The sequence below is a fragment of the Oncorhynchus mykiss genome, chromosome 5, assembly GCF_013265735.2.
Source record: "Oncorhynchus mykiss isolate Arlee chromosome 5, USDA_OmykA_1.1, whole genome shotgun sequence".
Taxonomy (NCBI): domain Eukaryota; kingdom Metazoa; phylum Chordata; class Actinopteri; order Salmoniformes; family Salmonidae; genus Oncorhynchus; species Oncorhynchus mykiss.
This window is the reverse complement of record NC_048569.1, coordinates 36380727-36513969: the sequence shown is the minus strand read 5'-3', so window position 1 is coordinate 36513969 and position 133243 is coordinate 36380727. Positions and strand designations below refer to the sequence as shown.

The window sequence follows — 133243 nt, the reverse complement described above, 5'->3', positions numbered from 1 at the left end:
GTGAAAATTGCAGGCAGTGTGCGTTTTTGCGCAATGCAAAGAGATCTATAGATGCCTGTCCTTAATTGTCCCATATTTGGGCCAGTATCTGGTGATGGAGTGCCCACTCCCCATATAGGGTATTCCCCCTGGACAACAAGTCCGCCCCTGTTTTCATTACGCCTGGGACATTAGTCGTGTGTAATGATAAGAGATGTGCTCTGTTCCACAACGGGAGTTTGTGGGCTAGTTTGTGCAGGCGCAGAAATCGGGCACCACCCTGGCGGTTGATGTATGCCATTGTAATGTATTGTATTGTCTGTTCTGGTCAGGATATTACAATTCCAGAGAAAAGGCAGAAATTGCTTTAGGGCTTAAAGCACTGTAAGCAATTAGAGGTAGTTTTTGTGACTGAGGTGGAGTTGTGTGGGCCATAGTCTGTTCATATCTCTGCCTTGGTAAACTGCATCTGTCCTCAGTCATCACCTTCCTCACAGCTACTAGCCCTAGGATAGAGACTTTGGCCTTTGGCGAAGTTGGAACAGGGTGAGGCACTGGCGGAATGATATGACTCGCGCTTCTGATATGAAGTATTATTTAAGAAGGAAATATTATTTATTTATTCCCCCCCCCCCACCACAACCCTTTTGGGAATCAGGAAGTAAGGAGAGTAGAAGCCCTTTTGCTCAACAGAAAGGAGTTCTCCTCCTCTAGTATTCGAGCTAAATCGCCATTCGCCACTGAAACCACCACTCCATTGAATGAGGGGAATTTTCTGGCGAACTGAAGCCTGTAGCCTCTCGTAACCGTAGTCAGGACCCAGGACCCATGGACTGCCTGTGTGGCGAGGTGGCCACTGTTCATTTGACTCATATATTCATATCGTTGGGGTGGCTGTGGTGTAGGACTGTCTGCCCCAGTTTCTGTTTTGAGCGCCTACTTGTGGATTAGCAGTATGCTGGGCCGCTGGTACTGACCTCTTCCTGCCGAGTTGGCACACTGGCTCGTGTAATGGGGAATTTTGTATTGTATGTGTCCATATAACTGAGTATGTGACTAACCTTGTAAAACTATCATGTTATAATCTCCTGTTCTTGGGAGTATCATCCTGTGTTGCAAACCAGCTTGCTCCTGTGTCCTTGTATGGATAAAAGGAGAACTGAAAGTCCCGCCCAAGAACAGGAAACTATAAAGATATGTGCTTATCACCCAATGCTTTGGAATTCAGTGTCTACACTGCACTGTGTAACTCTGTTATTCTCTCTGAGCTCAGAAAATAAAGAATCTTAGTTTGACTTGGACTCTTGGATTGTGGAAGTTGGATTTGGATTGTGGAAGTTGTGTTGGGACAGGATCCGGGTCGAAAGCCTCTCCTTTTGCTCTGTGCAGTTCCACACTCTGCCGCATAGTAGCGACAGTGGGGCCAAACAGTTCCTTTGGCTCGATGGGAGCATCTAGGAAGTCTGCCTTCTCCTTCTCTGTGAGGCTGGACAGGTTCAGCCACAGAGCTCTCTCACCCAAACGTGACGCACCCACAGCCTTGGTTAGCTCCCCTGGAGGCGCAGAGGTTGAGGTTTGAGACTACACAGATCTCTTCGAAGAGTAGTGAGTTTGGCTGGCTCTTGTCAAGGAGGTTGCCCATCTCTTCCAGTAGCTCGCTCTGATATGTCACCTCGTGGTGGATGGAGGCAGAAAAACGTTCCAACTTCCCAGGGAAAGTCAGGACAGAGAGCAGAGGCACGGCGTTCTGGGATGAGGTGGCTGTCCAGAGAGCATTCTACGACTGGAGGAACTCCATATTGTGCAATACCATGGCAGTGGTGTCCCTGGCTAGGGCTTTGCCAGATATGGGCTTGTCCCAGTTGTATTTGGCCTACAACAAGCAGGTTGGTATGGCTGGGATACGTTGCTTTCCCGAGGTGGTACGGGACAGAAGCCTTTTTCCCTCGAACCTGTCCCTCTCAGCATTCTGTCCTCCCAACCTCCTCCACCTCCTCTTCTCTATGGAAGAGACACAGTATATCGTCTTCATTCTCGTCCATGATCAAGTCATCTTCCCCTAATGCTAGGCTGTCAAACCGCATATACGGGGGGAGAATGTCCATAACCTCAGCCCAGTTGTGCTCAGTATGGGCAAGTATGGGTTGTTCAGTTGTCTGTTCACCCGAAAGCTGGGAGGACGATGAGCGTGGAGCGGTAGCCTATCGTACCCGACGTTTGAGGCTAGAATTTGCCATAGCTCGAGCATTGACACTTTTCGACACTGTAACCGTGTAGCTAGTAGACTGTTGTTAGCCAGCTAGTGTTCACTTTGGTAGCCTAGCTATAGCAAACATGTTGTTAGCTAGCTAGTGTTCACTTTGGTAGCCTAGCTATAGCAAGCATGTTGTTAGTGGAAGAGAATGTGTGTTCTTCATAGCTGTCAAAAATGTTATTTTTCCACCTAGGTGGGAATAAGTGCCACAAAGTAGGTAGCTAAGTGGGCAAGAGCTAGCCATGAACTACAGACTGAAACGTTTTCTTCATTGTGAGCTCAATGAGAAGTTGCTTTCTTATGTTCGGTGGGGTCCTTGACGGTCCACATGTGAACAGTTTAGCAGGAAAGCAGATGTCCAAGTTGATCAAATCCGTAAGAGAGATAAAAGAAGCAAAGATAGGAGTGAACTATGGGCCCATGTAGGAAGTGGAGTGGTCCACTATTGTCCGTTGCTCCTGTCTCTCTACAACAGACGTTTTGTGATAGGAACCTTCCTTTACTCTGCCCATAAAAGGAGACACTACCCATAAGTGAGAGACCTAACAAGTAATTGAAATATAACAGGATTTTGCAACCCTCTTAGATGTCCACTGGTAGACAGTAAAAGTAAAAGTTGTCAAAAATATATATAGTAAAGTACAGATATCCCAAAAAACGACTTAAGTAATACTTAAACGTTTTTTAAAAACTTAATTAAGTACTTTACACCACTGCTGGTATCTATACTGTACAGTCACATCTGCTAACTACTTTGTTACGTGTTGATTTCAAGTCTCTTGGGACTTTCCTTATAACTCTCCTTGTAGATGATCATACATACAGTAGCTTACACTCCATTTACATGTTTCTAGACAGATCTGGAAGTGTCTAATTCACTTGTTATTGTGTCATTATTCAGGATAATGAATAGGCAACAGTCTTATAGTGGTGGGGAAAATAGATTAGGCTATTTCAAGGAACTATAGTCTGATCATCAAATTTAATTTAAGTTGTTCTGTAGGCTTACTATAAATCCAAATGGAAAGCATGAATTTACATAAATATAATTTTTCCATCCTGTAGTATAGGCTGCATTTATTGGTTGCACTATCATGTGGTACAGTAGCCTAATCATTGTAAAGTATGAGGGATGCTGATGCGGGTCTAGAGACAGACTAGAGTCATTACGAGGCACAGTAGAGCGTACCTGCTGCACAGACAAGACCGGACAAAATAACTATTGTGGAGCTCTTCCAAAGGTAAGTGCCTCTCTGACAATAGTCATCCTGCAGATTTCTATGAAATGGGAACTTTGGTCTTCTCAGTCATATGAATTTCACTCACCATTCTCGCTGAGCTTATACAGTAAAGCAATTGTTTCAGTAAGAACATAAGTGCCATTTGATAAGTTATAGTAAAATATAATAACAACAAATCATGATGGAGGGGATTTGTCCAAATGTCAACCTTTCATGAATGAGTATGGTTATGATGATTTTTTTTTTGAGGGAATTTTGTTGTGTATGGCTTTATCATTTTCGAACTGTGTTCAAATACATCTGTATTTGATTATTTGTTAGGATTTTGAGGATTTTCAAATAATTTCCTATAAATAGCCAACTACCAAATACTTATTTCAAATACTATTTTCAAATACCTGGGTGGGATGGGAGTGCATGGGAGTGAATGCATGGGAGTGTATTTGAGTCAGTGTATTTGAGTATTTCTAAATACATTCCGATATTCAACTATTTGTCTTTACAAATAAAAAATATCTAAATACTTACTCCCAAATGTCTTTCCAATACCTTCAATAGTATTTGAACACCGATCTGATCGTTTTCCTTTTCCATTCTTTCCTTTTCTTAAAACAAATCTGTCTGTATCTGCAAAGTTTTAATGGCAAAATGTACACTATACCTAATTTTTCTAATGTGATTCCACTTGGAAGGGGACTTGTGAATATGGAGATTGCGTCACTGAATGAAACTGCTGTGAACAGCAACATGCACGGCGTCGCTATGGACAGCGCCAACCGCACCTATATGCCTTATTACCTGCATTCCACCGGCATGGCCATCAGCTACATCCTATGCTATGTGGTGGTTCTCCTGCTCTGTGTCGGGGGGAACGTGCTAGTCTCCCTGGTGGTCCTCCGGAACCGCAACATGCGCTCTGTCACTAACCTCTTCATCCTCAACTTGGCCATCAGTGACCTGCTCATTGGAGTGTTCTGTGTTCCAACGACTTTGATTGACAGCCTGATATCAGGTGGGGAGTTTTGCTTGTTATAGCCTGGACTCATTATTGGGACGCTTGTCGTGACAAATTATAGTTACTACTGGTGCATACATTTGTTGCTTTGGGAATGAGTGATCAGAACTGTTCTGCAGTCCTTTTGTCTGCATCATTAAATCCAGACATCTAAATTCCCAGTCTGCTTTGATTTAACATTTTCTTAACCTCTTGGGAATTTAGCATAATATTGGAATAGTGCTTGTATTTTGATTCAAATGGGACTTTCTTTGTATTTATCAAAGGTTTCCCTGTGGAGTGGAGTGAAAACGCTGAATTTCAATCAACTTGGTGTTGATATGATTTAAAAAGTGAATATCTATTACATGTATGCGTTTTCCCACCTTTTCACCCCTTTGCTCCCTTCACATATATTTACACTGAGTATACAAAACATTAAGAAAACCTAAAAATACACAGTGAAACAACAAGTCAATAGTGTCCTTCTTAATCCCTGCCAGCTATGTATATGTAGCCTGGTCCCAGATCTGCTCATGCTGACTCCATTGCTGTCTTAAGCCAAACATGTTTGGCATGACAATTCTTTAATGAGTCGGCGAGGGAGAGCAGAAACAGACTGGCAACCAGGCTACTGCTTGTGTAATGAAGTTTGTATTTTCAGGATGGCCATTTGGCCAGATTACATGCACCATGAGTAACCTGGTCCAGGGGATGTCAGTGTCAGCATCCGTCTTCACTCTGGTGGCCATAGCTGTTGACAGGTAATACCCCAGTGGGCTAGTCTGATAGACCACCACACTAGCCCTGTCCCTCATCTGGTTGTGCTCTTGTGAATTTCATTGCTTTAAGTGTCAAGCCACACATTTGTAAAGGGTCCTCTTTCATCATATTCAGCGTTTTGTTATTGGGTAGCCTTAATGATGGTAAAGAATGGATGACCAAAATAATGGTCTATTACCATCTCAATGATGGTAAAGGACTGGAAAAGAAGAGGGAATCTAGTAATGGCTGACAGAGAAATGTTTAATTGCTTTACTAATGCAGGGACTATATTGCATTTTGTGATAATAATTTAGCACAAATAATCAGTGAGTAATATTCACAATGCCACTGGTGCCATCTGAAGGGTGATGTCTCTCTTTCTTTCTCTACCTCTCCCTCCTTTCTCAGGTTCACAGGTATTGTGTACCCCTTTAGACATCGGATAAGGCCTGTGACTGCTCTCCTCACCATCCTCTTCATCTGGGTGCTGGCGTTTGCTGTCATCTGCCCCTCGGCCGCCAACCTGACTGTCATCCAGCTGGAGGACACCTACATGCTCCAGGACAACCAGACCTACCCTGTCTTTGTCTGCTTCGAGAACTGGCCCCGACCCGAGATGCGTCGGGTCTACACCATGGTCATCTTTGTGCACGTGTACCTGGCCCCCCTGGGCATCATCAGCATAATGTATGGCTGCATCGCTGCCAAGCTCTCTATCAACCTGAGGCAGGTGAGGCTGGCAAAAGTGCGAAGGGCCCGCTCCCAACGCCGTGTTAAAGTGATCAAGATGCTGACCATGGTGGCTGTGCTCTTCATGGTGTCATGGCTACCTCTGTGGACGTTAATGCTGCTGACTGACTATAGGGATCTGGACACGCAGCAGATTGACTTCCTCAGCAGCTACCTATTCCCTGTGGCCCACTGGCTGGCCTTCTTTAACAGTGGGATTAACCCCATCATCTATGGCTTCTTCAATGAGAACTTCCGCAGGGGGTTCCAGGCTGCAGTGGCCTGCAGGCCCTGTTCACAAACAATAACAACAGTTGTGGTTAATACACGCTTCAACTTCCCGCCTCCTAACAGAGTATTCAATGATAACCCTGAGTCATCTGGTGGGAAGAAAGGCCACTGCTCCAAGGCCACTCCCAAGATTATCCCACATGTAACCCATGGAATCGTCCTGGATGACAGGAATGTTGCACCCAACAGGGTGATTGGTGCCTGGGTGGAGTGACTGTAATTAGGGCTATGACGATTATGGAATTTTGGGCAACGATTGTCATGCAAATTGTCATGTTTTTTTTGTCATAACAGTTACAGGCGGGGTTCTACTAAGCTAACGCATATAATTGTTTTAAGATGTCATACCGTAGATCATTTAGCTATTTGATTTTGAATTGCAGGACCCCTGTATGTATAAAAAATATATGACATTTTTTTAAATAAAACATTGAATCTAATAGCCTATAGAAACACATTGAATACCACATTCATACATGGCAAAACATGTTCCAAAAATAATTCAAAAGGAAGTATGATTTGATGTGTCTGAAACAAAAAGCATCAGGAACAAAAATAATTATAAAATCTCTTGACATGCACCATTCTGCTTGTAAAATGATTACCAACGTTACCCACTTAATGTTAAAAAAAAATGCTATTGGGTAAACTGTTGGTTACACAATTAAATGATCATTGTCCCAGCCCCAAATCTAATACAACACTTTTGGGATGTATTTATCACAACATCTTTACCATAACCTTAACCTCACCCCTAACATAAGCCGAACGCTAACCCTCATTCAAGACCAAATAGTTAATTCCTTATTCATAAGACTGTGCAGCATGGCCATCTAGTGAAAATATGGGAAAGGGGGAAGTTTTCATTTTAAAGTGTACAAAAAATGGCTGCTAGAGGGCGCCAAATCTATTAGTTTTGCCCTGGTTACACAGAGGAATTGGTATGCTGATGAGATGTCCATGCTGGATATCATATTCATTCCCAGCATGTCCTGATTACCCTGGAGATGCACCATGGACAAGTGCACACCATCAGATTCCATCACACTCAGTTTGCATTTATATCAGGGTTAGGCTTAGGGTTAGGGTTAGGGGCTAGAGGTTTCCCTTTTGGAGTAACACCTGTTGATTGACTTTAGGACGATAAGATACAATCGAAACCTTATACCATCAATATCAATAGGATCACACAAACACATGCACGCATGCAGACACTCATTCTCACATGCACACGCACACGCACACACACACACACACACACACACACACACACACACACACACACACACACACACACACACACACACACACAGGTGTGGATATACACACATCAAACAGCCCCCAAAGCCATTATATGTAAATGTGGTTGTGTGAGTTGGTCCTCTGGGCCAGTGAAATGACATTACAACAGATGAGAGTATTTCTGGTTACACATGATGAGACGTCAGTCATTGAATGGTTCCCATTTGGGTACAGTTAGTGCTTTATCTGAGTTGATAACCCCTTTTCTGTCCTCATAGACAGTTTGGGGAATCTTGACTGGCTATCCCCAGACTTTGATCAATTAAAGAGCATCTGTATTGATTTTAACTCAGGAGTGGCTGTGGACCCAACATTTCTGAACCCTTCTTCCCAACAGCTAAAGGTCAGAATGTGCAGAACTCTCTACTTTACGGACAGTCTCTGCTCTACTCATTCGGCTGCCCAGACAACAGGCTACTCTGGCGAATGGTACTCATTTAATAAAGTTAAATCAAAGCTGAATTTAACTCAAGACAGATTCCGAACCTAGTCGTCTTAATGTGAAAACTCTGACAAAATCTTCTCTAATTTGTAATTCAAACAAAGAACCAACATAAAAACATGTCTAGTGGAGTCTTTACCTATGATCTTAACGATCATCTCTCCATAGTGTGTATTAGAGATACTCAACTACAAAAACCTTATCCTCGTCTGATATTTTAAAATGTTGTTTATTTATCCAGTGTTTCCTGTACGCCTGACCCTGAGTTAGCTCTGGAACATTTCTTATTTATTTATTTAAAAAAAATATTTTGTCATTTATTTTATCTGGCAGATAAACATACTTTTTAAAGGATTCATAGTCAAGATAAAATCCTTGATACACACCAAAGCAATCTGGATTTTTTCAGCTTAGAAATCAGGCCTGGTCCAAAGCAAGGCAAACCAAACAAGGTGATTGGCAATATTTTAGGCAACTGTCCTGTAATTGACTAAAAAAGCTAAATCAAACCTCCTTTTAATAGGGCTGTTTCGACATTGTGTCCATTAAGCCCCTTTTTCTACTTACCCAGAGCCAGATGAACTAATGGATACCATTTTGATGTCTCTCCTTGCAGTTTTAAAGACATTTAAGGCAGTTCCTGGAGACATTGCCAACTTGCGCAATGACTTGAAGTCTAACTCTGAGTAAGTTGAAAAAAGGCGTAGTTGCCAAAATTTCACACTATCCATTAACCCCCTTGAGTTGATGTCCCCGCACTCGCAGAAATCAAATTAGCGGAAATATTATTACCATAATAAAAACAATCCCCATCAAAATCCATCTGTTTAAGGTAGAGATATATTTATTTATATTCAATCCAATGGAAGGTGGCCAAGCTACAGTGATGTTTGTCAGACCATGAGTCTGAACAGTTTGGGCTACACACTAACATGACCCGTCTTTAGAATGGGGAGACTCTCACGGGCACGTACATGTATCTCACGAACACATACAGTTGAAGTCGGACGTTTACATACACCTTAACCAAATACAGCTAAACTCAGTTTTTCACAATTCCTGACATTTAATCCTAGGAAAAATTCCTTGTCAGTTAAGATCACTGCTTTATTTTAAGAATGTGAAATGTCAGAATAATAGTAGAGAGAATTATTTATTTCATCACATTCCCAGTGGGTCAGAAGTTTTCATACACTCAATTAGTATTTGGTAGCATTGCCTTTAAATTGTTTAACTTGGGTCAAACATTTCGGGTAGCCTTCCACAAGCATCCCACAATAAGTTGGGTGAATTTTGACCCATTCCTCCTGACAGAGCTGGTGTAACTGAGTCAGGCTTTTAGTCCTCCTTGCTCACACACGCTTTTTCAGTTCTGCCCACAAATGTTCCATAGGATTGAGTTCAGGGCTTTGTGATGGCCACTCCAATACCTTGACTTTGTTGTCCATAAGCCATTTTGCTGCAACTTCATTCTCCATTTGGAAGACCCATTTGCAACCAAGCTATAACTTCCTTACGGATGTCTTGAGATGTTGCTTCAATATATCCACATAATTGTCCTTCCTCATGATGCCATCCCTCCTGCAGCAAAGCACCCCCACAACATGATGCTGCCACCCCCGTGCTTCACATTTGGGATGGTGTTCTTCAGCTTGCAAGACCCCCCCCCCCTTATTCCTCCAAACATAACGATGGTCAATACGGCCAAACAGTTCTATTTTTGTTTCATCAGACGAGAGGATATTTCTCCAAAAAGTACGATCTTTGTCCCCATGTGCAGTTGCAAACCGTAGTCTGGCTTTTTTATGGCGGTTTTTGAGCAGTGGCTTCTTCCTTGCTGGGCGACCTTTCAGGTTATGTTGATATAGGACTCTCTTTACTGTGGATATAGATACTTTTGTACCTGTTTCCTCAAGCATCTTCACAAGATCCTTTGCTGTTGTTCTGGGATTGATTTGAACTTTTCGCACCAAAGTACGTTCATCTCAAGTAGACAGAATGTGTCTCCTTCCTGAGCAGTATGACGGCTGCGTAGTCCCATGGTGTTTATACTTGCGTACTATTGTTTGTACAGATGAACGTGGTACCTCAATGTGTTTGGAAATTGCTCCCAAGGATGAACCAAACTTGTGGAGGTCTACCATTTTTTTCTGCGGTCTTGGCTGTTTTCTTTTGATTTTCCCATGATGTCAAGCAAAGAGGCACTGAGTTTGAAGGTAGGCCTTGAAATACATCCACAGGTATACCTCCAATTGACTCAAATGATGTCAATTAGCCTATCAGAAGCTTCTAAAGCCATGACATCATTTTCTGGAATTTTCCAAGCTGTTTAAAGGCACAGTCAACTTAGTGTATGTGCACTTCTGACCCACTGGAATTGTGATACAGTGAGTTATAAGTGAAATAATCTGTCTGTAATCAATTTTTTGAAAAATTACTTGTGTCATACACGAAGTAGATGTCCTAACCGACTTGCCAAAACTATAGTTTGTTAACAAAACATTTGTGGAGTGGTTGAAAAACGAGTTTTAACGACTCCAACCTAAGTGTATGTAAACCTCTGACTTCAACTGTACATATTCTACTCTAGGACGCCCAACAGTCTCACAAGACTTGTCTGAAGGTAGCCCGGTAACAGTAAAACAAATTCATGGAAGTATATATGGAAATAGTTTAGTGCCAACAAAAGGGGTTAAATATGGGGGGAAAAATATATACAGTATAATAATTTCCTGATATTTTTTCCATCTCTCAGATATAGGATAGACACTTTAAAACAAACATTTTTTGACTATGTTTTTCCATGTATGAATGCTGTTAAATCTGAATTTGTTCTTAATTATTTAAAAAAATAATTGTGTTTGGCCCTAGAAATATGCTTGCTGGTGACCCGCAATTAAACTTGTCAATAGATGGGGTGACACATTGGAAGCATTGCTATCCTGGTCTGATCATATTGACCACATTGTTATTAAGATGGGAAAATGTATAGGTGTGAACCCCCGAGAAATATACTAATATCTAACATTTGTAAGGTGATTAAATCTTTGGTCCTGTCACACCTAGACTACTGTCCATTCATATGATCACCTGCAGCAACACAGAATCTTACAAAAACTCAAGCTAGCTCAAAACAGAGCTGTCAGACTAACTACTCATTGCCTTGGCCATGGCTTTGTGTTAAAAGTAAATGACTCTCCGGTCTTTAGAATTTTCTCAGAAATGTAATCCAGTTCAAGAAACCCCATAATTTCTCAGTCCAATTAGTGTATACCAGTAGTAGATATAATCACCAAACCTTAGCAATGACAAATCTCCTCAAGTCATCACTGAATGGAACTCCTTACCAACTCACATTTCCCAAGCAAAAAGTAAATTCACATTCAAGAAAAAATGTGATCGACCATATCACTTGACAGATACCGATCCCTGAACACGCTAATTGAATGTTAAAGTTACCTTTCAGGTATTTTAACTGTCTGTAATGTCTCCTTGTTCATTGTTTTTAATTGTAAATATAAATTGTAAATTGTTTTTGTTTGTAATGTATTGTTCATTATGTGTCAGCCCCAAGGAAGATTAGCTGTCATCATGGCATCATGGCTAATGGGGATCGTAATAAAATTAAAACAAATGAAACAATCTTTTCATGCAGGGCTCCCTTGAAAAAGAGACCTGTCTCAGTTGAATATCCAGTGCAGTCAAAATCCATGTCTATCTAGAATAGCATAAGATCCTGCAATTAAACCTAAAAGCATGTTCATCAATGAATGTGTTCTCTGAATGATATACTCCAATCAATTTGCCGGAACAGGTGTCTAGAGATGGTGTATGCCAATAGAGATAGATAGAATAATCTAGATGGATACAACCTGTGTTAGCAGGCATGGACATTGACATTGAGGGCTTCCAACATTTTCAATGAATCAACTGGGTGGATTCCTAAGGGTTGGGATCGATCAGAGCATTGTCTTCTTCTTCATATTGGGTTGCCAAAGGTTCATTAATGTCATTAAGCTATATCACTGCTATCTAATGGCCACAATAAATGAATGACAAAAGATTTGGTCCAGGACTCAAGCACATCAGGGGGCAGTAAATCAGCAATATTAGCTTGACACTAATAAAACACAAAATAAGAAGAAAATGTACTTCTTTCAGGTGGAGATAGCCTCAATGGCACTTCCCATGTTGTCACAGATGCTATAATGAAACTAATATAAATATTAGTCCTCCATTTAACTCCACGTATATGCCTTAAAACTGAGAACCAAACTAGTTTTTCCTCATGGTTAGAAATATGGAAAGTAGATTTTTGTATTAGCATTTACTTACTTTTACAGAGTATAAATATGGAATCGAATTCAACACTATCTAACTGAATAGCTGCTAAAATACCCAAATCAATGCTTAATCTTATATGGTTCTAAAATAAAAAACATTCTAGTCTCAAATCATTTCCTATAGGACAAAGCTAGTCTATTTTCATTTTTTTTGCATGAATCTACAGTGCATTCGGATAGTTTTCAGACCTCTTTTTCCACATTTTGTACGTTACAGCCCTCAAATCTTCTTGCGTGGCACACATGTATTTGGGTTGTTTCTCCCATTCTTCTCTGCAGATCATCTCAAGCTCCGTCAGGTTGGAGGGGGAACGTCGCTGCATAGTTATTTTCAGGTGAACCTTCGCCCCAGTCCGAGGTCCTGAGTGCTCTGGAGCAGGTTTTCATCAGGGATCTTTCTGTACTTTGACCCGTTCGTCTGTAAATTGCATGATATTATTCAACAGGATTTGATATCATTTTCGCCCCCAAAAATGTATTTTTCTGTGGCAGTAAATGTTTATGAATGACTCCTAAGTGTGTAATTACAATGTCAATTGATTCCCTGAGGGACAGTTGAAGATTACTTGCACTTTGGCTAATATATACAGTACCAGTCAAAAGTTTGGACACGCCTTCTCACGCAAGGGTTTTTCTTTATTTTTACTATTTTCTACATTGTGGAATAATAGTGAAAACATCAAAACTATGAAATAACACATATGGAATGACGTGGTAACCAAAAAGTGTTAAACATGTCAAAATAGATTTTAGATTCTTACTGTACTCTAATCTAGTATGCTCTGTTGTACTGTACTGAGCTCTACTGTACTATACTGTGCTGTCCAATCTTGTGAAACATAGACGTCTCTGATTGGTTCAGATGTGTGCTCGATTTTACACACCTGTCACCAACGGGTGTGGCTGAAATAGCCAAATCCACTAATTTGAAGGGGTTTTGTATATATCGTGTATTTACACATTAAATATCACACTTCTGTCTACTTCAAGTGTACAGTGTCTACTGTCTACTTCAACGTGTTCCTATATAACTACTGTAAAAATGATAAATATATAACTATTGCAAAAATAAATGGCATTGTTGATGGTAGGTATGCAGGTATACAAGCACAGCCGGCACAGGCCCATAGTACCAAATCTTATAGACATATAAATCAAATCATCCAAAAGTCCATTTTTTTTTGTAATTTAGTTTTTAACAAAAATGTAATGTTTCATGATGTGATGGTAATGTTTTCTGGAAAACTGAGTAAAATCCATGTATTGTCGAATAAAATGGTCACAATCAATACCAGTTTATGGTTCCTGACAAAATGAGATAAGTATTTGTATTGATAAAAGTTTTTTTTCAAGAAACTACATAAAAAAAGAAAGAAATGCCAAATGTGCCCGTAGCTGCAAAATCCCCCAGATCTGCAGGAAAGTAAATCCAACGTAATCCCTAATTAAGATGTTATTTTAAGGCCTCAAAATGTGAAGACTGTGCAGGGGGTGTACAGACCTTCACTAGGCACTGTAAAACACAAATGGAGCAAACACTCACAGACACCGGCCCCTGTAGACTGGAGATTGTACCACTGCTTTCTGTATTCTGTTCTGCAACCCTGTTCTCTCAGTTCTATATTGCCTGGCAATCTCACCATATATTGTACTCCCACACCAAGAGACCATTTACAAAAGGCTCATTAAATATTGAATGTTTCAAACAATCCCACTAGCCTCATTCCCTATGGACAGGTGTCAGCATATTTCCCATATTTCCCAGAAGGCAACTTTACCATATTGCTTTGACTATATTTTAATGAATTTTGAGTATCACATCTGATATTTGCCAGTCTATATGACACTGTTGCTACTAAAGCTCAGCGTGACATGGCAGGTTGGATTTAACCTGTTACCGGAGCAATTTCTCCTAACCCACTGTACTAATTAACCCTTCTGATTGTTATGCTTTTGACAAGTGATGCTAACTGACAAGTAGCAGCCAGTGGATATTAAAGAGTATGCCTTCAGCTCAACTCTACATCTGCTGAACACTATCATGCCCATTTATGTTGTAGTGTGGGTATTGGAACATGGCCGTAGAGTTTGTGTGGGGTCGGTTGTATACATGATTCTCCTTCATTTGGAAGCACACAAAAATAATGTATAACTTTATTTGGGGTAAAAGTATTGATATGATTATTTCATCAGGGAAAATGAGCCAAGAATAGAAAGCACATCTATTTCAACCATTTTATGTAATTGGGTTGGATTGGAGACCTCATATATATACAGCGGGGAGAACAAGTATTTGATACTTTTAAAAAAAATATCCGGTATTTTACCAGGTAAATTGACTGAGAACTTGTTCTCATTTGCAGCAACAACCTGGGGAATAGTTAAGCCAGGACACCAGGCTTAACACCCCTACTCTTACGATAAGTGCCATGGGATCTTTAATGACCTCAGAGAGTCAGGACACCCATTTAACATCCCATCCGAAAGATGGCACCCTACACAGGGCAGTGTCAAACACTGGCATTGGGATATTTACTTTTTTAGACCAGAGGAAAGAGTGCATCCTACTGGCCCTCCAACACCACTTCCAGCAGCATCTGGTCTCCCATCCAGGGACTGACCAGGACCAACCCTGCTTAGCATCAGAAGCAAACCAGCAGTGGTATGCAGGGTGGTATACACTGCTGATTTTGCAGGTATTCCTACTTACAAAGCACGTCTGTAATTTTTATCATAGGTACACTTCAACTGTGAGAGATGGAATCTAAAACAAAAATCCAGAAGATCACATTGTATGATTTTTAAGTAATTAATTTGCATTTTATTGCATGACATAAGTATTTGATACATCAGAAAAGCAGAACTTAATATTTGGTACAGAAACCTTTGTTTGCAATTGCAGAGATCATACGTTTCCTGTAGTTCTTGACCAGGTTTGCACACACTGCAGCAGGGATTTTGGCCCACTCCTCCATACAGACCTTCTCCAGATCCTTCAGGTTTCTGGGCTGTCGCTGGGCAATACGGACTTTCAGCTCCCTCCAAAGATTTTCTATTGGGTTCAGATCTGGAGACTGGCTAGGCCACTCCAGGACCTAGAGATGCTTCTTACGGAGCCACTCCTTAGTTGCCCTGGCTGTGTGTTTTGGATCATTGTCATGCTGGTAGGTTTTTACTCAAAATCTCACGATACATGGCCCCATTCATTCTTCCTTTACACGGATCAGTCATGCTGGTCCCTTTGCAGAAATGCTTCACAGTAGGTATGGTGTTCTTTGGATGCAACTCAGTAATCTTTGTCCTCCGAACACGACGAGTTGAGTTTTTACCAAAATGTTCTATTTTGGTTTCATCTGATCATATGACATTCTCCCAATATTCTTCTGGATCATCCAAATGCTCTCTAGCAAACTTCAGACAGGCCTGGACATGTACTGGCTTAAGCAGGGGGACACGTCTAGCACTACAGGATTTGAGTCCCTGGCGGCGTAGTGTGTTACTGATGGTAGGCTTTGTTACTTTGGTCCCAGCTCTCTGCAGGTCATTCACTAGGTCCCCCCGTGTGGTTCTGGGATTTTTGCTCACCGTTCTTGTGATCATTTTGACCCCACGGGGTGAGATCTTGCGTGGAGCACCAGATCGAGGGAGATTATCAGTGGTCTTGTATGTCTTCCATTTCCTAATAATTGCTCCCACAGTTGATTTCTTCAAACCAAGCTGCTTACCTATTGCAGATTCAGTCTTCCTAGCCTGGTGCAGGTCTACAATTCTGTTTCTGGTGTCCTTTGACAGCTCTTTGGTCCTGGCCATAGTGGAGTTTGGAGTGTGACTTTTTGAGGTTCTGCCGAAGTCGTTGCCTCTCCTTGTTTGGGCGGTGCTCGGCGTTCGACGTCACCGGTCTTCTAGCCATCATTGATCTATTTTTCTTTTTCCATTGGTTTTGTCTTGTCTTCCCACACACCTGTTTTCAATCCCATTCTTTAACTGTTGTGTATTTAACCCTCTGTTTCCCCTCATGTCTTTGTCAGAGATTGTTTTATTGTCAGTGTTGTTTATTTGTTGTATTGGTGCGCGATGGGTCCTCGTACCCATGTTTTTTCATGTCTATACTATTTAGTTTTATAGAGCATGTTCTGTGGACAGTTATTAAAAGACTCCATTTACACTCTATTTCGACTCTCCTGCGCCTGACTTCCTTGCCACCTATACACACGGCGCTGACAACAGGTCTGCGAGAGACAGAAATCTTGCTTGTTTATAGGTGAACAAATACTTATTTTCCACCATAATTTGCAAATAAATTCATTAAAAATCCTACAATGTGATTTTCTGGATTTTCTTTTCTAATTTTGTCTGTCATAGTTGACGTGTACCTATGATGAAATTACAGGCCTCTCTCATCCTTTTAAGTGGGAGAACTTGCACAATTGGTGGCTGACTAAATACTTTTTTTGCCCCACTGTACATGTATTTATTCCTCTGTTCCCCATCATGTCTTTGTGTGAGATTGTTTGTGTTACGTGTGTATTGTTGACACGCCAGACTGGCTTGTTTTTTCCGTGTTATTTTTCACGAAGATGTTTATTGTTAAACATAATCCTTGTGACTGTTTTGCACTTTTGCCTAAATAAAGTGTGCGCCTGTTCACAAATCTCTGCTCTCCTCTGCACCTGACTTCGCTAACAGTACGCACACATTCTGACATATTTATCTTACATTCTGTGCACAAATGTGTGCATTTCTCCTTTGCCAAGATAATCCATTGACCTGACAGGTGTGGCATATCAAGAAGCTGATTAAACAGCATGATCATTACACAGGTGCACCTTGTGCTGTGGACAATAAAAGGCACTCTAAAATGTGCAGTTTTGTCACACAACACAATGCCACAGATGTCTCAAGTTTTGAAGGAGTGTGCAATTGGCATGAGACTTGAATGTTCATTGCTCTACCATAAGCTGCCTCCAAAGTCATTTTAGAGGATTTGTAAGTACATCCAACCAGCCTCACAACTGCAGACCACGTGTAACCACGCCACCCCAGGACCTCCACATCTGGCTTCTTCACCTACGGGATTGTCAGAGACCAGCCACCTGGACAGCTGATAAAACTGATTAGCATTTCTGTCTGTAATAAAGCCCTTTTGTGGGAAAAAACTCAAGTCTGATTGGCTGGGCCTGGCTCCCTAGTAGGTGGGTGTCACATCCGTTGTAAGGAGGAGACCAAGGTGCAGCGTGGTATTCGTACATTCTTCTTTTAATAAAGAAAGAACACTGAACAAACTAACAAAACAACAAAACGAACCGTGAAGCTAATATGGATAGTGCAAACAGGCAACTAAACATAGATCAAGAACCCACAAATACCCAAGGGAAAATGGCTACCTAAATATGGTCCCCAATCAGAGACAACGATAAACAGCTGCCTCTGATTGGGAACCATATCAGGCCACCATAGACATACTGTACATATACCTAGACCTACAAAAAACCTGAGATATACAAAAACCCTAGACAAGACAAAAACTAGCATACCCACCCTAGTCACACCCTGACCTAACCAAAATAATAAAGAAAACATAGATAACTAAGGTCAGGGCGTGACAGTGGGCCTGGCTTCCAAGTGTGTGCCCTCCCAGGCCACCCATGGCTGCCTGCACCCCTGCCCTGTAATGTGAAATCCATAGATTATGGCCTATTAAATTTATTTCAATGGACTGATATCCTTATATGAACTGTAACTCGGTAAAATCGTTGAAATTGTTGCATGTTGAGCTTATATTGTTATTCCTTGTACATTTGATTTAGTCTAACCTTCAGTTGAGTATTATACACTCAAGTACTTTGTTTTTCACCTGACATGTTCTAGTCAGGTTGCTTGTGCATGAAAGCATTAAATCTTCTAATTAGTATACATATTATAATAACAATGTCATTGTCAGGAACTGGTTATCTTCCTTCAAAACAAACACTTTGCACCTAGATCTGACTTCAAAGAACCCTGGGATGCCATGGGGATTGGGTCCTGATTGTGATTAGAATGATTTCACAGAAGACTGATACCTTTTCATTTCTGTCTCGTGCATGTTGTTACCCTGTTTGTGTAAAGATTTTTTACCTCCACCAACACTTTGCAGGCCAAGGTCATGGTGTCAGGCAAGGGTAAATATAGGGCTGTCAGTTGGGTCTTTGTTTGGGACAATCTAGGCTTTCAGTGCTGGGCTCCACTGAGCCCGTTGGCACAGCATAATGCCCTCGTTCAGACTGCTCCATTTTCACATACCTGCCATTCAAGGGTGCATTACCATGGGAACTGGGTGACAACTGGCTGCTGGGGGGACAGAAAGGGAGGTCGATAAAGTAGAAAAGTGTCAAACCGGAATGTCTTATTTTCCAGTATTGGAACTGTTGTTAATGATGGTGATGTCTAGGATGAATGGTTATTTTTCAGTATTGGAACTGTTGTTAATGATGGTGATGTCTAGGATGAATGGTTATTTTCCAGTGCTGGAACTGTTGTTAATGATCTAGGATGAATGGTTATTTTCCAGTATTGGAACTGTTGTTAATGATGGTGATGTCTAGGATGAATGGTTATTTTCCAGTATTGGAACTGTTGTTAATGATGGTGATGTCTAGGATGAATGGTTATTTTCCAGTGCTGGAACTGTTGTTAATGATGGTGATATCTAGGATGAATGGTTATTTTCTAGTGATGGAACTGTTGTTAATGATCTAGGATGGATGGTTATTTTCCAGTGCTGGAACTGTTGTTAATGATGGTGTTATCTAGGATGAATGGTTATTTTCTAGTGATGGAACTGTTGTTAATGATCTAGGATGAATGGTTATTTTCTAGTGACGGAACGGTTGTTAATGATGGTGTTATCTAGGATGAATGGTTATTTTCTAGTGATGGAACTGTTGTTAATGATGGTGATGTCTAGGATGAATGGTTATTTTCTAGTGACGGAACGGTTGTTAATGATGGTGATGTCTAGGATGAATGGTTGAGTTTTGACAGTACAAAAAAGGCTTAAATATCAGCTGAATACAAATTAAACATTTTGTTTTGCAAAGAGAGAATAGGGAGAGGTCTCTCTTAAAGCTGGATCCGTAATGGTGAAACTACCACATCCATTTGCGATATTACAACAACAAAGAAGTTACTTCAAACAACATACACTTTTTTTCCCCTCATTTTTGCACGTGATAGAACAGCGGAGTACTCTATTTTGCTTTTTTTTACCACGATGCTGGATGCTCCTCTACCTTTCATCAAAAAAACAAAAACCAGAACAAATGCACTGGGGCGACGAGTGGCGCTGTTTTCCTTTATACGGATTTCAACTTCAGAGGCATCTTCTTAGACACCATTCTGCCTGTTATGATGTCAATGGAGTCAGGCCACCCATTGGGCAGAGGACAAGGCTGAGCAAAGGGGACATCGCACAAGCTCGCAAACTCTACAAGTGTACAAGACATATCCAACTTCACAGACCCCCTGACTCATGTAGGCTTTTCACCCCAAGATCTGACTACTACCCATTCAAAGGAGACGGATTGATTCTTTAGTTTCCAAAAATTGGAATTCAGTTTATTGTTGTAATCTGGAGAAATCAAGCCCCAGGAACGGGCCACAGTTGTTACAATTCAACAACCAATCAATCAGCAACCATCAAGTGCTTGGTATTATGCCTCCTTTTTAAGGCTAAGGGAAATCTTAGTTGAGACAGCTGAAACGAAAGCTTGTCTTTTGTATCCCAGCAAAGTTTCTCTATTGTAGCTTACTGTATCCATTTCTGTGGTGTGTTTAGAGTGAGTTTTTTTTTTACTGTGTGCTGTGTTGTGTTTCGTGGGCAGGGTGTGGGGACCGCCTACAGGACAGTAGTGGAAACTTCTCCTCTCTTGGTTATCCCAATGGATATGCAGCCTACGTCCACTGTATCTGGAGGATCTCTGTCACACCTGAAGAGAAAGTAGGTTGAAAACAGCCACAGGCTAGCCGTCAAACTCAGTTCATATCTGTGCAGTGAGTTTCTCAGTGAGTTCTGTCAGTTCACTTGACAACAAACAAATCGTATCCTACAACCAAAGGAAATTATAGTTATGTTTGAATTTTATTGAAGTGCATTGGTTTCAGTCTTCCCTATTTAGAATTGTTCAGAAATAGCCTCTTAATAGCCTCAGAAGTCTGTGGCTCTGGAGTTGAATCCATGCCTTGCAGCCAATGGGTTGTAGGTTTAAATCACATTTTTTTTGTGGATTTCTTGAGAGCAGCAGGTTTCCTAGCGGTTAAAACCTCTTAGGGCTGAGATCCCGTTAACGGGATCGATATGACAACAGCCAGTGAAAGTGCAAGGCGCCAAATTCAAAACAACAGAAATCTCACAATTAAAATTCCTCAAGCATACAAGTATATTATACCATTTTAAAGGTAATCTTGTTGTTAATCCCATCACAGTGTCCGATTTCAAATAGGCTTTACAGCGAAAGCACTACAAACGATTATGTTAGGTCAGAGCCAAGCCACAGAAAACACAGCCATTTTTCCAGCCAAAGAGAGGAGTCACAAAAAGCACAAATAGAGATAAAATTCATCACTAACCTTTGATGATCTTCATCAGATGACACTCATAGGACTTCATGTTACACAATACATGTATGTTTTGTTCGGTAAAGTTAATATTTATATAAAAGTATCTCAGTATACATTATGTTATGTTATGTTCAGTAGTTCCAAAAACATCCAGTGATTTTGCAGAGAGCCACATCAATTTACAGAAATACTTATCATAAATGTTGATGAAAATACAAGTGTTATACATGGAATTAAAGATATACTTCTCCTTAACTTCTTGCGTCGAGCAATCCCGTATCCGGGAGCGTAATCATAGCCTCAAGCTCATTACCATAACGCAACGTTAACTATTCATGAAAATCGAAAAAATGAAATGAAAGAAATATATTCACTCACAAGCTTAGCCTTTCGTTAACAACACTGTCATCTCAGATTTTCAAAATATGCTTTTCAACCATAGCTACACAAGCATTTGTGCAAGAGTATTGATAGCTAGCATAGCATTAAGCCTAGCATTCAGCAGGCAACATTTTCACAAAAACAAGAAAAGCATTCAAATAAAATAATTTACCTTTGAAGAACTTTGGATGTTTTCAATGAGGAGACTCTCAGTTAGATAGCAAATGTTAATTTTTTCCAAAAATATTATTTGTGTAGGAGAAATTGCTCCGTTTTGTTCATCACGTTTGGCTAAGAAAAAAAACAGAAAATTCAGTCAGTACAACTCTGAATTTTTTTCCAAATTAACTCCATAATATCGACAGAAACATGGCAAACGTTGTTTAGAATCAATCCTCAAGGTGATTTTCACATATCTATTCGATGATAAATCATTCGTGGCAGTTGGGTTTCTCCTCAGTAGCAAACGGAAAAGTACTGCAGCTGGAGATTACGCAATAATTGCGACGGAGGACACCAAGCGACATCCTGGTAAATGTAGTGTCTTATGGTCAATCTTCCAATGATATGCCTACAAATACGTCACAATGCTGCAGACACCTTGGGGAAACGACAGAAAGTGTAAGCTCATTCGTGGCCCATTCACAGCCATATAAGGAGTCATTGGAACACAGCGCCTTCAAAATCTGGGGGACTTCCTGTTTGAAATGTCATCTTGGTTTCGCCTGCAGCATCAGTTCTGTGGCACTCACAGACAATATCTTTGCAGTTTTGGAAACGTCAGAGTGTTTTCTTTCCAAAGCTGTCAATTATATGCATAGTCGAGCATCTTTTCGTGACAAAATAAAAAGACAAAATGTCAAAAAGTTCCATTACAGAACGTAGAAACTTGTCAAACATTGGTTGGAATCAATCTTTAGGATGTTTTTAACATAAATCTTTGATAATATTCCAACCGGAGAATTCCTTTATCTTCAGAAAAGCAAAGGAACAGGAGATACCCTCTGAAATGCGCGTGACCATGCTGTGACTGCTGCCAGACCTCTGACTCATTCCACTCTCATTCGGCCCCACTTCACAGTAGAAGCCTCAAACAAGTTTCTAAAGACGGTTGACATCTAGTGGAAGCCTTAGGAAGTGCAAGATGACCAATATCCCACTGTAACTTCAACAGGGGCTGAGTTGAAAATCAACCAACCTCAGATTTCCCACTTCCTGGTTTGATTTTCTCTCGGGTTTTTGCCTGCCATATGAGTTATGTAATACTCACAGACATCATTCAAACAGTTTTAGAAACTTCAGAGTGTTTTCTATCAAAATATACTAATAATATGCATATATTAGCAACTGGGACTGCGGAGCAGGCAGTTTACTCTGGGCACGTCTGGGCACCTTATTCATCCAAGCTACTCAATACTGCCCCAAAGGCCATAAGACATTTTAAGAGCATTGAGCCAGTAACCGAAAGGTCGCTTGTTTGATTCCCGACTAGCCGAATTGGTGAGAAATCTGTCATTGTGCCCTTCAGCAAGGCTGTCTGTCTGTCTGTCTGTCTGTCTGTGTGCCTGTCTGCCTGTCGGCCTGTCTGTCTGTGTGCCTGTCGACCTGTCTATCTGTCTGTCTGTCTGTCTGTCTGTCTGTCTGTCTGTCTGTCTGTCACAGATCATTTTGAACCTTACCTCCATGGACCTACAGGACTCACTTGTATTGATATGACCATGTGGAGGACGGAAATGAGTTCTGGAGAAAAAACCCTCTGGAAGGTCTTTACATGGACGAAGATTTAGAGTGGAACCCATCCACAGGGAACTCTTCAGAGAGGCCTGTTGTCTACATCTGCCAATACAGTTTTTCTCAGTCGCTTTGGTGCATTTTTCACATCATCCCTAACATGTGCAAAATAATTAGTCATTTCTCAGAACAATTTGTACAAACTGCAATATACAATAGATATATTTCTAAAGCTAGTCAGTCACTAAAAATCATTAGTACATCTCTCAAAAGTAAATATTAATGCCAATGATCATGTCAGTGTCATCAGAATGATGTCATTGAGTCATTGTTCACAAACAAGGTCGTCAAAATGTTTAGGCATGTTGTCAATGTAACTGTGCACTTTGACAGTATTACCTGATGTAAACTTAGGCTACAGTTTGGATGACAGTTACTGTATTGAAAATGCACAAGGCTGCACTTCTATGGCATATATCAATTTCAACAGTACTATTTACATATTACTGTATGTGGGTTATTGATTGAAAGAGACTGGACAACCCAAGGGGCACAAAGGAAGAAAAACTAAATTAGAAAGAAACACAGGAAACCACCCCTAAGGCACAACTTTGCCCGCAGCACTGTTGTGCTGTCTCTACACATCCAGACGTTCCTGTCTGTCGGCCCACATATTCTCATCCACATCACACCGGATATTTTCCCTTCCAATGTAACGTGGAAAGAATCTTTTGGAATGCCTTATCCATCCTCTGCAGGCGTCTACTGTGATGTCCTCACACGCTGCATCCATTGCAGCCAACAGGGTCATCTGTGTGTGTGGCTGACGATCGTACACCTCCCACCTCCATGCTGAAAATAACTCCTCAATTGGGTTAAGGAATGGTGAATAAGGTGGGAGGAATTCTATGAGCATCCTCGGGTGGGTCACAAACCATTGCCTTATGATGTTTGATCGTTGGAAACTCACATTATCACAAATGACCACATACTTTGGCAAATCCTCTCTAAACAGACCCCTCTCATCACCATGAATGAGAGCCCTGTAGAGAGTCTCTGAAAAGTTGAGTAGATGCTGGGTGTTGTATGGCCCTATAAGGGGGATATGGGTTAGGACACCATGCTCCGAAATAGCAGCACACATGGTGATGTTTCCTCCCCATTGGCCTGGCAAATCCACAGTAGCTCTGTGACCGATGATATTCCGACCCCACCTTCTGCATTTGGTCAGGTTGAAGCCAGCCTCATCCACGTATACAAAGTTGTGAGAGGGTTCACTTGATTCCAACTCCATTATACTCTACATCCCAGAACACACAGTTGAATTTGTTTTGGTAAGGAAGAGTGACATAAAATGTACATATATTGCATGTTCCTTCCACAGCAATGGAAATGTGTGCAGTTTATGCTTACTGTACTATGTATCACTATACAATGTTGCTGTGAAGTACAGTGCCTTGCGAAAGTATTCGGCCCCCTTGAACTTTGCGACCTTTTGCCACATTTCAGGCTTCAAACATAAAGATATAAAACTGTATTTTTTTGTGAAGAATCAACAACAAGTGGGACACAATCATGAAGTGGAACGACATTTATTGGATATTTCAAACTTTTTTAACAAATCAAAAACTGAAAAATTGGGCGTGCAAAATTATTCAACCCCCTTAAGTTAATACTTTGTAGCGCCACCTTTTGCTGCGATTACAGCTGTAAGTCGCTTGGGGTATGTCTCTATCAGTTTTGCACATCGAGAGACTGACATTTTTTCCCATTCCTCCTTGCAAAACAGCTCGAGCTCAGTGAGGTTGGATGGAGAGCATTTGTGAACAGCAGTTTTCAGTTCTTTCCACAGATTCTCGATTGGATTCAGGACTGGACTTTGACTTGGCCATTCTAACACCTGGATATGTTTATTTTTGAACCATTCCATTGTAGATTTTGCTTTATGTTTTGGATCATTGTCTTGTTGGAAGACAAATCTCTGTCCCAGTCTCAGGTCTTTTGCAGACTCCATCAGGTTTTCTTCCAGAATGGTCCTGTATTTGGCTCCATCCATCTTCCCATCAATTTTAACCATCTTCCCTGTCCCTGCTGAAGAAAAGCAGGCCCAAACCATGATGCTGCCACCACCATGTTTGACAGTGGGGATGGTGTGTTCAGGGTGATGAGCTGTGTTGCTTTTACGCCAAACATAACGTTTTGCATTGTTGCCAAAAAAGTTCAATTTTGGTTTCATCTGACCAGAGCACCTTCTTCCACATGTTTGTTGTGTCTCCCAGGTGGCTTGTGGCAAACTTTAAACAACACTTTTTATGGATATCTTTAAGAAATGGCTTTCTTCTTGCCACTCTTCCATAAAGGCCAGATTTGTGCAATATACGACTGATTGTTGTCCTATGGACAGAGTCTCCCACCTCAGCTGTAGATCTCTGCAGTTCATCCAGAGTGATCATGGGCCTCTTGGCTGCATCTCTGATCAGTCTTCTCCTTGTATGAGCTGAAAGTTTAGAGGGACGGCCAGGTCTTGGTAGATTTGCAGTGGTCTGATACTCCTTCCATTTCAATATTATCGCTTGCACAGTGCTCCTTGGGATGTTTAAAGCTTGGGAAATCTTTTTGTATCCAAATCCGGCTTTAAACTTCTTCACAACAGTATCTCGGACCTGCCTGGTGTGTTCCTTGTTCTTCATGATGCTCTCTGCGCTTTTAACGGACCTCTGAGACTATCACAGTGCAGGTGCATTTATACGGAGACTTGATTACACACAGGTGGATTGTATTTATCATCATTAGTCATTTAGGTCAACATTGGATCATTCAGAGATCCTCACTGAACTTCTGGAGAGAGTTTGCTGCATTGAAAGTATAGGGGCTGAATAATTTTGCACGCCCAATTTTTCAGTTTTTGATTTGTTAAAAAAGTTTGAAATATCCAATAAATGTCGTTCCACTTCATGATTGTGTCCCACTTGTTGTTGATTCTTCACAAAAAAATACAGTTTTATATCTTTATGTTTGAAGCCTGAAATGTGGCAAAAGGTCGCAAAGTTCAAGGGGGCCGAATACTTTCGCAAGGCACTGTATGCTTGCCAATTGATTCTTCATGAGATGCACCTTTGAGCAATTTAGACAACTGGTTGATTGTTGGTTGAACTAACACTTCACATTCCTTCATGAGTGAGGGTCAATTTCACCTGCACGATTCATCAATTCACGTTTTTGTACAAAATGTCTAATAGAAATGTGTAAAACTATGCTTGACAGTTTATGACAAATAGTTCAACAATTTTGCATGTAATGACTTATGCAAGGAACTAATGCCTAGATGTTTTGAGGGGTAAGACTATTCAACAGAGAACCATCTACTATATTTTGATCAACATGACATGAGCAATTGCTAATGTGGAAAAAAGCTGACACTTGTACATTATCAATTGCAATTTGTTCAAAGGAGTAAGAAATTGCTTTAATGATGTGCACAAGTGACTAGATGATTTGGAATTTGTACAAGTAGTATCAAGAATTGCACTTTTGATCTAAGAAATGCACCAAAGCGACTGAGAAAAACTGTAAGTAATTTAGAAAACATCTGTGCCTAATCTAATGTTCACCTGAGATTTGGAATTCCTAGAGCAGAACAGTTTATGAAAATGTAGAGAATTTCAATAGAATGTACAATATGTTCAGAATAATACACTGATGCATAAAGATCAGACTTCACCAGCTGCCTGTGTAACTGAGATTAACTAAGAGCTGCCCGCCTCAGTGTTGTTATTAGTCATTACCCTGGAGTTGTTGTTGTTGTGTTTTTATTTGTTTATCTTTCATATCAGGACATTACTATGGGGACAGTCTACCTGGCCTCATTGTTTCCACGGACTGTCGGCTATGGATAGATTCCAGGAGCAGCAGCAACTGGGTGGGCAAGGGTTTCTCAGCCATGTATGTATCAGCCATTTCACCATTGACCATATTGTCTATATATTGTCTAAATGTCCTTCTTTTAGTGTCTGAAAAGCCTTAGTTTTCTGCAATATTCAAATTACGTAAGCGCTATAAACACTAACACAAAACTCATGTTTTGCCACTATATTCCCTTGATTTAAAAAAAGAGGGAAGTTGATATTGTTGTTAGAAGAATTCATGGAAGGTGTACCGCCCCTTCCTCTCTCACCAGCCATCTGTGGGGGAGAGGTGAACAGGAACAATGGCCAGATCCAGTCACCTAACTACCCGGATGACTACCGGCCCAGCAAGGAGTGTGTGTGGAAGATCACAGTAGCACAGGATTTCCATGTGGGCCTCTCCTTCCAGTCATTTGAGGTAAAGATTATGAAGCAGAAAGGGAAGTGGAATGTCATTTTCACTCAATCATGTACTTGTATGCAGTGCTTGACTTGGACTGAAATAGATGCCGGAAATTATTTTGGGTGACTGTACTGTTTATATTTAGGTGCCGGTTTATATTTAGGTACTTTTGAGCTAATATTTTAAACTCAGCAAAATAATAAATGTTCTCTCACTGTCAACTGCGTTTATTTTCAGCAAACTTAACATGTGTTAATATTTGTATAAACATAACAAGATTCAACAACTGAGACATAAACTGAACAAGTTCCACAGACATGTGACTAACAGAAATGCAATAATGTGTCCCTGAACGTTCCTCTGCACAGCCACGCACAACCTTTTCTCAGCTGGCACAATTTGATTGGCTGCTGTCCGATTCAAACTGTAATCCGTTAAATGAAGAGTTGATGCGCTGCACACTTTTTTTTAATGGCATCATTTTTAATATTTGGGCTTGGGGAAGGTATCAAGTCATAAGTCATAAGGCTAAAGGTCAAGTCAAGTCACGAGTCATTGTTGTTAAAGTCAAAGTCGAGTTGCAAGTCATCATATTTGTGACTCGAGTCTGACTCGAGTTCAAGTCATGTGACTCGAGTCCACACCTCTGCCAGGACGTATACTTGAAGCATACGCGGACCAACTGGCAAGTGTCTTCACTGACATTTTTAATCTCCCCTCACCTTACCTACATGTTTCAAACAGACCACCATAGTCCCTGTGCCCAAGAAAGCGAAGGTAACCTGCCTGAATGATTACCGGGCCCCTAACATAAAAATCAGAATGATTCAGATTAAAATAATGTACTGAACAATATGTGTTATCAATGTACTAACTATAAGCTTCTGCTGCTCTATACTACAATTGTGCAGATTCTAGTTTCCACCTTCATCCTTTGCCTATATTAATATTACTGCAAACAATTTTGGTTCCGAAAGTTAGCAAAAGTTGTCTGTGTCATGAGATTTTTATGATGCTTTACTATAAATAACTACACAATTGGTGACTTGTTTTTTAATACACTGCTCAAAAAAATAAAGGGAACACTTAAACAACACAATGTAACTCCAAGTCAATCACACTTCTGTGAAATCAAACTGTCCACTTAGGAAGCAACACTGATTGATAATAAATTTCACATGCTGTTGTGCAAATGGAATAGACAACAGGTGGAAATTATATGCAATTAGCAAGATACCCTCAATAAAGGAGTGGTTCTGCAGGTGGTGACCACAGACCCCTTCTCAGTTCCTATGCTTCCTGGCTGATGTTTTGGTCACTTTTGAATGCTGGCTGTGCTTTCACTCTAGTGGTAGCATGAGACGGAGTCTACAACCCACACAAGTGGCTCAGGTAGTGCAGCTCATCCAGGATGGCGCATCAATGTGAGCTGTGGAAAGAAGGTTTGCTGTGTCTGTCAGCGTAGTGTCCAGAGCATGGAGGCGCTACCAGGAGACAGGCCAGTACATCAGGAGATGTGGAGGAGGCCGTAGGAGGGCAACAACCCAGCAGCAGGACTGCTACCTCCGCCTTTGTGCACGGAGGAGCAGGAGGAGCACTGCCAGAGCCCTGCAAAATGACCTACAGCAGGCCACAAATGTGCATGTGTCTGCTCAAACGGTCAGAAACAGACTCCATGAGGGTGGTATGAGGGCCCGACGTCCACAGGTGGGGGTTGTGCTTACAGCCCAACACCGTGCAGGACGTTTGGCATTTGCCAGAGAACACCAAGATTGGCAAATTCGCCACTGGCGCCCTGTGCTCTTCACAGATGAAAGCAGGTTCACACATGTGACAGACGTGACAGAGTCTGGAGACGCCGTGGAGAACATTCGGCTGCCTGCAACATCCTCCAGCATGACCGGTTTGGCGGTGGGTCAGTCATGGTGTGGGGTGGCATTTCTTTGGGGGGCCGCACAGCCCTCCATGTGCTCGCCAGAGGTAGCCTGACTGCCATTAGGTACCGAGATGAGATCCTCAGACCCCTTGTGAGACCATATGCTGGTGCGGTTGGCCCTGGGTTCCTCCTAATGCAAGACAATGCTAGACCTCATGTGGCTGGAGTGTGTCAGCAGTTCCTGCAAGAGGAAGGCATTGATGCTATGGACTGGCCCGCCCATTCCCCTGACCTGAATCCAATTGAGCACATCTGGGACATCATGTCTCGCTCCATCCACCAACGCCACGTTGCACCACAGACTGTCCAGGGGTTGGCGGATGCTTTAGTCCAGGTCTGGGAGGAGATCCCTCAGGAGACCATCCGCCACCTCATCAGGAGCATGCCCAGGCGTTGTAGGGAGGTCATACAGGCACGTGGAGGCCACACACACTACTGAGCCTCATTTTGATTTGTTTTAAGGACATTACATCAACGTTGGATCAGCCTGTAGTGTGGTTTTCCACTTTAATTTTGAGTGTGACTCCAAATCCAGACCTCCATGGGTTGATACATTTGATTTCCATTGATCATTTTTGTGTGATTTTGTTGTCAGCACATTAAACTATGTAAAGAAAAAAGTATTTAATAAGAATATTTCATTCATTCAGATCTAGGATGTGTCATTTTAGTGTTCCCTTTATTTTTTTGAGCAGTGTATATGGTATGTGTATATGTATATGGTATTGGATTAAATCATTAATATATGTTTCAGATTAAATCATTTATTGCCAATTCTTATTGCCAATTCTTCTGCCCTATGCATAATTCCTAAATATGTGACTAAATAACGTACCCAAAATGTTTTTAAAAATCCTGAACTATATGGACTGCGGCCTCAATGTGGTACCGACAGAGAACAAGCATGTGTGAAACTGCAACTGTAGTGTCAAGACATTATGTGGGCATTCCTGAGTAAGTTCAACAGGAGATAAACCATGGCAGAAAATACTCTGAAACAGTATTTTGCCCATCCCCGGGCAGGCTTGGGTAGAACAGGTTAAGGCAGTTGTCCTTGTGTTTGTTCCCTGTAAACAAAACTCATATTACACTGCCCCAAGAGCCCAGTGTCGAGCCTTCTTGTAAGCAAACCCATTTATAATGTCTTTCAAGTTTAATTTTCTAGCTAACTGGTTTTCAATTGAAGGATGGCAGGCTGTTCAACCTGTCTTGGCACATTGTAGATCTCCGATAGTTCTTTATAAGTTTCAGTTCACCTCCAGCAACTGTTCCAGGCATTGTACAGAAGATTTACAGTGCAATGCACACCTCTCCAAAAATGCTCTGCAGCTGCATCTTGTGGATGTCCTTTAGGAGTTCTACAGGAGAAAGACCATCTGAAAAAGTGGCACCATATATCGTCTTTAGATGTCACACTTCCTTTTCAAATCCATCTGTGAGATCTTTGGAGTACTTGTTTCTCAATTTGTGGCAAGATACACACATTTTGTTTTCAGTCATTTTCCTAAATGTAAGTGTTGGTGAAAACTCCTCGCATATAGTTGCAATCGTGTGGAACCGCATGTCCAAATGATTGTTCATACTATCCAGAGCCACATAAAACAGTGTGTTGAGAAATCCAGTGTCTGACTTCTGTTCATCTGCTATGTCATCTTCAGTCTCATCAGGGAAACGTTTTCTTTTTTTCTGGCGGCTCCTCTGTTCACTGTGAATCTGAGTAGTTCCACCCATTTCATTTGCCACCATGGAGGCTTCTGCCAGAAGAGCGTCCCATTGATTACACAGAGCCTGTATTTCTTCCTGTAGTGCCTTAATGTGAGCTGCTTCAGTGTGCAGAGAAATATTTCCTGACGGAAGAATTAGGCTTAATTCTCAATGCACTGCAAAACCTTTACCCAGAAAGTGAGCGAGAAGATTGCCTTGAAAGACATGAAGCAGCTTTTCAGACCTTTTGCCTCAGATTTGGCTTTGTTTGTCAGGCTGCAGGTAGCAAGAGGCATGTCTAGGGCCTTGATGATAGACGGTAAATTAGTTACCACTGGTTGGACCACAGCAGTATGCTCACTCCATCGTGTGTCTGAAAGGCGTTTAAAGACAGGAGCCAGTCCTTTCCTTGAGAATGGCCCATCGTTCTGGGCTAGCACTTGTAAAGATGATTCACACAGCCAAAAAAGTCTGATACTTCCGGGTACGACTGAGCTGCATGTAATCCCGCAAGATTAAGAGTTGAGAGAGTGGGAGGCACAAGGTGAGTATGTGGCCAGTGGATTATTTTGCAGTATGTTTGCTTGAATTCCCTTCACTTTCCCTGACATATTTGCACCATTATCATAGCCTTTACCACAGCAATCTGCTATGTCAATACCATGCCCTTCCAATATTTCACTGCCTGTCTTTCTAGCAAAATCTTTAAATTCAAGACAACGTTCAATTATTTCCCAGTCACCTGTTCCCTGAACTTTATCTTTCTGTACATATCTCACCAATAATACATTTTGCTCAGTACGAGAAATGTCTGGAGTTGCATCACATATAACTGAGTAATAGATTACATCTTCTCTTTCATAAAGTACTGCTTTCAAAACCCTTTGACCACATATTCCTGAGAACTCGTTTTAGCTCTCAGGGCTGAGGTAATGAGTCAGCCGTGCTCCTTTCTTTTTGTCCCTGACTTTCTGTAAGTGCTCACGTAATAGCAGGTCATAATTTGACAACAGTTCAAGTAAGCCTAGGCAATGTCCATTACGCACATCAAGATGGAGTGATTTCCCCTGGAATGGCAGATTCCTAGATGCTAAGTACAGTGTCACATCCACAATCCTTTCTAGAAGTGCTCAGTTTTTTTCTGACTGGATTTGTTTCTGCCGCTGACTGTCTATACCTGTAGCTGTTGTTACGGTATGCGGCAGATCTTTCCATTTCCAGTAACAGCTCTTGTGAAACACACCCTCCTCATTCTCTGGTAGTTTGTCATACATGCCTCCGCCATTACACTGATGATATCTTATAGTCATCTTTACTATTCAGAACTGGGTGATGGTTTACTTTGCTCATGAGAAAAAAGAAAACACGAATGCAACATAATGCCTTTACACTCTTACTATAAATAAGACAGTCTCTCTGCACCTTTTCTCTTCTGTTTGCTGACTTACTGTACTGTTAGTAGTTAGGGAATGGCTTGCCTTCTGAGTCTGGGGGCATGATTTTATACAGTTTTGTCTCCTCACCACACCTGTTGGCTAGTCTGCGAACACTTGCTTCTCTTTCATGGTCTTGTACTTTCTCTGGCCACAGTGCTGGATCATCTAAAACCTCATCTTCCTCACTTCGAATCTGTCCATACTCTTCCTTTCCGTTATTACTTGCTTGTTCAATCTCTTCTGTCACTCCTTCACTGGCACTGCTGCTACGCCTATGTAGATATTCCATAAAAAAGCAGCCGTTTCCAGCTACAATAGTCATTTACAACATTAACAATGTCTACACTGCATTTCTGGTCAATTTGATGTTATTTTAATGGACAAAATGTTTTGCTTTTCTTTCAAAAACAAGGACATTTCTTGGTGACCTCAAACTTTTGAATGGTAGTGTATTTACTAGGCCAGGACTGTGCAAATGCTGGCCCGGGGGGCCGTATGCGGCCCGCGACCTGATTCAATATGGCCCGCGGAATCATGCTCAGATCACGTAAAGATTTTGTGATAGTAAAGTTTTGAAAAACATATTTGTTATTCAAATTAAAAGCCCGATGAATACTCGCCTATGTGTAATGATTTAACTCCTCCCGCTTGTGGGACATTTATTTTCAAGGCACGTATAAATAACTGCATGAGGACAGGCAGTGACTGGCAGGTTGATATACATGTCACAGTTACAAATAGTAGCTGGCTAGAAATTGTGCCAAAATGAGTTTTTCAAAGATTTCAAAGAAAAGGAAAGTAGACAATGAATGTAGGGTGTTCCAGCAAGACTGGACATTTAAATATTTCTTTATTGAGGTATCAGGGAAAGCTGTGTGCTTAGTGTGCAAAGAGAGCATCGCTGTCTTGAAAGACTACAACTTGTCCCGACACTTCCAGGCGAAGCATGCAGAGAACTATAGAAATATGTCTTCTGAGCAGAGTGCAAGTACATCGAAATAGTTGCTTTCTCCGTTGAAAAAGCAGCAATGACTTTTCACAATACAATAACGACAAAATTGTGAGAGCTAGCTATGTACTGCCCCACAAAATTGCTAAACATAGCAAGCCTGAGGGCGAATTCATTAAAGAATGTTTAATTGACACTGCAGCAATGCTTTGCACCAACAAGAAAGAGCTGTTTGAAAATGTTTCCATGTCAAGACAAACAGTGACATGGTGTGTTGAGTACATTGCAGAGAATATAGAACAACAGTTGAAAGACAAGGTAAAAGATTTCACCTATTTCTCCTTGGCCCTGGATGAGAGCAATGACGCACATGACACGGTGCAGTTGTTGATATTCTTACGAGGCATAACCCCAGACTTTGAACTTACAAGAGGAGTTTGCTTCAGTGCAGTCAATGAAGAGTGCCCAAACTTGACAGGAAAAACCGTTGGCCTCTTGAAAAGGATACAAGATCAAGTAGCTGAACTGAATCCAGATCAGAATTGTTTTTTTTCCTGCATTACATTATTCATCAGGAGGTGCTCTGTAAATGTGTTCTGAAAATGAGTCATGTTGTGGATACAGTCACAAAAGTGGTAAACTTCATAAGAACAAAATCTTTAAACCTCAGGCAGTTAAACCACAGGTCATGCAGATCTCCCCTACCACACAAACGTGAGATGGCTGAGTTTGGGGAAGGTGCTTAAAAGGGTGTGGGACCTGAAGTCAGAGATTGCTGAGATTTTGCAAATGAAAGGAAAATATGTGGATTTCCCTCAACTGCAAGGCAAAGAATGGTTGGCTGACTTTGCCTTCACCATGTACATCATGGCCTCATGAATGAACTGAATTCCAAACTACAAGGGAAGGGCCTTTTTGCACATCAGATGTACAGCCTTGTCAAAGCTTTCAAGGGTAAATTACTCCTCCTGACCCGTCAAGTAGAAGCCAACAAATATCACCCACCTTCCCATACTAGTCTGTTCACTATCAGATGACCAGCGGGAGAAGTATACATCGCTGCTGTGTGCTTTGAACGGTGAGTTTTCTCGTCGTTTTGAGGATTTCAAAGTGTTGGAAAATGACATGCTGTTGGTTTCCTCTCCTTTCCTCTTCAATGTGGATATCGCTCCCACTGACCTGCAACTTGTGCATATTGATGTACAGTCTGATGCAGTGATTGGAGAACTATTCAAAACAATGTCACTGATGAGGTTCTATGCATCTCTCGATTAACAACATTTCCAAAGATTAGGAGTCATGCTCAAAAGATGTTTGTACATTTTTGGGTCAACCAATGTATGTGAACAGACATTTTCAGTGATGAAATATAACAAGTCAAGGCACAGATCATCTCTTTCTGACTCTCACCTCTCAGCAATCCGACGCATAGCGACGTCAGAAACTATACCTGACTTCGCTGCTCTAGTCAATGCCCATCAGAGACTTCACTCCTCACACTGATTGAATAGTTTAAATGTAATGTTGAGCTCTCTCTCTTTCTTGTGTTTTTGTGCATACCCGTTAACAAGAGTTCTGTCCGTGGTGCTGAATGCGCAGTGTACTTTTCCCTGCTGCTGCTCACTGCTACTCACTGTTTATTATCTATGCATATTAACTTTACAAATTACGTCGACTAAACTGTACCCACGCACATTGACTCCGCATTGTACCGGTACCCCCTGTATATAGTCTCGTTATTATGTCATTTTCTTGTGTTGCTTTTTTATTATTATAATTTTTGAGTTTTGTTTACTTTAGTTTATATTAGTAAATATTTTCTTAACTCTATTTATTGAACTGCATTGTTGGTTAAGGGCTTTTAAGTAAGCATTTCGCAATAATGTGTACACATGGTGTATTCGACGCATGTGACAAATACAATTTGATTTGAAATAATCATATTTATAACCGACATAGCAGAGTAGATGTGAATTTGTAGGACAGTTGAGCATCCTGTGTCAACATTCTCCAATGTGCCTTGCCTGTCTCTACCACAGATTGAGAGGCATGACCGCTGTGCCTATGACTACCTGGAGGTGAGAAACGAGAAGTCAGAGAGCATTCCACTGCTGGGCTGCTTCTGTGACTAAGACAAACCAGATGACATCAAGACCAGCTCCAACCAGCTCTGGATGAAGTTTGTGTCTGATGGGTCAGTGAACAAGGCTGGATTTGCTGCAAACTACTTCAAAGATCGGAGATCAAGAATAGTGTCCATCTGTGACTAGTGTTAGTGATGATGATGAGATGCCACAGGATTGGGTGATTTTGCACCAAAATCCTTTACAACATTTACTACCGGTGAAGGATTTGTCATAATATATTAGTTCACATGAACATCTGTGGAACCATCTTCTAACATGGCTGTCTTATGGAATACAAGAGTTACATTACGTCTTCCTCCGCATATCAGTTCATTTGATATACTTAGTATTTGTGGGCTTTAGATGGAAGGCAGGATGTCCACCTGTGTGTACACAATAAAAGTTTCAATCATTTTACTTTGGCCATTTGCATTATGATGTTGTGGTTAGTGTACGCTGCTTCAATGGGAGGGAAGTCTGAGGGTTTCTTAGAAATGTTAACTCCATTTTCTCTTTTTCCTTCATGGGATTTCACAACGGCCTTTCTGGATGAAAGAGATGGAGTATATTATGAACTCTTTATTTCTGTTGACTGGAAATACTATGTGAAGGAAGTGAAAGTATTAATACAATGTGCAGCAGAAGTGACGGCTTCCTCTGGTTCCTTTCTTCTTAATGGTATATCCTGACAGCTTCTGTGGGTGGTAGAGGGCTCTGTGAGCAGCGTTGTGTGAATACCCTGGGCAGCTACCGATGCGCCTCTGGCCATGGCTTTGAGCTCACCTCAGACAGGCACAGCTGTGAGGGTGAGTGCAAGGGGTGCTTACTTATCCATCTCCTAAAAACACCACCAACGTAGTATGAATCACACAACTTCACCATCACTGGACAGTCTCAAGGTGTTAAACAACTCAAGCCACAGTCGAACATCACCAAATAACCATCTGAGCAATTGTCCTAATGAAATAATGAGCTTCTCAGGAGATAAATATCCCAATTGTGACATCATTGTAGTTAAAAAACACTAATCAGTCCCTGTCTTCTAACTAAATGTTGATATTCTTTATCACTTGGACATCAATTAGACACAAACTTATTCATGAACTCAGTGTCTGCCACCTCAACAATCCTCCTTTATCCGAGGAAACAGTGTGTTTTTAGAACAGTCATAGCACTTCATCACAGTTGTATTATCAACGATGCACTAAATGGATTTTGAAAAAGCTAGGATACATGCAAAGAGCCTTTTCACATATTCCAGAGCAACAAGACCTGATTCAAAGTCAATTATGAAAATTATTCCATCAAGCTTTGATTGGCATCTGAGGATACATTCGTTTTTATTTTTTTAAACTTTATTTTGCATCAAGAGGACATGATTGCACTTTGCGTAGTATACAGTTTCCATTGCTAGCGCTAAAGTTATTTTTCTTTCCTAATGCCACTCGAAATATGGTATTCAAAATTACTCTACCTAACGATAATGGATGCTTATTTCATTTTGTAGAGCTGTAGTCTACACCCTAGTGCATATTGAATAACTGAACAACATACAGTTCCAGTCAAAACTTTTAGAACACCTACTCATTCAAGAGTTGTTCTTTATTGTTGCTATTTTCTACATTGTAGAATAATAGTGAAGACATCAAAACTATGAAATAACACATTTGTAATCAAGTAACCAAAAAAGTGTTAAGCAAATCAAAATACATTTTATATTTGAGATTCTTCAAAGTAGCTACCCTTTGCCTTGATGACAGCTTTGCACACTCTTGGCATTCTCTCAACCGGCTTCATGATGTAGTCACCTGGAATGCATTTCCATTAACAGGTGTGCCTTGTTATAAGTTAATTTGTGGAATTTCTTTCCTTCTTAAATGTGTTTGAGCCAATCAGTTGTGTTGTGTCAAGGTAGAGGTGGTATACAGAAGATAGCCCTATTTGGTAAAAGACCAAGTCCATATTATGGCAAGAACAGCTCAAATAAGTAAAGAGAAATGACAGTCCATCATTACTTTTAAGACATGAAGGTCAGTCACTACTAAAGGACACCAATAATAAGAAGACTTGCCTGGGCCAAGAAACACGAGCAATGGACATTAGACCGGTGGAAATTTGTCCTTTGGTTTGACGTGTCCAAATTTGAGATTTTTGGTTCCAACCACCTTGTCTTTGTGAGACGCAGAGTAGGTGAACGGATGATCTCCACATGTCTGGTTCCCACCATGAAGTATGGAGGAAGAGGAGGAGGTGTGATGGTGTGGGTGTGCTTTGCTGGTGACACTGTCTGTCTAACCAGAATGGCTACCACAGCATTCTTCAGAGATACGCCATCCTATCTGGTTTGCGCTTAGTGGGACTATCATTTGTTTTTCAACGGGACAATGAGCCAACACACCTCTCGGTTGTGTAAGGGCTATTTTACCAACAAGGAGTGTGATGGAGTGCTGCATCAGATGACCTGGCATCCACAATCACCCGGCCTCAACCCAATTGAGATGGTTTGGGATGAGTTGGACCGCAGAGTGAAGGAAAAGCAGCCAACAAGTGCTCAGCATATGTGAGAACTCCTTCAAGACTGTTGGAAAAGCATTCCAGGTGAAGCTGGTTGAGAGAATGTCTAGAGCGTGCAAAGTTGTTATCAAGGCAAAGGGTGGCTACTTTGAAGAATCAAAAAAAAAAAAAAAATTGTTTAACACTATTTTGCTTACTACCTGATTCCATGTATTATTTCATAGTTTTGATGTCTTCACTATGTATTCACTATTATTCTACAACGTAGAAGAAAAAAAAACAAGAAAAAAAATAATGAACTTGAATTAATAAGTACCACTTTTGACTGGTACTGTAGGTGGGACCTGACGTTCTCATTAACTTCACTTACTGTAGCAGTTTGCAACCTAGTGAGCTCTCTCAGAGTAGTAAAGAATATCAACATTTAGTTAGAAGACAATGATTGATGACAGCTTTTTAAATACAATGGTCTCAATATTGGGATACTTATTTCCTGAGAAGCTCATTATTCAATTAAAAACCTTGAGACTGTCCTGTGAGTGGGATGGTGAAGTTGTGATTCATACTACATTGATGGTGTTTTAGGAGAACTAGGGTCAGAGACACATTGGTAGCTGTCCAGCGCTGCTCACAACGCCCAATATCAGGCTTGATATTGAAAGGCCGTATCACCCAGAAAGGCCGTATCCATCCATCCAGGAATTACATAAAGCCCTTGACATCCTACTTTACATGGCTCATGAAATCAAAGAGCTGGGGATATAATCTGTCCTCTTGGATTACTGAGCTGTTCGGCGATGTTTCTTTTCCAGCCGGCTGTGATCATGTGGTAAGCAGTGTGTCAGGCCTCTCCGCCAGCCCCAACTGGCCTGAAAAGTACCCCAGCAAGAAGGCCTGTACCTGGGCCCTCTCTACCACCCCAGGCCAAATCATCAAACTTCTATGTTTACTGCTAGTATCATGACAAGATTGGCATTGTTTTAATAGCACCTGTTATGTCATGCTTGTCATTTACATTGTAACAGTACATAGACATGATCAGAATAAGGTTCATGTAGATTCTTACCACCTACCTCGCTGAATCTTCATACAATTTTCAGGTTTTCAAAGAGATCGACATGGAGGCTCATTCGGAGTGTGCCTACAACCACCTGGCGATCTACAATGGGCGTGACGGTTGGGCCCCCAGTCTAGGATGCTTCTGTGGCACCAAGAAACCCTCGCCAGTCATCTCCAACGGCAACAAGATGTTCCTGAGCTTCTTCTCTGAGAACTTAGTCCAGAAGAGAGATTCTTTGAGACAGTGCAGGTGGGTGACACGTACACTGGCATTTGGATTTTGTGACACCAGAAAGGAAAGGACTGAAATGGATCCTTCTTACTTGTGCACAGGGAGATGTGCGAACTTCTATCATGTTTTTTTTTTATTTCAGAGAAATTTGAATAATCAACTAATATTGATTGTATAATCAATTATTAAACTTTTTCATTTAGGTCTGGTCAATCCACTGCCATAGCCTATTTAAAATATTGATAATAATAATAAATAATCCATTAATCTCAGCCGACCAGTTAAGAGGTATTCATTGATCTTTGATCCAGGTGGGCTCATTTTGTCTCTCAAATCAATCAAAAAGGCGTTATCCCAAAGACAACTCCAATTACAGGTGGTTGTAAAGGATGGGCCACAAGGATTTGTTCCTGGGACCATTGTTAACCTCCTTCATCATTAATGATCGGCTTTGTGTCCACTGATGCAAATTTCTTCTTGTATGCTGATGGCAATATTTCTGTTTTTTGTTTTGTTTGTATTATATTATCACTAAGGTACAGTACATTATGTTAGTAATGCATGAACAACATATGTGGTTTTGTCAGGACCCCTGAATAATGAGAGGATTCATCTCAAGGAATTAATCCTGCATAAATTGAGGGTTACAATGGCCATGTTGCCATCTGGTTCTGTGATTAGTGGTCTCTTTCAACTCACGCGTATAAAGTTACACAATACCACAGGGAATGCAGTGGAATTTTTTTTGGGAAAATAACTGTCTCTCAGAGAATTATGTGTTGCTAAATTGCACATTCCATATCTGAATGAGTTCCTTCTCTAAGCCTCGGTCTCTCATTTTGTGGCTGTGCGTTCTCAGAGTGTGGAGGAAGCATTAAAGCTGAGGTCAAGACCAAAGATCTTTACTCCCACGCCCAGTTTGGGGATAACAACTACCCAAGGGTGTCTGACTGCCAATGGGTGGTCTCTGCTGAGAAGGGCTACAGAGTAGAGCTCATATTCCAAACCTTTGAGATTGAGGAAAAGGCAGACTGCGGCTACGACTACGTGGAGCTATTTGACGGTGCTGATATCAAGGCCCCAAGGCTTGGCTGTTACTGTGGATCTGGGGTAAGGACGAACAAAGGTTTCAGTACACCTACTAGACTGTAACAGCTACTGTACATATGTTTACTGTATGTAGCGTTTCACAAAATGCCAGGGGTGTTTGATACTTTTAAAATGTAGAAGTGTAAGATTATTTCTCTCTCTCCTCTCTCACTCGGACTCTCTCTCCTCTCTCTCTCTGACTCTCTCTCTCTCCTCTCTCTCTCTGACTCTCCCCGACTCTCTCTGACTCTCTTTCTCCTCTCTCTCTCTCCCCTCTCTCTCCCTGACTCTCTTTCTCCTCTCTCTCTGGCTCTCTTTCTTCTCTCTCTCTCTGACTCTCTCTCCTCTCTCTCTCTCTCTGACTCTCTCTTTCTCGCTCACTTTCTTTCATCCCCCTGAGGAGATCCTACTCTGTTGGGGATGCCATCGTTATATAGTTCTGATGTCACCAGCAATAAGAAGGGATTCCAGGTACGGTACACCAGTGCAAGGTTCAAAGACTCTTTGCACATGAACCCCTCTTCCCCAGACTTAAGAGGAGAATGTGCACCCCGATGCTTTGATACTCCCAGTTCCCTACGAGCAGAAGGGGCTTGGATAGCTGTCCCCCCACACTCCACCCGCCACCCACCGCCCAAAGCCTTTACCCTCCAATCACAACTGTAAGGAGGGAAGCCATGCAGCAATAGACAGTGTTTTCAAGTTTGTATCATTTAGATTAGGGAGGGTGGATGACAGGGTGGATATGTGGGGGAGACTTTAATTTAATTCCCCCCAAAGATTTTCATTTTCTCAACTAACAAGATCCCACAGGCCTGTAAGGAACAGTGGGGTGGTGGTATTACTGTACAGGATACACAATGGTCAGGGTACATATCTGACTCAGTTGGTAGAGCATGGCAATGTTAAACACCAGGATTGTGGGTTCGACTCCCACAGGGGACCAGTATCGGTAAAAAAAAAATGGATCCGCTCAATACTGTAAGTCTCTCTGGATAAGAGTGTCTGCTGAATGACTAAAATGTAACATGTTATAGGGACTAATCCCCAGTTCCCCAGCCACCTCCTAACTTGAAGCTCAGCTGAGCGTGATCTTCTTGGGAAGCTAACCTTGCCTTGGTGTGGCTTTGATAAAAGGTTGATTCCTAAATATGACAATTGACTCTTGACTTAAATTCTTGGCACTGAAACTACTGTAAATAATTTTGGGTGCACGTGAATGATAAGGAAAGACAGAGAGAACCAGCGAAATGTGTTTTGAGCACACATTTGTAATTTGTATGGTCCTCCACTGCAGAACAGGGATGATTCCCCCCCCCCTAGTGTTAGCCCGACAAGAAAAACAAACATTTGTTGTTATTTTCAAGGGCTAAGTTAATAAACATAGTGTAAGATGGTGGTCTGTTCTTTTCCATTTGTTTCGATGATTTGGCCCAAATATATACAGTGCCTTGCGAAAGTATTCGGCCCCCTTGAACTTTGCAACTTTTTGCCACATTTCAGGCTTCAAACATAAAGATATAAAACTGTATTTTTTGTGAAGAATCAACAACAAGTGGGACACAATCATGAAGTGGAACGACATTTATTGGATATTTCAAACTTTTTTAACAAATCAAAAACTGAAAAATTGGGCGTGCAAAATTATTCAGCCCCCTTAAGTTAATACTTTGTAGCGCCACCTTTTGCTGCAATTACAGCTGTAAGTCGCTTGGGGTATGTCTCTATCAGTTTTGCACATCGAGAGACTGACATTTTTTCCCATTCCTCCTTGCAAAACAGCTCGAGCTCAGTGAGGTTGGATGGAGAGCATTTGTGAACAGCAGTTTTCAGTTCTTTCCACAGATTCTCGATTGGATTCAGGTCTGGACTTGGCCATTCTAACACCTGGATATGTTTATTTTTGAACCATTCCATTGTAGATTTTGCTTTATGTTTTGGATCATTGTCTTGTTGGAAGACAAATCTCCGTCCCAGTCTCAGGTCTTTTGCAGACTCCATCAGGTTTTCTTCCAGAATGGTCCTGTATTTGGCTCCATCCATCTTCCCATCAATTTTAACCATCTTCCCTGTCCCTGCTGAAGAAAAGCAGGCCCAAACCATGATGCTGCCACCACCATGTTTGACAGTGGGGATGGTGTGTTCAGCTGTGTTGCTTTTATGCCAAACATAACGTTTTGCATTGTTGCCAAAAAGTTCAATTTTGGTTTCATCTGACCAGAGCACCTTCTTCCACGTTTGGTGTGTCTTCCAGGGTCCTTGTGGCAAACTTTAAACAACACTTTTTATGGATATCTTTAAGAAATGGCTTTCTTCTTGCCACTCTTCCATAAAGGCCAGATTTGTGCAATATACGACTGATTGTTGTCCTATGGACAGAGTCTCCCACCTCAGCTGTAGATCTCTGCAGTTCATCCAGAGTGATCATGGGCCTCTTGGCTGCATCTCTGATCAGTCTTCTCCTTGTATGAGCTGAAAGTTTAGAGGGACGGCCAGGTCTTGGTAGATTTGCAGTGGTCTGATACTCCTTTTATTTCAATGTTTTCGCTTGCACAGTGCTCCTTGGGAAGTTTAAAGCTTGGGAAATCTTTTTGTATCCAAATCCGGCTTTAAACTTCTTCACAACAGTATCTCGGACCTGCCTGGTGTGTTCCTTGTTCTTCATGATGCTCTCTGCGCTTTTAACGGACCTCTGAGACTATCACAGTGCAGGTGCATTTATACGGAGACTTGATTACACACAGGTGGATTGTATTTATCATCATTAGTCATTTAGGTCAACATTGGATCATTCAGAGATCCTCACTGAACTTCTGGAGAGAGTTTGCTGCACTGAAAGTAAAGGGGCTGAATAATTTTGCACGCCCAATTTTTCAGTTTTTGATTTGTTAAAAAGGTTTGAAATATCCAATAAATGTCGTTCCACTTCATGATTGTGTCCCACTTGTTGTTGATTCTTCACAAAAAAATACAGTTTTATATCTTTATGTTTGAAGTCTGAAATGTGGCAAAAGGTCGCAAAGTTCAAGGGGGCCGAATACTTTCTTAAGGCACTGTACTTCACAGAAGGACCAACATATTCATAAGTCCCATTCTGCCCCATAACTGTTCCTAATGTTTGTTTCACTGTTCAGTTTTTAACCCAGTGTTCTTCTCTTTCTCTCTCTCTCTCTCTCTCCCACGCTCTATCTTTATTAATCCATTAAATCCATGAAACAATTACTGATTTATGTTTTTGTGTCAGTCTGCATGTTGGAATGACAATACTTTCCTTAAAGTGCTACTGATGGTATACAACATTTCCATGTGCTTGTTTGAACTGCTCTCTCTCTCTCTCTCTCTCTCTCTCTCGCTCCACTGATAATAGCTTAGGCCTATGCCATTACGTTGAGTGCAGTTACCTTCCGAAAATAACTTTTGAATAATACTGGGTTTTTTTATTAGGTAAAGGCAAAGGGAAAGGGAGGGAAGAAAAAGCGTATGAAATGTACTCTTGTGGAGATTGTACAGAGGATCTCAAAGGATCTTAAATTTTACTCCAATAACTTTGACCATTACTCAGCTCAGTAAGAAAAGGACACAATCACACAGAAAACTATTCAAATGACATCTTAATGAGTTTTCTTTCCTGTGCTCTGATATTCACAAACAGAAGTGTGTTCATGCTTGTTGCTGTTTTTTGCTAAGACTGTTCATATCAAAAAATGGTTATATTTTAACACTGAGACACAAAACAAGTTAGTGTTTATTTTGAACAATATCTTGCAGTGTACTGACGATATCCAACATTTACATGAAAAGTATAATCATGCATTGAAAATTACTTATCCAAATAATTGGCGCACCTTTGTCTCAAAATACTGAACTGCCGTACATTGTAAACAATAAGGCAATTTTGTATTCATCATTCAGTTAACACCAGGCCCGTACAAATTAACGCTGTAATATTACAAAAGGTTATTGTGGATTAATAATAATGATGACAAAAACATTAAACAAACCTTGATGCTGAAGTTCACTGACCCCCATCAAGATGACTTCAGTAAGATATTGAGACATTTCTGAAGTTGAACAGTTGGCCTACTTACGCGTTAACATCTCAAAACAATATGGTAGTATTTTGTGTCCGTTTTTTTATGTTGCATATTATCTGACGGTTATACTCTGAGGGAGGTTTAGCACCAGTATAAGGCTCGCCTCAGGCTTTGCGATGTGTAGATGCGGCTGTCAGATTTTGGGAAGGAAAACTTTGAGGGGCTCGTTCTCATGCACTTTATCCAGGAATCCCAGATTGAAGTAGGGGTACAACGTCTCTGTGAAGGTTTCACGGAAGGTATAGAGATGAGTCATGCTCTCTGCATTGTAGAAAGACACCAGACCCCTCTTATAATCCAGATACACCCCTATCCTAGCCAGAGGCTCCTCAAGTGACAGGACAGTAGGGGGTGATGTACAGGCCATGTACTGTATTCCATAGGATAAGGACAGGGTCCAGAAGCCATTGGCTGGCAGGGCTTTGATGACCCCCTTCCTGGATACAGACTCTCTGGCTACCCCCACGGTCCACACAGTGCTGCTGTAGACCTCTATCTCCCAGTAGTGGCGGCCATGGGTGAAGCCCTGACTGCCCAGTAGAGACAGGGCAGCGTTGAAGCGGTGAGGGTTGTCCTGGACAGAGTGGTTGAAGGTCTGGTAGCGGACACAGGTGAGGGATGAGGTCAGGCTGAGCCACGGGTTGGCCGTGCTTGAGTTTAAGGTGATGGCAGCTGGAACTGAGAGCAAGGAAACCAAGTTTAACATTCCATAATACAGATAAAAGTGGTACAGCAGTGTCATTCTCAATGAAACAGTTTAACCTTCTGTCTGAAATAAGTAAACAACAATTAAATGGTAAATTCTGTGTAGTAAAGTAGTGAATTCTGTGAAAATCACCAGTGTTGTGTTGGAGACCAGCTAAAGCGAGACCGATTCAAGCACAAGATCGGAGCAAAGCGAGTCCGAGTCAAGACCAAGACCAGAGGGGGGAGGGTGAGACCGAATCAAGACCGAGACCGGGAGGGGGAGAAGGGGTCTGAGACGGAGTCAAGACCGAGACTAGCAAAATGCGAGTCCAATTAAAGACCATGATTGTAATTTTGTCATATCACCACAACAATAAGAGTTGAAAATGTCCAGTATTTCTGTGTTCATATTATAGGACAACATATGGATTCTTTAGATATTCAGAATAGTAAATAATGCATGCTGAGGGAAAATAGAGCCACTCCACCAATGATTACTAACCCAAACACAGTGGGGAACAATTGGCCTTCTACGCCTTCAGAGAAGGTTTAAGGATTCATAAAATAATTATTATAATAATAATAATAATAATGATATTATTATTTTCAAAGACAGTTCTGATTTAATCTCTTCAGTTTTTGTAAAGGAAAGAGTTAACACTGAAGAGACTTCTAGATGTTTTTGCTCGTCTCTGGGGAGATACATCTAGATAGCTAAGTCAGCCGTTGGCTAGGACATCAGAAGCTAGATAAAGGCATCTGCCATTTAACTGTATTAGGGCAACATTTTGGAGTGACAGTGGAATAAACCAATCACATTTTTTTTTTTTGAATTTTTACCCCTTTTTCTCCCCAATTTCGTGGTATCCAATTGTTGTAGTAGCTACTATCTTGTCTCATCGCTACAACTCCCGTACGGGCTCGGGAGAGACGAAGGTTGAAAGTCATGCGTCCTCCAATACACAACCCAACCAGCCGCACTGCTTCTTAACACAGCGCGCATCCAACATGGAAGCCAGCCGCACCAATGTGTCGGCAACCTTGGTTAGCGCGCACTGCGCCCGGCCCGCCACAGGAGTCATTAAAGTCCAACAGGTCACTGCGCAACAGCGAGCAGTGGTTTCCCCACAGTCTAGCTGACTAGGTTTTGCTGTCGGCTAGTTTGCAGCGGTTGCAGCAGGTGTTATCAAAGAGGATGTTGTTGATCATTCGTTAGCTCCTCCCTTTTCAAAAATAACTTTTAACAAGAAGTTAAGTTTTAAATGACCATCATCTTGTGAGTGGAACTGTTGTTAGCCACCACTTTGAAAATAATTTATGTGTGTGAAACATTGTTGTACTTAAAGTGGAACAGACAGCATTTTAGAAACATGAAATCTTATTAAAATCTGTTCATATACACCCCCAGGAAGAATTAAAAATAAACATTCTGACAAGCGACCACTTAGATATGTTCATGTTTTCATCAATTCTTAGAATGCTTGGGAAAATATAGGGTAATTTGGGTTCCCGAGTGGCGCAGTGGTCTAAGACAATCCAGGCTGCATCACATCTGGCTGTGATTGGGAGTCCCATAGGGACGGCACACAATTGGCCCAGCGTCGTCCGGGTTTGGCTGGGGTAGGTCGCCATTGCAAATAAGAATTTCTTCTTAACTGGCTTGCCAAGTTAAATGAAGGTACTAACATTTTAAAAAAGCATAGACACTGCAGTATATAAAACATCTGTTTTGTCCATACAGAGTCTACACAGACCGGTGCGACATAGCCGATCAGAGCTAAGGTTGACCTTTATACAAACAAGCCAGTTGCCACACCGGCCGCCATCATTCACGTTGAACTGGACTGTGCGTTTACAGGCAGTTGCAACAGCCCGACTTTAGATCGTTAGAACGCATTCGCCAAAAGCCACAAAATACACCCGAATGGGTTTCTGGATTTGGGAACTGTTGATCAAACAACCATGAAAATGTAGTCTCTCTCTCCCTCAGTTATGTGCATGAACAACAACAACAACAAGATCAACAACTATTGCTAGCCAGAGCAAAATTAGCTAAAATGTAAGGAAGGTACACTAGATACTGTAAACCCTCTCATACTTTTTCAGCAAGTTGGCTGTCAAAATTGCACTCATAAACAATGGGGAATTTCTAGCCTCCTCGTCCTTCTGCAGCATGCCTGCCAATTCATTCTTGTTGGCTAGCTTCCTAGCTAACTACTTCCAGACATAAATGTATCTCACTCTGACCATTTTACTCACCGTAGCAGAGCTGGTTAGGCTGTTTACATGTTATCTAGAGCATTCTTCACTTAATATTACTTGTTTTGCCTATTCAGTAGGTGTTGCGCGTTTGTAAATTCATCAGTTGTTTTGCACTCTGGCACACAGACGAGAGTGCTTTGGAATCAGAATAGATAGTCAGAATGAATTTGTGAACGCAAGGGATATGTTCATTTTATAACAGTCGCTCAAGTTCTTGCTAGCTAACAAAATGACACCTGCATCTCTAGCTGTGTACGGTGCATACGGAAAGTATTCAGACCCCTTGACTTTTTCCACATTTTGTTATGTTACAGCCTTATTCTAAAATGGATTAAATATATTTTTTCCTTCATCAATCTACACACAAAACAGGTTTCAGGCATGTTTGCAAATGTATAAAAAAAAATGAAATATCAATATGGTTTACTCCAGACGTGACTCTTGGCCTTCAGGACAAAGAGTTCAATCTTGGTTTCATCAGACCAGAGAATCTTGTTTCTAATGGTCTGAGAGTCTTTAGGTGCCTTTTGACAAACTCCAAGCGGGCTGTCATGTGCCTTTTACTGAGGAGTGGCTTCTGTCTGGCCACTCTACCATAAAGGCCTGATTGGTGGAGTGCTGCAGAGATGGTTCTCCCATCTCTACAGAGGAACTCTGGAGCTCTGTTAGAGTGACCATCGGATTCTTGCTCACCTCCCTGACCAAAGCCCTTCTCCCCCAATTGCTCAATTTGGCTGGGCGGCCAGCTCTAGAAAGAGTCTTGGTGGTTGCAAACTTCTTCCATTTTAGAATGATGGAGGCCACTGTGCTCTTGGGGACCTTCAACACTGCAGAAACATCTCAAGGATGATCAATGGAAACAGGATGCACCTGAGCTCATTTTAGAGTCTCATAGCAAAGGGTCTGAATACTTATGTGAATAAGATATTTCTCTTTTTATTTTTAATAAATTAGCAAAAATGTCAACAACAAAAAATGTGCTTTGTCATTATGGCGTGTTGTGTGTAGATTGACGTTTTTATTTAATCAATTTTAGAATAACGCTGTAACATAACAAATGTGGGAAAAGTCAAGGAGCCTGAATCCTTTCTGAATGCACTGTATAGCCCATGAAAAACGATATGAGGGGAAAAAGTCAGTCACTCACCCACTTATGACTGACGTGTGATCATTGCCCTTGCTAGTTTGATTGTATTGACATTCCCAGCCTTAGTTACATTTGTCAGTTTTTGTCCAGAATATTGAGTAATCGAAACTGAAACAGTGCATCCAGAATGGAGCAAACAATGTACCAGGCCAGCTGTGATTTACAACCTGATAGTAATATTTTTTGGACTATCAAGAAATGTATTGGTGTTATATTAATCATTGTTTTAACTGCATCCGTCTATTCTGCCAACAATGCCTTAATGTACATCATGGAATGTTGAGTCAAATATAACCTATTTTTTATATATATATTTTTTGACAGATATTATGATTGTCATATGATTGTTATGATCAAATATAACCCATTTTTTTATATATATATTTTTGACAGATATTATGATTGATTTCATATCTCCAAAGTAGTTAAAACACTCAGTTCCAATTTAAACTTGAAGTCACCGGTTACTTGGTGTGTTAAAAAGGCGATGGAAGTAATAGTTGTACATTTCGATTGGGAAATGCTTAATGGTTGTGTTTTTGTATTTTTATGATTGGGACCTACTGGCTTACTGTGTCCTAGTTTATGGATGGCTTATCCTTTAATATCATTCTGTGTGTGACTGCTGTCTTTCCATCGGCCCTGTGCAGTGGTGTAGTTGTGCCTTGAGAAGTGGGTATACTCTAATTTTGCCAAAAAGTTCCTAAATTGCCCGCCCAGAGAAGGAAAGGCACCCTGTTTGAAAAATCCTGTTTTCCTTTGTTTTTTTATGAGTTTTCAAATAGATTTGTCTGATTTTTACACTCAAAATCACAGAAAAATTTGAGAAATGACAAAAGTCCACAGAAATGAAACTACATCCAGAGCTGGTCCTGACCTCCCTGGGGCCCTAAGCAACATTCTGCCAAGGGGCCCTGCTACCTGACCCACGACCCATGTAAACCATTTGCCATTGCCACAGTCACACCTAACACGCCAGTGTTCCCACTACAATCCTCCCTCCTTTAAAAATGTTTGCTCCATCAGTCAGCCTAAGAATAAGTAGACTTATACAGAACAGGATGAGGTATAAACAAACAATGTTTATTGAATATAATATTTTCTATAGAATCTTAAGATAAGTGAATATTAACATTAACATAAATAAGAAATTATAGAAAATATAAAATGTAAAAAATAATCAAATTTAACATTGAGCTTTGGCTCTGCTGCCTGGTAATGAGTCCAGTCCTCACAATATTATACAATTAGCTTTGTCTATACAATGTAAACATAAGCCTATAGGCTATGGCTGCAGCTATATGTATCAAAATAGTCAAATAAAACCTATACAGCTGTGTGATTAGCTTTGGTTCCCTCTACAGCCTGGGCATTTTCAGCATCAGCATGGACACCAGTCTATCTGGGCACCAGTCTGTCTGAGCACCAGTCTATCTGGGCACCAGTCTGTCTGGGCACCAGTCTGTCTGGGCACCAGTCTGTCTGGGCACCAGTCTATCTGGGCACCAGTCTATCTGGACTGTCTGGAAGAAATTGAGAAAGCATGTCACATAGTTAAGCAGTCATTTACACAAATGCACTTCTGCCATACAATCTTAAATGTTACTAAGTGTGTAAACATTTCAATGTTTGAATTAAAATCTTACCATCAAAATATTCCTCTTCTGCCTTTTCTTGAGGCAAAATCAGCAATGATGTCATCATAGGACATGTGTTTCCCCACATCATGATTCATGCTCATGATGGCCAGACCACTCAAACGTTCCTGTGACATGGAAGACCTCAGGTAGCTTTTGATGAGCTTTCATTTTGAAAAGCTCCTCTCTGCCGATGTTACTGGTAAGATTACTGTAATTCTTAGGGCTGTCCAAAGGTTAGGATAGAATTCCTTCAGGTTTTTCTCGCAGAGAAATGAAAGCAGCTCAAAGGCAGTCATTTTATCTGTTGGCAGATCAGGTCAATTCTAAATCTCGTGTGCCAGATCCATTCCACTGATGTCACAGTCATTTCTGAAGGTTAGTGTTTTCAACTTCCATGCAGTGAGCCTTTAAAGATTCACTGGACATCTGAGGCAGTGCTGAAGTTCAGCAGCACTCCATATTTGGTTTTCACCTGGATGAGTGTTTCAAATCTTTCATCCATGGATGTCACAGCAGAGTCGACCACAATGTTGAAGCAGTTGACTTCAAGGTTTTTCATTGCATCAGTCACTGGTTCATCACGAGCCTCATAGCTGAAATGCCTTTTGCTGTTTCTCAGTCTCTTCTCTTTCAGAACAGCCTCCACATTCATTTCTTCACAAATGCTTTTGGATGTTTTCTGGGCCTCAGAGAATCCAGTTTCCCGGTATGTAGTGAGGGAGGCCTTTGCATTTGAGATTAAATTCCCTGCGATATCCAACTGCATTGAGGCAGATTGGAGGAGCTTGTTCACCTTGTTTGCCAATGTATCTGATGCTGGCTGTACACCTCTGGTTGTACTAGTACTGGCTGAGGCTGCCTATCCTTCACCTGGGTCTGTGTTAGTACTTGTTGAAGCCAGCTGTATTGGGTCTGTGTTAGTACTTGCTGAAGATGCCAGTCCTGGGGTCTGTGTTAGTTATCTTTTCTGAGCTGCAGTTTATAAACACCGTTTGCTTTTATCAAACGTAATAAATTGTTTTATTTCAGTCACACTTTTGTCAGGCACAAAGTCACAGAACACAGCCCTGGAAGTGGCTGGCAAGCAAGCAAGACACAAACAGACCAAGAAATGCACTGCCCAGCTAGGTTAGCAAGACAGACAGACTAGAGAGAGATGCACTGCCCAGCTAGGTTAGCAAGACAGACAGACTAGAGAGGGATGCACTGCACAGCTAGGTTAGCAAGACAGACAGACTAGAGAGAGATACACTGCGAGCTAGCACATCAACTTAACGTTACTGTTATTTGCTGGCATCAAACTTGGAGAGGAGAGAACACAAGTTTACCTGATTTCGTGACCAGAAGAATAGTTCCGCTTCATCCTCTCATACAAGTTGTAAACATTGACACCTGCTTAGACACGAGGGGGAGGCGGGGCCCTTGCGTAATTTGCAGGGCCCTACGCAACTTGCGTTGTGAGCCTATAGGGCCACCCGGCTCTGACCACATCAATCTGTCAGGGTCAGCCTCACCAGTGGGTGGCCTCTGTCCACCCAGGCTTAGCCATGTCTACACCCCTGATGCAAATAGTGCAATTGCGCATCACAAATAGCCTACTAACCAACACTTCGGACTAAACATTTTCAATACCTGATTTGCATACCCATTGATACTTTAGTTAAGCATTTACTGGTAGATATCATGAGTTGAAATGTCTCTCCTACCCTACAGGGTACCGATGTCATTCTTCTGTGAGCTGCTCCATTCCAAAACCAGATGAAAGCTGCGACACTCTTGCTGCCTGCAGATGATATTCCTCTGAAACTGGGCTGTGTGTGCTGCAAGCATGTGAATATATTTAATGTGCCTTGCGATTGTGTAGGCTACTTTGTGCATGATTTCTCTATTATACTACATAATTGATAAGTCGTATACCTCCACTACACTACTTTGATATGCATCAGTAGGGTTTAAAAAGTGAGTATAAGCAATGCCAAGTGAAAAAAAAAATGGCACATATTCTCCACTACACCACTGGCCCTTTGTGTTTAACCAAAAGTGTTCTCTCCTACATGAGTGCGCTGGTATTATGGTTGCTGTCCTTTCAGAATCATGAACCTGTCACACACTGAAGGCCTATAGGTTCGCCACTGCGCAAACATGTCTATAATAGATATAAGGGCTGTTAAGATATTGTTTCAAAAAAAGGACTGTATATATTTGGTATGGAAAAACGGTTTTATGCGCTGACTGAATGGAAGCGGATAATTTAGATTTTTTTACTCCACTGGTCTCAAGAAGAAATTGTGAGTCCTCGCTGTCCGAGACCGAGTCAAGACCTAGTACAAATGTATCTGACACAGAGACAAGACCAAGACCACGTCTGGAGACCGTACTACAACACTGCAAATCACCTACATTGCAGAGCAAGAATAGTAGGTGAAAGCTCCTGAATTGCAACTCCTGCGTGCTGTAATTGACATTCATTCTATTCAAGATGAGTTATTTAAATTACAGTACCTGGGTAGATGCTTCCTTTCAGTGATTTCCACACTCGGTACTGCAGGGGCCCTGCGAACCGCCCCTCACACAGACTGGGAGCCGTGAGGGTAGGCTTCTCAAACTTTGGAGAAGGCCTGCCAAAGACAACACAAGCTTTAGACGATACATATCAGAAACAGGAAAACCCCATTATGGAATAACATGGTGAAAGCTAAAACGGCCCACGTCACGCCATGCTCTCACCTCTGGAGCAGGGTCTTGATATTCTGGGACGAGACAGGAAAAACAGAGGGGAGAGAGTGATAATCAGCTTTGGCAGTGGTTAACAAGTGGAAAAGCAGTGTTCCATATGACATCAGAGTCTGAGCTAATGCTGTCCCACCCTCTGGGATCTCCCGTAGTTGGGGGAAAGTCCCTGGGTCTGAGCCTGTCCCTATAATCTCCTTATCCTCACCATCGACCAGGAGTGAGGTCATGGGCCCACATTCTGCCTGTGTTCCACCCTAAAGTGTTCCTCCCTCACTCTGGGGTCCTTCTGTAGAATGTCTAGAATAGATACTTACTACATTATTATAGCAGATATAAATGTCTAGAAGTGTGCAAGCTTGTCCTCACATTTGTCCTCACATCCATATTTTTGTTCAAACAGCACATGAAAATAATCAAAATCTAACCTAAACATTGTTCAGTGTAGTCGTTCAAGAATAACTCCAGTAGGTAAACAGTAGCCCTATCCTGTCTCACCCGCAGCAGTGTAAAGGGGTCCTGCACCCTCAGATTGTCCTCGATCTCGTTCAGGGCCCTCTGCAGACGGCAGACCTCCACACAGAGCAAGGCCTTATGTTCGTCCAGTCTGATCAGCTCCATGCGCTCCACTGTCTTCAGCTTCACCTGCAGCAGCTTCTCTTCCTGGTAAAGGAACTGGTGCAGGTCGCTGAACTGGGCCTCGATACGCTGCTTCAGGTCCGCCGTGTGCTCCTAGTTTGAGAAGATCAAGGTTTAAGCGCAATATATAGATTGTTATCAGGTGTAGGTATGAGATACTATAGTTCTTACCTTGAGCTTCTTGACCTCCTCCTCAGTCTCTCTCTCACACTGCAGGGCCATGTTCAGTTCCCCTTTCAGAGAGTCCATGGAGCTGTTGAGAGAAGCCTGCATAGCCAGAACAAAGCAGCAGCATTACTGTAAGTAGTCATCAGCCTTGTGTTCTCTACAGTTCACCAGAGCTCATCCACGGTAAATACAGTAATCTGCCCTGGGAGTGAGGCTGGCACAAACAATGTTATGGGAAAAGAGCCGGATGCAACTTGAAAACAGACGAACAGCGGAGGATAATGAGCGGTTTACAAAAATAAAGGGGCACCTGAAGTGGTATGACAAATCATTGACATTTTAGTTGTTGATGCCAAGTCACTTCAAGTTTTTCTATGCTATATTTGATCCCAAAAAAGGTTTTGCTTAAATTCCTCCCATGCATTATACTGCTACTATATCCATGGCCCAAAAATGGATTTTTCCTGTCCTCAATTTCCCCTGCATCTGTGACCCTTTGGCTTATTGTACATATTTTGCCCTGTACTAAGCCTTTTACAAGCATTCTTTGTGAAATTTAGCAGTGTAAAAAGGCAACAGAAATCAATTTGAATTTGGATTTACCCTGTATCTCTGCTGTGCCTCCTGGACACACACCATGGTGTGGTTCCTGTGCTCCTGAGAGAGTCCACACACCAGACACACCAGCTCCTGGTCCTCCTCACAGTAGAGCTTCAGCTCCTCTCGGTGCCGGCCACAGCGTGGGGCAGGAGCAGGGCCAGAGCTCCTCTCTGGTACCCCCATGTCCCCCGGCAGCCCCCCGCTCTCCTCCAGGCCCTGGCAGTAGCTCTCCACTATGTTGGCCACGATGCGGTTGGGCCGGTAGCTCTGGCCAGGGAATACCTTCCTGCACTGTGGACAGGATCCAGACCCCCCCTGGACCTGGCCTCTGGGGCCCCCCCAGTAGCCAGCGATGCATGCCTGGCAGAAGGTATGATCGCAGGGCAGAAAGACAGGCTGCTTGAAGAGGTCCAGGCAGATAGAACAGGTCAGGTCTCGGCTGAGTCGCTGTGCTGAGCTCTTGGATACTTGCCCAGCCATAGTAGACTGCCTAGGCTTTTCCTTTGTTGTTTGCTTTGAAAGCTCCCCCTCTCTATATTTAAAACTTTTCTTAGCGGATTTCTCCACCTCAACGGTGTATTGAGACGTTAACTGGAGTTTCTCCACCTCTCTGTGATTCTTACTCCTTATGTTCATTCCTTTTGTCAGACTTCTCTTTTGTTTATGCTGGATTTGCAGCTATTTAGACATCCTCCTTCTCCTGAGTGTTTGGCTCCTCTCTCTGGTCTCCGGTCTGACTTGGCTCAGTCTTCCTGTTTACTGTGGGAAAGGAAGGGGCTGGTGAGGAGGCGGCCTCTGTCTCTTGTTCCATCCCAAAAAGGCAGGGGTGATTTTTGTGCCCCCTTCTAAACTCCCCCTCTGACGTCAGAAGTTAGGGTGGTGTGGGTGTGTGTCTGGAGTTGTGTGTGTGTTTAGGCCTACATTGTGCAAATTGTGAGTCAAAACAGATGTGCCCTATTTTCTCTTTAGCTGGCTGGAAAAACAAAATGGTTGAAAAAGAAACTATCAATACACCAATTACTGCAAATGGTTATTGACAGGGCTCGGACAATGGCAAGATAACAGGGCTGGGTAACTTCCTGGAGAATGCAGCTACAGCCAACTCCTGCACAATGAGATTGTAGAGAAAACAGCCATCACTGTTCCAGGAGAAATATTAAGAAGTTTTAAGTCTGGATTGCCCTCTAGCAAACAGGTTTCCGTAATGTACGTTTCCAATAGAAGTGTATGACATTATTAGTCTAGTTCAAGCAATTATGTTCATTTATAGTACCAGTACAGTTTCAGCCTGCGCCAGCTACTTTCTATTAAAGGCCCAATGCAGCCGTTTATACTGTAAGTAACTTATTTCTCAAGCGAGAATTTAGCTAGGACTGTTTGTTGGGAGTGGTCTGGGTGGGGAGGGGAAACAGAAAACTAGCTGTTATAGACAGAGATCTGAAACTCTTAATCAATTTACATTTGGACATTTGGTGATGTCACGATGGAAAGCCGGAAACTCCTGCCCTTGCAAACCTGCAGATTAGAAGGTCCTGTGTAGATAGTTGTTTGTTGAAAATACAATCAGGAATAACACTGATAAAAAAAAATCACAAATTTTCAGTGTTAGTTTCATCAGCTGTTGTACAATATGATATAAAACACAGGAAAAACATACTTTTGACTGGAATGGGCCTTTACGTTCACTCCACTGTAGACAAACACCTTGTCAAACACTATGGGTTGATTTCATACTTTGAGCATACACTCTTTTTTATTTCTACTACCTTAAACACAGCATGCATGAGTCATGCTTCCAAAATTGTTCATGGCTCTAATACATTCTGTTCTGAAGGTGTATCTACCTTAGACTCAGGTTATGAACACAACATGCAACCATTTCTCTAAGACACTTGACAGGGTACATATTTACTCTGCTATTGGTGTTCCAAACATCAATAATAATTAGCCTACTACTTGTTAATTAGGCATCAAACCCTTTTTTCAATTTTCGTCTAAAATGACGCCCAACTCTAACTGCCTGTGGCTCAGGACCTGAAGCAAAGATATGCATATTGTTGACACCACTTGAAAGGAAACACTTTGAAGTTTGTGGAAATGTGAAATTAATATAGGGGAATATAACACATTAGATCTGGTAAAAGATAATACAAAGAACAAAACACAAGTTTTTTGTAATTTTTTCATCTTTAAAATGCAAGAAAAAGGCCAATACATGACTTAGGAATCTAGGTGCAATTTAGACTTTGGCCAGCAGTGTATGTGCAAAGTTTTAGACTGATCCAATGAGCCATTGTATATCTGTTTAAAATGTATCAAGACTGCCCAAATGTGCCTACATGTTTTATTAATTCATTTTCAAGTTCATAACGGTGCACTCTTCTCAAACAATAGCATGGCATTATTTCACTGTAAAAGCAACTGTAAATTAGACAGTGCAGTTAGATTAACAAGAATGTAAGCTTTCTGCCCATATCAGATCTGTTTATGTCTGGGAAATGCTCTTGTTACTTACAACCTCATGCTAATCACATTAGCCTATGACAACTGGGGGGGACGTCCCGCGGGGGGGACACTCTACATCCTGTAGAGGTTAAACTGAGTGTCTGACTCTTAACCCTTAAACTGTCAGTTAGTGTTACATTGCGTGTTTATACTGGTCTCTCTGTGGCTGACATAATAACGTAATAACAATGCGGGACCTGACCATACAGACTACTGTGTACTTACATACTAGGTCACTCACTGCATACTAGTTCACTCTCTGTGGCTGACGTGATGAAAATGATAGACTATAGTGTGTACTGGTCTTGCATACCAGGTCACTGCAGTTAAAGAAGAACATATATGTTAGTAACCTTAGGAGACAGTGTAAACAGTTTTGGACAGTTTCAACTCAGTTTTACTCTGTTATAGATCCTTTACTGTCGATGACACTGGAGAAACGCAAGAGTTCAGGTAAGCAGTGCATTCATGCAAGTTATTGTCCTACATTGCAGAGGCATGCAGCCATCTGATAGGCTTTATGGTTGAGGACTCCACTGCTGATGCCTCTGTTGCCGAGGAGAACCAGAAGGAGATAGTGTGTCCGGCACACGGCCACACCCGGCTGGGCCTCTGTTTGGTGCGTAGCTCCATGGACCTCTCCCCTGGGGTGACCATGTTGTCCCTCACCAGAGCACAGCGCAGCCCCCCAGGCTTACCCCCAGGGTCTGGATGGCCTCTCTATCTCCCTGGCCAGCAGCCTCCTAATCTCACACTGGGTCAGATGTTCCAGTGATCCCCTGTGGTGGCCGCCATCACCTTGCGGGTACAGACGTTCATCAACCCATAGTTTGCACACTGGCCCTCAAACATCACTCTGTCCACATAGTGCTGCAAGCGCAGCAATGCCATTCTGGAGAGGGGGTTGTGGGATGTGTCCTTGAAAATAAATTGTTATTTTAGCCTGAGATGAAAGTAGGGACTGCAGAATGGTGATAAAGTATGGAGATAATTGATTATCTACCAATTATGGGTTCATATTGGGAAAGTGCTATACAGGAACCCAGCCAAAAAAAAACAAACAGCAAGCAATACAGATGTAGAAGCACGGTGGCTAGGAAAAACTCCCTAGAAAGGCAGGAACCTAAGAAGAAACCTAGAGAGGAACCAGGCTCGGAAGGGTGGCCAGTCCTCTTCTGGCTATGCCTGTGGAGATTTTTAAGCGTACATGGACATTTAAGGTCAGATTGTTCTTCAAGATATTCAAATGTTCATAGATGACCAGCAGAGAGAGAGAAAATTAGAGGGAGCATACTTAAATTCACACAAGACATCAGATAAGACAGGAGACCTACACCAGATAAAACAGACTGACCCTAGCCCCCCGGCACATAGACTATTGCAGCGTAGATACTGCGTCAACTGAAGTGTGCCAGCCTTGTCTCAGCCTTGTCACAAAGGATAACTTAGGGTGCGTTCGTAAATTCCCTTTGGCTATCTACTCCGATTTCAGAGCACTCGTCTGTGTGCCAGAGTGCAGAATAACTGATGAATTTACGAACACGCAACACCCGTTGAGTATAACCAGTGTCAGTAAACTTCGCCAATTTAGAAAATAAATGAAATTTTTGCCAGCAGCACAGTTAGTCAAGAACACTCGAGATACTATGAAAACAGCCTAATCAGCTCTGCTAGGGCGAGTAAAATGGTCAGAGTGAGGTGTTCTCTTATTTGTGTCTGAATGTAGCTAGCAAGCTAGCCAACTTTAGCCAGTTAGCTTGGGTGCTTGACTGACGTTGTGAGGTCCGAAGGCTCGGATCAACCCTACTCCTTGGCCAGAACATCCAGTTTGCGCTCTGAACGCTCCGAGAGCGAAACTCTCTGAATTTAGGAACAGACTCTGACTTTATTAACACCCAGAGTGCACTCTGAGCACACTCTGGCTTTCCAGAGTGAATTTACAACACACCCTCCATCCCTTTTGTTCCGCGTAGCCTACCACTGAATCAGAAGCAGAATACCGACATCTAGTGGTCAAAGGGCCTGTTATCTTGTAGTGCACACACAGGACCCAGGAATGGAAGGAGATGGACATTTACTACACATGGAAATACTGAACTGGGGTGGAGAGAATAAGAAAATAAATACATCCAGAATTAATTTAAATCCAGAACTTGTTTATGTTTGATTCAATTCATAATTTCAGGAACAACCCGTCAAACAAAATGTTAGTTTTAAACAAAATACCTGATTTATTGCTGAAAACAAAATGATCCAGTACCATACAAGTATGAATTGTAATCAACACAAGACCTCTCACACATCACTGTACCTTCTATCAGTTGGCAGGATGGCCATCCTTAACTGCAAGTCCACAGACTCGCTGGTACATGGTTGTCTATAAAGCCATCTAATGGCAGCTGCCAATAAATTGAAGCACTTTGCTCACCCTACAGAGTAATTGACATTACCATCTAAGATCACAGAACTGTATTTTATATCATGTTCCCAACACAAGACCTTAGTCTGGTAAAAGCCTTTAGCTTTGATGCCCCATCATCTTGGAACACTTCGCAAAAGGACATTAAACTAGATCATTTTATTCTGCTTGATGATTTGAAATCCCAGATTGGATGTCTGTTGACCACAGATTGCATATGTTTTTAAACCTTTTAAATGATATTATGCACTGTTTTAACTTGCATTCATTGTTATGTTTTATGTTGTGTTGTCTCACGTGTAACTTAATGTATGCTGCTTTCTTGGCTAGGGCTCACTTGAAAAATATATTTAAATCTCATTGTGACTTCTATGATTAAATAAAGGATAAATAAATACAATTAAAAACAATTCTTACACCAAGTACCTCACATCATGGCAGAATATTCGTGTGGTTTTACTTGTGCAACACGACTGCTTTGTAGACGGTCTGGAACGCGGCCTACATTTAATTGTGGGAATAACATTAGGAGGGCTCCTTACGCATATTTCGACCTGTAGCAGCAGCTACCATCAGCTGATCCTAAATACTGCTTTCCAAATCAGCAAAGAAAACACAAACAAAAGCTAAATGTTTGAGGCACGATTGACCCCAGCTTTAATACTAAAGAAAGTTTTGAACGCTCTGAAAGACCTTATCACTGAAGCTTGCTGGGATGTGAGCTCCTCGGTTATCTCCCTCCAGAGTATGGACACATCACATGTTTCCCTCGTGCACCTCAACTTGCGAAGCAATGGATTCGACTGGTATCGCTGTGATCGCACACTCGCTATGGGAGTCAACCTAACCAGGTGCGTGAACAAAGTGTGCATTCATTTTCATGAGTTGGTATTCATTGACAACTCTGTTGAGTTTACCTAAAATGTACACTTGCTGGCTTACTGGCAGCATGTCCAAGATTTTGAGGTGTGCAGGGAATGATGACATCATCACCCTACGTGCAAATGACACTGCAGAGACTCTTCTGATGTTTGAGACTGAAAGTAAGTAGGCCAGTAAGTAGGTCTCAGAGCATTTCATATTATTCTGTATGTAAATCCAAGACACTCCATTTACACTGGACAAAAAAATATATACAGTGCCTTGCGAAAGTATTCGGCCCCCTTGAACTTTGCGACCTTTTGCCACATTTCAGGCTTCAAACATAAAGATATAAAACTGTCTTTTTTTGTGAAGAATCAACAACAAGTGGGACACAATCATGAAGTGGAACGACATTTATTGGATATTTCAAACTTTTTTAACAAATCAAAAACTGAAAAATTGGGCGTGCAAAATTATTCAGCCCCCTTAAGTTAATACTTTGTAGCGCCACCTTTTGCTGCGATTACAGCTGTAAGTCGCTTGGGGTATGTCTCTATCAGTTTTGCACATCGAGAGACTGACATTTTTTCCTCCTTGCAAAACAGCTCGAGCTCAGTGAGGTTGGATGGAGAGCATTTATGAACAGCAGTTTTCAGTTCTTTCCACAGATTCTCGATTGGATTCAGGTCTGGACTTTGACTTGGCCATTCTAACACCTGGATATGTTTATTTTTGAACCATTCCATTGTAGATTTTGCTTTATGTTTTGGATCATTGTCTTGTTGGAAGACAAATCTCCGTCCCAGTCTCAGGTCTTTTGCAGACTCCATCAGGTTTTCTTCCAGAATGGTCCTGTATTTGGCTCCATCCATCTTCCCATCAATTTTAACCATCTTCCCTGTCCCTGCTGAAGAAAAGCAGGCCCAAACCATGATGCTGCCACCACCATGTTTGACAGTGGGGATGGTGTGTTCAGCTGTGTTGCTTTTACGCCAAACATAACGTTTTGCATTGTTGCCAAAAAGTTCAATTTTGGTTTCATCTGACCAGAGCACCTTCTTCCACATGTTTGGTGTGTCTCCCAGGTGGCTTGTGGCAAACTTTAAACGACACTTTTTATGGATATCTTTAAGAAATGGCTTTCTTCTTGCCACTCTTCCATAAAGGCCAGATTTGTGCAATATACGATTGTAATATAGGATTGTTGTCCTATGGACAGAGTCTCCCACCTCAGCTGTAGATCTCTGCAGTTCATCCAGAGTGATCATGGGCCTCTTGGCTGCATCTCTGATCAGTCTTCTCCTTGTATGAGCTGAAAGTTTAGAGGGACGGCCAGGTCTTGGTAGATTTGCAGTGGTCTGATACTCCTTCCATTTCAATATTATCGCTTGCACAGTGCTCCTTGGGATGTTTAAAGCTTGGGAAATCTTTTTGTATCCAAATCCGGCTTTAAACTTCTTCACAACAGTATCTCGGACCTGCCTGGTGTGTTCCTTGTTCTTCATGATGCTCTCTGCGCTTTTAACGGACCTCTGAGACTATCACAGTGCAGGTGCATTTATACGGAGACTTGATTACACACAGGTGGATTGTATTTATCATCATTAGTCATTTAGGTCAACATTGGATCATTCAGAGATCCTCACTGAACTTCTGGAAAGAGTTTGCTGCACTGAAAGTAAAGGGGCTGAATAATTTTGCACGCCCAATTTTTCAGTTTTTGATTTGTTAAAAAAGTTTGAAATATCCAATAAATGTCGTTCCACTTCATGATTGTGTCCCACTTGTTGTTGATTCTTCACAAAAAAATACAGTTTTATATCTTTATGTTTGAAGCCTGAAATGTGGCAAAAGGTCGCAAAGTTCAAGGGGGCCGAATACTTTCGCAAGGCACTGTAAATGGGTCAAGCTGAAGAAAGCGAGAGCCATAATTCCAAAGTGACCCATTTTTGATTCTGTCTCCTACAGGTGAACATTTAGATCAAATAACCAGTACGGCTGATCTTTACCCTCAACTACCTGAACTTCTTCTCCAGAGCTACTCCTCTCTCTCCAACACGGTCACCCTCTGCATGTCAGCTGGCGTCCCTCTAGGTACACTACATGCCCAGAGACTACAGAGGGAAGACTTCACAGAGAGTCACACCACTTACTTATTCATTTTTAATTGCAACTCTCAAAGCCAACCAAGGCCGTCCTTTACTCACGCTGCCTATTAGCAAGTAGCGGTACAGAACGGATTGAATTGGTAATAGTATGGTAACAAGTTAGCTGTTCATAACTTCCATGATCACTGTTGGCCCTGAAAACTCAGGTCTGTGGAGTTTCTGTTCAAGGGTAACGTGTGTAAGACCATCTCAACCTGTTTGCTTTTTCCCTCCAGTGATGGAGTACAGGATTGCAGACATCGGCCACATCAAGTACTACCTGGCACCTAAAAATTTACGAGGATGCATCCTAATCATCAACCTGACCTAACGCACGTTTGACAACACCTGGACTGAACCCTTTTAAGAAGACTGTCTGGTGCTAGTGGAAGGTTACCTTTAAAGACGTTTGGCGGTTCTGCACTTCCCAATATGTATCATATCATGGTTAATGACAATATAACTAGAGCGAGGTTTTATGTTTTACTTAAGAGACATTGAAGTTGTCTGGTGGATACAGTATGTTTGCCACGGATTGTTTATCCTCATCATACTGCTCCTCTCAATAATGTACTCTAGGCTAACTGTTTATTCCTATTTTACCCACATACTTTGTAAATATGCTGTTTTGTTACACACAAATAAAATTCTATAGAAGCTTAATTCATTATGGAACAGTGTTATATCCCTCATGTTGTTCATCAGAGTATTTAACTAGAGACACTGTGCTATTGCCACGTATGGCCACTTGATGGCAGTCAAGACCAAGCAAAAATTGTCTAATACATGTAAAATTGACTCCAGTCCAACTTTTCACTGCTTTCTATCCTCTGGGGTTATCTGGTAAATTGAAGTGAGTACAGTCACACTCTTGGTATTAAGAGTAATTAAGCTGTAAGCTTCGTTAATGTCTGATTTAAAAACCACAACATAGCCTGCTGCTTAACTGCTCAGTGCTCAGCCCTCAAGTATTTAACAGCTTAGGATGGAGTTCATTAAAGAGTGAAATGGCTTTTCAGTATTACTCTGTCTACTCTATGGGTCAAGTGTTTTAAAGAGGAACTCTAGCACAATTTATTCCTACCTGGTCCTTTACTTTCTGATGAAAACCTGAAATCAGTTGCTCAATATTAGTTGCTCATTTTTGTCTGTATAAATCTTGTAAGTACATACAAATAGGCTATATTATTTTGACATACTCATACAATGCCTTCAGAAAGTATTCACACAGCTTAACGTTTTCAACATTTTGTTGTGTTATCAAATTGGGATTCAAATGGATTTAACTGTCATGTGTTTGTCAATGATCTACACAAAATGCTCTGTAATGTAAAAGTGGAAGAAAAAAATATATATCTTGATTACATAAGTATTCAACCCCCTGAGTCAATACATGTCAGAATCTCCTTAGGCATTGATTACAGCTGTGAGTCTTTCTGGCCAGGTCCAAGAGCTTTGCACACCTAGATTGTACAGTATTTGCACATTATTATTTTTTTTTTATTTCTTTAAGCTTTGTCAAGTTGGTAGCTGATCATTGCTAGACAGCCATTTTCAAGTCTTGTCATAGATATTCAAACCGTAAGTCAAAACTGTAACTAGGCCACTCACAAACATTCAGTGTTGTCTTGGTAAGCAAAAGCAACTCCGGTGTATATTTGGCCTTGTGTTTTAGGTTATTGTCCTGATGAAAGGTGAATTTGTCTCCTGGTGTCTGTTTTAAAACGGACTGAACCTGCTTTTCCTGTAAGGGGTTCGTACTGGCGGCAGAGAAGTCAGACGCAGGAGAGAAAAAACGGTGTTTCTGTGCCATCTCGGCCCAGGGCACGAATGCCGCCCACTCCCGCGGCTGGTCCTGGCAATAGGACCGCAGAAAGCTGCCCACATCCTGGTTTACTCACTCCACCTGCCCATTACTCTCGGGGTGAAACCCTGAAGTAAGGCTGATCAAGACACCCAGACGTTCCATGAACGCCTTCCAGACCCTAGACCTGAATTGGTGACCTCGATCAGACACTATATCCTCAGGCACCCCATAGTGCCGGAAGACGTGAGTAAACAGGGCCTCCACAGTCTGTAGGGCCGTAGGGAGACCAGGCAGAGGGAGGAGATGACAGGACTTCGAGAACCAATCCACAACGGCCAGGATCGCGGTGTTACCCTATGAGGGGGAGATCGGTTAGAAAATCCACCGACAGGTGCGACCAAGGCCGTTGTGAAACGGGTAAGGGGTGTAGCTTCCCTCTGGGCAGGTGCCTAGGAGCCTTACACTGGGCGCACACCAAGAAGGAGGAAACACAATCCCTCATGTCCTTTGCCAAGTTAGGCCACCAGTTCCTCCCGCTCAAACAGCGCACTGTCCGACCGATCCCAGGATGACCAGAGGAGGGTGACGTGTGGAACCAATAGATTAACCGGTCACGAACAGCAGATGGGATGTACAGACGCCCAGCGGGACACTGGACGGGAGCGCACTCTGTACGTAACGCCTGCTCAATGTCCGCTCCCACTCAACCGGCACCACCAGGCAGGAGGCGGGGAGTATGGGAGTGGGATCCATGGGCCGCTCCTCTGTGTCATACAGCCAGGACAATGCATCTGCCTTAACATTCTGGGAGCCTGGTCGGTAGGAAAGGGTAAACACAAAACGTGTGAAAAACATGGCCCACCTTGCTTGGCGAGGGTTCAATCTCTTCGCTGCCCGGATGTACTCCAGATTGCAGTGGTCAATCCAGATGAGGAAAGGGTGTTTGGCTTGACAGGACTAATGTCTCCACACCTTCAGAGCCTTGACGACAGCCAACAGCTCTCGGTCCCCCACATCATAGTTTCGCTCCGCCGGGCTGAGCTTCTTTGAGAAGAAGGCACAGGGGCGGAGCTTCGGTGGTGTACCGAGCGCTGAGAGAGCACAGCTCCTATCCCAGCCTCGGACGCGTCCACCTCCGCTATGAACGCCAAAGAGGGATCCAGATGGGCCAGCACGGGAGCCGAGGTAAACAGAACCCTCAGGTGACCAAAAGCCCTGTCCGCCTCAGCCGACCACTGCAAACGCACTGGGCCCCCCTTCAGCAGTGAGGTAATGGGAGCCGCTACCTGACCAAAACCCCGGCTGCACCTCCTTTACCATGGTGGGAGTCGGCCAATTACGCGGCTGAAATGCGGTCACTCTCCATCTCCACCCCTGAGGTGGGAATGCGGTACCCTAGGAAGGAGATGGACTGCTGGAAGAACAGGCACTTCTCAGCCTTGACATACAGGTCATGCTCCAACAGGCGACCAAGCACCCTGCACACCAGGGACACATGCTCGGCGCGTGCAGTGGAGTATATCAGAATGTTATCAATATACACCACTACACCCTGCCTGTGCAGGTCCCTGAAAATCTCATCTACAAAGGCCTGTAAGACTGATGGCACATTCATCAACCCGTACGGCATGACAAGGTTCTCATAGTGCCCTGAGGTGGTACTGAAAGCCGTCTTCCACTCGTCTTCCTCCCGGATACGCACCAGGTTGTAAGCGCTCCTGAGATCTAGTTTGGTGAAGAAGCGCGTTATCGCGCAATCGCCTCGTCGATGGGGTGGTAATTGAGTCGCCTTCTTTTTGGAGAAGGCGAGAGCCAAATCGGCATATTCAGGGGGAATGCGCACGGTGGAAACCTGGCCTGGACTCTCCACCGTAGTAGTCGCACCAACGGAAACCCCTAAACACCTCTCAGAGCACTCTCGCGACCACCCTGTGAGAGCCCTCTGTGGCCAAGAAACATTGGGGTCATGACAAACTAACCAGGGTAGGCCTAGCACCACAGGAAACGCAGGAGAGTCAATAAGGAAGAGACTAATTCTCTCCTTGTGACCCCCCTGCGTCACCATGATCAGGAGCGGTGGCCTCCCTGATCAACCCTGACCCTAATGGTCGACTATCTAAGGCGTGAACGGGGAAAGGCACAGCCACAGGAACAATGGGGTGCCCTAAACTATGGGCAAACTAATTATCTATAAAATTCCCAGCCACGCCTGAATCGACGAGCGCCTTATGCTGGGAATGTGGGGAAAACTCAGAAAAAGTGACATACACAAACATATGTGCGACAGAGGGCTCTGGGTGAGATTGGTGCCGGCTCACCTGGGGTGACGCCAGAGCGCCCTGCCTGCTGCCTCGATACCCAGAGGAACCAACCCGGCACCGACCGGCAATGTCACTTCTGCGGCCACAGATGGTGCACGAGCTGGAACCCCCTCCGGTCTCCCTGTGCACCGCCCCTCCCAGCTGTATGGGTATCGGAGAGGGGGTGCGGGGGGATGGAACCAACAGACCCCGATCTGAACGTCCGCGGGCAGCCAGCAGGTTATCCAGCCGGATGGACAGGTCCACCAGCTGGTCGAATGTGAGGGTGGTGTCTCTGCAGGCCAACTCCCGACGGACGTCCTCGCACAGACTGCAGCGATAATGGTTGATCAGGGCCCTGTCGTTCCATCCCGCACCGGCAGCCAGGGTCCGAAACTCCAGGGCGAACTCCTGGACGCTCCTCGTCCCCTGCCTCAGATGGAATAGGCGTTCGACCGCCACTCTACCTCCGGGCGGGTGGTCGAAGACTGCTCGGAAGCGGCGGGTGAATTCCTCAAACTGGTCCAACGCCGCATCTCCCTCTCTCCACACGGTGTTGGCCCACTCCAGGGTTGTCGTGGTGAGGCACGAGACGACGGCGGATACCCTCTCATGGCCCGAAGGAGCCAGGTGGACAGTTGCCAGGTACAAGTCCAGCTACAAGAGGAACCCCTGGCAGTTCGCAGCCGTCCCATTGTATTCCTGGGGAAGGGAGAGACGAATCCCACTGGGGCCAGGAAAAGGAGGGGCGCGTAGTGGAGGCCCCGGCTGTGCTGGTGGAGGCGCTGGGAGAACTCCCTGTCTCTCCCAGCGGTCTGTTGTCTGGACAATGCGGTACATGGTGGTGCCAACATCAAATCAAATCAAATCAAATTTTATTTGTCACATACACATGGTTAGCAGATGTTAATGCGAGTGTAGCGAAATGCTTGTGCTTCTAGTTCCGACAATGCAGTAATAACAAGTAATCTAACTAACAATTCCAAAACTACTGTCTTGTACACAGTGTAAGGGGATAAAGAATATGTACATAAGGATATATGAATGAGTGATGGTACAGAGCAGCATAGGCAAGATACAGTAGATGGTATCGAGTACAGTATGTACAAATGAGATGAGTATGTAAACAAAGTGGCATAGTTTAAAGTGGCTAGTGATACATGTATTACATAAGGATACAGTCGATGATATAGAGTACAGTATATACGTATGCATATGAGATGAATAATGTAGGGTAAGTAAAATTATATAAGGTAGCATTGTTTAAAGTGGCTAGTGATATATTTACATCATTTCCCATCAATGCCCATTATTAAAGTGGCTGGAGTTGAGTCAGTGTCAGTGTGTTGGCAGCAGCCACTCAGTGTTAGTGGTGGCTGTTTAACAGTCTGATGGCCTTGAGATAGAAGCTGTTTTTCAGTCTCTCGGTCCCAGCTTTGATGCACCTGTACTGACCTCGCCTTCTGGATGATAGCGGGGTGAACAGGCAGTGGCTCGGGTGGTTGATGTCCTTGATGATCTTTATGGCCTTCCTGTGACATCGGGTGGTGTAGGTGTCCTGGAGGGCAGGTAGTTTGCCCCCGGTGATGCGTTGTGCAGACCTCACTACCCTCTGGAGAGCCTTACGGTTGAGGGCGGTGCAGTTGCCATACCAGGCGGTGATACAGCCCGCCAGGATGCTCTCGATTGTGCATCTGTAGAAGTTTGTGAGTGCTTTTGGTGACAAGCCGAATTTCTTCAGCCTCCTGAGGTTGAAGAGGCGCTGCTGCGCCTTCTTCACGATGCTGTCTGTGTGAGTGGACCAATTCAGTTTGTCTGTGATGTGTATGCCGAGGAACTTAAAACTTGCTACCCTCTCCACTACTGTTCCATCGATGTGGATAGGGGGGTGTTCCCTCTGCTGTTTCCTGAAGTTCACAATCATCTCCTTAGTTTTGTTGACGTTGAGTGTGAGGTTATTTTCCTGACACCACACATCGAGGGCCCTCACCTCCTCCCTGTAGGCCGTCTCGTCGTTGTTGGTAATCAAGCCTACCACTGTTGTGTCGTCCGCAAACTTGATGATTGAGTTGGAGGCATGCGTGGCCACGCAGTCGTGGGTGAACAGGGAGTACAGGAGAGGGCTCAGAACGCACCCTTGTAGGGCCCCAGTGTTGAGGATCAGCGGGAGGAGATGTTGTTGCCTACCCTCACCACCTGGGGGCGGCCCGTCAGGAAGTCCAGTACCCAGTTGCACAGGGCGGGGTCGAGACCCAGGGTCTCGAGCTTGATGACGAGCTTGGAGGGTACTATGGTGTTGAATGCCGAGCTGTAGTCGATGAACAGCATTCTCACATAGGTATTCCTCTTGTCCAGATGGGTTAGGGCAGTGTGCAGTGTGGTTGAGATTGCGTCGTCTGTGGACCTATTTGGGCGGTAAGCAAATTGGAGTGGGTCTAGGGTGTCAGGTAGGGTGGAGGTGATATGGTCCTTGACTAGTCTCTCAAAGCACTTCATGATGACGGATGTGAGTGCTACGGGGCGGTAGTCGTTTAGCTCAGTTACCTTAGCTTTCTTGGGAACAGGAACAATGGTGGCCCTCTTGAAGCATGTGGGAACAGCAGACTGGTATAGGGATTGATTGAATATGTCCGTAAACACACCGGCCAGCTGGTCTGCGCATGCTCTGAGGGCGCGGCTGGGGATGCCGTCTGGGCCTGCAGCCTTGCGAGGGTTAACACGTTTAAATGTCTTACTCACCTCGGCTGCAGTGAAGGAGAGACAGCATGTTTTCGTTGCAGGCCGTGTCAGTGGCACTGTATTGTCCTCAAAGTGGGCAAAAAAGTTATTTAGTCTGCCTGGGAGCAAGACATCCTGGTCCGTGACTGGGCTGGATTTCTTCCTGTAGTCCGTGATTGACTGTAGACCCTGCCACATGCCTCTTGTGTCTGAGCCGTTGAATTGAGATTCTACTTTGTCTCTGTACTGGCGCTTAGCTAGTTTGATAGCCTTGCGGAGGGAATGGCTGCACTGTTTGTATTCGGTCATGTTACCAGACACCTTGCCCTGATTAAAAGCAGTGGTTCGCGCTTTCAGTTTCACACGAATGCTGCCATCAATCCACGGTTTCTGGTTAGGGAATGTTTTAATCGTTGCTATGGGAACGACATCTTCAACGCACGTTCTAATGAACTCGCACACCGAATCAGCGTATTCGTCAATGTTGTTATCTGACGCAATACGAAACATCTCCCAGTCCACGTGATGGAAGCAGTCTTGGAGTGTGGAGTCAGCTTGGTCGGACCAGCGTTGGACAGACCTCAGCGTGGGAGCCTCTTGTTTTAGTTTCTGTCTGTAGGCAGGGATCAACAAAATGGAGTCGTATTCAGCTTTTCCGAAAGGGGGGCGGGGCAGGGCCTTATATACGTTGCGGAAGTTAGAGTAACAATGATCCAAGGTCTTTCCACCCCTGGTTGCGCAATCGATATGCTGATAAAATTTAGGGAGTCTTGTTTTCAGATTAGCCTTGTTAAAATCCCCAGCTACAATGAATGCAGCCTCCGGATAAATCGTTTCCAGTTTGCAGAGAGTTAAATAAAGTTTGTTCAGAGCCATCGATGTGTCTGCTTGGGGGGGGATATGATTATAATCTGTGATTATAATCGAAGAGAATTCTCTTGGTAGATAATGCGGTCTACATTTGATTGTGAGGAATTCTAAATCAGGTGAACAGAAGGATTTGAGTTCCTGTATGTTTCTTTCATCACACCATGTCACGTTGGCCATGAGGCATACGCCCCCGCCCCTCTTCTTACCAGAAAGATGTTTGTTTCTGTCAGCGCGATGCGTGGAGAAACCCGTTGGCTGCACCGCTTCGGATAGAGTCTCTCCAGTGAGCCATGTTTCAGTGAAGCAAAGGACGTTACAGTCTCTGATGTCCCTCTGGAATGCTACCCTTGCTCGGATTTCATCAACCTTGTTGTCAAGAGACTGGACATTGGCAAGAAGAATGCTAGGGAGTGGTGCACGGTGTGCCCGTCTCCGGAGTCTGACCAGAAGACCGCCTCGTTTCCCTCTCTTTCGGAGTCGTTTTTTTGGGTCGCTGCATAGGATCCACTCCGTTGTCCTGTTTGTAAGGCAGAACACAGGATCCTTGTCGCGAAAAACATATTCTTGGTCGTACTGATGGTGAGTTGACGCTGATCTTATATTCAGTAGTTCTTCTCGACTGTATGTAATGAAACCTAAGATGACCTGGGGTACTAATGTAAGAAATAACACGTAAAAAAACAAAAAACTGCATAGTTTCCTAGGAACGCGAAGCGAGGCGGCCATCTCTGTCGGCGCCGGAAGTCAACATGGTGGAGCATTGCTGCGTGCTCCCAGACGCTGGTCCGGTATTCTGTAAGGGGTGCGTACTGGCGGCAGAGATCTCAGACGCAGGAGAGTTTAATAATAAAAACCCACCGGAAAACAGAACAATCAATAAATGGGTACACAACCCGACGCACACCAGACATAATGTGCACAAGCAATTACAATAAACAATACCAGACAAGGACATGGGGGGAACAGAGGGTTAAATGCACAACATGTAATTGATGGAATTGAAACCAGGTTTGTGGGAAGACAAGACAAAACAAATGGAAAATGAAAAGTGGATTGGCGTTGGCTAGAAGACCGGTGACGTCGCCCGCCGAACGTCGCCCGAACAAGGAGAGGGACCGACTTCGAAGGAAGTCGTGACATTTCCTCTAGGATTTTGCCTGTTTTATCCCCCCCCCCCCCAAAATCCCTAGTCCTTGCCGATGACAAGCATACCCATAACATGATGCAGCCACCACCATGCTTGAAAATATGTGTTATTCAGGGATGTGTTGGATTTGCCCCAAACATAGTGTTTTGTATTAACATAACGTTCATTTCTTTGCCACATTTTTTTTGCAGTTTTACTTTACTGCCTTTGGAATATTTATAGACTTATAGACTGTGCAGACTTCCTTCTTTTCACTGTCATTTCTGCCAAATCTACACTGGAGTTGCTTATCAAGAAGACAGTGAATGTTCCTGAGTGGTCAAGGTACAGTTTTGATTTAAATCTACTTGAAAACCTATGGCAAGACCTGAAAATGGCTGTCTAGCAATGATCAATAACCAATTTGACAGAGTTTGAAGAATTTTCAAAAGAATAATTGACAAATGTTGCACAATCCAGGTGTAGAAAGCTCTTAGAGACATTCCAAGAAATACTCACAGCTGTAATCGTTGCCAAAGTTGCTTCTACAAAGTATTGGCTCATTGGTGTGAATACTTATGTAAATGAGATATTTCTGTATTTAATTTTTAATAACATACTTTCACTTTGTTATTATGGGATATTGTGTGTAGATGGGTTAGAAAAATCTATATGTTTAATTTTGAATTCAGGCTGTACCACAACAAAATGTGTAATTAGTCAAAGGTTATGAATACTTTCTGAAGGCACACTAACTACAATGTTGTTGATCCATCATCAGTTTTCTATCACAGCCATTCAACTCTGTAACTGTTTTAAAGTCAACCTTGGCCTCATGGGGAAATCCCTGAGCAGTTTCCTTCCTTTCCGGCAATTGAGTTAGGAAGGACGTCTGTATTTTTGTAGTGACTGAGTGTATTGATACACCATCCAAAGTGTAATTTATAACTTCACCATGCTCATAGGGATATTCAATGTCTGCTTTAAAATAAAATAAAAATATCCGTCAACCAATAGGTGCCCTTCTTGGTGGACATGGAAACCTCCCTGATCTTTGTGGCTATAAATTCACTGCTCGACTGAGGGAACTGAGAGGTATAGACATGAGGTAGTCATTAAAAAAATCATGTTAAACACTATTATTGCTCAAAGAGTGAGTCCATGCAACTTATTATGTGACTTGTTATGCAATTGTTTACTCCTGAACGTATTTAGACTTGCCATAACAAAGGGGTTGAATACTTATTGACTCAAGACATTTCAGCTTTTTGTGTGTTCACTTGAGATTGTCAGATCCTTTTTTTTTGTCTAACATAGTATGTCCCAAATAATGCATGATGTGAACTTCTGACATGATTTGTACATGGGTACACAACATGTGTCTCTGTTACGTACCTACTGTATATGGTACCTATATGGTGACGTTGACTTGTTTTCCCATTCGTCTCCCTTTTCCCAAGCACTCTGAATCCTAGCATTGGGAGTTTCAATACTGTATCACCCTAAATTAGTGAGGTATACATTTTCATTTTCTCAAAATCTCCAATACTTATATTTTGACGTCTGCTATTATACTTCATGCATATTATCAATGCATAATAGATTTTTGGAATCTGCTTAACATCACATGATAGTCAGTATAAAAGCAAAAAAAAGGCGATACTGGATTGAATCTGCAGGCTGGCAGGAAGGGGGGGGGACTGGTACAGATGGGATGACAGAGAGGAGGTGTGTGGCAAGTAAAGCAAGCAGAGAAAAGATGACAGAGAGTAGGAGTGAGATTGCAGAGAGGGAAAAAGAGAGATGACAGAGAAGGAGTGCAAGAAACAGGCTGAGGGATGAAAGTATAGAGAGAGGAGAAAGGGATGGATAGAGGAGATGAATTAACGTGGCAAAGACCGAGGGGTTATTGTGTGTGTGAGTGCATGCACGTTTGCATGGTCCAACAGCATCCATTGTTGGAGAAGATATGATGAAAAAGTAAACACACACACTCGCATTCTCAATTAGACTCACCATTGGTGTGTAATCACCAGGGACACCAAGCGCTAGCTGGAGCGTACTAGTCACTAGGCTAAAAATAGCCATCGTGTCTGCAGGAATGAGATCGACCTGTAGGGAGATAAAGCACCCAGAGGCACACAGGGACAGACTCATGGAAATATGGAATCTTTTTTAGCTTGGTCCCTGTAACAGAAATTACAGTTGAATTTAATACATGTAGTGTAACGAAATACCAAAGAAATGAATCACATTAAAGAGTATAAGCCTTACTTGGTAGATCGCTGTGTGACACTAATTGATTGGCTCTTAAAACATAATTACTTATTACTCTATTATTATTTAATGAATTAAAGAGACATCCGCACCTGCCTATACCTTCCCTTTCTCTCAGAGAAGATGCGTTTTTGGATAGCTGAGATGGCTGAGAGAACATGTTTGCATTGGTCATTTTAATTTCTACCTACAGTATGTCGATTTCAATCCTTGGGATCATTGAGTTCGAGTCTTCCCTTTATGCTGCTATCTGCTTGCTCTCTACTTCTTTTTCTTCATTCAAAATGTTCTTCTCATCACTTTGTCCACCTCCCCCTTATGTCTGTTTAACTTTATTCTCTCATTATGTTCTAAGCCTCCTAAACACTGCTTAGCAACAGTTCCCACAGCAACAAACTGAAAAACTTCACTGTCTGTCTGTCTGTCTGTCTGTCTGTCTGTCTGTCTGTCTGTCTGTCTGTCTGTCTGTCTGTCTGTCTGTCTCTCTCTCTCTATATATATATATCTTTCTATCTATCTTCTTTCCCTGGCCTTTACCTTGCTCATTATAAAGTCACACAGTTCCACAGAAGTATAACAAGTTGACAGTTCTCGACAATAATAGCATCCCCAGGTGAAGAGAAGAAGGGGGGGGGGGGGGGCAGGGAAACCGGCTGTTCCTGCTAGAGTCTATTGATCTGACTGTAATTTGAAAGTGATTTAATGGATTGATATATGATAGCACATACAGTAGACAGCGTTTTTACAAAGTAACAAGAACTGCTTCTTATAAAATTGCAAGTGACACCATTGGTTTGCGGTGATAAGATAATCAAAGCAGTGAATGGAATGACATTCAGATATTTTTCAAGCAATGTGATCAAATGGCTTTGCTTTCCAGTTCACATTCTGAATGAAACCCTATTTTCTGTAGGAAAGGAGCAGGAGAGGCTTTGAACACCTCATTAAGTCTGCCTATGCAGCAGGGAGATCAGTGCAGATAAAAATGCTCTGTCATTAATCGAATGATTTCGGAAGGTAACTAGAAACAAGCTCTTTGGGTGGAAATCTTAAGCACTCTTCAGGAGAGACCTCTGTGATTAGCATTGTGTGTTCTGTTATCTTGATTGAGTTCAATAGGAAATTAACCTCCTAATTGACTGTTGGGAGAAACGACATGAGAGGTCAAAGAGGACCAATCTCTAGTCAATCATCTGTCTATAGAAAAGAAAAGAGAAAGGACTCAGATCACTGTTTAAATAGGGAAAATACAACAGTGCAGGCTAATTTTAGAGGCAGGACTGTGTAAACATTAGTGACATGGCAATTCCCATAAAATATCTGGCAATACCATCAGCTTTGTATTAATTTCAAATGGGTACTTTATATGCTTTAATAACATCTATTAATGTCCAGTATAATACACAATCACAGGTTCCTAAGGGATATTTGTACCTTGACCTTGCCACACATTCATCCTGTGTTCACTCTATCGTATCTGATAGAAAAACATCTTGAACTGCTAATAGCTAGCCTGAGTAGCCTCTGAATACAAGCCAAAACAGTGAGAAGCCATTCATCTCCTCATCCTCTCTTCTTCTGCTTGACTTGTGCAATACTTCCAAGCCAAGCCACTCTTTTCAGTGCAGCACTGCTGTCTTTAAAACTGCTGGTTTTCTTTGGATATATTTTTATATATATTTCAACACTATGAGTTTGGAATAATACTGTGAAATTGTGAAAATTATTATAATTCCCTTTTCATGTAAGAGCTGTTTGAAAAGGCTGCCTGAAATTGCAGCCTGTTTTGGTGGGATGGTGTTTTGGTCTGCCTGGTGACAGCAGGAAATTGGTTAATAGACCAATAAGAAAGAGAGTTCCAAACCTCTCTGCCAATAACAGCTAGTTTCCCCGTTTTCCCCTCCCACTCCCAGACAGTCCTAGCAGAACTCTTGCTTGAGAAATTGCTCTTTGCTAAGAAGCTATTTTTGTTTCTTTTTGACCATTTTAATTGTAAACAATCACAGTAAGTTACTTAATTGTTACCCAGAAATGACTTGATATTGATATAAAATGGCTGCATTGGACATTTAAATCCTGGTGATGTGTAGTAAACTGAACATGTGCCCAATTGCACATAGTTTAACTCATCCACAGATTTAGGGATCTCAAGCTAAAATGTATCTTGTTCAAATAAATAATTGTTTAATCTGCTACAGGCTCTGTATTCCGTTGTTTAGCCATAACAGTCTACAATTTACATGTAACTGTCCTACTTGCTTATCACAATGACCAGCAAAATGCGCAAAAGTCTACAGAAAGAACATCAAAGTAAGATATCCCCAATGGGCTCAATACAAATGTAGCTCCCTGTGGGATCAGTTTAATTGGGGATCCGATAGTTGGCCAGGTTCATGACTGTCTTGTGCTAGATTGGGAAAGACATTCTGCCAGCGGTCAGAATACCGACCAGGAAAACACCACAGCATGTTCAGAACCACGGACAGCACGTGGAAGAAGGCATACTGGTGGTGCTCTCCCTGTCTCTCTCTCTCTCTCGTGCGGTGCTTTGAAATGAGCGAGTTTATGCCTCACAGGTTACGGTTTACATCAGGATTCTCAGAACAGAAAGTGCGCGCGACTAGACGAACGCCTCAGAGCGGTTTACTGCAAAAAGCAAGAAATCAACATAACATCAACATCATGCAGGTAAATAAAAAAAATATTACATGTATATTTTGATGTGTTGTTTTAATTGTTGGAATAACCTAAACAAACTGCTCAGGCACATTCACTCTCATGCACATTCACTCTCAAGTTTGAGTTCAGTACGAGGCATATCAGCCAAATCCATGCGCACGTCATTCGTGCAATAAGTTACCTCAGAAAGAAAATCATAATTGATATATTGCATGTCTCATAAAGTGGAAGCACGTGAGTGTTGTTGAATCAATCAAATGCAACAGTAACCAAACTGCTTGTTGACGCCATGGAAAAGTTGTCATGTAAGCTGCTTGGTGTATGAAAATGTATGCACTCTGGATAAGAACGTCCGCTAAATTACCCAAATATAAATGTCAAATGTGTCACTGATATTGTACCTGCTCTGATAATGACTTTATTCTATGCCATGTTGTGAAAATGGCTAGGGTCAACTTAATTATATTGATTCTTACCAACTGTAGTATTGTGTGTCAGTAGCTTAATTGTGTTGTAACCATGTACTACTCAATTAATTATGAGTATCAAATTCAAGCAGGCGATTACCATTTCATTAATCAAGTTAAGACATTGTCCAAAGGCATTCAGATATCACTTAATGTATTTAATCAACTAATGGTGTGCATATTGACATATAAAGTGACTGACTGTTGTTCAAACCATTGTAGCAATTGTGCTAGACAGAAGTCTAGTAGCTGCAAAAAGCTATTTAATAATACAATAGTTGAGCTTGTTGCTGAAGTTGTAAGGTATATGGGGGATTATTTCTCTCTTGAAGGTGCTCAGCATTCGGTCAGCTACAGTATGTAGACATCACTCATTGCAGCTGCAGCTGGAGTTTGATTCTGTTTTCAGCAGTTGCCTTGCTGTTTGGAGCCATATGTTGAGATTTGACATGAAAACTATTTTGGTTATGACAACTCCCTGTAGAAGCTCAATGTGTTTACTTGTTAATGTGCTAAAGGCTAATTGGGAAAACAAACTGAAAAATATGGAGCTGAAATGTCATCTTGCTTTGAGGGAAAAACAGGTCAAGAAGTAGTTGCAAGTGCCCTCCAGTTAATACAGTGTAAATAATTTATAATACACAACCCCCCTGCATTATACAATACACACACACACACACACACACACACACACACACACACACACACACACACACACACACACACACACACACACACTGGGATGTTTAACTGTGATTTTTGATAATTTAACACATTTTGGTTGTTGTCTTCAAAGCAAATGCACACATTTTAATTTAGACAAGATTCCGTAAGTCAGACATGCATCTTTCAGATGTGTGAGGGGACAGACATGCATAGCGTTACACACAAGAACAGTGTGATGTTGAACCACAACTAAAGGCATTATCCCCTTGGCTTATGTAACAGTGACCTCATGTGATGTCCTTTTCCATCACTCATCTGTCAGCAGCTGTCCTATGCGGTGTGTCTACTAATGCATTACTGCACTTACTGAACAATATCACTTCCTCTCTTGGACAAAATGTTGACTGTGTTACAAATCAGCCATTCTTTAGGGAGTGAAAAGGACAGAAAGCTCCACAGAAAGTGGTTGTTGAATAAGACCTTAAGAATCCACTCAACAAGTTTGACTGGCAGTTTCATTAACTCCCAAATTGTAATTAAACTGTGTTCCTTGCTAGATTCACATTGGGAAACAGAGAGGAGCCCTTGATCTTTGTGACCGGAGTGGAGGTAACAACAGAGAAAAAATTGATGAAGGGGAAACAAGGAGGGAGGACATTATCATCAGCCCAGGGATTAGGAGCACTGTGTTCTTTTTTGTTTCCTCTCTGTCTCTCTCTTTCTCTCACTCTCTCAGGTTGTTTGTTTCCACTGTCACTTTGTGGCACTTTAAATAGAGCCTATGGTGAGAGGCGTCTACTTTTGTACAGAGCTTGTGGAACTAGCTCTGCGATGGATTCAGGGTCCATTAGTCCGTTTGAATTTGGTTGATGGTCAGGAAAGTATCCAATGCTCAAGTTAATAATAGCGTATTTGTGAGGGGGAGGGTTCACACACCTAAATGTGAGCTGAAGAAAAGTAGTTGCATAATGAACATAAAGACACACTCCATTGCTCTAAGCAATGTCTTCTGCACAATGACGTATAGAACTGCAATGCAAGCCTCTGTACAGCCTCCCTTTTGTATGTACAGCATGCCTTCAAGACTTGCAGTCCACCCCAAAAAAATGTCATACACTTTTACACTGCCTTCAGACAGTATTCACACCCCTTGACTTTTTCCATATTTTGTTGTGTTACAAAGAGAGATTAAAATGGAATGAATTTTCTTACTTTTTTTGGTCAACAATATACACAAAATACTCTAATGTCAAAGTGGAAGAACAATTCTAACATTTGTAATAAAAAAAATATTAAAAAAAATATATATATATATAGATCTTGATTAAATAAGTATTCAATCCCCTGAGTCGATATATGTTAGAATCCCCTTTGGCAGCGATTACAGCTGTGAGTCTTTCTGGGTAAGTCTCTAAAATATTTCCCCACCTGAATTGTGCAACATTTGCCTGTTATTCTTTTCAAAATTCTTCAAGCTCTATCATTGGTTGTTGACCATTGCTAGACAACTAATTTCATGTATTGCCGTAAGTTTTCAAGCAGATTCATGTCAAAACTTTAACATGGCCACTCAGGAACTGTCTTCTTGGAAAGCAACTCCAGTGTAGATTTGGCCTTGTGTTTTAGGTTAATGTTCTGCTAAAAGGTGAATTCATCTCCCAGTGTCTGGTGGAAAGACTGAACCTGGTTTTCCTCTAGGATTTTGCCTGTGCTTAGCTCCATTCCAATTATTTTTTATCCTGAAAAACTCCCCTGTCCTTAACGATTACAAGCATACCCATAACATGATGCAGCCACCACTATCCTTGAAAATATGGAGAGTGGTACTCAGTAATGTGTTCCATTGGATGTGCCCCAGGCATAACACTTTGTATTCAGGACAAAAAGTAAATTGCTGTGCCACATGTTTTGCCGTATTACTTTAGTGTTTGGTTGCAAACAGGATGCTGTTTTTATTTTTATATTTGTATTCTGGACAGGCTTTATTCTTTTCACTTTGTCAATTAGGTTAGTATTGTGGTGTAACTACAATGTTGTTGATTCTTCCTACATTTTTTCATATCACAGCCATTAAACTATGTAACTGTTTTAAAGTCACCATTGGCCTCGTGGTGAAATCCCTGAGTGGTTTCCTTCCTCTCCGGCAACTGAGTTAGGAAGGAGGCCTGTATCTTTGTAGTGACTGGGCGAATTGATACACCATCCAAAGTGAAATGAATAACTTCACCATGCTCAAAGGGATATTCAATGTCCTTTTTTAACCCATCTACCAATAGGTGCCCTTCTTTATGAGGCGTTGGAAAACCTCCCTGGTCTACAGTATGTGGTTGAATCTGTGTTTGAAAATCACTGCTTGTCTGAGGGACATTGCAGATAATTGTAAGTGTGGGGTACAGAGATGAGGTAGTTAAGGGGTGTGAACACTTTTTGAAGGCACTATCTTGGGACCGTATCTTGGGACCGTATCTTGGGACCGTATCTTGGGACCGTCCACAAGAGCAACGAGGGAGCGTTATGTAAATTATATAACCATTTCCACTGTAGTTGTCCCACTCTGTACTGTATTTTGACTGTGTGACTCTCTCACAGTCAAAATACAGTACACAGTGCACAGAGATGATATTAAATACAACATTATAACAGTGTTCTGAGTTACAGTGCATCCCTCTGTGACAATAATCAGCTGATCCCAGCTGTTCCATGCAGCCAGGCATTATGAGTACAACGGAAGCCTAGAGCAGATGTTCTCACCATAGGAGGCACAGCGCGCCAAGGTCTTGTGTTTGATTTGATTTTTTTATTTGTACTTTTTCCGTTCGCGATTGTTTAGACCGATCTAAAACAACACATGAGTTCATGATACTTTAGGCCAGAACCAAGTGGTAAAATGCCAGAGGAAAATGCTACTCTGATGCACATGGGAACATCAGAGGGGTTTGTCTCTATGACAGAAGCTGAGCTTCTATCATCTACAGTCGAGGAGTCAAATAAATTGGACTTTGCTAGGAAGTGATCTTATGTGGGACTCATTTGATCTGTTCACTTTCTGTAAAAGAAAATATGTAGAATAAAAAGGAGGGTTCATATTAATTATCATAATAAAAACATATGTAGTAGCGGAATAACATTTGGGGAAATCGGGTCCAGACAGTTTCCTTATCCATTATCATTATTATTATGATTAAATATACTATCTAAAATATGTCAGGAGTCTTTTTAAACTAAGTAGAATTGTAGGAAATGAGCTTAAAAACCCTCAAATTAAACAACATCAAGCTGGTGGTGTATTTAATATAGGCTATCTCAATAGACAATAATAATACAAAAGGGGTGGGGCTTTGGCGTGTGAAAATGTGAAAATGTGAAAATGCGAAAATGTGAAAATGTGAAAATGTGAAAATGTGAAAAAAATGTTCTGCAACGCCCTGCTCTAAAGGGTCAGCGATTTACCAGCCAGTAGCACTGTACCCTGAAGCTTCTCAACTACTGGCCCCTTTCTAACCAAACTATACAAAACTGGAATAAATAGTTACAATTGCTTAGGAAATATGTAAAAATGAGCTCTTTCCCAAAAGGTCACAGTAGTTGAGGAACCCCTCAGGCCTGTAGATCTAAACATAAATAATTTCATGCATTGCGATTTCAGACTCAGTGGTCAAAAGTAACCACACTGTTGCTTCTATTGGATTGTTCATTGAACAATTCATACAGGCAAATCAAATATATTTGTCGCAAAATCTGCTTTAGCTCGCCAATAGGAGAAAGGAAGCAGGATTGATTGAGAGAGGAAGAGACATCTTGGAGGAGTGTATGGGGACTATGGAGACTATTTGAAGTATTTCTGTAAAAAAGCGAAAATGTATTTGCTTGTCCAAGTATGTATTATGTAGTATATAAACATTTCTCTTTGGAATATTTCTCCCACAAGAAAATGTCCCTTGTGCATTGTCTTTAGCTAAAGGCCAAAAAGTTACCTTAAACTGTACTGTAGTGATCCAGGTCAGGGCAGGGAAAGTTCATCTTTAGGGATTGTATACAGACAATCTATATTTAGCAGTCCTGTTATGGGCCAGTTCTACTGGAGTGGTGAGTGTACCACCTCACTGTGATCCATGGCAAGAGAAGAAGGGGAAGGATGCTGTATCTGTGTTGCATGTCAATGAGCTCTGTGTACACTGTGTTCTCCTACTCTGTCAGGACCAAGGGAGAGGCTACAAACTCCACACACACGGGGAGAAAGAGGGGCTGACAATTAAGAGGGCATGTGTTGGTGACGTGTGGTGATCAGCGGATGGTGCAGTCTCCCGCAGTGTGCATGATGAGTTGGATTATTAAGAGAGGATAGTTAAACCCTGCTGCATCTCCCACATGTCAGGCTAAACGTTAATAATGTAGTACTGCGGATGCCAGGGCCTACATGTATGTATGTATGTGTGTGTGTGTTTTTGGGTTGGTAGGGGATGGTCTCTCTTGTCCTGGTGTTTAACACATGGCCGGTACTCAGTGTTTAACACATGGCCGGTAATCAGTGTTTAACACATGGCCGGTAATCAGTGTTTAACACATGGCCGGTAATCAGTGTTTAACACATGGCCGGTAATCAGTGTTTAACACATGGCCGGTATTCAGTGTTTAACTCATGGCTGGTACTCATCCCCACCATGGCAGCTGACTCTGATCTTTTATTCATGCTGTTTTAAGGAGTGTGAATTATTGAGTGAGTTCCTCAGTGCTCTGTACGCCTTGGCTTCCTTTCATATTCAAATAGGAGATGAGGAGATTACGAGGGGGCTGGGAATCTCCCCCGATATTTCGCTCCATTCTCTCCTCAAATAATGTAACAAAACAAGAACGCATGTGTGCCGCCTTGCGCATGCATACATACACACATACACACGCATACACACACACACACACACACACACATTAACAGATAATATATTTTACATAGTCACACACATACAGTACTCTGCCATGCACACCCATACATACTAGTGGGCCTTCCATTCCCCATCAATCCAGGGGTGATAAAGCTTCCTCTCTCCTTATCTATTATTTTCTTCATCCATGTCATCCTACAGCCCATTCTCCTCTTATCTTCAGTCACAGCATCCTGTATGTCTTCAGCCTCGGTGAACTGACTGTAACTTTGATATGTGATCCCATTGGAGCACTTTGGATTTATAACTATGCACATTCCTTTGTTTTATCACGCTTTATTCTAACTTCTAACCAGACAGTGTCGCTAGGTAATGCGTAGGTGGCAAGTTGAAAAAATTGACAACTGTAAAGGATTTTTTTTTTTCATTTTGTTGTATTGAAAATAAAATGCAGAAATGTTTCATTTACATTAGTATTCACACCGCTGAGTCAATACTTTGTAGCAGCACCTTTGAGTCTTTTCTTATTAAGTCTCTTTGAGTTTCCACACCTGGATTGTGGAACATTTGCCCATTTATTCTTTTAAAAAACTCTTCAAGCTCTGTCAAATTGGTTGTTGATCATTGCTAGACAACCATTTTCAGGTCTTGCCATATATTTTCAAGTAGATTTATGTCAAAACTATAACTTGGCCACTCAGGAGCATTCACTGTCTTCTCCTGAACTTTTTTAGGCTTGTCATAACAAAAGGGTACCATCTCAGCGGTTTTCGAGTGTCCACCCTGACATTGGAAGGTTGGGAGTTTGATCCCCGGCCGAGTCATACCAAAGGCTGTAAAAATGGGACCTGATGTGTCTCTGCTGCTTGATACTCAGCATTAAGGAGATAGATTGTTTGATATTGAAAGAAAATGAAGGCCCTGCAATAGATTAGCGTCCTGTCCAGGGAGTGTATTTGTACATCACATGCCAGGGCTCGTGCAAGGCTACAAAGTGGTTGAATACTTATCTTTCAAGACATTTCAACTTTTAATTTTTAAGTCATTTAAAAAAAACGTAGTTCCACTTTGACATTATGGGTATTGACAAAAACATCTCTAAGCCATTTTAAATTCAGGCTGTAACACAACCAAATGTGGAAAAAGTCCAGGGGTGTGAATAATTTCTGAAGGCACTGTATAACTTTCGAAATACAGCCGCTATGATGCATTTTGCAAAAACGCACAATCATACAGTATGATGCAAAATGCATGGACAAAAAGTGGAATAGGGATGGCTTATGGATGGATTTTTTTTATTTGATTTTTTATTCAGGGTTCTTGTACACATTTTCCGTAATATCATGTTCTTTCTCTTCCTCACCCTCTCTGTCCAGCCTATACATTCTTCTCTGTGCATCCTCTAACCCTTCTCTACCAACAGTCTTCTCTGTAGTGTCCTTACCCCTCTCTCTGTCACCTGTTAACCAAGTTAGTTCTGTGTCCCCCAGGCTGATGGAAAGGGAGTGGACGGTGGCCTGCTGCCTGATGCCAACGGGAAGGAGCCCAGCCCAGGAGGACAGAGGGAGGACAGAGGGAAATGGCAGAAGCCCCGAATCACTCGTAAATCTCTGATGAAGTGCTGCCTCGTCAAATGGATCATTGACAGCACCACAAACACTCAGGGGCCAGGTAGGTCAGGGACAGTGCCAAACTTATATGAAGCTCTGTCATCCCAGCTACAGAGTTGAATGTGTTCTTCCCTGTGTGGGATAGCTGGGGTGGAGTGAAGACGAAGACAGAGGAGAGGGGGAGGGGATGCAGGTAAGATTAATTTGAATGCGTCTACCCCCTTTTATAGGACTATATTTTAACTCTATCATCTCTCTTGCTGTCTCTCAGTGGACTTCTACTGTGCTAGCCACTCATCTTTTTGTGTCACTTCAATATACTATCAATAAATCTCTATTCGTTCTCCACAATCCCAGCAAACTGATTGCCGTAGGCTTACTGCTGAGACTTGCCCTGTTAACTCTCCTGTAAACTCTCCTGTAAACTCTCCTGTAAACTCTCCTGTAAACTCTCCTGTAAACTCTCCTGTAAACTCTCCTTTAAACTCTCCTGTAAACTCTCCTGTAAACTCTCCTGTAAACTCTCCTGTAAACCCTCCTGTAAACTCTCCTGTAAACTCTCCTGTAAACTCTCCTGTAAACTCTCCTGTAAACTCTCCCACTCTCTCCTTTTTCTCTTTTTTCCTTTCCCTTCAGTTATTTTAGTAGGGATTTAGAAAGCTTAAAATGATTATTGAAATAAAAGTCCCAGTGTTGACAGTAATGTACCAGTCATCTCTTAGTGGAGGGAAGCTGCCTCCAGAAAGAAACTATGGCCATTAATTTTGTCAAATTGGTAATGATCAATGACTTTTGTTTCAAAGCCTTTGTGGATGACTTGCTACACCCTTTTTCAGGAACACGTACAACACATGCAAAAATATATTGTTAAGTAAATAAGGGTGTTGTTGAAAGAGTACATTATTTGTTTTTTCTGTCCAGCACCTGAACTAGTTTGATATTTGTAATTTTATACGGGTGGAAGTATGAGCTGAATATGGAGGGAGTAGCAGAGTGTCTGTTACTGCTTGTATCCCCGGTATGCCCTCGTTTTCTCTATCTATCTAAATTATTGACATTACCCTTCTGTGCATGCAGACTGGGGCTAACATGTTCATGTGCACTCACCAGAGCGAAGAGACCCCCAACCACCATCCCCCCCCCCCCCCCCCCCCCCCCCCCCATGTTAACTCCTCCACCGCCCTGCCCTGCGTCAACTCTAAGCCCTTTCCAGTAAGGAACCACCAATACAACCATGTCTAGGCATTGACATCTGCTGGATAGTATTAATCATTACATGACACAATATAAGTACTCTCTATGTACACCAGATGGTAGTCACACACTCTGGCAGTCTTAGAACCTTTCAGAGGGAGGGAGGGAGGGAGGGAGGGTTGTACTGTAAGCAGATGGTTGTGTTTTTGTGAGTTGCTGTCGTATGATTGATATTCTGGGGCTATGGGCCTTCATGACGTTCTCATTACTGTTGTTATTAATGTTTGCTCTGAAGAGTGCAGAAATGCCGATATGCCAGCATTAAGCCTTGTCCGTCTTTAATGAAAGGGATAGATCAGCATTTAGGGAGCATGGACATTTTGCTGCTGTCTTCGTTTTCAATGGTTTATTACATGAGCTAACCTTGTACTGTATGCATGAACACAAGGCTCTGCCTGACACTGTTGTGGCAGTTCATACGGTTATAGAGACATCAGTGGATTAAAAACGCTCTGTGATCATTCTGATGGTAGTGGTTTTGTCACCTGTGCTTGCTCTTTGTAGGAATGGAGTTGAAAGTGAGGATACTGTTATCTTTAAAATACAAATGTTTGACATTTATGTGTTTGCAAAGTAGTACTCGGAAATTATGAACAGGGGCTCATTTGTGGGACTGTGTTCCCGGTGCAGTGGTGCAGCTGTGCTTCAGTGGTTTCCCTACAGTGTCCACAAGGTGCAGCACCTTGATGTGCAGCATAAAGAAGATTGAGTCCAGTGGCTAACTCCATCTAAATCTCTCTCTGGTAAAAATGCATTTCTGGCCTGTTCCCATTCCAGTCCTAAGACCAGTATTTTGCATCTCATTGATTTATCCTCCCCTGCTCCCTCTCTCAGCTCCTGCTTAAACTCTCTCCAATAAGATGTGCACACTCACCAGTTATGAACTCTACCTCTATTAGTATTTTTTACTGCCTCACACTCACCAGTTATAAACTCTACCTCTATTTGTATTTTTTACTGCCTCACACTCACCAGTTATGAACTCTACCTCTATTAGTATTTTTTACTGCCTCACACTCATCAGTTATGAACTCTACCTCTATTAGTATTTTTTACTGCCTCACACTCACCAGTTATGAACTCTACCTCTATTCGTATTTTTTACTGCCTCACACTCATGCACACCACAACTGATATTATGAAAGCATTGGTGGATTGTTAATGAATGTTGCTAAAACTTTACAGAGACTTTGTTTTGGGATAGGAAAAAATAATTAGGGCACTATGTCTACCTCCACTATTCCTATTGTTTAAAGTCCCTTAATAAACTCAATTGAAATATCAGTTTGTTGAATTAGAACCACAATGTGAGGTTTCTTTTTGAATCCAGTGTTATGTTGGCTGTGTGAATGGGGAGATAGACACAGGCAGCGCCACACTGGGCAGGGCAGACTCCTTCACTCTATGTGCTGCTGGTCATATTCCAGCCATCAGTGGATGTGGATCAATGCCTGGTTTACAGCTTTACATCATCCTTGAAATGCCTGGGAAAACAAGGAAACGCTCAGACCGTCAATTGGAAACTATTAGTAAAAAAACAACACATAATCTCTCCGGTCTCGCTGCCCTACTCCCCTCTCTCATCTTCCTCACTCGCTCCAACTGGAGAATGCACTAGAGGGATAATTCCTTTCTTGATGGACCTGTAGGACAGACTTACCCAAAAAGGGAGACACAGGGGGTTCAGCCCTTAACTGGTGCAGAGTGTGTACTAAGGAAGATACTTCACAGAGGATGGAGATATTTGGGAGATGAGGAATCAAGTGGTATATGTTTGTTTTCAACTCAATACCATGCACTGGACTTGGATTTAGAGGGACTTTTTGAAGACAAGAAGATATTATCATCAAACTCACCTTTTTGCTTTTGCTGGATATCAAGGGGTTAAATGAAGGGCACCTGGAACAGAGTGACTATTAATGGATCTCTACCTTCACTGGATCTTTACCGTCTTCATCACGAGGAGCATCGTCACCTGAGAGTTCACTTCCTTTAACACTGTGTGTGGGTGGGAAAATGGGGGGAGTAAAGTGTGACCAATAGATTTCAGGGTTCGCAGCTATTTTTCAGACATCTTGTTCAATTGTTTGTTTTGATGTTTTCTTAGACACACACATCCAGCAGCAAACATTTGTTAAGTTGTGGAAAACGCATCCAATATGTTCAGAGCTGGCCAATAGTAAGCTGATAAAGGTTCTTATTCAAACAAGTCAGCCATGGTGCTGGAAGGCATGGAACTGATTGCGATTACTGTAGTCATTGGCCTGTTTTTTGTAGTGTTCAAGCAGTTTGGTGTCTGGGAGCCCTTGACATTAGATGGTAAGTAACAAGGAGAGACTCTACAGTGCCCTGTTCTTTTCTCAAGGCCATCATATTCCTCACAGATAGACAGAAGCTTCTTGTACTGTGTTGTTGATAGTTGAAGATATAAATGGATTTCAGTGTTGTCACTTTATGAGAGAAGACGAGCTTCCACTGCAACTCTAGACAAACTGCCTCAAGACAACGAAGGTTTCATGTCTTATTACTGGTTTATAGAGAAAGAAATAACTGAAACCAAAATACTGTGACTGTCTGGCTTAATCTGATTGTATGTGTTCCCCCCTTCTCACTTCCCTACACTTCAATTTCTCCCCTGTGTTCCTCTCCCCATTCCTCGCGCTGTTTGTTTGTATTTCATAGATGGTGAGCACACACACAGTAGTAACTCCCTGTATTCATCATTTCCTTTTGTCATTCATTCATCATCCTCTCCCACTTTATTGTTCACACGTCCACCTTCTTTTTGCCAAAATATTGTACACCATTTTCATCAGATCCAATTTCTCTGTTACCCACCACACAAATGCCTCTCCCTCCCAATTTGTTCTGATGGTCCCGTCTTCCTCTCCTGATTTCAACCTTTCTCATCCGCTCCCGTCCTATTCTTGCCTCTCACCTGATCCACATTCTTCCCTCCCTTTCACCTTTCACCTCTCCCCTTCTCCCGACTCTCCTTCATTTCCCTGGGTTCTCCTCCTCTCTCTCTCTCCCTCTCCTCTCTCAAACAGAGAGTAGCGACTGTGAATTGGAGCTTTCTACTGTTCGTCACCAGCCTGAAGGCTTGGAACAGCTCCAGGTCCAGACCCAGTTCACCAAGAAGGAGTTGCAGTCACTCTACAGAGGCTTTAAAAACGTGCGACTGGGACTTGGCTGGGCGTTGAGCACCGAGTGGGAGTGGGGTAGAGGTTAAACACACACTGTCAGGGACTTGAAGGACTGCAAAGATATCATCTTACAATATGTTTGATATACTTGCATAGCTACACACATTTATTTACACAGATATTTACACTCACTCACTACGAGCTGTTACACATATATTAGCCGATAACAAACCGTTAGACATATCTACTTTCATAGATATTTAACTACATTTATAAATACATACAGCGCATACAAGTTAAGCACTTAGTACTTATTAAATGTATTTTAATTTCCCTCTGAACAGGAGTGTCCCAGCGGGCTGGTGGATGAGGAGACTTTCAAGAACATCTACTCACAGTTCTTCCCCCAGGGAGGTAGGAGTCTGCCCTCAAGTGATGTAAGGGAGGCACAATGGAATAGTACTGCAGATAGGTGGGAGACTCCCTTTCAACTGCTGCTACGTTGTCAGCTCTTTCAATGGGCTGTGATTTAATAGAGAGCATTATCATCCTGTTTTGTAATCAACATTTGATAAGAAATTGAAGATTCTGACAACTCAGAACCTCACCTATTGATTTATATATGCTATAAAGACTGACCCATTTCACCCAGAGCGACCGTCAAAGAGGATAAGAGTGGAAAGAGAATAAATAACCAGCTGTCACCCACTGTATACCTGCCTAATGTTAACTACATTATCGGTATCCCTTCTCAGATGCCACCACATATGCACATTTCCTGTTCAACGCATTTGACATGGACAGAAATGGCTCTATCCGTTTCGAGGTAAGCAAAGCTCCTCTTAAGTTATGTCAGTTGTCCTCCTGTATCAAACCTTCCAGAACAATCAACGTTAGCCATCCCGATAACCTGCTCAATCTAAAAAACAAATTGCCTTCAGTAGATGATATACTTTGACAGTCAGTAAGGTTTTCTATGTTTTTTTGCAGGACTTTGTGATTGGACTATCTGTACTGCTCAGAGGTTCAGAAACAGAGAAACTCCGGTGGGCCTTCAATCTGTATGATATCAACAAGGATGGCTACATCACCAAGGAGGTACAGTGTAAGGTCGTGCATTTCCTGTTTGTTGCATAGAGATGCTCTTCTGCTAGACATAACACTCCAAGACCTGGTGCTGACTCATGACTGTGTGTGTGTGTGTGTGTGTGTGTGTGTGTGTGTGTGTGTGTGTGTGTGTGTGTGTGTGTGTGTGTGTGTGTGTGTGTGTGTGTGTGTGTGTGTGTGTAAACCTGTGTACAGGAGATGTTGGCCATAATGACGTCCATCTATGACATGATGGGCAGGTATACCTCTCCCAGTGTACGAGATGTTGATCCATCTGAGCATGTGGACAAGTTCTTTCAGGTACATAAACCCCCAGTGTATGACCCCCTCCCATCTCACCCCCATGTCTAACATTTTACCTTGATTAACACCTTCTGTCCTTATGTTTGTGTTGTTTCTGTCCTAAAGATGTATTTTTTGGCTATTGTGTAATAAGAACTCTCGTCTGTTTGAGTTTTCCCAACCTAAAAGCTTCACATTTTGTTACTGTGGAAGCGCACAACCGGCCCAGCGTCGTCCGGGTTAGGGTTTGGCCGGGGTAGGCCGTCATTGTAAATGAGAATTTGTTCTTAACTGACTTGCCTAGTTAAATAAAGGTTAAATAAAATACAAAAATTGTAGTTCTGTATGTAATCGTTTGAGATATTTAATGGCTAGCTTTTTCAGAAAATGGATCGGAACAGAGACGGGGTGGTGACCATTGATGAGTTCATAGAGACTTGTCAGAAGGTAAACACATCCTCCACAATCTTTACTGATGAAAAGATGTACTGTACATCATGTTAGAATGCCCAGACAAGCCACATGCTATTACATGGCTTTAACTCGCCTGGCTAACATTCCAGGTATTCCTGTAGATGGCAGACAGCAGGTTAACTGACAGGTTTGTCTTACAGAACCTGTTCATGTCAGAGGAACACAAAGCATATGAAGAGCTAAGAACAGTTCTGCCATAAGTAGTGTTCAATTGACATTGTGTCCTTAGCAACTGATTCCTCAACTTTTCATTTCTCTCACCAGGATGAAAATATCATGGCCTCCATGCAGCTCTTTGAGAACGTCATCTAGGTCTAGGAACGGACGGAGAACATGGATAGAAGTATAAGTCCTGATGACCTTTTATTGCTTCCGATACCAGACCCTACAAGCCCCTCTACACTTTAACCCCTCACCGTTTGATAATAGAAAAATATTCACACACATCGAGATGAGGACAGTAAACATTTGGCAGGGGGCATAGGGAAAGGACCTTTTAAACCTTTGATTCCACTATCTACTGTATATGGGAAAATAATCCCTTCAAAGGTTCTATTGACAGTAGAGGTCGACCGATTATGATTTTTCAACGCCGATACCAATGCCGATTATTGGAGGACCAAAAAAGCCGATACCGATTAATCTGACGATTTTTGAAAACTTATTTGTAATAATGACAATTACAACAATACTGAAGGAACACTTATTTTAACTTAATATAATACATCAATAAAATCAATTTAGCCTAAAATCAATAATGAAACATGTTTAATTTGGTTTAAATAATGCAAAAACAAAGTGCAATATGTGCCATGTAAGAAAGCTAAGGTTTAAGTTCCTTGCTCCGAGCATGAGAACATATGAAAGCTGGTGGTTCCTTTTAACACGAGTCTTCAATATTCCCAGGTAAGAAGTTTTAGGTTGTAGTTATTCTAGGAATTATAGGACTATTTCTCTCTATACGATTTGTATTTCATATACCTTTGACTATTGGATGTTCTAATAGGCACTTTAGTATGCCAGTGTAACAGTATATTTTCCGTCCCTCTCCTCGCTCCTACCTGGGCTCGAACCAGGGACACATCGACAACAGCCACCCTCAAAGCAGCGTTACCCAAGCAGAGCAAGGGGAACAACTACTCCAAATCTCAGAGCGAGTGATGTTTGAAACGCTATTAGCGCGCAACCTGCTAACTAGCTAGCCATTTCACATCGGTTACACCAGCCTAATCTTGGGAGTTGATAGGCTTGAAGTCATAAACAGCTGCTGGCAAACGCACGAAAGTGCTGTTTGAATGAATGCTTATGAGCCTGCTGGTGCCTACCATCGCTCAGTCAGACTGCTCTATCAAATCATAGACTTAGTTTTAACATGATAACACACAGAAATATGAGCCTTAGGTCATTAATATGGTCAAATCCGGAAACTATCATCTCGAAAACAAGACGTTTATTCTTTCAGTGAAATACGGAACCGTTCCGTATTTTATCTAATGGGTGGCATCCATAAGTCTAAATATTCCTGTTACATTGCACAACCTTCAATGTTATGTCATAATTACGTAAAATTCTGGCAAATTAGTTCGCAACGAGCCAGGCGGCCCAAACTGTTGCATATACCCTGACTCTGCGTGCAATGAACGCAAGAGAAGTGACACAATTTCACCTGGATAATATTGCCTGCTAACCTGGATTTCTTTTAGCTAAACATAAAGGTTTAAAAATATATACTTCTGAGTATTGATTTTAAGAAAGGCATTGATGTTTATGGTTAGGTACAGTTGTGCAACGATTGCGCTTTTTTCGCAGATGCGCTTTTGTTAAAACATCCCTTGTTTGGCGAAGTTGGATGTCTTTGTTAGGAAGAAATAGTCTTCACACAGTTCGCAACGAGCCAGGCGGCCAAAACTGCTGCATATACCCTGACTCTGTTGCAAGAGAAGTGACACATTTTCCCTAGTTAAAATAAATTAATGTTAGCAGGCAATATTAACTAAATATGCAGGTTTAAAAATATATACTTGTGTATTGATTTTAAGAAAGGCATTGATGTTTATGGTTAGGTACAAGTTGGAGCAACGACAGTCCTTTTTCGCAAATGCGCAGCACATAGATAATATGCAACACAGGACACGCTGGATAAACTAGTACTATCATCAACCATGTGTAGTTAACTAGTGATTATGATTGATTGATCATTTTTATAAGATAAGTTTAATGCTAGCTAGCAACTTACCATGGCTTCTTACTGCATTCGCGTAACAGGCAGGCTCCTCATGGAGTGCAATGTGAGGCTGGTGGTTAGAGAATTGGACTAGTTAACTGTAAGGCTGCAAGATTGAATCCCCGAGCTGACAAGGTAAAAATCTGTCATTCTTTATTTGTATTTTTATTTGATTTATTTCACCTTTATTTAACCAGGTAGTCTAGTTGAGAACAAGTTCTCATTTACAATTGCGACCTGGCCAAGATAAAGCAAAGCAGTTCGACACATACAACAACACAGAGTTACACATGGAGTAAAACAAACATACAGTCAATAATACAGTAGAAAAATATGTCTATACACGATGTGAGCAAATGAGGTGAGATAAGGGAGGTAAAGGCAAAAAAAAGGCCATGGTGGCAAAGTAAATACAATATAGCAAGAATGTGCAAAGTAGAAATAAAAATAATGGGGTGCAAAGGAGCAAAATAAATAAATAAATAGAGTGAGGGAGAAGTGTTTCCAGTTTCAGAGATGTTTGTAGTTCGTTCCAGTCATTGGCAGCAGAGAACTGGAAGGAGAGGCGCCCAAAGGAAGAATTGGTGTTGGGGATGACCAGAGAGATATACCTGCTGTAGCGTGTGCTACAGGTGGGTGCTGCTATGGTGACCAGCGAGCTGAGATAAGGGGGGACTTTACCTAGCAGGGTCTTGTAGATGACCTGTAGCCAGTGGGTTTGGCGACGAGTATGAAACGAGGGCCAGCCAACGACAGCATACAGGTCGCAGTGGTGGGTAGTATATGGGGCTTTGGTGACAAAACGGATGGCACTGTGATAGACTGCATCCAATTTATTGAGTAGGGTATTGGAGGCTATTTTGTAAATGACATCGCTGAAGTCGAGGATTGGTAGGATGGTCAGTTTTACGAGGGTATGTTTGGCAGCATGAGTGAAGGATGCTTTTTTTGCGAAATAGGAAATCAATTCTAGATTTAACTTTGGATTGGAGATGTTTGATGTGAGTCTGGAAGGAGAGTTTACAGTCTAACCAGACACCTAGGTATTTGTAGTTGTCCACATATTCTAAGTCAGAACCGTCCAGAGTAGTGATGCTGGACGGTCGGGCAGGTGCAGGCAGCGATCGGTTGAAGAGCATGTATTTAGTTTTACTTGTATTTAAGAGCAGTTAGAGGCCACGGAAGGAGAGTTGTATGGCATTGAAGCTCGTCTGGAGGGTTGTTAACACAGTATCCAAAGAAGGGCCAGAAGTATACAGAATGGTGTTGTCTGCGTAGAGGTGGATCAGAGACTCACCACCAGCAAGAGCTACATCATTGATGAGAAGAGAGTCGTCCCAAGAGTTGAACCCTGTGGCACCCCCATAGAGACTGCCAGAGGCCCGGACAACAGGCCCTCCGATTTGACACACTGAACTCTATCAGAGAAGTAGTTGGTGAACCAGGCGAGGCAATAGTTTGAGAAACCAAGGCTATCAAGTCTGCCGATGAGGATGTGGTGATTGACAGAGTCGAAAGCCTTGGCCAGGTCAATGAATACGGCTGCACAGTATTGTTTCTTATCGATGGCGGTTAAGATATCGTTTAGGACCTTGAGCGTGGCTGAGCCCATGACCAGCTCTGAAACCAGATTGCATAGCGGAGAAGGTGCAGTGGGATTCAAAATGGTTGGTAATCTGTTTGTTGACTTGGCTTTCGAAGACCTTAGAAAGGCAGGGTAGGATAGATATAGGTCTGTAGCAGTTCGGGTCTAGAGTGTCCCCCTCTTTGAAGAGGGGGATGACCGCAGCTGCATTCCAATCTTTGGAAATCTCAGACGACACGAAAGAGAGGTTGAACAGGCTAGTAATAGGGCTTGCAACAATTTCGGCAGATAATTTTAGAAAGAGATTTTGCAGCTCTTTCAGAGCATCAGCTGACTGGATTTGGGAGAACGAGAAATGGGGAAGGCTTGGGCGAGTTGCTGTGGGGGGTACAGTGCAGTTGACCGGGGTAGGGGTAGCCAGGTGGAAAGCATGGCCAGCGGTAAAAAAATGCTTATTGAAATGTTCAATTATAGTGGATTTATCGGTGGTGACAGAGTTTCCAAATCCTCAGTGCAGTGGGCAGCTGGGAGGAAGTGTTCTTGTTCTCCATGGACTTTACAGTGTTCCAGAACTTTTTTGAGTTTTTGTTGCAGGAAGCAAATTTCTGCTTGATAAAGCTAGCCTTGGCTTTTCTAATTGTTTGTGTGTATTGGTTTCTAACTTCCCTGAAAAGTTGCATATCGCGGGGGCTGTTCGATGCTAATGCAGAATGCCATAGGATGTTTTTGTGTTGGTTAAGTGCAGTCAGGTCTGGAGAGAACCAAGCGCTATATCTGTTCCTGGTTCTACATTTCTTGAATGGGGCATGCTTATTTAAGATGGTGAGGAAGGCATTTTTAATAACCAGGCACCCTCTACTGACGGGATGAGGTCAATATCCTTCCAGGATACCCGGGCCAGGTCGATTAGATAGGCCTGCTCGCTGAAGTGTTTCAGGGAGCGTTTGACAGTGATGAGTGGAGGTCGCTTGACCGCTGACCCATTACGGATGCAGGCAATGAGGCAGTGATCACTGAGATCTTGGTTGAAAACAGCAGAGGTGTATTTAGAGGGCAAGTTGGTTAGGATGATATCTATGAGGGTGCCCGTGTTAACGGCTTTGGGGTGGTACCTGGTAGGTTCATTGATAATTTGTGTGAGATTGTGGGCATCAAGCTTAGATTGTAGGATGACTGGGGTGTTAAGCATGTTCCAATTTAGGTCACATAGCAGCATGAGCTGTCACACCCTGACCATAGTTTACTTTGTATATTTCTATGTTTTGGTTGGTCAGGGTGTGAGCTGAGTGGGCATTCTATGTTTCATTGTCTAGTTTGTCTATTTCTATGTCTGGCCTGATGTGGTTCTCAATCAGAGGCAGGTGTTAGTCATTGTCTCTGATTGGGAACCATATTTAGGTAGCCTGGGTTTCACTGTGTGTTTGTGGGTGATTGTTCCTGTCTCTGTGTTTTCACCAGATAGAGCTGTTTCGGTTTTCATTACGTTATTTGTTTTGTAGTGTTTGTATCGATTCGTGTTTTACGTTTGTTTATTAAACATGGATCGCAATCTACACGCCGCATTTTGGTCCGACTCTCTTTCACATACAGAAAACCGTGACAGAATCACCCACCACAACAGGACCAAGCGGCGTGGTGACAGGCAACAGCGGCGCAAAGAGGAATGGACTTGGGACGATGTGTTGGACGGCAAGGGTTGCTACACATGGGAGGAGATCCTGGCGGGAAAGGATCGCCTTCCATGGGAACAGGTGGAGGCAGCTAGGAGAGCAGAGGCAGCCGGAGAGAGGAGCTGGCGATATGAGGGAACACGGCTGGCAAGGAAGCCCGAGAGGCAGCCCCAAAAATGTATTGGGGGGGGGGCTAACAGGGAGTATGGCTACGCCAGGTAGGAGACCTGCACAAACTCCCTGTGCTTACCGGGGGGCTAGAGAGACCGGGCAGGCACCGTGTTATGCTGTGGTGCGCACGGTGTCTCCAGTGCGGGTGAGTGAGCATCGAGCCAAGTGCCATGAAGCCGGCTCTACGCATCTGGTCTCCAGTGCGTCTCCTTGGGCCGGCTTACATGGCACCAGCCTTGCGCTCGGTGTCTCCGGTTCGCCTGCATAGCCCAGTGCGGGCTATTCCACCTCGCCGCACTGGCAGGGCGACCGTGAGCATTCAACCAGGTAAGGTTGGGCAGGCTCGGTGCTCAAGAGCTCCAGTGCGCCTGCACGGTCCGGTCTTTCCAGTACCACCTCCACACCCCAGCCCTCCGGTAGCAGCTCCCCGCACCAGGCTTCCTGTGCGTGTCCTCGGCCCAGTACCACCAGTGCCAGCACCACGCATCAGGCCTACAGTGCGCCTCGCCTGTCCAGCGCTGCCAGAGCCTTCCTCCTCTTCAGCGCTGCCGGAGTCTCCCGCCTATCTAGCGCTGTTAGAACATTCCTCCTCTACAACGCTGCCGGAGTCTCCCTCCTGTTCAGAACTGCCAGTCTGCATGGAGCTGCCAGTCTGCATGGAGCTGCCAGTCTGCATGGAGCTGCCAGTCTGCATAGAGCTGCCAGTCTGCATAGAGCTGCCAGTCTGCAAGGAGCTGCCAGTCTGCAAGGAGCTGCCAGTCTGCAAGGAGCTGCCAGTCTGCAAGGAGCTGCCAGTCTGCAAGGAGCTGCCAGTCTGCAAGGAGCTGCCAGTCTGCAAGGAGCTGCCAGTCTGCAAGGAGCTGCCAGTCTGCATAGAGCTTCCAGTCTGCAAGGAGCTGCCAGTCTGCAAGGAGGCGCCAGAGCTGCCAGTCTGCAAGGAGCCGCCAGAGCAGCCAGTCAGCATGGAGCAGCCAGAGCAGCCAGTCAGCATGGAGCAGCCAGAGCAGCCAGTCAGCATGGAGCAGCCAGAGCAGCCAGTCAGCATGGAGCAGCCAGAGCTGCCAGTCAGCATGGAGCAGCCAGTCGGCATGGAGCAGCCAGAGCAGCCAGTCAGCATGGAGCAGCCAGATCTGCCAGTCAGCCAGACTCTTCCAGATCTGCCAGTCAGCCAGACTCTTCCAGATCTGCCAGTCAGCCAGACTCTTCCAGATCTGCCAGTCAGCCAGACTCTTCCAGATCTGCCAGTCAGCCAGACTCTTCCAGATCTGCCAGTCAGCCAGACTCTTCCAGATCTGCCAGTCAACCAGACTCTTCCAGATCTGCCAGTCAGCCAGGGGCTGCCAGTCAGCCAGGGGTCGCCAGTCAGCCAGGAGCAGCCGCCCCTCTGTCCCGAGCAGCCGCCCCTCTGTCCCGAGCAGCCGCCCCTCTGTCCCGAGCAGCTGCCCCTCTGTCCCGAGCTGCCGCCCCTCTGTCCCGAGCTGCCGCCCCTCTGTCCATTGAGAAGAGTTGCCATGGTGAGGAGGCCACGGAAGAGGACAAGGTGGGGGAAGACTAAGGTGAAGTGGGGGCCACGTCCAGCACCAGAGCCGCCACCGCGGACAGATGCCCACCCAGACCCTCCCCTATAGGTTCAGGTTTTGCGGCCGGAGTCCGCACCTGGGGGGGGGGGGGGGGGGGGTACTGTCACACCCTGACCATAGTTTACTTTGTATATTTCCATGTTTTGGTTGGTCAGGGTGTGAGCTGAGTGGGCATTCTATGTTTCATTGTCTAGTTTGTCTATTTCTATGTCTGGCCTGATATGGTTCTCAATCAGAGGCAGGTGTTAGTCATTGTCTCTGATTGGGAACCATATTTAGGTAGCCTGGGTTTCACTGTGTTTGTGGGTGATTGTTCCTGTCTCTGTGTTTTCACCAGATAGGGCTGTTTCGGTTTTCATTACGTTCTTTGTTTTGTAGTGTTTGTATCGATTCGTGTTTTACGTTTGTTTATTAAACATGGATCGCAATCTACATGCCGCATTTTGGTCCGACTCTCTTTCACATACAGAAAACTGTGACATGAGCTCTGAAGATAGATGGGGGGCAATCAGTTCACATATGGTGTCCAGAGGGTGTCCTGGGGGCAGAGGGTGGACTATAGCAGGCGGCAACGGTGAGAGACTTGTTTCTAGAGAGTTGGATTTTTAAAAGTAGAAGATCAAATTGTTTGGCTACAGATCTGGATAGTAGGACAGAACTCTGCAGGCTCTCTCTGCTGTAGATTGCAACACCGCCCCCTTTGGCCGTTCTATCTTGTCTGAAAATGTTGTGGTCAGGGATGGAGATTTCAGAGTTTTTGGTGGTCTTCCTAAGCCAGGATTCAGACACGGCTAGAACATCCGGGTTGGCAGAGTGTGCTAAAGCAGTGAATAAACAGTTAACCCACCGTTCCTAGGCCGTCATTGAAAATAAGAATGTGTTCTTAACTGACTTGCCTAGTTAAACAAAGGTGTAAATAAATCGGCCAGATCGGTGTCCAAAAATACCGATTTCCGATTGGTATGAAAACTTGAAATCGTCTCATTAATCGGCCATTCCGATTAATCGGTCGACCTCTAATTGACAGTTCTACTTTCCTTACCATGGACACCCAGGGAATGGCAACATGGAAATGTTAGTACATTGTACTGTACTGCCCATGCCTGAACAGATTATGATCCTTTGCATGTTTGCCTGAGACTAGTGTAAGTTCATGATAACACAGTGGAATGCAAATATGAAAATTGTTATTGAGTAGGCTGAAGTGTGTGTGTGTGTGTTTGGGGTCACAAAACTGGATAACTAGGATAAGTTGATATTCACACAATAGCTTGGGAACGTAAAAGCTTTTTACATTGCACCCCCCCACCCACCCGGGTATAGCTCATCAGCATCATGATATGAAGGTGGGATTTATTGATGTTGCCATATCATATATCATGCCGCCATACGTCCCAGCCGTCCCGGCACCTACAGCCTACATCATCTACTCATTGCATACCCGGAGAGAGAATGTATTTTATAATGTTGTTGAATATCACTTTCATTCTTGAATGAATTTGCACTTTTAATATAAAATGACCTGTAAATTGCATGAACATTTTCAATGGCATTTTATGTAATTTTCCCAAAAAGTGGTTATTTTCCTGTGGCAGTAAATGTTTATGAATGACACCCGGGTGTGTAATTACAATGTCAATTGATTCCCTGAGGGACAGTTGAAGATTACTTGCACCTTGACTACATATATATATATACAGTGCCTTGCGAAAGTATTCGGCCCCCTTGAACTTTGCGACCTTTTGCCACATTTCAGGCTTCAAACATAAAGATATGAAACTGTATTTTTTTGTGAAGAATCAACAACAAGTGGGACACAATCATGAAGTGGAACGACATTTATTGGATATTTCAAACTTTTTTAACAAATCAAAAACTGAAAAATTATTCAGCCCCTTTACTTTCAGTGCAGCAAACTCTCTCCAAAAGTTCAGTGAGGATCTCTGAATGATCCAATGTTGACCTAAATGACTAATGATGATAAATACAATCCACCTGTGTGTAATCAAGTCTCCGTATAAATGCACCTGCACTGTGATAGCCTCAGAGGTCTGTTAAAAGCGCAGAGAGTATCATGAAGAACAAGGAACACACCAGGCAGGTCCAAGATACTGTTGTGAAGAAGTTTAAAGCCGGATTTGGATACAAAAAGATTTCCCAAGCTTTAAACATCCCAAGGAGCACTGTGCAAGCGATAATATTGAAATGGAAGGAGTATCAGACCACTGCAAATCTACCAAGACCTGGCCGTCCCTCTAAACTTTCAGCTCATACAAGGAGAAGACTGATCAGAGATGCAGCCAAGAGGCCCATGATCACTCTGGATGAACTGCAGAGATCTACAGCTGAGGTGGGAGACTCTTTCCATAGGACAACAATCAGTCGTATATTGCACAAATCTGGCCTTCAGGGAAGAGTGGCAAGAAGAAAGCCATTTCTTAAAGATATCCATAAAAAGTGTCGTTTAAAGTTTGCCACAAGCCACCTGGGAGACACACCAAACATGTGGAAGAAGGTGCTCTGGTCAGATGAAACCAAAATGGAACTGTTTGGCAACAATGCAAAACGTTATGTTTGGCGTAAAAGCAACACAGCTGAACACACCATCCCCACTGTCAAACATGGTGGTGGCAGCATCATGGTTTGGGCCTGCTTTTCTTCAGCAGGGACAGGGAAGATGGTTAAAATTGATGGGAAGATGGATGGAGCCAAATACAGGACCATTCTGGAAGAAAACCTGATGGAGTCTGCAAAAGACCTGAGACTGGGACGGAGATTTGTCTTCCAACAAGACAATGATCCAAAACATAAAGCAAAATCTACAATGGAATGGTTCAAAAATAAACATATCCAGGTGTTAGAATGGCCAAGTCAAAGTCCAGACCTGAATCCAATCGAGAATCTGTGGAAAGAACTGAAAACTGCTGTTCACAAATGCTCTCCATCCAATCTCACTGAGCTCGAGCTGTTTTGCAAGGAGGAATGGGAAAAAATTTCAGTCTCTCGATGTGCAAAACTGATAGAGACATACCCCAAGCGACTTACAGCTGTAATCGCAGCAAAAGGTGGCGCTACAAAGTATTAACTTAAGGGGGCTGAATAATTTTGCACGCCCAATTTTTCAGTTTTTGATTTGTTAAAAAAGTTTGAAATATCCAATAAATGTCGTTCCACTTCATGATTGTGTCCCACTTGTTGTTGATTCTTCACAAAAAAATACAGTTTTATATATTTATGTTTGAAGCCTGAAATGTGGCAAAAGGTTGCAAAGTTCAAGGGGGCCGAATACTTTCGCAAGGCACTGTGTATATATATATATATATATATATATATATACACACTACCATTCAAAAGTTTGGGGTCACTTAGAAATGTCCTTGTTTTTGAAAGAAAATCAATTTTGTTGTCCATTAAATCAAATTGATCAGAAATACAGTGTAGACATTGCTAATGTTGTAAATGACTATTATAGCTATCTACATAGGCGTACAGATGCCAATTATCAGCAAACATCACTCCTGTGTTCCAATGGCATGTTGTGTTAGCTAATCCAAGTTTTTAATTAAAAAAATCTAATTGATCATTAGAAAACCCTTTTGCAGTTATGTTAGCACAGCTGATTTTTTTTGTCCTGATTAAAGAATCAATAAAACTGTCCTTCTTTAGACAAGTATCTGGAACATCGGCATTTGTGGGTTCGATTACAGGCTCAAAATGGCCAGAAACAATGACCTTTCTTCTGAAACTCGTCAGTCTATTCTTGTTCTGAGAAATGAAGGCTATTCCATGTGAGAAATTGCCAAGAAACTGAAGATCTGGTACAATGCTGTGTACTACTCCCTTCACAGAACAGCACAAACTGGCTCTAACCAGAATAGAAGAGGAGTGGGAGGCTCCGGTGCACAACTGAGCAAGAGTACAAGTACATTATATTGTCTAGTTTGAGAAACAGACGCCTCACAAGTCCTCAACTGGCAACTTCATTAAATAGTACCCACAAAACACCAGTCTCAACGTCAACAGTGAAGAGGCGAATCCAGGATGCTGGCCTTCTAGGCAGAGTTGCAAAGAAATAGCCATTTCTCAGACTGGCCAATAAAATAAAAGATTAAGATGGGTAAAAAAACACAGACACTGGACAGAGGAACTCCAGTCTTGCTTCAAGTCATAAACTTTTGTATTCTTGTTGCTTTTTACTAGTTCATTAATACTTTGTGAACTATATCAATTTTACATTTGTATAAATGCTCCATAGGCAATAATAGATTCCCCAATGCTGTTGAACTGTTTAAATTACAAACACCAAACCAATATTGACATGAGCAGAATGATTTAGCCAGACTGATCTGAAAGCATTCCTGTCAGAAACAGTCAGAGGGACAAGATACACAAAGCAGCACATGGAGAAGGGTGAAAGGTGAAACTACATTTACATATTTCAGGATGAATACTGTACATTTGTGGTTACGAACATGAATATTTGGACTACAATTTCTGAGTCATCTGAAGTAATCTCTGGTGGACATATCTACGTAAACAAAGAAGCTGACCAAATACGTGAGACTTCAGTTCTGGGTTAACCAAATTTACATCTGAAGTAATGATTTGGTTCCGAGGATGAGTAACAATAGAAGCAGAACTCAAACCCTGAGGGTCGCTCTGTATTGGAGAGTTGTGAAGCACACACTCAATCATAGAGTACAATGGAGAATATAAGTGATTGTATTTAATGTATCAAAAAAACTACATGATAGTGTTTATTTGTTAGTTGTAAAAGGTAAAGATGTATGTAACAGATATTGTAGACAATATAGCGTCCTTGCACAATGAGGTTTGTCTTAACTCCAAGCTAAATGGGAAGAAGGAAATGTGAGCCACTCAATAGCCTACAAGGTGTTGAAAAAGGAGGACTCATGCAAGGTGAGAAAGGAAAAGACTCAACTCTATCATTTTGTTATTCTACAGTCTCACTTATTTTGTTCGTTTTTTAAAACTCTGTAAAAACTGAGGATGGGCCGATCATGATGGATGGAAACACGTTTCAATTTTAGTCAAGGGGAGGGTTTGGTATTTTAAAAATTTAGTCCAAGGGAGGGTTATGTAATTTGTAATTGACTAAATGTTATATTGCTCAGGATTTGAGAATTAATTGCTGCTGGGATGGTGGATATCAGTGACAATTTTGGGAGGTTTGTCTGTTTTGCATGTTATTTTGGCATAAATAAGTGTCACATATCAGTTTGCAAACAATGTAAAAAAAATAAATAAATAAAAATATATATCATTGAGTTAATAAAGCCGCATACAAACATTGTCTCTTTTTTGTTTTCTTGAGTAAGGTAGCTCCAAAATACAGATGTTTCAGCCTAGGTCAGTGCTTTCTATGGTGGTGAGGCAAGCCAGCAGAAAATACGGAGCGTTGCGCCGTGATTGGCTAATTTTTCTGTCACTCATGGGGACACTACTTCATCACCAAGTCTAAGGGTAGACCATGAAAGTTCTAGCCCCTTGGTGCTGTCATAGAGTTACATTAGAAGTGCCAATCAAAGAAGGCTCAAGGTCATTGGGCACAGATAAAATGACGTCAAATGACGTATATATATACTAGCATTGATTGGACTGATCATGTCAACCTCATACTTTCAAAATCTTAGCTAGCAGTCATTATCATGAATCAAGCCAACAATCTACTGGCAAATCATTTTTAATCCTTGTCATATGAAGAGAAATAATGAAAATAAATTAAAGATAAAAACTATCGGTGCTCATCGGCCATTGGACATAAACATTACACAACAAGTTGGACATTGCAAATTCAACAATGAGTGGAAGTTTGAAGGAATCAGTAACAGTGGCTGTGTGATCGCAAATCTGGGATTAAGGGGCTCTTTTCCAAGTTCAAAATTATACACATTCAACATTGGCCATGCTTGCACATGATTTGTGCCGTGCCTAAAACAACTGTTAACTCGGAACAGTGAAAACTTGTAAATCGGGAATAAATAAACTCTGGTAAAAAAAAAACTGGTAAAATACGTTTTGAATGGTCATCCAACTCGGAATTGTAAATCCGGCCTCTTTCAGGAGCTACGACTTGAAGATCAATGAGGTCATCATGATTCAACCTTCAACCTTTTTTTCCGAGTTCCCAGTTGTTTTGAAAGCACAATAATTTCAGAGAATGACAGACTTTGATGACCAAATTTGCACACAAAGGACCAGCATGCCACCTTCCTGTTCAAGTGAGCACAGCACAACAAGTTGAGTCCAAAAATGTATTGTACGCTGCTGAATAAATGATGTAATATGCCAGGGAGATATGTACAGTGGGGCAAAAAAGTATTTAGTCAGCCACCAATTGTGCAAGTTCTCCCACTTAAAAAGATGAGAGAGGCCTGTAATTTTCATCATAGGTACACTTCAACTATGACAGACAAAATGATGAAAATAATTCCAGAAAATCACATTGTAGGATTTTTAATGAATTTATTTGCAAATTATGGTGGAAGATAAGTACTTGGTCAATAACAAAAGTTTATCTCAATACTTTGTTATATACCCTTTGTTGGCAATGACAGAGGTCAAACGTTTTCTGTAAGTCTTCACAAGGTTTTCACACACTGTTACTGTTATTTTGGCCCATTCCTCCATAGAGATCTCCTCTAGAGCAGTGATATTTTGGGGCTGTTGCTTTGCAACACGGACTTTCAACTCCCTCCAAAGATTTTGGGGTTGAGATCTGGAGACTGGCTAGGCCACTCCAGGACCTTGAAATGCTTCTCACGAAGCCACTCCTTTGTTGCCCGGGCGGTGTGTTTGGGATCATTGTCATGCTGAAAGACCCAGCCACGTTTCATCTTCAATGCCCTTGCTGATGGAAGGAGGTTTACACTCAAAATCTCACGATACATGGCCCCAATCATTCTTTCCTTTACACGGATCAGTCGTCCTGGTCCCTTTGCAGAAAAACAGCCCCAAAGCATGATGTTTCCACCCCCATGCTTCACAGTAGGTATGGTGTTCTTTGGATGCAACTCAGCATTCTTTGTCCTCCAAACACGACGAGTTTAGTTTTTACCAAAAAGTTATATTTTGGTTTCATCTGACCATATGACTGTCACACCCTGACCATAGTTTGCTTTGTATGTTCTATGTTTTGTTTGGTCAGGGTGTGATCTGAGTGGGCATTCTATGTTGTGTGTCTAGTTTGTCTGTTTCTGTGTTTGGCCTGATATGGTTCTCAATCAGAGGCAGGTGTTAGGCATTGTCTCTGATTGGGAACCATATTTAGGTAGCCTGTTTGGTGTTGGGGTTTGTGGGTGATTGTTCCTGTCTTTGTGTTTGTTACACTAGATAGGGCTGTTTTCGGTTTTTCACGTTTCTTGTTTTTGTATATTGTTCAATTTTCATCTTTATTAAAGATGTATCAAAATAACCACGCTGCGTTTTGGTCCGCCTCTCCTTCAACAGAAGAATCCCGTTACAATGACATTCTCCCAATCTTCTTCTGGATCATCCAAATGCTCTCTAGCAAACTTCAGACGGGCCTGGACATGTACTGGCTTAAGCAGGGGGACACGTCTGGCACTGCAGGATTTGAGTCCCTGGCGGCGTAGTGTGTTACTGATGGTAGGCTTTGTTACTTTGGTTCCAGCTCTCTGCAGGTCATTCACTAGGTCCCCCCATGTGGTTCTGGGATTTTTGCTCACCGTTCTTGTGATCATTTTGACCCCACGGGGTGAGATCTTGCGTGGAGCCCCAGATCGAGGGAGATTATCAGTGGTTTTGTATGTCTTCAATTTCCTAATAATTGCTCCCACAGTTGATTTCTTCAAACCAAGCTGCTTACCTATTGCAGATTCAGTCTTCCCAGCCTGGTGCAGGTCTACAATTTGGTTTCTGGTGTCCTTTGACAGCTCTTTGGTCTTGACCATGGTGGAGTTTGGAGTGTGACTGTTTGAGGTTGTGGACAGGTGTCTTTTATACTGATAACAAGTTCAAACAGGTGCCATTAATACAGGTGTGTGCCTTTCCAAATCACGTCCAATCAATTTAATTTACCACAGGTGGACTCCAATCAAAGTTGTAGAAACATCTCAAGGATGATCAATGGAAAAAGGATGCACCTGTTTCAAGTGTTCAGGTAAAAATATATTTTACTGAAGGAGAGATCCCATTTTCTCAAGGTATCCCTCATTATAAATAATGTACAGTCCCTTAGCAAACTAAAGCAATAAACTCTACAGCTGGAAGGGCAGCAAACGCTCAAGTTTGTAGTCATATTGTAGCTTTTCCATTTACTTTTAATTGGATATATCAATGATAATAATATTGTTGCATGATTTCGCCTGGATCATAAAAGTTCAGCCACAACGCTAAAGGGGTGCGGTGCGTAACTGGTGACAGGGAAGTCAGACGCAGGAGAGCAGAACTAGTTAATAGCCGGAGCAGTTTAATCCAAAATCCAACGGCAATAAAAATACAACAGACTATGGGTACAAAAACCCGACGCGCACCAGTAACATGTGCACAAGCACTTACAACAAACAATTCCACACAAAGACATGGGGGGAACAGAGGGTTAAATACACAACAATTAATGAGGTAAATGGAAACCAGGTGTTTCGGAAAACAAGACAAAACAAATGGAAAATTAAAAGTGGATCGATGATGGCTAGAAGACTGGTGACGCCGACCGCCGCGTGAACAAGAAGAGGAAACGACTTCGGTGGAAGTCGTGACAATAACATTCTCTGTACAGGAGCGAGATCGAATTCCAAAAGTGTAACATTGTTTCCGAGGTCAGATAGGCAGACAGAAAGGTTTATACAAACCATCACTCTTGGAAATCAAAAGCTAACCTAGAAGCAAGATGAAATAATGTGTTAATACATGTCTTATTGCTTATAACATTGTTTGTGGGTGTTGGTTGCATCTTATGTTTGTCCGTTATCCCAGGGCTTTGGAATACAAAGGTGAATCCTTAGCCCAGGGCTAAAGCTTAGCCCAGGGTTAACAAATTCTTGCGTGAGCGAGCACAGGCTAAGCTAGCCCAGGGACAGTCTAGCCTGGGGATAAGATAGCCCAGGGACAGTCTAGCCTGGGGATAAGATAGCCCGGGGCTAAGAACAAAGCAGTGTGAAAAGGCCTATAATGTGACTTGCAGACCTAATGTGGCCTGTAAAACCAGGAGTTTCCTAACACCACTGTGTTATGGTATAACTAGGCCCTCAAAGAAAGGGCTTGTGATATATGTAATGTATTGTCATAAAGAGTTTTATTTTATTTTATCTCTGAAGAATCCTTCAAAGATAAAAGGGTTCATGGTAGAACCGTTCATAGAGGGTTTTAGGAAGAACCCTTCAAAGATAAATGTGTTCTCGGTAGAGCCGTCCCTGTAGGGTTCTAGGAAGAACCTTTAGATGGTAAAATAGTTATTGGTCAAACAATTTATAGAGACTTCTAGGAAGAACCCTTAATAGAGGGTGCTATGTCTTGTGGGTTTCATAACCACATCCTTATAATAATTCAATAATGATGAGACTGGAGACTGAATTAGTTCAACTATTTATCGCACTGTCATGCGTGAAAAGCCCATAAGGGCAGCCGTTTCTGAGATACTGGATCCGGCGTGCCTGGCAACGACGATCATACCACGCTCAAAGTTGCTTAGGTCACTAATTTTGCCCATTCTATCGTGAAATTGAACAGTAACTGAATGCCTTTATGCCTGTCTGCCTACTTTATGTAGCAAGCCACAGCAACTTAACTCACTGTCTGTTGGAGCGATCAATTTTCGTGAACAGTGTGGTAGGCCCGGCCTGGTGTTTGTGGTTTACCCAGAGATCTTCTCCACTATGCCTGTCACCCAGCTGTGGGCCTTCCTTTTCTTAAAAATCTGTAATATGTTGTATTGTACTATGAGTTTCACAATTATTATCCACCCCGCAGTTCAGTGCTAAGGAAAATGTCACAATCAATCTGTTTTTCCTGAAAGATTTAGGTTTTGTCATGTCTGTAGTTTGCTCATTTGGAGCTCCTGGTGACTTGCATCATGGATAAATTTGGTCCTAACGTTCTTCTGAAGAGTATGGAGCTGGTGGTCTTATTACTGTGCCTTCTGATTTTTCTGCATGGCCTTCCCTGCATTACCCAGGTGTGTGTCAGGGGCGTAGGCATGGGTGGGCCTGGGTGAATACAGGGTATACAGTATGATATTACTGATTTTCTCTCTCAAACAGAGAAAATCAAGGAAATGTCTGACAATGACAAACTTTTCCTCAGCTCTCATTGTTTTCACGTAGACATGATGATGATAATGATGATGATGCAGTTCTTCTGTTTGCTTATGTATACTTGATTTTCAGAATTACACTGGCTCTCTATCATGATGACGAGGATTCTGGGACGGCCTCCAAACATCTTTAAAGCCTGCTGGTTGGTGGCCTCCCCACTGCTCATGTTGGTGAGTCTACTAGAGTTTCAGGCATGCACTAACTATCCTATCCACTAACTATCTACACATAGAAAACAATTTTCTTTACAATTAAGTTGATAAATCATATTTCTTCAACTTTTTTGCCTATGAACAGTAAATATTATTTTCTTCTGAATTCTTGGCCATAAAACTAAATCTGAATCGGCCTCTTTTACCTGCAGATTATTTTGGTCACGGCCATGGTCCAGTACACTCCACTTCAATAAAGGAAGCCATATCACTAACCAACATGGCATGACATGAAGTTTCAAACCGCTGAGGCCCCATTTCATGTTGGTTTATTGCAGTAAGATTTCAATATTTATTAGTACCAAAGTCTATTTACTTTTCACTGCTTGTGCCGTACGTGGATAGCAGTAGGAGATTAATCTGCACACACTCATGCCTAGTTAAATAAAGGTTAAATAAAATAAAATAAATATAGGGCGCAGGCCCATGTTTATGTAGATTATGTACCTAAGGTACTGTACCTTACAGAAGTCCATGAGATGTATCTATTCCTACTATATCATTATTGTCTTTTCAATTATGGACCGTAATCAATAAAGATAATGAAGACATCTAATTGAGAGACCTTCAAATGTCACCTCTTCTCTATTCCCTGTTCGGTCACCATGACAACTGCCTGGATGTGTGGGGGTGTGGAACATAGAAGTAGAATGAATTCATAATTTTTCTATGGTGTGGAAGAGAAGGGCAGATCCCAGGCAACTAAGAGCACTGATAGATATGTGGGGCATCATTGAAGTAATGACTAAAATTGTACACTGAGATCAAATGCAGACATTGCATTGGTTGAACAAACAGTGAGGGGGAAAGAGGCAGTGGGGGAAAGGAACAAAGAATAATTAACATAAGCAATTCAACTATCAATCATAAGCCAATAGTAAGGGATAGATGTTTTTCTAGGGAGGAGCAACGTTGTCATTATGAGGCTGTTGACTGGATGCTGTGACTGTGAATGGCAGTGTAAGGTAACCATTGGAGACCCAGAGCAGTTCAATGTGAAAACAGACTGATCCACTCCAGCATTACCAAGGAAAGTCTTCTCAGTGACCATTCGACCAGGTAGGCTCTAAAATACAAAACCTCTTCCCCCACTGCTTTGACAATTATGCAATACCTGATGCACAGGATAAATGTGTCATTTTGTGTTGATTTGTATAACTCTGTTATTACTGTGTTATATAGTACTGCTGTTACTATGATAGAAAATATAATAGGATAGATCATTACCTTTTCAAAAGATTTTGTAATATACTGTATGTCCAAGTACAGAATCTGTGTACAAAATGCCCCTTACAGTACATAGATATAGATATGTCAGACCTTCAACATGGTAGCCTAATATTCTTGATGGAAACACAAAACAGACTACATGTTTGGAAAGGCTAGAGTGAATAGGATTAGTGTGTGCACTTACAAACGAAAAAAGGTCAGCACTCACTTGAATATGATTTTCAATTGAAGCTTTGGTAACGCTTAACTTGACACTCATAACACGTTATGACAAGGCAATAACCATGTCATAATATGTCATAAGAGCTGAAATAAATATGATCATAACACTGTCATGACACATACATTTAGACCTGTTGTGACATATATTGCATTAGTTTATGGCTGGTTATGACATCTACATAAGAGTGTCAAAACCCACAAAACCTACAACACAAGGCAAAAAAATCCATTACACCATAGCTTACGTGTCAACAGTATGTTTATGATATATAAAAAAAATACAAAAATTGTTGTTGTGCACACTGATGTCAGACATCATGTATTTTCTTAGTCCAAATAAAGTGACACAGGGTGGTCATAATGCTTCCTGACTGTGTCATAAAGTGTATTTTCTTAGTCCAAATAAAGTGACACAGGGTGGTCATAATGCTTCATGACAGTGTCATAAAGTGTATTTTCTACAAGTTCTATCAAATATGATGAAAAAAATAGCTGTAAAGAATTCAGTACAACAACAACAAAGGATTTAAGAAACAAACTTTAAAAATGAAAGGAAACTTCTTGGCAGGGAGAAAATACATTTAAAGAAATGTGGGTTTTGACACTGGGTGTCAAGTAAAGTGTTACTGAAGCCTTTACTGAATATCATTTGCAAATGAAGCTTCTATTGAATATGATTTGATTGCAAAGCATGTTGAAGTGAGAGCTGGCCTTTCTTAATGTTTTATAGGATTTCTGTTGGTTCAAAGCACCCTTATTACTTGTTTATACAAGAGGATTTAGAGTTGTTCTCTTGTATAAACAAGCATGTTCTCTATCTTACTTAGTGTGCACGTGCACCATCCCATGCTACATTCTCATTAGGTAGAATGGTCTTTCATAACCTGCTGATTGGAACTAGGAAAAAGAGGTTACTCGTGTACTGTATAGAAGTGCTGGTGTCGGCAGAGCATGGGGCATGTTCTAGACCTCACATTTGATGAGGTGCCACTTGTTTTGTCTTGTTTGTTTGTTGGCAAAAGTGCAGACAATGTTTTTGAAATGTGCTGGGGCGTGTAATCAGCTTTAATGCCTGTCTGAATGACATAGATTACAATTGACTCTTGACCAACGGTCTGTTTGGTGCAGGGTGTGTTTTGGTTCCCTACAACTAACAGGTACATTGAATTGGACTGTGCTTTATGGCTGTTAATGTGCCTTCATCTCATTCAGAACATCCCATTGACAAAATGCTAAAACATATATTATAATTCCTGTTACCTGGGATAACTTTCTAAAACTTTTTCAATAGGTTGTACTTAGATTTGCTTTCATAACATTTCACCAAATGTTATTCAAGCTTAAGTTTGTTTTGTTTTTGCAGGAACATCCAGTCATGATAGGCCAGCAGAAGCTTCTCCTCCTGTGGGCATGGATGTTGCTGGTGGCAGCACTGTGCCCAGGTGCCCTATGTAAACGTGGGGGTGGATTCAGGGGCTGGGGAAAGGGTACAGGGGTGGGAAGCAAAGGGCCCCCCTCCCAGAGCCATGGCTCCTCCAAGCAGGGGCTGAAGATGGCAGGGGCAGCAGCCGCTGGGGCACTGGGTGGGGCTGCCATTGGCTACGGGCTGGGGTCACTCGGTAGGCCAAGACATGGCTACAGGGGAAGTGGATATGGCTACGACGCAGACTCATCTTCGGAGGACCAGAGATTCCATTATCCTGAAGGTCAAGGGTTTCACAACCAGTCTGACTGGCGTCGCTACAGAAACGCTGCTGGCCCCAGACCTGGACCCATGAGTAGCATCCTCCTCACACTGGGAACAATGGTGCCTTTCTTCTTAGGGGACTGGATAAGGGGAATCTAGTCATAAACCATTTCCTTGGAAGAAGATTTTATCTGAATTTCTGGGCCAAAAGACTAGAGTGGACCGCTTTTAAATTCAAATAAACATTGAATAAGCCCTGATCTTGTTGTCCTTTGGGTTAGTCCCACCATCAACTTTACAAAGCTATACTCAGTCAAACCTCATTGCCTCTGGAAAAAGAGATGTAAGAGAGGGGATTTGTATGTTATTGTGTTGTAAAATCATGTGTCACGGACTGTCAAACTGGACTGTGCTAGATCCTTTTTCAGCTTTATCAACTGTAATAGCTGGATGAAATTAGGTAGGATGCTGCTGTTTCCATTAACATCTACTTGCTGTGATTTTAATCAAATAAGTCATATTTTGCCTTTGCAATAAATGTGTGATTATTCACTAGCTTTGTATCTGCAAATAGGAGGTTGTTTTTGTAACCCATATTAAAGAAATTTCAAACTATTTCATATTATTTTCTATGGAAATCTTAAAATCTCACTTGGCACAGACGTCAATACAATGTCTATTCCACGTTGGTTCAACGTAATTTCGTTGAAATGATGTGGAAACAACATTGATTCAACCAGTGTGCTCCCAGTGGGATGGGATTGCAGAACTACCTTATATTACTTATCATAAGGAAACTTGTTTTATTCACAATGCTTGGTTTATCTACTCGGTTCCACTATAGTTTAATTTAATAAAATATATATTTCTGTTTTTGTGAGTTGCTTTATTATGTTAATATTAATTATTATGCATTGGCAGTAGTTAAGTTCAGGACCATATAGTGACATGGATATAAGTATAGGGGAGGGGTATTAGGCGTAGTATTCCGTTCATAATCAAATACATATTTTTAGTGAATGAGATGAGTTTTGGTATTTGTGCTCTGTTGTAAAGATAGCTTAATGACAATTTTTCATTTGACAGTATGGGAATTGTAACGCTGCCAACTAGCAGGCACAAACCATGTCTGTTCGCTTTCCTCACTCAGTAATGACTGTTCTGTAACAATTTCCCTGAGGCAACTAGTTTCCTAGTAACAGATGTCTTTAAATGCTTATATGTGCTCTGTGAGATAATCATGGTAACTGCCCCCTAATGTTTTCCTTGACGAGAATGACTTCACATTTTCAATGAGCACAAAAGGAAATGTGATTGTGTTTTTTGTTTTAGTAATTTTGTACTTGGGAAATGGAAGAAGACAGTCATTTCAGCAAGATAATTGTAACGACCATTTGTGGAAGAAAGTGAGGACCAAGGTGCAGCGTGGTACGTGTTTGTCATTTTTATTTAACTGAACACTGAATAATCAAAACAACAAAGGAACAACTGAAACAGCTCCGTCAGGTGCGAAACACACTAAACAGAAAATAACTACCCACAAAACCCATGTGGGCCAGAGCTACCTAAGTATGGTTCTCAATCAGAGACAACGACAGACAGCTGTCCCTGAATGAGAACCATACCCGGCCAAAAACAAAGTAATACAAAAACATAGAAAAAATAACATAGAATGCCCACCCTCGTCACACACTGGCCTAACCAAAATAGAGAATAAAAAGCCTCTCTATGACCAGGGCGTGACAATAATGGTCAAATTCACCATTGAGTTCGAGCATGGCAAAGTGGTTATTTTAAAACCTCTACAGGATCGGTGTCCCCCCTCCCATGGGATGGTTGAGCTAACATGCACTAATGTGATTAGCATGACGCTGTAAGTAACAAGAACATTTCCCAGGACATTGACATGTCTTATATGGGCAGAAAGCGTATATTCTTGTTAATCTAACTGCACTGTCCAATTTAAAGTAGCTATTACAGTGAAATAATACCATGCTATTGTTTGAGGAGAGTGCACAACAACAAAAACTTTTTATCACAGCAACTGGTTTGATACATTCACCTCTGAAGGTAAATAATGTACTTATATTTAATCATCTTGATCTGATTTGTCATCCTGAGGTCCCCAGAGATAAAAAGTAGCATAGTTTTGTTTGACAAAATACACTTTTATATTCAAATGTAGGAACTGGGTTCTACAGTTTGAACCCTGCTGTGCCTGGGTAAATTTACACTGATGTAAAGTATAACGCGCTATGGAAATGCATGAAAAAATTGATTTAATATGACAGACGGTCAACATAATGCTTGTCTGTACTTTCTGTGGAACCACACTCTAAAAAGAAAATGTTCCTGGAGGGGTTCTTCAAATTGAAACTGTGGGGGAACACCTATAAGATCTTCAAATAACCCCTTTTAATGATTCCACAAATACCTTTTTGAAGAAGCATTTGGGGCAAGTTTTTGAACTACCCCCCCAACACAATATTTTAAGTGTCAGTGTTTATTATGATTTTAGAGGCAAAGCAAAATAAAATAAAAAATATATGAGCTAAACTCCCAGCAGAGACCCAAGTATAATGGGCATACCCTCTGGCGTGTTGATGTTAGTGTTGATCTTGTCCGTATATATAGCTAAAATGATTTTGCAGTGCATGGTGATCGAACATGTGTCCTGTTATAGTCATCAGGACGGCAGGCAGGCAGAGTGGTCCGGTGGGCGGCTTCAGGGTCAGGACAGGCAAGTGTCAAAAACCAGGAGGACGAGAAAAGGGAGGTTGGGAAAAGACAGGAGCTGACAAACGCTGGTAAGTTTGACAAACAAGACAAACTGGCAACAGACAAAGAGAGAACACAGGTATAAATACACAGGGGAAGATGGGTGACACATGGAGGGGGGTGGAGACAATCACAAAGACAGGTGAATCAGATCAGGGCGTGACAGTACCCCCCCCCCCCCCCCCCCCCCCCCCCCTCTCTCTAGGGGTGCAACCTGGCGTCCTACCTGGGCGCATCCTGTCGTGGAAATTTCCTGTGTTACCAAGAAGTGAGAGAGCAAATCACACTTAAACTTCACATTTAATAATAATTAAGCTTTTGCAATGACATTTGACTTTCAACATTTCAGTATCTCTAATGAAAAGTTGAGAGTGGTCAACAGAATGGCAACTGAGATCTTTTATAGAGAAGATCCATTCGACATGACAAACCACAGATAATAGGAACTTCACAAAGAAAGATGTTTACTTGAGAGAGGAGTATCCCATAGCCAGACAGCATTAGCTATAAATTATTGTTCAGTTTGGTCTCCTAAACAAAGTTCTTATCTTGTTCTTGGTACAACATAGTACCAAAACATTACCTCATCCAATGGTATATATCAATTGTCAATTCTAGATACTTCCATCTCAAATACAACCCCTTGTGGAGCCAAGAGATAATTGGTTCCCCCTCAATCATCCCTTCACATGGTTTAAAAGATACGTACACATATGAAGACAAGCCTGACCTCTCCCCTCTCTGGGGCCCAAGTAACTGAGCCCTAGCAGAGAAAGGATAACTGCAAACTGCCAACATTATAGTCCAAAAAGAAGACATTCTAATGACAAATATCTCACATAAGCATTATTATGTAAATCTTATCTATGTTACCCAACTAATTCTGATTCATCCACAACAATACCTAGTTGACCGGGGTGCATGTGGTGGAAGTCGGTAATGAGGGCTGAGTCCAGGATGTCTCTAGCGGGGTCCCAGCACCTCTCCTCAGGGCCATAACCCTCCCAGTCAACCAGGTACTGGAAACCCCTGCCCCATGGTCAAACCCTCAGGAGTGGTCTCACCATGTATGCCGGATGGCCATCAACGACACAGGGAGGAGGGATGGTTCTGGAAATGGAAGACAAGGGACTGTGAGACACGGGCTTGATATGGGACACATGAAAGGTGGGGTGTATAAGGGTACGGGGCAACATAAGATAAACAGCAGAGAGGCTAATAACCTTGGAGATGGAGAAGGAGACGATAACCCAGTGGGACAGTTTGCAAGACTCCACCAGGAGGGGAAGATCCCGGGTGGAGAGCCATACCTTCTGCCCGAGACTATACCAAGGAGCCAGGGTCCGATGGCAATCCACTTGAGCGGGGGCTGATTCCCCAGGGAAAACTCGAAGGGAGATAGGCCCGTGGCAGAGCAGGGAAGGGTGTTGCGGGAATATTCAACCCACACAAGCTGCTGGCTCCAGGTGGTGGGTTTGGCGGAGACCAGGTCTCGAGGTCCTGGTGGGCTCGCTCTGACTGGCCGTTGGACTGGGGTGGAACCCAGAGGGTAGGCTGGCCGACAACCCAATGAGTGTGCAGAACGCCTTCCAGAACCTGGACAAGAACTGAGGACCCCGGTCGGAGACCACGTCCACGGGCAGTCCATGGATCCGGAAGACGTGCTGGGCCGTCTCTTTGGCAGAGGGTAGTTTGGGGAGAGGAATGAAGTGTACGGCTTTGCAGAACCGATCCACCATGGTCAGGAGGGGGTGTTGCCTTCAGACGGGGGAAGACCCGTGACAAAGTCCAGGGAGATGTGAAACCAGGGACGGTCAGGGACAGGCAGAGGTTGGAGGAGACCAGCCAGAGCTTTCAGAGGAGTCTTGTTCTGTGAACAAACTGTGCATGCGACGACGAATGAGGACAAGTCCAGGACCATGGTAGGCCATCAAAAACGCTGTCGCACAAAGGCCAGGGTCCGACGGGCGCCCAGGTGGCAGGCCAGCCTGGATTAGTGGGCCCACTTCAGGACTACGTAATGGACGGTGTCAGGAACAAACATTAGATTATCAGGGCCCCCCTTGGGTTTGGCTGGGAACGCTGTGCCTCATGAACCTGCTTCCCTATTCCCCAGCTGAGTGCTATCGCCAGGCATGAGGTGGGAAGGATGGTATCGGGTTCCAGGGTAGTAGTCGTGGGGCTATAGTTGCGGGACAGTGCATCTGGCTTGACATTCTTGGATCTCGGCCAGAACGAGAGGGAGAAGCTGAACCGTGTGAACAGCAGGGCCCATATGGCTTGCCTGGTGTTGAGGTGCTTGATGGTGCGGAGATACTCCAGGTTCTTGTGGTCAGTCCACACAAACAGATGTTCTGCCCCCTCCAAACAATGCCTCCATTCCTCCAACGCCATCTTCACTGCGAGAAGCTCCCGATTCCCCACATCGTAGTTCCTTTCCATGGTATTTAGGTGATGGGAGAAGAAGGCACAGGGATGTAGCTTGAAGTCAAGGAGAGTATGCTGGAACAGGACAGCCCCCACACCGACGTCCAAAGCATTGGCCTCCACCACGAATTGACGAGATGGGTCCTGATGAAACAGGATGGGGGCTGTGGTGAAGCAATGTTTGAGGTCCCGGAAAACCCGATCAGCAGCTGGGGACCACGTGAACGGAACCTTGGGCGAGGTGAGTGCTCACAGGGGGGAAGTCAGGGTGCTGTAACCACGGGTAAAGCAGTGATAGAAATTTGGCAACCCCAGGAAATGTTGCAGCTGCACCCTGGACGTAGGCTGAAGACAATCCATCACTGCTCTCACCTTCCTGGGATCCATCTGGACACTCCCAGCAGAGATGGTGCAACCCAGGAAGGGGATGGTGGAGCGATGGAACTCGCATCTCTCCGCCTTCACAAACAGCTGATTCTCCAGAAGGCGTTGAAAGACCTGCCAGACGTGGAGCATGTGTTCTTGAGGAGAGCAGGAGAAGACGAGGATGTCATCAATGTAGACAAGATGGACCAGTTCAACATGTCGCAGAGAATATCATTCACCAGAGCCTGGAACACAGCAGGGGCGTTGGTGAAGCCAAAGGGCATGACCAGATACTCATAGTGGCCAGGTGGAAGGCGTTCCATAGATCCAGCTTGGAAAACCCATTGGCCCCCTGGAGCGGCTCGAAGGCTAAGGAGATGAGTGGTAGTGGGTAACGGTTCTTAACAGTAATGTCGTTGAGTCCCCGGTAGTCAATGCATGGGCGCAGGGTCTTGTCCTTTTTCTCCATGAAGAAGAAGCCTGCGCCAGCGGGAGAGGAAGACGGTCGGATAAATCCTGCAGCTAGGGAGTCCCCAATATAGGTATCCATAGCCTTGGTCTCCAGTCCCGACAGAGAGTATAGATGTCCCTGGGGCGGCATGGTGCTAGGGAGAAGGTCAATCCCACAGTCATAGGGTTGGTGCGGTGGAAGCAACATGGCCAGGCTTTGCTGAACACCTCCCGGAGGCCCTGGTACTCCGCGGGAATGGCGGAGAGGTCTGGGGCACCTTCTGAGTCCACAGGAAAACATCCCGGGGCAGGTCATTCTGACTTCAGGCAATGGGCGTGGCAGAAAGGTCTCCAGCCCATAATGGCACCAGTAGACCAGTTCATGAGGGGATTGTGTCGTTGGAGCCAGGATAATCCCCATACCACGGGAATCAGAGTGGACTTGATGAGCAGGAACTGGATAGCCTCGCTGTGTTTCCCTGACACCCGTAGGTGGACGGGAGTGGTGTTGTGGGTGACTCGGACTATAGAGCGCCCATCCAGCGCCCCTCCATGGGAATAGAGAGGGGCTGAGTGGGGATGTTCAGCTCAGATGCCAGGGTAGAGTCCAAAAAAACTCTTGTCGGCCCCAGAGTCAATGAGAACCCGGAAAGATTTGGACTGGTCTCCCCACAGCAGAATGGCATGAAAAGGGGTGCGAGCAGGGGAAGCAGGAACATTCTCCGTATGGCCCACCAGAGTCCTTGCTCCTACCGGTGAGCCTGGCTTCTTTAGAGGACAAGAGGACACAAAGTGACCAAGAGTCCCGCAATACAGACAACTCTTCGTGTCGATCCTGTGCTTCCGTTCCGCTGGTGACAGCCCAGCCCTACCTAGTGGCATAGACTCAGGAAGCAGTAACTCGGCAAGTCGGGAAGCCTCTGGTCCTCTCGGCAATGAGACCATCGGGAGCTTCTGGGTTGACACAGAGGCAAGGTGGGATCCCTGGGCGTGCGAGCAAAATTGAATTTCCTCTCCCTCTGTCATTCTCGTAGTCGCCCATCGATTCAGATGGTCAAAGCGATGAGCGAATTGAGATCTGTAGGTAACTCCCGAGCAGCAACCTTGACCTCCTCCAAGATGCCGTGCAGGAACGTATTGAACAGTGCTTCCTGGTTCCAAGCACTCTCCCCTGCCAATGTGCGGAAATCCACCGCATAGTCAGCGACACTGCAGGAGCCCTGCCGAAGCTGGATTATCCTCCGGGCAGCTTCTCTCCCGGATAACGGGGCGTAAAAACCCTCTTCACCTCTGTCATGAATCCCTCCAGACTAACTTATATGGCCAGCTGCTGTTCCCATAGAGCAGTAGCCCAAGTGAGAGCCCTCCTGGACATCAGCGTGATGAGATCTATCTTGGAGTGATCCGAGGGGAAGGAGGAGGGCTGAAGCTTGAAATGAGGGCACACTGAGCTAGAAACACCCGACAGGTGCTCGACTCTACATTGAAACATTCCGGAGGGGGTAAACGGAGCTCCCGAGAAGGTGGAGTAGCCGCTGAGACGGCACTGCTACCAGCTGGGTTACTGAGGGGCTGTGAGGTTACCACCGGGGTAGGCTGCCTCCCAGACAACTTGTGGAATTGCTCCAGCAAACCGTCCAATGCATGGTCATGGTGTTCAGCCAACGTTTGGACCCCTCCATAAGGCCACGAAGCAGTTCCTCACGCCTCCCGATGGTGGTACCTTGGGAGGAGATTGCGTTGCGCAGCTGGCGCGTGGTCTGCTGGGTCAGTCATGGCCAGTTCGTACTATCAGGATAAGGTAAGACCCAGACGCAGTCTGTGTCGAAGTAACAATGTTTATTACAGCAACAGAGGCAAATGTACAGGACGGCAGGCAGGCTCAGGGTCAGGTCAGGCAGAGGTGGGAAATCCAGAAAGGGGCAAAGGTACAGGCAGGCTTTGGGTCGGGCAGAGTGGTCAGGCAAGTGGGTTCAGGGTCAGGAGAGGCAAGGGTCAAAAACCAGGAGGGCGAGAAAAAGAGAGGCTGGGAAAAGTCAGGTGCTGACAGGACAAACGCTGGTAAATGCTTCTTGACAAACAAGAAGAACTGCCAACAGACAAACAGAGAACACAGGTATAAATAAACAGGGGATAATGGGGAAGATGGGTGACACCTGGAGGGGGGTGGAGACAATCACAAAGACAGGTGAACTAGATCAGGGCGTGGCAATTTTTTACCTCTTTGTTGATTGATTTCCATTGAATTGTGTCCATTTTCTGTTCTAGAAAGATTTTCACAAATATGAAAAGATAGATGGTATCATCATAAAGCAATATCAATTTAGATCATACAAGGGACAAATCTTAACATTTTTCAGTTAAGTGCCTGCACCTGCCGCCCTTTCAAATTCAAATGTTTCAGTTGAGCAGTTAGGTTCCTGCAAGAACCCCCACCAACTAAAGAGGTTCCTCGATGAACCCCACCTCCTATGGGGTTCTTTGAAGATCCATTTGGGGGCCATTTTCAGTGCCAAGAACCCTAAGGTTCTTCAAAGAACTTTGAGGATCTTAGAAGAACCCTTGTTGAACCCCTAATTTTTAGAGTGCACTTTGGCAAAAAGACACAGAACCCCTAATCAGATGACAGTACCTTATATGGTGTCAGAAATTGCTGTAATAATGTTTATCGTGTGTATCTGCATTTAATTAAAGTCATATGATGTACTGATGAGACTTGCTTTTAGACTTCCCCTTTGTCTATGTGACTGACTCATGGTTTTGGACTGACAGACAACATGCTGTTATTCCATATTGAGTAGTAGACTGAACTAAGCTGTAAGAGACGAGCAGGACAAATGGTTTCGGTTTCTTTTAGAAGCAGTGTCGAGAAAATGAGCATTGAGAAATGGCCATCATTTCTCGACAAGACCTCACCAAAGGCCAACCGCAGTTTCTTAGTTCCATAATCTTTTGTCACCAATCAGTACTTCCTCACGATATTGTTCTGTTTGTTTGTCACACCACCCAAAGGGGGCTATACTTTTTCTTTATATAAACTGAGACACAACTATTCTTTGTTGAGCTCTCAACCATACACCATTGAGGTGATGGTGCAAATCTTAATTAAAAAAAGGTTGTTTAAAGAATCTACAGTCTCTCTCCTTTCTGGTTAGATTTTCCTCATCACTTACCTCATGTCCTATCACATAATAACACAAAACAGGTTAAAACTGGATAACATTTTAAGCATTCTATGTACTTGTAGTGTTAGCGTTACATTCATAGATATATCGTAATAGATACACACATACAATATTAAACAGTGGTGTAAAGTACTTAAGTAAAAATACTTGAAAATACTACTTAAGTCTTTTTGGGAGGTATCTGTACTTTGCTATTTATATTTTTGACAACTTTTACTTTTATTCACTACATTCCTAAAGAAATGTACTGTTGTACTGTTTACTCCATACATTTTCCCTGACACCCAAAAGTAATCATTACATTTTGAGTGCTTAGCAGGAAAATTGTCTAATTCATACACTTATCAAGGGAACATCCCTGGTCATTACAACTACCTCTGATCTGGCAACTCACTAAACACTTGCTTCATTTATAAATGATGTCTGAGTGTTGGAGCGTGCCCCTGGCTATACGTAAATACATCTTTTTTAAAACAAGAAAATGGTGCAGTGTGGTTTGATTAATATAAGGAATTTGAATTGATTTATACTTTTACTTCTACTTTTGATACTTAAGTATATTTTAGTAATTACATTGACTTTTGATACTTAAGTATATTTTAGTAATTACATTGACTTTTGATACTTAAGTATATTTTAGTAATTACATTGACTTTTGATACTTAAGTAGATTTAAAACCAAATACTTTTAGACTTTTACTCAAGTAGGATTGTACTGGGCGACAGACACTTTTACTTGAGTCATTTTCTATTAAGGTATCTTAACCTTTAGTCAAGTATGACAATTGGGTACTTTTTCCACCACTGATATTAAAGCATCATGCATTTGACATGACCTAACAATAGTGTTTTACAGGACAAAATACAAAGCTCAACAGAGTAGTGTACCAGGAACTACTCTGCAACAAAAAGTGCAATGGAAAAAGAAGTGTGGAAGTACTACAGCAGGTGATCCAGGTTGACAGGGGATCATTGAAAATGTTAGAGACACAAAGTAGATTGGCCATTAAAGAAACGGTAAAACAATATTAAAGCTCAAATGTCCCCATAAAATGTGGAGGAAATGGTCCTCATTTTGCTGGAAGTTCTTTTCCACTGGCTTCTTTCCTTCATGACCACAGATTGGTTAAAGGACTGGTTATATTTCCACCTACACCTCAAATCAAATCAAATGTATTTATATAGCCCTTCGTACATCAGCGGATATCTCAAAGTGCTGTACAGGATTAGCCTAAAACCCCAAACAGCAAGCAATGCAGGTGTAGAAGCACGGTGGCTAGGAAAAACTCCCTAGAAAGGCCAAAACCTACGAAGAAACCTAGAGAGGAACCAGGCTATGTATACCAGGCTACACCTTACTTACTTAACCTATCTTCACAAGAACTCAAGGTCATAATGAGGAGGGCGTCTAGGAAATGAAGCTATTCCAGACAACTGGGACATGGCTATGTGTTCCTGTCTTACTGCAGCAGAAGAGTGCTGCTCAGGACCATGAGGAGGATGGTTATCAGCTAAACCAGCCCCTGGCCGAGGGGGTTACTGCGACTGTTCTCATACTTGTTGTTGTTGTTGTTGCCACTGCTGTGTTCAGCTGTCTACTTCTCCAGGAAGTGCTCTGAGTAGTTCCACACACTTACGGTTCAATCTTACAATGTATTTTGTTTTTGCAGGAATATCCAGTCATGGTAGACCAGCAGAAGCTTCTCCTCCTGTGGGCATGGATGTTGCTGGTGGCAGCTCTGTGCCCAGGTGCCCTATGTAAACGTGGGGGTGGATTCAGGGGCTGGGGAAAGGGTACAGGGGTGGGAAGCAAAGGGCCCCCTGTTACGTTCCCCAGTTTCTGTGTTGTAGATTGTGTATTTGAGTGTGTTTCAGGAGATGGCTTCCTGAAATCCCCCAGCAGCTGATTGGTCGACTCCACAATTAATTGGAGAGCTGACCCCGCCCCCTCGCCAGGACACAGCTGTCTCCAATTTCCAATGCCTTCTGAAGCTATAAAAGCCATTGTTCTGTTGTTCAGGGTAGAGATTGAATGTGATATAGATCATTGCTGAGAGAGGAGGGTGATGGCTGAGGGTTATAGCATGTTGGTCGTTGGTATGTACTGTCTTAGTTGTTGCTGGGAGCAGTTGGAATGTTCTGTGTGAGTTTGTTGCTCAGATGGAGCTTATTTGATGTCCTTTGTTTCTTAGTTTGTTTGAGAAATAGTTTGTTCTCCTGTTTCATTTGTTCCCAGTTGGGAAGGTGGAAGGACCCTAGGGAGTGCTTAGGCAAGAGGCCCGCGGGCATACATATACCCGTAGTTTATTCAATGTCTAGGCACACTAGGTAAGACCTGGGCGGAACACCCCCTGTATTTTGGGTAGTGCACCCGGTGGTGCTAAATTAGGTAAGTAGTGGTTAGGCAGGTAAGATAGGAGAGGGGGCTTTGATATTTACTTTCGTTGCTTTGGTTCCATCCAGACCCTTTCCCCATATTCCCGTTTGAAGGAATAAATTCCTAGTAAATGGTAAATTCTCTGCCTTTTGTCATCCTTACTCACACCTACAGTCCATACCTCTTTCACTTCACGGAGAGTTGAGTTGTAGCAGGGTGTTGCGTTCCCTCTTCATAGAGGCGTGCGTAACACCCCCCCCCCCCCCCCCCCCCCCCCCCCTCCCAGAGCCATGGCTCTTCCAGGCAGGGGCTGAAGATGGCAGGGGCAGCAGCGGCCAGGGCACTAGGTGGGGCTGCCATTGGCTGGGGTCACTCGGTAGGCCAAGAAATTGCTACAGGGGAAGTGGGTATGGCTACAACACAGACTCATCTTCAGAGGACATGAGATTCCACTATCCTGAAGGTCAAGGTCTTCACAACCAGTCTGACTGGCGTCGCTACAGAAACGCTGCTGGCCCCGGACCTGGACCCATGAGTAGCATCCTCCTCACACTGGAATCAATGGTGCCTTTCTTCTTAGGGGACTGGATAAGGGGAATCTAGTCATAAACCATTTCCTTGGAAGTGGAGATCATCAGAATTGCTGGGCCAAAAGACTAGAGTGGACTGAATTCAAATAAATGTCAGGGAGGGGGTTTGTATATTATTATGTTGTAAAATCATGTGTCCCAGACTGTCAAACTGGACTGTGCTAGATCCTTTTTCAGCTTTATAAACTGTAATAGCTGGATGAACTTAAGTAGCATGTTGAAAATAATGAATTTTACCATTAACATCTACTTTGCTATGATTTTAATACTTTTATAAGTCATATTTTGCCATTGCAATAAATGTGTGATTATTGACTAGCTTTTGAATCTGCAAATAGAAAACACGTTTTTGTAACCCATATTAAAGTAATTTCAAACTGGTTAATTTGATTTTCTATGGAATTCTTAATCTCACTGGGCACAATACAATGTCTATTCCACGTTGGTTCAATGTAATTTTGTTTAAATGATGTGGAAACAACTTTGATTCAGCCAGTGTGTTCCCAGTGGGATGGGATTGCAGAACTACCTTATATTACTTATCATAAGGAAACTTGTTTTATTCACAATGCTTGGTTTATCTACTCGGTTCCACTATAGTTTAATTTACTAAAATATATGAAGCTCTGGAAAAAATGAAGAGACCACTTCAAAATGATCAGTTTCTCTGGTTTTACTATTTATAGGTACAGTGGGGCAAAAAAAGTATTTAATCAGCCACCAATTTGTGCAAGTTCTCCCACTTAAAAAGATGAGAGGCCTGTAATTTTCATCATAGGTACACTTCAACTATGACAGACAAAATTAGAAAAAAAATCCAGAAAATCACATTGTAGGATTTTTGATGAATTTATTTGCAAATTATGGTGGAAAATAAGTATTTTGTCAATAACAAAAGTTTATCTCAGTACTTTGTTATATACCCTTTGTTGGCAATGACAGAGGTCAAATGTTTTCTGTAAGTCTTCACAAGGTTTTCACACACTGTTGCTGGTATTTTGGCACATTCGTCCATGCAGATCTCCTCTAGAGCAGTGATGTTTTGGTGCTGTTGCTGGGCAACACGGACTTTCAACTCCCTCCAAAGATTTTCTATGGGGTTGAGATCTATAGACTGGCTAGGCCACTCCAGGACCTTGAAATGCTTCTTACGAAGCCACTCCTTCGTTGCCCGGGCGCTGTGTTTGGGATCATTGTCATGCTGAAAGACCCAGCCACGTTTCATCTTCAATGCCCTTGCTGATGGAAGGAGGTTTTCACTCAAAATCTCACGATACATGGCCCCATTCATTCTTTCCTTTACACGGATCAGTCGTCCTGGTTCCTTGGCAGACAAACAGCCCCAAAGCATTATGTTTCCACCCCCATGCTTCACAGTAGGTGTGGTGTTCTTTGGATGCAACTCAGCATTCTTTGTCCTCCAAACACGACGAGTTGAGTTTTTACCAAAAAGTTATATTTAAGTTTCATCTGACCATATGACATTCTCCCAATCTTCTTCTGGATCATCCAAATGCTCTCTAGCGAACTTCAGACGGGCCTGGATTTGAGTCCCTGGCGGCGTAGTGTGTTACTGATGGTAGGCTTTGTTACTTTGGTCCCAGCTCTCTGCAGGTCATTCACTAGGTCCCCCCGTGTGGTTCTGGGATTTTTGCTCACCGTTCTTGTGATCATTTTGACCCCACGGGGTGAGATCTTGCGTGGAGCCCCAGATCGAGGGAGATTATCAGTGGTCTTGTATGTCTTCCATTTCCTAATAATTGCTCCCACAGATGATTTCTTCAAACCAAGCTGCTTACCTATTGCAGATTCAGTCTTGCCAGCCTGGTGCAGGTCTACAATTTTGTTTCTGGTGTCCTTTGACAGCTCTTTGGTCTTGGCCATAGTGGAGTGTGACTGTTTGAGGTTGTGGACAGGTGTCTTTTATACTGATAACAAGTTCAAACAGGTGCCATTAATACAGGTAACGAGTGGAGGACAGAGGAGCCTCTTAAAGAAGAAGTTACAGGTCTGTGAGAGCCAGAAATCTTGCTTGTTTGTAGGTAACCAAATACTTATTTTCCACCATAATTTGCTATTTAATTAATAAAAAATCCTACAATGTGATTTTCGGGATTTTTTTTCCTCATTTTTTCTGTCATAGTTGAAGTGTACCTATGATGAAAATTACAGGCCTCTCTCTAATCTTTTTAAGTGGGAGAACTTGCACAATTGGTGGCTGACTAAATACTTTTTTGCCCAACTGTATTTGTTTGGGTAAAATTAACATTTTTATTTCATTCTATAAACTACTGAGAACATTTCTCCCAAATTCCAGATAAAAATATTGTCATTTAGAGCATTTATTTGCAGAAAATGACAACTGGTCAAAATAACAAAAAAGATGCAGTGTTGTAAGACCTCGATGCAAAGGAAATAAGTTCATATTAGTTTTTAAACAACACAATACTAATGTTTCAACTTTGGGGTGGCAGGGTAGTGGTTAGAGCGTTGGACTAGTAACCAGAGGGTTGCAAGTTCAAACCCCCGAGCTGACAAGGTACAAATCTGTCGTTCTGCCCCTGAACAGGCAGTTAACCCACTGTTCCTAGGCTGTCATTGAAAATAAGAATTTGTTCTTAACTGACTTGCCTAGTAAAATAAAATTTGGAAGAGTTCAGAAATCAATATTTGGACCGGGGGTGTGAGACCTGGAGAGGCCTACAAGCCACAGTATTTTTTACTGTGGCTTGTAGGCCTCTCCAGGTCTCACACCCACTGTGAAATTTGGTCAATCAAGGTGTGAATGGAGTACCACCCGATCAAGACCCTGTAATGGCCAGCCCAATCTCCAGACCGGAACGCCCTTTTTTTTATCTTGACAAGTTGTCATTTTCTGCAAATAAGTGCTCTAAATGACAATATTTTTATTTGGAATTTGGGAGAAATGTTGTCAGCAGTTTATAGAATTAAATAAAAATGTTCATTTTACCCATACAAATACCTATAAATAGTACAACCAGAGAAACTGATCATTTTGCAGTGGCCTCTTCATTTTGTCCAGAGTTGTATATCTGTTTCTGTGAGTTGCTTTATTATGTTAATGTTAATTATTATGCATGTGGCAGTAGTTAAGTTCAGGACCATATAGTGACATGGATAAGTATTGGGGAGGGGATCAGTAAATAAGAGATGAAAAGGCCTTCCCTCTGCATTTGGATTAAAGTACTTGAAAATACACTCAACAGTATAGTACTTCAAGTATAAGCATTGTGTGCCAAGCTTCAGCAAATATTGGAAAAATATTGGAAGTTTTTTTTTCTTATCACAGAAACACAAAAAATAGCTTTAAGTGAATAATAGGTGTAGGATTCCGTTCATAATCAAATACATATTTTTAGTGAATGAGATGAGTTTAGGTATTTGTGCTCTGTTGTAAAGATAGCTTAATGACAATTTTTCATTTGACAGTATGGGAATTGTAACGCTGCCAACTAGCAGGCACAAACCATGTCTGTTCGATTTCCTCACTCAGTAATGACTGTTCTGTAACAATTTCCCTGAGGCAACTAGTTTCCTAGTAACAGATGTCTTTAAATGCTTATATGTGCTCTGTGAGATAATCATGGTAACTGCCCCCTAATGTTTTCCTAGACGAGAATGACCGCACATGACGGGCGGCTCTGGCGCCTCTGGACTGACGGTTGGCTCTGGCAGCTCTGGACTGACGGGCGGCTCTGGCAGCTCCGGACCGGAGGGCGGCTCTGGCAGATCCGGACTGGAAGGAGACAGGAGGGCGGCTCTGCCAGATCCGGACTGGAGGGAGACTTGGTTCTTGGAGCAGGCACAGGACTCACCAGGCTCACCAGGCTCAGAAGACATACAGGCGGCCGAGGCACCTTTCTTGGCCAAGGCACCGGATACACAGGGCCGTGGAGGCGCACTGGCGGTGTCGACCGCATAGCTGGCTTCCCCCGTTCTGGCTGGATGCCAGCTTCCACCCGGCAAATGCGGGACGCTGGCACCGAGCACACCGGCCTGTGAATACTCGGCCGAGACACAGCGCACATCACCCCATAGTACGGGGTGTGACCTGTCACCTGCTTGCCCCTGTAAGCACGGGGAGCGGGCTCAGGTCTCCAACATGACTCCGCCACACTCCCCGTGTGCCCCCCCCAAAAATTGGGGGGGCTGCCTCTCGTGCTTGCGCCGCTGTGCCAACTCCTCATAGTGTTGCTGTTCAGCCTTTGCTGCCTCCAATTCCTCCCTTGGACGGTGATACTCCCCAGCCTGTGCCCAGGGTCCCTTGCCTTCCAGTATCTCCTCCCATGTCCATTTCTCCAGATAACGCTGCTGCTCCTCACCACGCTGCTTGGTCCATTTGTGATGGGTAGTTCTGTAACGGCCGTTGGTGGAAGAAAGTGAGGACCAAGGTGCAGCGTGGTACGTGTTTGTCATTTTTATTTAACTGAACACTGAATAATCAAAACAACAAAGGAACAACTGAAACAGCTCCGTCAGGTGCGAAACACACTAAACAGAAAATAACTACCCACAAAACCCATGTGGGCCAGAGCTACCTAAGTATGGTTCTCAATCAGAGACAACGACAGACAGCTGTCCCTGAATGAGAACCATACCCGGCCAAAAACAAAGTAATACAAAAACATAGAAAAAATAACATAGAATGCCCACCCTCGTCACACACTGGCCTAACCAAAATAGAGAATAAAAAGCCTCTCTATGACCAGGGCGTGACAATAATGGTCAAATTCACCATTGAGTTCGAGCATGGCAAAGTGGTTATTTTAAAACCTCTACAGGATCGGTGTCCCCCCTCCCATGGGATGGTTGAGCTAACATGCACTAATGTGATTAGCATGACGCTGTAAGTAACAAGAACATTTCCCAGGACATTGACCTGTCTTAGATTCTTGGTAATCTAACTGCACTGTCCAATTTACAGTAGCTATTACAGTGAAAGAATACCATGCTATTGTTTGAGGAGAGTGCACAACAAGAAAAACTTTTTATCACAGCAAGTGGTTTGATACATTCACCTCTGAAGGTAAATAATGTACTTACATTTAGTCATCTTGATCTGATTTGTCATCCTGAGGGTCCCAGAGATAAAAAAAAGTAGCATAGTTTTGTTTGACAAAATACACTTTTATATTCAAATGTAGGAACTGGGTTCTACAGTTTGAACCCTGCTGTGCCTGGGTAAATTTACACTGATGTAAAGTATAACGCGCTATGGAAATGCATGAAAAAATTGATTTAATATGACAGACGGTCAACATAATGCTTGTCTGTACTTTCTGTGGAACCACACTCTAAAAAGAAAATGTTCCTGGAGGGGTTCTTCAAATTGAAACTTAGGGGGAACCCCTTTTAGTGGATCCTTGAAGAACCTTTTGAAGAACCTTCCCGGGGTCCATTTTTTAACTACAATCTAAAAATTAGGGGTTCAACTAGGGGTTCTTGGCATTGAAAATTTCCCCCAAAAGTTCTTCCAAGAACCGCATAGGAGGTGGGGTTCATCGAGGAACCTTCTTAGTTGGTGGTGGTTCTTGCAGGAACCTAACCTCCCAACTGAAACATTTGGATTTTAATTTGAAAGGACAGCAGGTGCAGGCACGTAACTGAAAAATGTAAAGATCTCCTTAAATTAAGGTAAGATTTGTCCCTTGTTATAATCAAATTGATATTGTTTTATGCTGATACCATCCATCTTTTCATATTTGTGCAAATCTTTCTAAAACCGAAAATGATTAACAAAACATGCACAACAGAATTCATTCCTAGGGTTTTTGTGGTGAACGTGAATGATAAAAAACTGTTTAGACAATGGTTTTCATACACACACTTTGTCCATAATGTACACTCCAAAAAGAAAAGGTTCCTGGAGTATCCTTTAGGGGTTCTTCAAATTGAAACTCTGGGGGAACCCCTATAAGATCTTCAAATAACCCCTTTTAATGATTCCACAAATACCCCCCCCCCCTCCCCCCAATAATGCACATAACAATAACACAATATTTTAAGTGTCAGTGTTTATTATGATTTTAGTGGCAAGCAAAATAAAAAAATCCAAATATGAGCTAAACTCCCAGCAGAGACCCAAGTATTATGGGTGTACCCCCTGGCGTGTTGATGTTAGTGTTGATGTTCTCGTATCCATAGCTAAAAGGATTTTGCAGTGCATGGTGATCGAACATGTTTCCTGTTATAGTCATCAGGACGGCAGGCAGGCAGAGTGGTCCGGTGGGCGGGTTCAGGGTCAGGACAGCCAAAGGTCAAAAACCAGGAGGATGAGAAAAAGACAGGTTGGGAAAAGACAGGAGCTGACAAATGCTGGTAAGCTTGACAAACAAGACAAACTGGCAACAGACAAAGAGAGAACACAGGTGTAAATACACAGGGGAAGATGGGTGACACATGGAGGCGGGTGGAGACAATCACAAAGACAGGTGAACCAGATCAGGGTGTGACAGTACCCCCCCCCCCCCCCCTCTAGGGGTGCAAGCTGGCGTCCTACCTGGGCGCATACTGTCGTGGAAATTTCCTGTGTTACCAAGAAATGAGAGAGCAAATCACACTTAAACTTCACCTTTAATAATAATTAAGCTTTTGCAATAACATTTGACTTTCAACATTTCAGTATCTCTAATGAAAAGTTGAGAGTGGTCAACAGAATGGCAACTGAGATCTTTTATAGAGAAGATCCATTCGACATGACAAACCACAGATAATAGGAACTTCACAAAGAAAGATTTTTACTTGAGAGAGGAGTGTCCCATAGCCAGACAGCATTAGCTATAAATTATCGTTCAGTTTGGTCTCCTAAACGAAGTTCTTATCTCGTTCTTGGTACAACATAGTACCAAAACATTACCTCATCCAATGGTATATATCAATTGTCAATTCTAGATACTTCCATCTCAAATACAACCCCTTGTGGAGCCAAGAGATAATTGGTTCCCCCTCAATCATCCCTTCACATGGTTTAAAAGATACGTACACATATGAAGACAAGCCTGACCTCTCCCCTTTCTGGGGCCCAAGTAACTGAGCCCTAGCAGAGAAAGGATAACTGCAAACTGCCAACACGATAGTCCAAAAAGAAGACATTCTAATGACAAATATCTCACATAAGCATTATTATGTAAATCTTATCTATGTTACCCAACTAATTCTGATTCATCCCCAACAAAGCTAGTTGACCTGACATGTGGTGGAAGTCGGCAATGAGGGCTGGGTCCAGGGTGTCTCTAGCGGGGTCCCAGCACCTCTCCTCAGGGCCATAACCCTCCCAGTCCACTAAGTACTGGAAACCCCTGCCCCCTGTGAGACACGGGCTCGATATGGGACACATGAAAGGTGGGGTGTATAAGGGTATGGGGCAACAGAAGATAAACAGCAGAGGGACTAATAACCTTGGAGATGGAGAAGGAGACGATAAACCGGTGGGACAGTTTGCAAGACTTCACCTGGAGGGGAAGATCCCGGGTGGAGAGCAACACCTTCTGCCCGAGACTATACCAAGGAGCCAGGGTTTGATGGCAATCCACTTGTTGTCGATACCTGGAGGTGGTCTTGAGGAGTGCCGACCGGGCTCTCCTCCAGGTACGGCGACAGCGGTGGACAAACATCTGGGCAGAAAATATGCCGATCTCCTCTTCCTGCTCAGGGAAGAGCGGGGGCTGATACACCAGGGAACACTAGAAGGGAGATAGGCCTGTGGCAGAGCAGGGAAGGGTGTTGCGGGAATATTCGACCCACACAAGCTGATGGCTCCAGGTGGTGGGGTTGGCGGAGACCAGGTCTCGAGGTCCTGGTGGGCTCGCTCTGACTAGCCGTTGGACTGGGGTGGAACCCTGAGGGTAGGCTGGCCGACAACCCAATGAGGGTGCAGAACGCCTTCCAGAACCTGGACAAGAACTGAGGACCCCGGTCGGAGACCACGTCCACGGGCAGTCCATGGATCCGGAAGACGTGCTGCATCATGAGCTGGGCCGTCTCTTTGGCAGAGGGTAGTTTGGGGAGAGGAATGAAGTGTACGGCTTTGCAGAACCGATCCACCATGGTCAGGAGGGGGTGTTGCCTTCAGACGGGGGAAGACCCGTGACAAAGTCCAGGGAGATGTGAAACCAGGGACGGTCAGGGACAGGCAGAGGTTGGAGGAGACCAGCCAGAGCTTTCAGAGGAGTCTTGTTCTGTGAACAAACTGTGCATGCGGCGATGAATGAGGACAATCTAACCCCTGCACAGAAAGAGCTCTACCTGTTTGAGGATAGCGCACCACATGTGTCCCTGGCAAAATCAGACAGAGTAGAATAGGTGGATACTGGAATTTGGATGAAATGCTTGGTTGATGCTACAGACTGGGAGATGCGCCCTGATGGGTCAACTTATTCACCCAGCACACTGACAAGTTGTTACCCACTCAGTTGGGGAACACCAACTGAGAGGGGTGTGCATGGTGTTGATCAGGTTTCTTTTTCTACCAATATCATGTTGTTGAGTGAAGACTCACCCCTCCTGAGAGGGGTCCCTGAATGTCTATGGGCAAGGGACAAGTATGATTTTGGGAGAATAAAGGGAGCTGAGCCAATGGTAGTCACTCCTAAAGATACCAGGCGCCCGTCTAGAGCACAGTATCCTCTCAGTAGGGAGGCAATAGCAGGTATTACACCTGTTCATGCATCCTTGTTAGCTAATGGTGCTTTAATTCCCTGTCCAGAATCACCCTGTAACACCCCTATCTTGCCTGTTAGAAAACCTTCAGGTGATTGGAGATTTGTCCAGGACTTAAGGCCTGTGAACGATGCAGTTTTTGCCCGTGCCCCGGTGGTTCCTAATGTTACTACAATGTTGGGGGCGGTACCACCCACAGCAGAGTGGTTCTCTGTGATTGATTTGACAAATGCATTTTTCAGTATTCCAGTGGAACCAGAATCTCAGTTCTGGTTTGCTTTCACGTTTCTAGGAAAGCGATTTACTTGGACCGTGGCAATGGGTTACGTGGAATCCGCCGCAATTTTTTCAGCGGCTTTAGCACAAAATCTGGAGGGTTTTATACCCCCTGAGGGCAGCACACTGATTCAGTATGTGGATGATTTGTTGTTGTGCTCCAGCTCAATGGAAACTTGTGGAACTGATACTCGGGCTCTGTTGATATTTCTCGCTGAGAATCGCCACAAAGTTTCAAAGAAGAAGTTACAGTTGGTTTCACAGGCAGTGAGGTATTTGGGTCATGACATCTCTCCCAATGGCAGGCAGCTGGGTAAAGAGAGGATACAGGCTATTCTCTCTGTCCCACAGCCGGTTACTAAACGACACATGATGTCATTGACTGGTATGGCAGGGTATTGTAGGGCGTGGTTACCTGATTATGCTGAGGTGGTGCAGCCGCTTGCTGACCTTATTTATGGCCACAAAATTGCTATGAGTGACAAAATTAAGTGGACACCAGAGGGACTGACTGCTATGATCAGACTGAAACAACTGATGACTACTTCTCCCTGTTTGGGGCTCCCTGACCATTATAAACCTTTTAACCTCTTTGTTTGTGAGAAAAATGGTTTTATGTCATCTGTTTTAACACAGGAACATGGAGGAAAGCAGCGCCCAGTTGGGTATTATTCCAAACAGCTGGACAGTGTGGCTAGAGGTCTGGTTTGTTGCTTGAGAGCTGTTGCTTCTGCTACTGAAGCTGTGCTTCTTGTGCAGACATTGTTGCCATGTGTGAACTCACTGTACACGTTCCTCATGCTGTACATGCTCTTATTTCACAGGCAAAGACGGCCCATCTAACACCAGCTCGACTGCTCCATTATCAGAATGTTCTTCTGACAATGTGTCATGTGACCCTGAAGAGGTGCACTGTGTTAAATCCTGCTACTTTGTTGCCCACCGAGGATGATGGAGAGCCGCACGACTGTGCTGAACTGTTAGAGCTTGTCTCTAAACCAAGGTCGGATTTAACTGATGTCCCTTTGCAAAACGCACATTTGGAACTGTTTGTAGATGGCTCTGCTCAGCGTTCTGAGAAAGGAGAACCATTGGTTGCGTATGCGGTTACTACTGCCTCAACCACACTGGAAAGTGCTAAATTACCCTCCCACCTTTCTGCTGAAGCAGCAGAACTCTTTGCACTCACTAGAGCTTGCATATTAGCTAAAGGCCAGTCTGCTACAATCTATACAGATAGCAGATATGCCTTTGGTGTGGTACATGATTTT

General features: G+C 42.8%; 5 protein-coding genes and 1 pseudogene across 6 annotated transcripts; 5 read left to right on the top strand and 1 right to left on the bottom strand.

The window, feature by feature from the left end:
• Positions 1-4179: 4179 nt before the first annotated feature.
• LOC110523709 (neuropeptide FF receptor 1) lies at positions 4180-6609 on the top strand. The gene is made up of 3 exons (XM_021602649.2): positions 4180-4486; positions 5133-5232; positions 5642-6609. Exons 1-3 carry the CDS (start codon positions 4180-4182, stop codon positions 6465-6467), a joined length of 1233 nt encoding a protein of 410 aa, XP_021458324.2. The 3' UTR covers positions 6468-6609.
• A 6824-nt stretch (positions 6610-13433) lies between these two features.
• Positions 13434-41069, top strand: LOC110522924 (annotated as a pseudogene).
• Positions 41070-44130: 3061 nt separating this feature from the next.
• On the bottom strand, positions 44131-55168 carry LOC110523708 (zinc-binding protein A33). The gene is made up of 6 exons (XM_021602648.2): positions 54374-55168; positions 53774-53869; positions 53462-53695; positions 52961-52983; positions 52736-52851; positions 44131-45175 (listed from the first exon to the last, which is right to left on the bottom strand). The coding sequence occupies exons 1-6, from the start codon at positions 55004-55006 to the stop codon at positions 44631-44633; spliced, it is 1647 nt and encodes a 548-aa protein (XP_021458323.1). The 5' UTR covers positions 55007-55168; the 3' UTR covers positions 44131-44630.
• Positions 55169-58721: 3553 nt separating this feature from the next.
• LOC110523712 (proliferating cell nuclear antigen) lies at positions 58722-63313 on the top strand. Its single transcript, XM_021602651.2, has 4 exons — positions 58722-60145; positions 60243-60337; positions 62127-62252; positions 62542-63313. Exons 1-4 carry the CDS (start codon positions 59925-59927, stop codon positions 62634-62636), a joined length of 537 nt encoding a protein of 178 aa, XP_021458326.2. The 5' UTR covers positions 58722-59924; the 3' UTR covers positions 62637-63313.
• A 12476-nt stretch (positions 63314-75789) lies between these two features.
• Positions 75790-90646, top strand: LOC110523705 (calsenilin). 2 transcript variants are annotated; one of them, XM_021602634.2, is made up of 10 exons: positions 75790-76091; positions 83586-83766; positions 85016-85018; positions 88010-88134; positions 88450-88519; positions 88861-88931; positions 89096-89203; positions 89408-89512; positions 89879-89941; positions 90233-90646. In XM_021602634.2, exons 1-10 carry the CDS (start codon positions 75870-75872, stop codon positions 90278-90280), a joined length of 996 nt encoding a protein of 331 aa, XP_021458309.2. In that variant the 5' UTR covers positions 75790-75869; the 3' UTR covers positions 90281-90646. The 2 variants fall into 2 exon arrangements, with proteins under 2 accessions (XP_021458309.2, XP_021458311.2); XM_021602636.2 differs by lacking the exons at positions 75790-76091; positions 83586-83766; positions 85016-85018 and adding an exon at positions 85098-87278.
• Positions 90647-121732: 31086 nt separating this feature from the next.
• On the top strand, positions 121733-123266 carry sprn2 (shadow of prion protein 2). Its single transcript, XM_036979039.1, is given in 3 exon segments — positions 121733-121852; positions 122714-122789; positions 122792-123266. Coding segments are annotated over 3 exon segments (435 nt in total). The 3' UTR covers positions 123031-123266.
• The last annotated feature ends 9977 nt before the right edge of the window (positions 123267-133243 follow it).

Bases quoted from the DNA above. Each gene is read 5' to 3' on its own strand.
- LOC110523709 (XM_021602649.2), top strand. From the start codon at position 4,180: ATGGAGATTGCGTCACTGAATGAAACTGCTGTGAACAGCAACATGCAC. The intron at 4,487-5,132 runs GTGGGGAGTTTT...TTGTATTTTCAG, and splicing joins GATTGACAGCCTGATATCAG to GATGGCCATTTGGCCAGATT. The intron at 5,233-5,641 runs GTAATACCCCAG...CTCCTTTCTCAG, and splicing joins GTGGCCATAGCTGTTGACAG to GTTCACAGGTATTGTGTACC.
- LOC110523708 (XM_021602648.2), bottom strand. From the start codon at position 55,006: ATGAACATAAGGAGTAAGAATCACAGAGAGGTGGAGAAACTCCAGTTA. The intron at 53,870-54,373 runs GTAAATCCAAAT...CTGGCTATGCAG, and splicing joins AGGCACAGCAGAGATACAGG to GCTTCTCTCAACAGCTCCAT. The intron at 52,984-53,461 runs GTGAGACAGGAT...GTCTCGTCCCAG, and splicing joins ACCCCTTTACACTGCTGCGG to AATATCAAGACCCTGCTCCA.
- LOC110523712 (XM_021602651.2), top strand. From the start codon at position 59,925: ATGTTTGAGGCACGATTGACCCCAGCTTTAATACTAAAGAAAGTTTTG. The intron at 60,146-60,242 runs GTGCGTGAACAA...GCTTACTGGCAG, and splicing joins ATGGGAGTCAACCTAACCAG to CATGTCCAAGATTTTGAGGT. The intron at 62,253-62,541 runs GTACACTACATG...TTTTCCCTCCAG, and splicing joins GTCAGCTGGCGTCCCTCTAG to TGATGGAGTACAGGATTGCA.
- LOC110523705 (XM_021602634.2), top strand. From the start codon at position 75,870: ATGTTCAGAACCACGGACAGCACGTGGAAGAAGGCATACTGGTGGTGC. The intron at 76,092-83,585 runs GTAAATAAAAAA...TGTGTCCCCCAG, and splicing joins ATAACATCAACATCATGCAG to GCTGATGGAAAGGGAGTGGA. The intron at 89,204-89,407 runs GTACAGTGTAAG...ACCTGTGTACAG, and splicing joins ATGGCTACATCACCAAGGAG to GAGATGTTGGCCATAATGAC.